A 121,896-nucleotide genomic window follows, 5' to 3' on the forward strand; every position below is an offset into this window, starting at 1 on the left:
AAAGCCCTGGCCTAAACCCTTCCACTTTCCCAGTTATAAGAAGAACACAGGAGCAAACCCCGAAGTGCCTGCCCTGTCTAAGGCTGTTTGGGTTATTTTGTTCATGTCCTATTGGCCAAAGCAAATCACACTGCCAAGTTGAGAAGTGGTGTGTGTGGGATGGGGGCAGGCCGATGCTAATGGGGCATAGGTGGAGGGTGTCACGTGTGTGTGTGTGTGTGTGTGTGTGTGTGTGTGTGTGTTTATGGACATTTTTGCAATATAACAAAGGAAGGGTTCTTGTTTGAGGGCATCTGTAAGGCACCTACTGAAAGATTCCAGAAACTGATGAGAGGCTTGCTGTATGTGAACTGGAGGAAAACATGTTATATGAAGAAACAGCATGTCGTTCAGAGTAGTTGTTTGGAAAGGAAACAGACAAAGCTGCTATCATGGCTAATACTGGCAGTATCTATCCAGGGATTGCCGAGGGGAGAAACACCCACAAAATGCAGACAGAGCTGGTTGCTATGTAAATCTACCTGTGGAGATAGAGGTATCAGGTTATTTGAATCATAACCACCTCTGCTCTACTTCTTGCTCATAAAGCAAACTCCCTGCTCTTTAACTTATGCATTTGGCCTCCATTAGGAACAATACAGTAAAGACAAAATGAAGACTTGGTCGCTTGATATATCTATTCCTCTGTAAAAATTACTACATTAGCATTCTCACTTATATACCTCATTATTGTAGGAAGTTTTAACAGCACCTAAGGCTCTGTTTCCAGAACAAATCACAGATCTTTTCATATCATATTGCAACATGAAATAGTTGCAAGATATTATTTATGTCCATCACTACTTCACTAGAACTTATTTATTGAGTTAATAAAGAGCCATATATTACTATAGCATAAATTTTTTGTAACTTTATAACTGTACTTTAACATAATTTTTTCATTATAAACAATCACTGGCAAGTGTACTTTATTTTATGACATTAAAATATTATTCTGAAAACAGAGCCTTGGGCTTGATACAATTGCAAAAAGGAATAGGGCTTCTAGAAGGTTAATATCCAGTTACCGTGAGCCAGCCTTACCTAGTGTAATAACATCTAAAGCTCTGATAAGAGTTATTGGACTTGCGAAGCCATGAAGCAGATCCTAAACCAAGTAGAATGACTAAGGACAGGCTACTCTGTACGGTGCTATCCCACCGACACCCTGCCACACTTAAGAGTGAACTGGAAATGCAGGGGGTGATCATGAACATGAGGATATTGGTCTGGGCAACCTCTAGGGGCTGTTTCATTCTCGCATTCTACCACTTTATAACTCTGCCCTGCCTCAAGCCTGGACCCAGTCATTCCATAACTAAATGGAGAACTTGCATGTGGTCTTTTAGAAGATCACAAACTCCTACCATAGGTCCACCAACTGTTTTCGTCCTGCCTGTGAGCTAAGAATGTTTTCTACATTTTTAGTGGTTGAAGATGTCAAAAGAAAACGGATATTTTGTGACACTTCAAAAGTATATGAAAATAGCATTTTAGTGCCAATAAATTATGTTTTGTTGTAGCAGGGCCACCGCCGTCCCTGCACGTACTGTCTGAGCTGCCCTCACGCTGCCCTGGGGGAGCTGAAGGGATGCAGCAGAGACCATAAGGCTTGCAGAGCCGAAAATATTAACTGCCCAGTCCTTTACAGAAAAAGATGGCCAAGCCCTGCTCTGGAGGGAGGAAACTGAGCATCTGACCTTCTCTTCTCATCTCCATTAATGTTCCTTCTCAGATTAACCAGACCTGAAATACCGTGCTCTGTCCCTACCTCTGCCAAGGAATTCGTGTGTGTTCCACTTCACAAGTAGCATGTCAGGCAAATCACGGATATGATTCACATTTTAAATGAGTTAATTATTTAAGTGCTCAATCTTTTAGTCCGTCTGTCAGCCAGCATTACAACGAGGAAATGAATAAACATGAGGGCACTTCACACCCCTCCCCCCATCATTCATTAGAAACATTTGGAGACTCATTAGTCAGGAGCTTAAGCAGCCTTTATAGTAAGTAGGCTGATAAGATGCCAGACATTACTCTCCAAACTACATGAGTCTCACCTAAATGGAGGGAGTGCAATTCCTATCAGCTCAGTAGAAATTAACTGTGACTCAGCCTCTCACTGCCTTTCTCCAGCTCCTCAGGAAAATCTAATTCCAGCTCTGAGATTTATTTAAATTGCTGGAAAAAATGGTTAAGTGAATAAAGCACTTGGATGCATAAAATGATGTGTCGCTTGCATACCAGGGAGTGCTTTCTGTTCTATCATCAAGAAATGAAAAAGAGCAAGAAAAAAACGGGCGGCCTTTAAAAGGATTTTAAATCAGCACACTGCGTACCCCAACTCTCTCATGACTCCTAAAAGCCTGCAGTGTACTTTGTCCATTTTATGGCGTTAAGATGGCAAAAGTATTCTCATACTTTAAGTCCACTTTCCAAAACACATTGTCGCTTTTAGACAGCCACACTGCAGCGCCTCTGAGTCACTTGTGCAGATTGTCTGTGTCTTATTCTTCTTTCTCTGCCTGTTGGTCCTCCCTCTGGTCTCACAATGCATGTACTGCAGCAGGACGGTGGACAGTGACCTTAAGAAAAGTCTCTTGGGTCCAGAAGCTTTGGGTGGCATTTTATGATATTTTGGTTTTTTTTGTTTGTTTGTTTCTTACAGTTTTTCTGGTCTCATCTGGTTGTTGTGCTCATTTGGGGGCTTATTAAAAAGAGCATTATAGCCCTGGCCGGTTTGGCTCAGCGGTTAGAGCGTCGGCCTGCGGTCCCGAGAGACCCAGGTTCCGTTCCTGCTAAGGGCATGTACCTCGGTTGCAGTTTGTCCCCGGCCCTGGTTGGGTCGTGCGGGTGGCAGCCACTCGATGTGTCCCTTCACGTCGATGTTTCTCTCTCTCTCTGTTCCTCTCTCCCCCTCCTATTCTACCTGAACAAAAAATGGAAAAATGTCCTCGAGTGAGGATAAAAAAACAAACAAACAAACAAAAAAGAGCATTATATTTCAATAGGGGAGCAGTCACTTGAGAAGGGTAATGAGGAAGGGCTCTGTGCTTCCATTTTTTTGAACAAAATGTCAAGGTCTGGCGAATTCAATAAAATGAGTGCCTTTTGAATGCTTGTAGTTTTCACACTTACTCTTATTGTTGCAAATCGCTTGAGTTCAGCCTGTGCACCCAGCGCTGAGGTGGCATCTGTCAGCAAAGGTGGAACAGATTCTATTGTAGACTCCAGATACCTGGCTTCAAGTTCCTAGAGTTGAGAGTGTGTGCCTGGTAAGGAGAAATGTTTGTTTTGGCAGAAAGGGGAAAGGACATCAGATTGGAGCCTCGAGCTGCCGCTTAAAATGAAAGGCAGCCTACCTCCTACAAAAGGGTAGCACTTGGCAGTGAAGCACTTCCAGTGCAAAATAATGAGCTCTCTCATTAAAAAGTAATAGTGTGTAAAGTAAAATATCAGAGCATAATTAATGAGCCTATGGAACGTGTCAGGAGAACAGTAGCCTAAATGTCAGTGTTGAATGTTACACGAGTTTGTACGTAGCAAGGATATTCGCCGACGATGTTTGAAGGTTTACGCAAAACCTCAAACTGTTTTTTTCTTTCATAAAAGTATTTTACTACTTTCTTTACCACCTGTTGTTGATCATGTTCCCCTTGAATTTAGACGCTAGAATGTTTTAATTAAAGCTTTTAAAAGCTTTAGATTGTCATTAAAGCTTAGATTGTTGTGTAAAAACTATTAAAATGTTTAGTTTGGTTTTTGTTTTTTGGTGAGAACCAATCACTCTATGTCTTAGAGTAGAATGATTAAATTTTCCAATCCAAAACTTTGAACACATGGTCATTCAGTGCGATAAAATATTTGAAATCAGGATTGTTCCAGAAAATCCAGGATATTTGGCTACCATAAGGAAAAGTTAAGTATAATATTGCAAATGCCTTCACACTTAAATAGTGTAGTAAATCATGGTAGCTACTGTGTTTACCTGCATAACAGGCAAGCATCCCGTCCCTCCTTTTCTGTTGACAAATAGTGCCCAGTCCCCACCCCCTGCCAAGAGAATGAACCAGCATTGGCCACAAGAGCCCTCCGCACCATCCTGGCCTCCGCCACTCGCACTGGTGGGTAAGCAACCAAGCAAGGCTCCAACAGGGACCCTTCAGAGACACTGAGCCAGTCCTCCAGGGAGAGGAGTCTGCATCCAGCCAGGAGGCAGAGGAGAAGAAAAGAACGGGGCTCTGGGTTCCTCGTTCCAACATAAAAACGGAGGCAAGTGTTGGCTGTCTTTGCTTTGAAGATGCTATGTTGGTATTCTAAAGATTGGGCGGGGGAGGAGGCAGGGCAGAAGAAAGCTGGAAAGCAGTAGGAGACATTGAGGCTAACAGAAAAAGAGACGCAGAGCTGAGTAGCAGAGAGGAAAAGATGAAGATACCATTTGTAGCCTGGATCTGGTCACACCTGGCACCATTTTCTTTTCTTCTCTACCAGGTGCTTAATCAATAAAGTGTATTTTTTGCTTAGGCTGGTTTGAGTCGAGTATTTGTCTCTGATAACTTAAAAAGATCTGACAGTCTGTCAATAGGCAAGATAATCTCTCATAAAGAGTGCAGGGTCTGGCTATAATGAGGAAGTTATCGAAACTGTATTTAATCAATTCCACAGCATCTGTGTACCAGGGAATGATATAATTTGCCCTTTTCTAGTTAAAATAAAGAGGAGATTGGGCAGGAAGCAACAGATGATTGATGATAGCCGTCTTCAGAATACTGGTACCATAACATAATGTTGGATGGACAGAGCACCTTAGAGAGTCTGCAGAATTCATTTAGGATGAGGAGTTTAAAACTATACAACAGTCAATAAAGGGGGAATAATTTTGTTGACTTTCCACAATTTGGGGGCTTTTGAAACTTTCCAGTGCTTTCTATTTCAGTGCCTCATAGATATGTCTCCATATTGATTAAAAGGAAAATTCTCTAAAAGTCCCCTGTCGATACAAGATATATGAAAACTGAAGATATAGACATGAAAGCCAAGCAATATCTAGGACCGGAGAGCCAAAACTTAGAGAAAGAAAACTTTCAAAATAATGATTTCAAGGTTGTAAAATCTTAAAATTAGTTATATATACATGCTGATGGCACATGCACTTCCTGGGCAGCATAGACCATAACTGAGCCTAGTTAGCAAGACAAATTAGTCAAAAAGCAGCAGCTGCCAGATGGTGCGCCGTTAATAACCCCATCTGTGAATTACAAGGCTGATTTGCGGGTACATTTGATGCTTCTTTTCTCGGACAGCAAAGTTGGTAGTAACAGCTTTCTGGAGGTGCCTGGGTGCTCTAATGGCTTCACAGGTAACTTAGTTTATTCTCAGCCTGGAACTTAGAGGAAAAGTGGCTTCTTCCAGCCCAGTAGTATCGTGTGCTGCACCAAAGGAGCAAGTTGTGTCGTTAGTATTTGGGGTTATAGTGAATTATTCCCCCCTTAAAAAAAAAAAATTAGGAAATTCATAAAATCAAGAAGCCTTTAGAGTGTTCAACCGTAGCCTGAATAAGGATACGGATGTGCGACGTTGCTCCAAGGAACCGGTCCTCCAGGGAGAGGAGTCTGCACCCAGCCGGGAGGCAGAGGACAAGAGAAGAACTGGGCTCTGGGTCTGCAGGGCCTGACTTTGGCAGTACGGGAGCAAGGCGCCCTGTGCCCTGGTCAGGCTGGATGCAGGTGGCACGGAGGGGTTATAGGCAACAGATTTTGACTCTCCAGGTAGGTACATAGATGTTTCAGACTATGTTATTCATTGTGATGTCATTAGACAGTTTCAGTCTTTGGATAATCTATTTTATATTTATTGAATGTATTGGGATAACGTTGGTTAATAAAATTATATAGGTTTCAGGTGTACAGTTCCATAACACATCATCTATATAGTGGGTTATGTGTTCACCATCCCAAGTCAAGTCTCCTGTCACCATTTATTCTTCCTTTGCCCTCTTCTGCTGCCCCCACCCCCTCCCATCTGATGATCACCATGCTGTTGTCTGTGCTGATGAGTTTGGGGTTTTTTGCGCTTAATCCCTTCACCTTTCCACCCAGCCCTGCCACCCCTCCCCTCTGACAGCTGTCAGTCTGCTCTCTCATTCCGATTCCAAAAGCAAATTTCTGAATCCAAAGTTGGCCAGTCTATACTGTAGAATGTTCTGATTTGAACTTCAAGTATTTCTATGAATGTTATAGTAATTTTTAACTTAATAAAGAGGTTATTGATTATTATTATCTTTCCATGTATTAAATTACAACTTATAAATATGCTAATATTTGACTATTTTTATCTACAAAATAATACTTTTATAACTTGGCTACATAAAGAAAATAAATTAATAACACAAACTTCAAGAATTTTTGTCGATATATCATTTAATTTATTTGCATGCTAAGAAACTGGTTTCCTACTATCTACCTCAGAATCATTTGCCCTTTGGTTAGTGTAATACATAGAATCATAAATGGAAGGTACCATGCGCCAAATAGTCCAATTCTCTACTTTTACAGAAGAGTAAAGTGAAGCACAGACGAGGTGAGCGCCCTGTTTGCAGGCGCAGAGCTTCCCAGGGTCAGAGCAGATTCCAAGCCTGGCTTCCAGGGTCATCTTTCTGTCGTATTATGCTGAATACACTATGCACCAGAAACACAGCTAAGGGGAAAAACTGACCTAAAATAAGGAGGACCACCCTAGCTGGTTTGGCTCAGTGGTTAGAGTGTCAGCCCATGGACCAAAGAGTCCTGGGTTCGATTCCAGCCAAGGACATGTACCTCGGTTGCAGTTCGTCCCCAGCCCTAGTTGGGGTCGTGTGGGTGGCAACCAGTCAATGTGTTTCTCTCACATCAATGTTTTTCTCTCTCTGTCTCTCCCCCTCCCACTTTGCCTGAAGATAAATGTAAAAATATCCTCAGGTGAGGATTAAAAAAAAAAGAAAGAAAAAATGAGATATGGTATATTTGGGGGGGGGGGGTCCATGGCATACCCAACCAGCAAGGGACTTTTCAGCATTTTTTGTAGCAAAATTCTAAGCCAATTTTAAAGGATGCTGACTGTAGAAAACTGGTACAGGAAATACTTCAGCAAAAGCATTTAAAATACAAACAACAATAGAAGTATTGAGCACAAAAAAATGGCAATATGAGGTACTTTATATATTTGGCAAATTAGACCATCATCTCTTTTTTTTTTTGGTACATGCCCCTAGCGGGAACCAAACCCAGGACTCTCTGGTCCGCAGGCCAACGCTCCAACCACTGAGCCAAACTGGCCAGGGCTAGACCATCATCTTTAAGCACTCATTAGTTAGACCTTCAGTTTGCACCTGTTTCACAAACATAAGTTTTTGTTTAAATCTCATGTAAATATTTTGCCTGGCTGGTGTGGCTCAGTGGTTGAGCATCGACTCATGCACCAAGAGGTCACCAGTTCATTTCCCAGTCAGGGCACATGCCCAAGTTGTGGGCCAAATCCCCAGTGAGGAGGCAGCCAATCGATGTTCTCTCTCATCAATGTTTCTATCTCTCTCTCCCTCTCCCTTTCTCTCTCTCTAACATCAATAAAGAAAAAAAATTTAATCTCATAAATATTTTAAGCAATCCAGAATATAGATCTGTGTTACTTTGGTGGGGTACCACTGAGAGAATTGCATTAATTTCATGTACTCCTCTTTCAGACTGATAGAGAAGAATTCTAATGCAAGAGGGGGTGTGGATATAGCCAAAGCTCAAGTCAGAGATTTCCTATGTTCTTATGTATCTTTTATGTTCTCCCCCCACCAATGAATATAACCATTTTAAGACAAAACACCAGGGTAGCAAACCAGGAAAACAGGAGAATATGCTCGTCACTTACTTTGAAGAATTGTATCTTTCTTTGAAGGCCATACTTGGTGAAGAATTTGTGAAATGACAGATTACATTTCACATTTAAAATCATGATTCCTTAACTACAAGCACTTGAAGCCACTGCAGTCCAAGCTCTGAAGGTGAGAACATCACCTTCTACTCTCCCTGCACCTGGCACTCGGATCTGCTTGGAATCTCAACTGAATTCAGAGAGCTGGCAAACAAATGCTCAATGGACCCCTTTCCTCTTTATAAACAAAGAAAACAAACAGCTTTAAGAGAGTAAATAAAAAAAAAGTATTTTAAGTGCAATTAACACTGAAAGAGACCTGCTATGTGTTCAGAAAAAGCTTTAAGAAATGCAGTGACCTCCCTTTGTAACGCTGCTGATACCAGGCCATGTCTGTTGACAATTTGTAGAATTTAACTACTAAGTAGTTAATTTTTTCACATCTTAATTGCTAATCACTGGATATATGTGTTTATAAACAAAGCTATTTTTAAAGTGGGCCAGAACCCTTATAAACTTTCCTGCTAAATGCCCTACTGCTCTTGCCATGGGTCTGGTTAAAAGCAGAACCGAAGACGGATTGGGGGGAGTAAACTACTCAGGACATTAGGTGCGAGTCTGTGCTTGACACACTTTCTGCCTGCCTGCCCTTGGTTGCTGACATATTGCTTCTTTTGTTCATAGTAGTAGTTTTCCAACACGAGGATTTCTTCCACACAGGCCTACTGCAAAATCCTTCTCCTCTGTAATTGGGAATGAATCTTCCATTTGAAGGATTCCTAAATTGTCACTGTAGTAGCACCACAACTCCCTTTGTCCCCAGCACCTTGGGAAGAGGTAGGTAGCAAAGATTTCTCTACGTAGGACCTTTGGTAGCTGATGGGACATCGACCAGTTGTGTTTGATCTCCCTCACTCCCTCTCCCTTAACCTCCTGGAAGAGGTGCTGAAGAAAGGAGAAAAAGTCACCCTTCCTTTCTGATAGAAGAAGTGTAGGGAGACCTGTCAGTTATGGTTACTGTAACTTTGGTGCCCACATTAACTGGGTAGTCTGGAGCAATCCAGATTTATATACACCATCATTTTGGCCTAAACCATTAAAAGGCTTGGAGGTTACAGTCTCTGGCATGATAAAAGTAAAAGCATCACTCAAGTTACCTCTTATCCGCAGGAGAGGCACAGAAAGTCCTTTGCAAACCATGTGTTTTGATTTTTGGATCAAAACGTATAATCATTGCCCAGCCAATGTAGCTCAGTGCTTGAGCATCGACCCATGCACTAAGAGGTCTCCAGTTTGATTCCCGGTCTAGGCACATGCCCAGGTTGTGGGCCCAATCCCCGGTGGGGGAGGGGGGCATGCAGGAGGCAGCCAATCAATGTTCTCTCTCATCGACATTTCTAGCTCGTTCCCTCTCCCTTCCTCTCTCTCTAAAATCAATAAAGAAAAAATTTTAATATATATAATCATTGAAACTATGGCTAAAGAATAAATGGAAGTTCTGTAAAGTCCACTTACTATACATCTGGCTTTGTTCCAAGTATGTTTCTAGGAGCTTGATCTGAACTGTGTAATTTTCCTTTCCACTAAAACCTAATTTACCAATCATTCTGTATTTAAAGGGTAAACATGTACTTCTTAATGAGTTTTATTCTTAAAATCAATGTAAAACAACACATCACTTGATACATGTATATTTTTTTCAACCTGCTAACTGTATCTGTGACGTCTGCCTCAGGAAACCAGTGGTTTTAAGGTCAGCCTTGAGGATGTGGTACAACTCAGTGGAAATGTAATTCCTGCCTGGGACCTGACACAAGATGTGTTCCAGAGGAACTGGCAATGTGAGAATTTGGGTCCAGCAGAAATGCTGCCCGTTGACACAAGCCTTACTTTTCCCAGCAGGAGAATTGCTAATTGTGTTAAGATTGAAGTGAAAGCACTGTGTTCATCTCATTTGGGTATATTTTGATGGTAGTTCAGATTCTGAGAAATAACAAAGTAAATTTAAATAGCTGAATATTGACCCATTAAATGCAGAACTGTTTTGAAATTAGTGCTTAAATACCTTACATAAATATCTGTGATCAGGATCTGAGGGTGCTTGAAATGACACGCATCTAATCAAAAACTAAATCTGATATTTAGTAGTATTTTTATTGATACTGGAATGTTTTGTCTTGAACTTTACTCACTGTAATTCAGAATAAAAATGTAGTAAAACCACACAAAAAATAAAATAATATCATGATTCTTGTGTCTCTCTCTCTTCTCTCAATGTCATTTTCCCTCATCCCCTTCTACCATCCAACTTCCCGCTCTTGTGTTTCCATTGGGAACCAGCTAGCTGATTAGCTAATTAATAACTTGACATGATTTTAGGATTGTTATTCTAGAGATCCTATGCATTTATCTTAGGGGACTGTGGGGAGCTTTGGATAATTCCTGAAACTCAAAATACCTAGGTGCTCTCACCTTGTGCAGTAAAGGAAACATAACTGAAAGTCGTTTGTGGGTGCCAATTTTCCAGGTACCATGTTCAGACATTACCGGCAAGAGCCCTATACTCTAAATATTATACTACTCAGAACAGCATAATGTTTAAAAGCAAAGTCTGTAATAAAATTCTAACTCTTCTAATCACTAGATGTGTGAGGAGATTTTTCTAGGTCTCCATTTTCTCATATAATGAGAATATGACTGCTAACTCAGAGGGTTAGTACAAGAATGAAGTCATATACTCGCTTGTACACATAGCAGACATTCAAGAAGTGCAGTGATGACTTTATTTATTAACCAGTGCTATGTAACAAATTACTTCAAAATTCACTAGCTTAAAACCACAAAAACTTTTTTTATGTCATAGTTGCTGTGGGTCAGGAGTTGGAAGCAACTTAGCTGGATGGTTCTAGCTCATGGTCTCCCATGAGAGTGTAGACAAAATGTTGTCCAGGGCTGCAGTTACCTGAAGTCTTGAATAATGTGGACAGATGACTTCCAAGATGGTTTATTCACAGGGCGTTGGCAGGAGGCCTCATTGCTTGCTGTGTGAATCTCTCCAGAGGATTATTTTAATGTCCTCATGACATGATACCTGGCTTCCCCCAAAAGCAAGTGATCCAAGAGAGAAAGGCTGAAGCTGCAATGTCTTTTATGACTTTGCCCCAGTAATTACACATAATCATTTCTACAGTGTCCTACTTGCCATCCCAGTTCAACGTGGACGAGAACTACAAAAGAGTGTGAATTCCAGGAGGCAAGAATCCGAGGCCAGAGCCATCTTGGAGACTAGGTGGTGATGGTGATGATCATGGCCCAGACCCCAGGATCCAAGAGCTCACAAGGAACCCAGAGGGAGGACGCGACACTCCCTTTGCCTCACAGTACAGAAGAAAGAAGCTGAATATTTAATGTGACACTTGGGTCATTTTAAAGTGCCCTGAGAAAGTTCCCGAGTGAACTGTTCTCTGGAAGAGCTATATAACTTACCATTTTCCATGTTTCTAAAGTATAGTATATTCTAAACTCTCTCAACAAAATATAAGTGCCAGGAACTGTTCTGTTTGCTTGAGATATATCAGTGAACAAAACAAAGATCTAGTAAAAGATCTATTATAGTGGAGAGAGAAGCAATAAAATCTAATAAATTATACAGTATGTTAATGATAAGTGAGAGAAGAAGAAGGTGCACAGTACAAGGAGGATCTATAATGGTGGCATGAAGCAGGGGCTGGTTGCAGGGCTACATAAGGCATAGGCCTGCCTCTGAGAGAGAAGACTTCAAGTTATACATACACTGAGGAAAAATGACTGAAAACTCTAATTGAAAGCAGTAGCTTATAGGACCTGAAACAAATATACTCCATGTGGTGCTAGGTCTCAGAACACCAATGAGAGCTGTTAGACTGGACACATTAGGCATAGCACATGGGGGCGGTGGAGCTGGACACTGTGTATAGCAACCAGCAATTATCCGGGGCAGTAAGATCACTGTGAACGAGGCCCAGCCAAGAGACAGGTGATGGACTGATGGACGGGGAAGAGTCTTCCTATCTGCAGGTCTCCAACTCTAGACCATGCAGTAACCTTCAAGGCAGCATTATCATTTGTATTCCACAGAAGAGAAAAACAACCATTTAGAAGCCAAATGGCTTACTAAGCATCTGACTCATTTCAAAGGCAGTGCGTTTCCCATAGGCATATCTCTTCTTCCAGGATCTTCTTGGACACGTAATGGGAGAGTAACAGCACTTGTAATAGACCTGAATGTACAAAGGTATCATTTTGGATTCTAAATGTGGGCTCAAGAAGAGACCACAAATTTAAAATTAATAAATAGTATGGCATATAGTGTCTGTGCTGATCTCTTCTTAAACTCTCAAACAAGATTCTTAAGCCCCATGAGGCATAATGCTAACCATGGCTGAGAACCCGCTGTCTCCCTTGGTCTCTGCTGAAGGGGCTATATATGTAGTGGAAACTACAAGAAATGGAACACAGAGACTGCTCTGCACACATGGAACTTCCCTTCATGTACTAGGGAAATGGGAGCACACTCTCCAGAAGAGCCTGAATTCAGCATGGCAGCAGTACCTAGTGGGAGGGTGGAAAAACTTTTCCTCAACCCTCTGAGGGTCACTGGCGTGGCCTGCAAATTAAACTGACAAAGACAAATTAACAGGCAAAAATCATTCAAATTAATTTAATATGTTTTACATGACAAGAAAGCCTTCATAAGAAAATAAAGACCCTAAAAAATTATTAACCCTGAGTGCTTTTATGCTAAGTTTGAGGAAGAGTGGAAAGGCATGAGAAAATGTGATAGGATAAAAGGGTGTGAGCTGTAGGTAGTAAAGTGAGGAAAAGAACAACGCCCGTTCCTTCAGATTCTCCTCCGAGAGACCCTCAGAGCTAAGGATCCTTAACTTTGGTTATAGGGAGGACACCTCTCACATAGGGTCTTATGACCTGCTGGTGGGAGAAGAGGGAGGTCAGAGAGTTCTTTCTGCTTCTGCTGATGCTCAAATTCCTTCAGCTTAAAATATTCAATATGCCAACAGGTCCATATTTTGGGCAAGCATGTTCTCAATTCCACAACTATAAATTTGGATCAAATGGTTTTCCCTTAATCAGCTCTGTTGACAAGTAAGCAAAATACAACTAATTCCTGGTACCCCTTTGGAAAGTATTATATGTGCTCATATTCATGATTATTCCTTAGTAAAGATGGACTAGGTGACAATGCAATCCTTATATAAGTACCAATATTTTACAGATCTAGAACAAATACTCCAAAAGTTTTTATAGAACCAAAAAAAGACCCCAATAGTCACAGCAATCTTGAAAACAAAGAACAAAGTAAGAGGGATCATATTACCAGATATCAAGTTATACTACAAAGTCACCATAATCAAAACAGCCTGGTACTGGCACAAGAACAGACATATAGATCAATGGAACAGAGCAGAGAACCCAGAAATCAACCCAACACAGTGTGCACAATTAATATTTGACAAAGGAGACAAGAGCATACAACGGAGAAAAGAGAGTCTCTTCAAAAAATGGTGTTGGGAAAATTGAACAGCTACATGCAAAAAAAAATAAAACTAGACCACCAACTTACACCAAACACAAGAATAAACTCAAAATGGATAAAAGACCAAATGTAACTTGTGAACCATTGAAATCCTAGAAGAAAATGTAGGCAGAAAAATTTCAGACATCATACACAGCAGAATTTTTACTGATACATCGCCTAGGGCAAGAGAAACACAGAAAAAAAATTAATAAATAGGATTACATCAAACTAAAAGCTTCTGCATGGCAAATTACATCAGCATCAAAATGAAAAGGGAATCCACTCTCTGGGAGAACAAACTTGCCAACAATAGATATATAAGGTGTTCATTTCCAAAATATATAGAGTTCTCATGCAACTCAACAAAAGAAAGACAAACAAGCCAATTAAAAATGGGCAGAGGACCTGAATAGACACCTTTCCAAACAGGACATACAAATGAACAGGAGACATATGAAAAATGCTCATTATCATTAATCATCAGAGAGATGCAAAATAAAATGACTATGAGATAGCACCTCACACCTGCAAGAAAGGCTGCCATCACAGCTGCCATCACCAGTCCTCAAACAGCAAGTGCTGATGAGGATGTGAAGAAGAGGGGACTCTAGCACACTGCTGGTGGGACTGCAGACTGGTGCAGCCACTATGGAAAACAGTATGGTGTTTCCTTAGAAAATTAAAAATAGAACTGCCATTTGACCCAGTGATCCCCCTTCTTGGAATATAGCTAAGAAGCCTGAAACACCAATCAGGAAGAATATATGCACCCCTATGTTCATAGCAGCACTATTTACAATAGCTAAGATCTGGATAAAGCCCAAGGGCCCATCAGTAGATGAGTGGATAAAAAAGTTGTGGTACATTTACACAATGGAATGGTATGCAGCTGTAAGAAAGAAAGATCTCTTACCCTCTGAGTCAACATGGAGGGAACTGGAGAGTATTATGCTGAGCAACATAAGCCAATCAGAGAAAGACAAGTACCACATGATCTCATTTGTTTATGGAACATCATGAAAAAAATAAGCTGTTGACCAAAACAGATCCAGAGGCATGGAAGTAGAGATTAGACTAACAAACCTCAGAGGGATGGGGGCTGGGAGAGGTGGGAAGAGATATACCAAAGAACTTGTATGCATATATGTACAACCAATGGATAAACACATTAGACTGGGGAAAGCAGAAGGGGTGTGGGAGCAGAGAGGAGAGGGTCAATGGGGAAAAGGCAGGGACATCTGTAATACATTCAACAATAAAAAATAAAATAAAATAAGATGGACTAGGTGATTTATAATTCTTTTTTTGTTTTTGGTAATCCTCACCTGAGAATATTTTTTCTATTGATTTTTTAAAATAATTTATTTTTGTTACAGATGTTTCTCCTTTTGTTCCCCATTGCCACCCTCCTCCCATCCCCTCCCACCCTGTCCCCAGCATTGTTGTCCATGTCCATCGGTTATGCATACATGCATATAAGTTCTGTGGTTTATCTCTTCCTTCTCCCCACCACCCCCTCTTCTGAGGGTTGTCAGTCTGTACCCTACTTCCATGCCTCTGTGTCTACCCTGTTCTTAAGACTATTATGTTCATTATATTCCACAAATAAGTGAGATCATGTGATATTTGTCTTTCTCTGCTTAGCTTGTTTCCCTTAGGATAATACTTTCCAGGTCCCTCCAAGTCATCTCAAAAGATAAGAAATCTTTCTTTCTTACAGCTGCATAGTACTCCATTGTGTATAAGTACCACAGCTTTTTTTATCCACTCATCTATTGATGGACACTTGGGATGTTTCCAGATCTTAGCTATTGTAAATAGTGTTGCTGTGAACATGGGCGTACATATATTCTTTTTGGTTGGTGTTTCAAGCTTCTTAGGGTATAATTCCAGAAGTGGGATCACTGGGTCAAATGGCAATTCAATTTTTAAGTTTTTTGAAGTAACACCATAGTGTTTTCCATAGTGGCTGCACCAGTCTGTATTCCCACCGGCAGTGTACTGAGTCCTCCCTTTTCTCCACACCCTCACCAACACTTGTTGTTTGATGATTTGTTGATGGCGGCCATTCTGACAGGTGTGAGCTGATACCTCATTATTGTTTTATTTGCATCTCTCTGATGATTAGTGATGTTGAGCATTTCTTCATATGTTTCTTAGCCATTTGTATGTCCTGTTTGGAGAGGTGTCTATTTACTTCCTCTGCCCATTTTTTAATTGGGTTCTTTGTCTTCCTTTTTTTGAGTTGTATGAGTACTCTATATATTTTGGAAATTAACCACTTATCTCATGTATCATTGTCAATGATGCTCTCCCATACAGTGGGTTTCCTTTCCATTTTGATGGTTGTTTCTTTTACTGTGCAGAAGCTTTTTAGTTTGAGGTAGTCCCATATGTTCATTTTTATCTCTGTTTCTGTTGCCTTAGGTAATGTATCGGTAAAAATTCTGCTGCATATGATGTCCAAAATTTTGTTGCCTACATTTTCCTCTAGGATTTTTATGGATTCATGAGTCTTTTATCCATTTTGAGTTTATTCTTGTGTATGGTGTAAGTTGATGGTCTAGTTTCATTTTTTTGCATATAGCTGTCCAATTTTCCCAACACCACTTATTAAAGAGGCTCTCTTTACTCCATTATATGCTCTTGCCTCCTTTGACAAATATTAATTGAGCATAACATCTTGGGTCCATTTCTGGGTTCTCTGTTCTGTTCCACTTGTCTATATGCCTGTCCTGTGCCAGTGCACAGCTGTTTTGATTACAGTAGCTTTGTAGTATAACCTGATAGCCATTATTGTGATCCCAACTTGTCCTTCTTTTTCAAGATTGCTGTGGCTATTGGGTTTTTTGTTTTTTTTTTGGGGGGGGGGGGTTTCCATATGAACTTTTGAAGTATTTGTTCTACTTCTGTGAAATATGTCGCTGGTATTTTGATAGGGATTGCATTGAATCTATAAATTGGACATTTGAATGATATTAATTCCTCCAATTCATGAACAAGGTATGTGCTTCCACTTTTTTATATCTTCCTCTATTTCTTTTTTCAATGACCTGTAGTTTTCTGCAAATAGGTCCTTTACTTCTTTGGTTAAGTTTATTCCTAGGTATCTTAATTTTTTGCCGCGATGGTAAATGGGATTTTTTTTTAGTTTCTCTTTCTGTGAGTTCATCATTAGTGCATAAGAATGTCATCGATTTCTTGATTTTAACTTTGTATCCTGCTAAATTTGCCATATTTAATTATTAAATCTAGTAGATTTTTGATGGAGTCCTTAGGGTTTTCTATGTATAATATCATTTCATCTGCAAATAAAGACAGTTTCACTAACTCCTTTACAATTTGGATCCCTTTTATTTTTACTTCATGTCTGATTGCTGTGGCTAAGACTTCCAGTACTATGTTAAATAAGAGTGGTGAAAGTGGGCATCCCTGTCTTGTTCCTGTTAAGGGAAATGCTTTTAGTTTTTGTCCATTCAGTTTGATATTGGCTGTAGGTCTTTCATATATGGCCTTTATTATGTTGAGATATAATCCTTCTATTCCCACATTGCTGAGTGTTTTTATCAGAAATGGGTGCTGGATTTTGTTGAATGCTTTTCAGCATCTATTGATGTAATCATGTGGTTTTTATTCTTCATTTTATTTATGTGGTGTATCACATCTATTGATTTGTGAATATTGTTCCAGCCTCATATGTCTGGGATGAATCCCATGTGGTCATGGTGAATAATTTCTTTGATGTATTGCTGGATCCAATTTGCTAGTATTTTATTAAGAATTTTGGCATCTATGTTCATCAGGGATACTCGCCTATTGTTTTCTTTCCTTGTAGTGTCTTTATCTGGTTTTGGAATTAGAATTATGCTCACCTCATAAAACAAGTTTGGAAGTCTTCCTTCTTCTTGAATTTTTTGAACTACTTTGAAAAGAATGGGTGTTAGTTCTTCTTTGAATGTTCCATAAAACTCCCCCATGAAGCCATCCAGGCCTGGGCTTTTGTTTGCTGGGAGAGTCGTGATTACATCTTCAATTTCCTTAGTTGTTATTGGTCTGTTCAAGTTTTCTATCTCTTCCTAGTCCATTTTGGGAGACTGTGTTTCTAGAAATTTGTCCATTTTGCTTAGATTGTCGAATTTGTTGTCATATAATTGTTCATAGTATTTGTTAATGATCCTTTGTATATCTGTGGTGTCAGTTATTACTTCTCCTCTTTCATTTCTGATTTTGTGTCTTGGAGTTCTCTCTCTCTCTGTTTCTTGGTAAGTCTAGCTAAGGGTCCATCATTCTTGTTTATCTTTTCGAAAAACCAGCACTTTGTTTCATTGATCCTTTGAATTGTTTTTTTTGGTCTCTATGTCCTTTATTTCTTCTCTGATCTTTACTATTTCCTTCCTTCTACTTGCTCTGGGGTTTGATTTTTGTTTCTAGTTCTTTAAGTTGTGAGATTAGATAGTCTATTAGAGATTTTTTTTGTTTCTTGAAGTAGGCCTGTAGTGCTATGAACTCCCCTCTTAGAACTACTTTTGCTGCATCCCATAGATTTTGTGTTGTTGTGTGTTCATTTTCATTGGTTTCCAGGAAGTTTTTAATTTCTTCCTAGATTTCCTCAGTAACCCATTCATTGTTTAATAACATCTATTTAGCCTCCATGTGTTCAAATGTCTTTGCATGCTCTTGTTGCAATTGATTTCTAGTTTCATGCCATTGTGAAGATGCTTGATATGATTTTAATCTTCTTGAACTTGTAGAGGCTTAGTTTGTGTTCTAACATGTGGTCTATCTTTGAGAATGTCTCATATGCACTTGAGAAGAATGTGAATTCTGAAGTTTTGCGGTGTAATTCTCTGTAGATAGCTATTAAATCCATTTGGTCTAGTGCTTCATTTAGAGTCTCTGTTTCCTTGCTAATTTTTTGTCTGGAGGATCTATCCAGTAATGTCAGTGGGGTGTTGAAGTCCCTTGCTATGATTGTATTGCTGTCGATTTCTCCTTTGAAGGCCTCCAGAAGATTTTTAACATATTTTGGTGCTCCTATATTGGGTGCATATACGTTTATCAAGGTTATATCTTCCTGTTGAATAGATCCTTTCAATATTATGTAGTGGCCTTCTTTGTCTCTAGTTATGGCCTTCATTTTGAAATCTATTTTATCCTATATGAGTATTGCTACCCCAGATTCTATTTCCTTTACATTTACTTGGAAGATTTTTTTCTATATCTTCACTTTCAACCTATGTGAGTCTTTTGTTGTGAAGTGGGTCTCTTGTAAGCAACATATATATGAGTTATGCTTTCTTATCCAATAAGCTACTCTGTGTCTTTTTATAGGAGCATTCAAACCATTTACATTTAAGGGGATTATTAATATGTATTATTTATTGCCATTTTTGTTTAATGTTGTTATATTTTTCTTCCTATTTCTTCTACTAATTACAGCAGACCTTTTAATATTTCTTGCAGTGCTGGTTTGGTGCTAATGTATTCCGTTAGCCTTTTTTTTTTTTTGGTCTGGGAAGCTCTTTATTTGACCTTCTATTTTGAATGATAGCCTTGCTGGGTAGAGTAGTCTTGGATTCAGATCCTTGTTTTTCATGACCTTCATTATTTCATGCCATTCCCTTCTGGCCTGTAGTGTTTCTGGTTAGAAGTCAGCTGACAACCTTATGGGGGTTCCTTTGTAGGTAACCTGTTGCTTATCTCTTGCTGCCTTTGGAATTCTCTCTTTGTCTTTAATTTTTGGCGTTTTCATTACTATGTGTCGTGATGTGGGCCTGTTTGAGTGTTTCTTAGTTGGGGCTCTCTGTGCTTCTTGAACTTGAATGCCTTCTTCCTTCACCAGATTATGGAAATGTTCTGTCACTATTTTTTCAAATATATTCTCTAACCCTTGCTCATTTTCTTCTTCTTCAGGGACTTCTATGATGCAAATATTATTATGTTTCCAGTTGTTCAACACTTCTCTTAAGCTGTCTTTCTGTTTTTTAATTGTCTTTTCCTTTTGATTTTCTGATTGGTTCATTTTTCTACCCTGTCTTCTAATTCACTGATCCAGTCCTCAGCTTCCTCTACTTTGCTGTTTGGTCCTTCCAATGTGTTCTTTATTTCTTATATGTCATTCTTCATTTCTTCTTGGTGTTTTTTATTTCCAATTGGTTGATTTTCAATGTTCCTGTGTCTTTACTCATGGTGTTGATGTCCTTACTCATGCTGGTGAGCTTCCTCAAGATCATGGCTCTGAATTCTAGCTCTGTTGACTTGCTTAACTGCATTTTATTTATCTCATCTGCGGTAGAGGTCTCTTGTTCTTTCATTTGGCTTTTGTTTCTTTGTTTCACCATTTTGGCTATCTCAGTGGGTTTTGGAGCCTGCCAAATTTTCCCTGTGGGTGTTGGTGTTCTGCTGTTTGTGGCTCTCTCTACTGGGTATGGATGAGCATGGGAGGACTCACATTAATCCACTGTCAAGTTTTACTTTCCTGAGTAGTGTTGCAAGCCCAGGATTGGTTCAGTTACCTTCTAGCTTTTTGTCTAGAGGCCATTAGTCATGGTTACTTGAAGAGCTTTGGGTTCTCAGTTGAATGAAAATATCCCTCAGGTGTTCAGTGTAAGGGGATTTCCTGAAGGTGGGGCAGATGTAGGTTGTTAATGAACCTCAATTTGCATTTCAATGGCCCACTTCAGTGGGGTTGAATCTCCACAGGAGGCACCTCAGCCTCTTTCCAGAGCCCTGGGAAGGAGTAAGATGGCCACTTTCCTGCGTGGCCGCAACCCAGCAAAAGCTCAGAGTGCCCTCCAAATCCCAAGTGTCCCCACACAGTTCCAGTCCCATTTGCCCTCCCTCTGCTGGAGCCCAAGGTGAGTGTCTGTGGCTACTTTAGTGCTCTTTCCCAGCCCTCTGCTTTGTGTACTAGGCTTGGGAGATTAACCCTGAGGGTGCTGCTCACCGTTAAGACCGCTGCTGTCCATGGGCTCCCAGCCCAACTCTCACACCTCCACAATCCTACCAGGGTTCATTCAGTGTCCCTGGTTATATGGTCCTCATAAGCTGCTTTTCTGTTGCTTTTTCCCTGATGATTTGTCTTTATTTTAGTTGTAATTCAAGTTTGGTCCTGGGCAATGGTTTGTTTAGCTTCCACTCACTCCCCTGCCATTCTAGAATCAACCTTTTCTATTGATTTTTTGAGAGTAGAAGGGAGGGAGGGGAAGAGGGAGAGAGAAACATTGCTGTGTCTACATAGGCTGGTTGCCTCCTGAAGGTGCCCCGACTGGAGCAAAGATCCAACATTCAACCCAGATATGTACCCTTGACTGGGAATCAAACCCGAGACCCTCCAGTGCATGAGTCAATGCTCTAACTACTGAGCCACACTGGCCAGGGCTATAATTCTTACTTTTGATACACAAAGGGCTTGACTGCTAGAACAGCATGCTACACTGGGGACAGAGATAGAGAGGACCTGAATTTGTATTTCCAAAGAATTTTTTAGGGCTACTGGTGCTTATATCAATTTTTCTACTTGCCAGAGGTAAAGACCACTCTTTGTGGCATTAATAGATAAGAGGGAGAGACAGGGATGTCAACTAAAGAGAGCATGCTCCAGGACAAATGAGTTGTCTAGAATATCCATCACAACTGAGAGAAGCAGCTCTCATCCCACAGAATTCTTTGAAGACTTCCTGCAGTGGTCCAGTGGCCAAGCACCTGTCCTAGGTCCATGCCCTGCTGCATGGTATTAACAGTGTGACATAACCAAATGTACACTGATGTCTTACAGGTAAATGAAGCCAACATTAAATTGTCAAATAAATACAGTTACTACCTCATCTTGTTCTTTGTCAAAAAAAAATTATGTATTCATATACATAAATCATAAACCCACTAAGCTCAGCCTCGTAATTTGACACCCATCTTTTCTCTTGAGAGTCATTACTCAAGTTCTCATCTTTGAAAGGGAATGGTGACATTTTTGCTTAAAAAAGAACTCATTTTCATTTTAATTCCTACCCACCGTGCATATTAAATTATTAAATCTGGCCGTGTGCACTGTAGAATGCTTGCCTCTGCCCCTGTCAGGCCTGGAGAAGCCAGTCCAGGGGAGGGAAGGGGAAGAAGAGAAACAGCTGTCAAGCCCTTGGGAGCCTGAGGATGCACAGGGCAGGCAGAGGCCTCAGTGATCAACACAAGCGTTTGACAGTTGTCACGTCTCTGTTGTCATCATCTTCCCTTTGCCAGCTTTTAGCTCTTATCATATTCAAGAATTATATCCTCAACTTTGAGGGGGGGGGAAAGGAGCAGAGATAATGTTTCTTCCCCATACTCTTAGTTCTGGTTTGCCAGGCTGAGTTCTGAATATGTAAATACATTGCACAAGGAGATGCAAAAGACTGTCTTCTTACTCTTATTAAAGATGGGAATTAAGCCAGAATGTTTCTGGGGTAGGCTGACAGAGAAGGCAGGGAGGTACATTTCCACTAGTATAGCTGTTGAAGCTAATTTATCTAGAAATCCTGACAAAATAAGTAGGTGCTTTGTAATTGCTGTTTTAGAAATACAGGTTTACCTAGATGGGGGAGGGAGGCTGGGAGTGAATAACGGGCTTGAAGGAGAAAGAGTGTTCCGGTGTTGACAGGCTTTTGTTCCCAGGTACTCACCAGCGGGGCAGCCTGCCAGCATGACGCATGGCTCCCTGGGCAAAGCATGGGTATTTGCTTAGCAGGAGCAGCTTACGGCCAGGCACTGGGGAGTCATAAGGCCTTCGAAGTATTTTAACCGGGCAGTGCTAGACATTTGTGACATTACATGCTATGAAGAAATAAAATATTCTTATAGTACAGAGTGAAATACATGATTAGTACTTTGCCCATTTCTTGAAATAAGGCATATTTGTGCACTATATTTGGGAACGTGCTTAAGTATTGATAAGCTCTTTTTGACAGAAACCTTCAGAAAGGTTGGACTTTCTGGTACATCTTTTTTGCCATCTTGGCTGCACTTTAGAGGACACAAAACCCCAAAGGGAGACTGAGTGGCAAAGAAACATTACAGGGACAGGATCAGTGCATTCCTCGACCACAGTTACCACTTCCTTTCCAAGTCCCAAATCTTAATGAAAGGTTATTGACACCCACAGAAGTAAAATCTGTTAATAATTCTGAGGGACAATTTCGATTTGTTCCTTTGACTGAGGGCTACTATTGTGTTTACAAATATGCTGAGGGCGCCCTGGCCGGTTTGGCTCAGCAGTTGAGCATCGGCCTGCGGACCAGAGAGTCCTGGGTTTGGTTCCCGCTAGGGGCATGTACCACACACACACACACACACACAAATATATACATATATATGTATATATGTATATAGCTTCATACATATATATATATATGCTGAGGGCTATTTCTATTGGAGTTGAGTCAAAAAAGCAGGCACAAGGTAGGTGACGGCCGTGCCAAGACCTTTTCTCACAACTGTTCCTCCATGAGGTTTACTGAACATGCATTCATTCATTCCTTCACACATTGTTCACCCCCTCACTCACTCACTCACTCATTCATGCAAGCATTTATTGAATACATACTATGTTCCATTGTTCTAGGGTGGATAATTCAGAGAGAAAAGGTAAGTAAGATAAAATCCTGCCTTTAAGGAGCTCACTATCCTTTCGCCCTCCTCTGAAGCTGCTGGGATTCTGCAAGTTATAGAGATTAAGCCTAACAAAAATGAAACTATTGAAAGAGTTCATGAAAAGAGAGGCTGATGCTCTGTCGTGGGTGTATGAATGTGTAAGATTTTCAATTCCCCATAAAATACCAATTGTGTGAGAAGATAAGAAGATATATATGATATTTTGATATTCAAGCTGGTTGATGGAGGTACTTGCTTCTGTATGAAGTGGGCTGCAGGAATGTATAAAGGTGTTGTTTAAGCAGCACCCTTAGATGAGCCTCCTGCTTGGAAACCTAAGACATTGCAGAAACAGCACTAAACTGGGAAACTCAGTTTTCATATTCTAGTCTTAACTCTGCCACAAATTCACCATGATCAGAATCACCAATTTTGGGGTATCAATATCCTTAGCTGCAAAGCACAGAGATAGACTATAGAATCGATTTGACTATGAAGTTCTATGATTCTTTGTATCTTGTATTCCTGGATCAACTAGCAATAGGTATAATCCAAAGATAATAAAGTTCATATAGGCCACTGAGTCTGGACCACTGCTGTTCCCCTCTTAAATCCTCAAGCCTCTGTGCTCACTTCTCTGCTACCAGCTCAGCATATACAGTCACCATCCCTGAACCTCAAAATCACCAAATTCAATCTGTTTGTTACTGTGCTTTCCTATGACCTCTCCATAGCACATTGCTGATCAATAGCTTCTTCTTAAAATTAGTTCTTTCCTTGGCAACTATGGAATATCCTACTTCCCTTCTGTCTCAAACGCGTCCTATGACTAAGCTCTGCCCGACTAAGCATCTGCCTATGATAGCCCAGCTGGGGCTTTTCGTCAGTGCACGGCATGCAGCCCCCACGCAGCCCCACGCTTCAGTAGTCACCTGGCTGCTTTGCTTCCTCTCCCCAAAGCCCTTCCGGGAGATTCCGTTCTTACTCCTGGTTTTAAATTTCACTTATGTATATCTCTCATTCCTTTGCCTGAAATTTCAGTCGGGTGTCTCCAGTTGTCTGGTAGACAGTTTCACCTGGATGTGAGAAAGCACCTCAAACCAAACATACCCAAAATGAATGTCCCCTCAAAGTAGCTCTATTTTTCTTTTTGCCTCAATAGTAATATGGGTTCACTATCCTATATGCAAAACCCTTGAGCTGTGACTTGAAATTCGATATTTTCAAACATTAGGAAAGTAACATGTTACATACACCACATATTTCTTAACTCCTAGAAATATCTGTCAGTACCAAAATTTGTTCCTTTGATGGAGCTAGATAACAAGATAAGGGCTATATATAGGGTGTCCCAATAATATGCATACACACAAAAAAAGTGTAATTATAAAGCCAGTGTTTATTAAAATACATTTTATTTTCAAATGTAATAGAATCTATAGACACCTTGTATACATTTTGCGGGGGGACACCCTGTATTTACAAAGATGCTAAGAAGTTGAGTCAGGGAAACAAATAAATCTAGGTCACAAGGTGGAACCAAATATCTTCTCTAGCCACAAAAATATTAATATTTAGGGAGCAAAACATATTATCATCTACACAGTAAATAAAGACCCAAATGATTTCTCAGTTCATGAAAGGTTATGCTACTAAAAGACTTCAGGTCAGGTTACCGAATGCATTATCAAACATATATTTTCAAAGTTTTATGGATTTGGGGATTGTGAATTAAAGAATATTAATGATGGCTGTGGCCGGTTTGGCTCAGCGGTTAGAGTGTCGACCTGCGGTCCTGAGAGACCCGGGTTCGGTTCCCGCTAAGGGCACGTACCTCGGTTGCATTTTGTCCCCGGCCCTGGTCGGCTGTGCGGGTGGCAGCCACTCGATGTGTTCCTTTCACATCGATGTTTCTCTCTCTCTCTCTCTGTTCCTCTGTTCCTCTCTCTCCCTCCCACTCTACCTGAACAAAAAAGGGAAAAATGTCCTCGGGTGAGGATAAAAAAAAAAAAAAGAATATTAATGATGATGACAATTTTAAAATAACTTTATTAGAAGCCAACAATTACTCAAGCAATGTGTTAGATTTTTTATATACATAACAATAATAATACAAATGTGGGCTTACTATGAGGTAAATACTCTTATTATCCTTATTTTACATGTAAAAAAACTGCAAAGTGGTACCATCATTTTTTAAATTACCCAGGCTGGAAATCCAGTCATCATTAGTTCTCTTCTCTCTTTCTCCCCCATGCCTAATTAGTCTTCAAATCCTATTAATTATTCCTTTCCATCTATCCCTTCTTTTGAAGTCCCATTGCTATGATATGACCTGCAGATCCAATGACTACACTAGCCATGTCTCAGATCCTCCCCAAATTATTAATCTCCTTGAAATAGTATATTTATTATGTTTTCATTCATTTTTCTAAGAACACATTCAGTATTACCCTATGCAGCATTCCTCTTCTGAAAAATGGTCAAAGGATTGCCACTGACTATTGAATTCAGTCCAAACCCCTTGGATTCCTATTTAGGTTTCTACTTTATCTCTTCCTATTCACTTAGTTGAACTCTGGACAGCAGCCAGACTGCCAGGGATATGTTTCATTGTTTGTGTATCTGCTCACTGCTCCAAACTCCTGGAACACCCCCTTCCATTCTCTCCAGCTGGTGACACCCTGTCCATCTCTGTAGTTTTTTTACTTCTCTTAGCCATCCCTGACACCTCCAGCTTATAACTCCATCTTTAACAGACACTATTCGTTTGGCTTATAATTATATACTGCCCTCTACAGGAACTTAACCCTCATATTTGTGTCTTTCCTTTGCACATTGAAAATGTATTGACAATAAAGATAATGTAATTTTTTTGTACTCTCTAAAATGTAAAATATATCTCAACTAGAAGTGATAACCAATTTTCAGTTGAAACTACTTGGTACAGTACAGGTAAAAAAAAAAAAAGAGAGAGAGAGAACCAATATCTTTCTAACTTTCTACCCTTTCAATCATTCTTCTTTCTTTTCTTTTTTTTTTTTTATCCTCACCCGAGGACATTTTTTATTCAGATAGAGCAGGAGGGGGAGAGAGAGAAAGAGAGAAACATCGACGCGAAAGGGACACATGGAGTGGCTGCCACCCGCACAACCCAACCAGGGCCGGGGACAAACTGCAACCGAAGTACATGCCCTTAGCGGGAACCGAACCCGGGTCTCTCTGGACTGCAGGCCGATGCTCTAACCGCTGAGCCAAACTGGCCAGGGCTCAATCATTCTTCTTTCCTTGGTTATCGCAAGGTGTCCCAGATGATAATAGCAGTAATAGGAACAATGTAGTAAGGTGTTTTCTTAATTGAGTTTAAGGTCTAGTCTAGAAACAGAGTATTAAATGAAAATAGTATATAAAATTACCTTTGGAAATCTCAGAAAAGTGCTATATTGGAGATCTACCAGCTGCCAATAAATCTAACAAAGCTAGCTTTTCCTCTAATCTTAAGGGGGAAAAATGCTGTTTCTTCAATTTAGCACTTGATTAGATAGTTAAATGACATATCATCTAATTAATATATGTATATAAGTATAGACTCATACTCAGAGTGGCAAGATGCTCACAGTAACGAAGGAGCACAGTGAAGGGACATCCGCCACAGCTCTCGTCTGATACTCTGCAGTGTGCACACTCACTGAGTGTGGAATGGTGGAATGAAATGTGATTCTCTCTGTTTAGTCACTTGTTTCCCAAAACTTATACGCTTGTTCAGAGAGGATCTGAAATGACTTCTGGTGTTAGGCAGAATTCTAAGATTCCCACCTCCTATGACCCACACCGTTATCTAATTTCCTCTTCTTGAGTGTGAGCCAGACTTGTGACTATGATGGAATATTCCTCCCACGACTGGTTTCCTGATAGTTCACTCTGAGTTCATCAAAAGGGAAATAATGCTAGGTGGGTCTAATCTAGTCAAGTGAGCACTTATAGGGACTGGGAGGCTTTCTTAAAGCAAGAGGTTAAGAAATTCATAGAGTGAGAGGGTTTATGGAGGCAGCCCTGTGACAAGAACCTGCCAGTGACTTCTAGCTGCTGAGAGTGGTTCCAGTGAACAGCTAGTATAACAACTGAGCCAACAATCCAAGGGAGCTTGGAGATACATCTCTTCCTAGTCAAATCTCTAGATGAGGACATACCTGGCTTACACCTTCATTTTAGCCCTATGCAGGAGCCCAGTGAAAATCTGTTGGACTCTTGACTCATGAAAACTGTGAGATAATAAATTTTTGTTCTTTTAAGCTGCTAAGTTTGTAATAATTTATGACACAGGAAAAGAAAACCTAATACATCTGCTTTCTATATATAAGACACTGTGCTCAGCACTTTAAATTTGTGATCTTTTCATTGTTCTTCTCATTGTAGAGCTGAAGGATATGACACTGAAAGAGGTTATAACTTGCCCAAGTTTGCATAACTAGGAAGTGACAGAGAAAAGATTTTATATCCAGGCAGGTTTACTAACAAAGCCCATGTTCTTAAACACGGCTGCTAGGAAAGTTGAGCATTCTCCTTTGGTCTCATGGCCTCAACTAATGCTCTGAATATAAAATTCTCTGTGCTTTCATCAAGCTCTGTAGGGACTTTAACTCCTTTCTACTGAGATTGTTTTTGCTTTATCGACACTGAAAAGAACCTGTTTAATTAATTTGTTTCATTAAAGATTTATGAAACACCTACTATAGAAAAACATTGAATGAAGTGCTGGGGGAATTAAAAAATTAATAAGACGGCCCCTGACCCTCAAGTTTTTTGCATACTAGTGGAAAAATAAACTCATACATTAATATCACAAAGGAGTAAGTAAAAGGTAGGGCAGAATTACTGAGCCTCAAGATTCCAAGACAAAACATCCCTCTGTTAATTCATCTGACAAAGGGACATTTATAAAATAAGATGCAGGGACACACGTATATGCTCACTTCAGATGAGACTATATATATGGGACTTTCCTGGTTATATAACACTGGGAAATAAGGAATCCTTAATAATTGTATATTTGCTTCCAAAACTTTAGATGGTACTAGTAATAGCTTCATTCATTGTCCCCTTATATAGGCTAAACAATATTCTAAGTGCTTAAAAGTATTATCTTAGTTAGCTGCAACACAACCTATATTATGTAGATACTATTATTATTATTATCCTAATTTTACTGATGAAGAAACTAAGATACAAAGAGGTTAAGTAACTTGCCTAACATCACAAACTCAGCTGTTTAACTCTGGTACATATTCCCTAACATGACCATTTTATCAAAAAAGGAGGATATAGGGAGAATAAAAGTCATGTGGGGAATGGGATATGTGAAGAGAGACAGAGATATCTGCTGCAAATGATCACAGTATTAGCTATGTTTCTCACCCAAGGCAAAATGGGGGGGAAAAACTTGATTTATATAGACTTCCTAATCTAAAAGCATTCAGTGAAATCTAACAGAAATTCATAAGGGTCCTTACAGGGGGAGGCCTTTGAATGACACAATATCATATAAAGGTTTTTTTATGTTAAGAAAGTGACTCTTACTTAAATCAAGAACAAAATAGTAAATTGAGGTTCTATAAGGACACATGGCAATCAATTAACATAGTACAGTTATGTACCCTTTTACTTAGCTTCATAATGACTAGTGAGCAGTATTTTCAAACCACAAACCATTATTGGTAGGGCATGAAATCAACTGAGTAAGTCACAACCAGTTGTTTTGTTGTTGTTTTTAATTATGTATGTGGGTACATCTCAGGTTTAAGGATACTGTGGAATAAAAGTTTTTGTGTCCATGGGTTATATGTGTATGTCATTTGACAAATGTGATTCACATTGTTTTACAAAAGTTTGAAAGCTGCTGCTTTAGCTTAGACTATTCATCCTGACTATCAATGATCTCAGCTGGGATCTTGTCAAAGCTCCTTAAAAAATAACATTGAATTGAAGTCATTAAAGAGTGTTTGGAGTGTAGCATTTGAGTTATTGATTTAAAAAAAGATCCTCATACTTTAGATTTCAGGCAGAGAAGTAGAAAAGAAGTCATTTTGTAATTTAAGAGGTTTTATTTGTGCTGAGGTGAGGGAGCACCTTATTTCTGCAGAGAGGGGGACTGTAGGAAAGTGTGCAGGCGGACACCAGCACTTCTCAGAGCGTGAGATCTACTGATCTATTCAAACAAATGAGTGCCACCCTCACCCTGCCCATGCAGATTTAGAGAGACCACATGTGTGACCTCGTGCCCATGACAGTCATACTTACACTGACTGTCCATCATTAACAGCTTGCCCTTCCACTCTCAGAAATATCCTGGCTGGACGATAAATCACATGACCACCCTTTCCATAAGCAAGTAAAAAAGTGTCCCTAGCCTGGAAAGAAAGATTTGTAAGGAAAGGCTGCATGTCAATAGATTTTCTATCCTTCTATTCAAGTTATAATGTCCTGTGCTTTCTTTCTCCTGGCAAACCCTCTGAGACACACTTGTCAGAGGAGACTCCACATTTTCCTATTCAGAAGTGTCAATAAATACCAGAGAAGTGTTTCTGACCAAAGCTCACGGACTTGAGCGTTCTCAGATAATTCTCAGTTAACTGAGCTCCCTATGAGATTTTGGGTAATTTTATATTCCATTTGAAGCAACTCTAAATTTAAAAAAATATAATGTAGACATGCTCTTCACCATCTAGATGATTACATTAACATTCCAGTCCTTAATATGTATCTGTTATCAACTAGTTAAAATCAAGCGGTACTATTTTAATATCTGTGACATAATTTAACATCCCCAAAGGTATTCTAAATATGAAAATTCTGTATTCATGAAAAGTTGGAGACAAAATAGGACACCACAAAAATGAAGGTTTTTTTTTTCCCCTACACTCCAACTAGAGAGAATTGGAGAAAGAAGTAAGAAATTATATTATGCATGCTAGCTGAGGCAGGCTGAACTCCAAAGTCCTGTGTCTTAGTAAGTACCATGCTTGGGTTTCAACTGGTATTATACTTTCAACAGGAGAGCATCTGAGGTGTTAAAATAATACTATTTATTTCAACTTCATTTTTTTTTTTTTTTTTTTTTTTTTTAAGAGAGAGAGAAACATCGATGCGAGAGAGACACATTGAGTGGCTACCACTCACACAACCCCAACCAGGTCTGGGGATGAACTGCAACCGAGGCATGTGCCCTCAGTGGGAACTGAACCCGGGTCTCTCTAGACTGCGGGGCGACGCCCTAAATGCTGAACCAAACCGGCCAGGGCTCAACTTCATTTTTCAACCTTTAAAAACCTCATAAGGTTTTGTGGGCTTTAGAGTCATATAAAACTGTATGCATGCAGAACTTTATATACTGTTCTATTTTAAATACTTGATAAAACACTAAGGCCTCAGAGAATGCTTGCTTTTTATAAGGGGTATATATATTACTAAAGAGTGACATACATAAAAGTGAAAAACATCATGCTTGGAAACAAAGACCGGTTTTCTACAAAAACGAAACAGAGGCAACCAGGCTCGCCAGCATGTTGGCTTAACAGGAATGCCATTTTAGCAAAATGAATGTTAACTGCCAAGAACGTGAACTAACATGAGCAGCTGTCCTCTCCAACGAGGCCCTTCTGCCTGCTTCTCCCCCGTTAGCCCCATTGCCTAATCAGACCTCACTCTTCTGTTTACCAACTCCTCTTCAATCTATTGGGCTCTCTACTACCATCTAGTTTCCTTCTTGACTTTTGTAAACAGAATTAGCCCTTTACCTCAATCTCAGTTACAGTCAGAGAACTTTTAGGAAAAAAAGAGTGTGGATTAAATAAAATAACAAGTAGGCAAATACTTAGACAATGCCTGCAATAGAATAATGGCTTAAAGTATATTCTTTTCTTTAAAATAACCTATTTTAAAAACTTAGGTAACCAACTTCCGGTCAAGATGGCAGTGTAGGTAAATGTGGTATCATGTCCTCCCACAACCACATCAAAGTTACAAGTAAACTACAGAACAACCATCATTCAAAGCCACCTGAAATCAGGCTGAATGGAAATCCTACAACTACAGAATTAAAGAAGGAGCCACTGGTAGAAGGGGTGGAGGTGTGATGGGCTGGTCCCACACCCACGTGTGGTGGATAAAAATCAGGAGGGACACCTCAGCTGGGAAGGTCCTCCCTGAGGAATGAGGGGTCCCCGTCCCACACCAGGGGCCCTGCTCAGGGTTCCAGTGTCAGGAAGAGAAGTCCCCATAACTTCTGGCTGAAAAAATCAGCAGGATCTGAGGTTCAGGGAGGCTGAGGAGGCTGGAGCCCCAGGCAGCTCCTCTTAAAGGGCCCGTGCATGGACTTACTCAAATTTTCTCCCTCTAAGCTCAGAGGGGAAGCAGCTTGAGGGGTGCCAGAGACATACAGGGAAGAACTGAGCTGTTTGGCATTGGAGCGAGGGCTGGAGAGGGGGCTTTCTCCTGGGCAGATGCTTTGTTCCTTTGGTGAGCCCTTCCCTGGGCAGCAGACAGTCACCATACCTGGGACTCCAGCAACCTGGCTCATACTGTTTGTCCCGCCCTGGTGATTCCCTGAGGCCCTGCCCCACCCAACTTTCAGGCTCACGCAAACTGTTCTCAGTCGCTTTACTATAGGATTGGCCTGTCTCAGATCCTGCTTCAGGTTTTCCTAAATTCTTTCAAACAAGCAGCATCTGGTCTCAGCTAGCCCCATACCTCTCATTAAGTATTACATACAAACAAACACAGGGAGGCAGCCAAAATGAGGAGACAAAGAACGAGGTTCCAAATGAAAGAACAGAACAAAACTCCAGGAAAAGAACTAAGTGAAATGGATATAAGCAACCTAACAGATGCTGAGTTCAAAACACTGCTTATAAGGATGCTCAATGAACTTAGTGAGAACCTCAATAAACTTAGTGAGGGCCTCAAGAGCATAAAAAAGGACCAGTCATAAATGAAGGAGGAATTGACTGAAATAAAGAATAATTTACACAGATTCAATAGTAGAGTAGGTAAAGCCAAGAAGCAAACCATTGATTTGAAATATAAGGAAGCACATAACACCCAATCAGAACAGAAAAAATAAAAAAGAATCCCCAAAAATGAGGATAGTGTACGGAGCCTCTGGGACAACTTCAAACATGTCAACATTGGCATCTTGGGGGTGCCAGAAAAGAGAGACAACAAGAAATTGAAAACCTATTTGAAACAATAATTGCAGAAAACTTCCCTAACTTGGTGAAGGAAACAGACATACAAGTCCAGGAAGCACAGACAGTCCCAAACAAGATGAACCCCAAGAGGTCCACACCAAGACACCTCATCACCAAAATGCAAAAGTTCAAAACAAAGAGAATCTTAAAAGCAGCAAGAGAAAAGCAGTTAGTTACCTACAAGGGAGCCCCCATAAGACTGTCAGCTGATTTCTCAAAAGAAACTTTGCAGGCCAAAAGAGAGTGGCAAGAAATACTCAGAGTGATGAAAAGCAAGAACCTACAACCAAGATTACTCTATCCTGCAAAGCTGTCATTTAGAATCGATGGGCAGATAAAGAGTTTCCCAGCCAAGGAAAAGCTGAAGGAGTTCATCACCACCAAACCATTATTATATGAAATGCTGAAGGGTCTCCTTGAAGAAAAAGATAAAAAATATAAACAAACAAAATGGCAATGAATACATATCTACTGACAATTGAATCTACAAACAAAATGAAGAAGCAGAACAGAAACATTCTCATAGATATAGAGAACATTTTGTTGGTTGCCAGATGGGAGGGGGTTTGGGGAAATGGGTGAAAAAGGTGAAGGGATTAAGAAGTACAAATTGGTTGTTAGACTGACAAACCTCAAAGGGAAGAGGGCTTGGGGGGTGGGAAGAAATAAACCAAAGAACTTATATGCATGTATGCATAACCAATGGACACAGACAACAGTGTAGGGAAAGGCAGGAGGGGGGAGGGAGTATGGAGGAGGGGAAGTCAATGGGAGAAAAATGAGGAACATCTGTATTCAACAATAAAGGTAAGTTAAAAAAAAGAAAAAAAGAAAAACTTAGGCAACCAAGGTTTAGAAAGTCCAAGACCCATTTAATGTCACAGATCAAGTTGAAGTAGAAGTAGTTTTGAATCATTAATTTTCACATTTTAAAAAAAGGGGGGAAATCTAGAGTAACATAAGTTTATATAGAATAAGATTTTTCTATAGTTTCTGCAAGTGCTACTTTAATAATCTATTTTTGACTGTCCTTGATGTGCTCAGGTACAGTTTCTGTTTCTGTTTTAAGACATTTTCATCAGCTGTTCTGCCTGTGGATATTTCTTGAAGGTTTGAAGCATCCTCCAGAATACAATTATAAATTTATCCATTGGCATTCCAAACTTATTATTGAGCTGACTTCATTTTGAAATTTTCCCACACTGTATGCATGACTAAGCATGCCCATAATATAGTGGATTGTCTATTTAATTTACAACTCTCAGTCCAATGCACAAGCTTTTGAAAATAGTTTTACTATTCTTTCAATTCATTCTGGAAAAACTAAGCATTGCAGCCAAAAATATACCTATATTGTTTTCACATAGGAGTATAAGAACAAAAAGACTATGCATGTCTACAACATTTATATAAAAAGTAACAGCAGGTCCTCTAATAAAACTCTAGCTAATTATAGAGAGAGAGAGAAAAAAAAAAAAGGTTACTTAAATGGTATCCCAACCAATAAATTGGGACACTTTTTTGTTTGTTTTTTCATTTCTCTTTTTTTGTTATTGAATTTATTGGGGTGACATTGGTTAATGAAATTATATTTGTTTCAGGTGTATAATTCTATAATACACCATCTGTATATTGTATTTTGTGTTTACCACCCCAAGTCAAGTCTCTTTCCATCACTTTACCCTCTTTCACCTCCCCCTACTCCCCTTTCCCTCGGGTGACCACTACACTGTTGTCTGTGTCCATAAGTCTTACTTTTTTTTCTTTACTGAATCCCTTCACCCTTCTTATCCAGTCTCCAACACTCTCCCCTCTGACAGCTGTCAGTCTGTTTTCTGTATCTATGGGTCTGTATTCACTCTGTTTATTTTATTCTTTAGATTCCACATATACATGAAATTATATGGTACTTGCCTTTCCCCAACTGGCTTATTTCACTTACCATAATAATCTCCAGGTCCATCCAGTTTGTCAAACAGCTAAGCTTTCCTTCTTTTTACGGTCAAGTAGTATTCCATTGTGTAAATGTACCACAGCTTTTTTATCCACTCATCTACTGATGGGCACTTGGCTGCTTCAACATCATGGCTATTGTAAATAACACTGCAATGAACATAGGGGTACATATATTTTTTTGAATCAGTATCTTGGGATTCTTCTAATATATTTCCAAAAATAGAATTGCTGGGTCATAAGGAAGTTCCATTTTTAATTTTTTGAGGTAACTCCATACTGTTTTCCACAGAGGCTGCACCAAAATGCATTCCCACCAACAGTAAAATGTACCCTTTTCTCCACAACCTCACAAATACTTGTTGTTTGTTGATTTACTGATGACAGACATTATCACAGGTGTGAGGTGACATCTCACTGTGGCTTTAATTTGCATTTCTCTGACGATTAGTGATGTTGAGCATCTTTTCGTATATCTATTGGCCATTTGTGTGTCCTCTTTGGAGAAGTGTCTATTCAGGTCATTTGCCCATTTTTTGTTGTTGTTTTCCCATGATATTCTTATTTTTATTATCTTTTAATTTTAATGAATTAATTTTTTATTACAGATTTCCCTCCTTTTCCCCCATTGATACCCTCCTCCACACTCCCACCCCCTGCCCCCCTTCACTGCATTGTTGTCTGTGTCCATTTTCGTCCATGTTTAATTGCATTGGTGTTGAGTTGTATAAGTTCTTTATACATTTTAGAAATCAACCCCTTATCAGATGTATCATTGGCAAATATATTCTCCCATTCAGTGGGTTGTCTTTTCATTCTGTAGATGGTTTCCTTTGCTATGCAAAACCTTTCTAGTTTGATGTAGTCCTATCTGTTTATTTTTTTCTTGTTTCCCTTGCTAAAAGAGATATATCAGAAAAAAAACATTACTGTGAGAAATGTCTGAGATTTTACTGCCTATATTTTCTTCTAGGATTTTTATGGTTTTGAGTCTAACATTTAAGTTTTTAATTCATTTTGATTATTCTGTAATAAAGTGGTCTAATTTCATTTTCTTGCATGTACCTGTCTAATTTTCCCAACATCATTTATTTAATAGACTATCTTTACTCCATTGTATGCTGTTGCTCCTTTGTTGAATAATAACTGACCATAAAAGTGTAGTTTTATTTCTGGGCTGTCTATTCCATTCCATTGATCTATATGTCTGTTTTTATGCAAGTACCATGCTGTTTTAATTACAGTAGCCTTGTAGTACAGTTTGATATCAGGTAGCATGATTCCTCAAACTTCGTTCTTCATTCTCAAGATTGCTGTGGTTATTTGGGGTCTTTGTGGTTCCATATAAATTTTTGGTATATTTGTTCTAGTTCTATGAAATACAAAATTGGTGTCTTTTTTAAAAAAATTATTTCTTTTCTTTATTGATTTTTTTAAGTAGAAAGAAAAGGAGAGGGAGATAGATAGAAACATTGATGACGGAGAACATCGATTGGCCCCCTTCTACACGCCCCACACTTGGGATCTGGCCCACAACCTGGGAATGTACCCTGACCAGGAATCAAATTGGTAACCTCTTGGTACATGGGTTGGCACTCAACCACTGAGCCACACCAGCTGGGTTGCCATTGGTGTCTTGATAGCAATTCCATTGAAACTATAGATTGTTTTGGGTAGTATGGACATTTTAATGATGTTAATTCTTCCTATCCATGAACACCAATGGTATAGAAAAAATACACTTATTTATGTCTTCTTCATTTTCTTTCTTCAGTGTCACATAATTTTCCCAGTGCAGGTCTTTTACACATTTGGTTAAATATATTCCTAGGTTTTTAAATTTTTTTGATGCAATTGTAAATGGTATGGTTTACTTAGTTTCCCTTTCTGATAGTTCAGTATTGGTATATAAAAATGCAACTGACTTTTCACCCTGGCTGGTGTTGCTCAGCAGTTAGAGCATCAGCCCATGCACCAAAGGGTCATCAGTCAAGGGCACATACCAGGGCTGCAGGTTCAATCCCCAGCCCCAGTACGGAAACATGTGAGAGGTAACCAATCAATGTGTCTCTCTCACATTGTTTCTCTTTCTCTCTCTGTCTCCCTCTCTCCCTCCCTTCAAATCTATCTAAAAACCAATGGAAAATATATTCTTAGGCAAGGATTAACCAAAAAAAAAAAAAAAAAGCAACTAATTTCTGGATATTTATTTTGCATTTTGCTACTTTATTGAATTCATTTATTAGTTCTAGGTATTTTTTGGTGGAATCTTTAGGGTTCTTTCTATATAGTATCATGTTATCTGCAAATAATGAGTTTTATTTCTTCCTTTCCAATTTAGATGCTTTTTATATCTTCTTGTCTGACTGCTGTGAATAGGACTACTATTAAGAATAAGAGTAGTAAAAGCAGACATCCCTGTCTTATTCCCAATGTTAAGGGAAAAACTTGGACTTTTTGACAAATTGAATATGACATTGGCTGTGGATTTGTTATATATGACCTTTATTATGTTGAGGTATGTTCCCTTTATTTCTATTTTGCTGAGAGTTTTTATCACAAATGGGTGTTGGATTTTATAAAATGTTTTTTTTTTTCTGCATCTATTGGTATGATCATGTGATTTTTATCTTTCATTTTGTTTATGTGGTATATCACATTTATTGTTTTCTGAATATTGTATCAACCTTGCATCCCAGGAACAAATCCCACTTGAGCATGAAGCATGATCTTTTTAAATTTATTGCTGGATCTGGTGTGCTAATATTTGGTTGAGGATTTTAGCATCTATGTTCATCAGGGATATTGGCCTATAATTTTCTTTCTTTGTAGTGTCTTTATCTGGTTTTGGAATGAGGATAATCCTTGCCTCATAAAATGAGCTTGGGAGCCTTCCCTCCTCTTGAATTTTTAAAAATAATTTAAGGATAAGTGTTCGTTCTTTGAATGTTTGATAAAATTTACCTATGAAGCCATCTGATCCAGGGCTTTTATTTTTTGGGAGTTTTTTTTATTACTACTTCACTTCACTAGTTATAATATGTCCATTCAAATTCCCTGGTTCTTCCTGATTCAGTTTTGGAAGATTGTATGTTTCTAAGAATTCATCTATTTCCTCCAGATTATCCACTTTATTGACATATAGTTGTTCATAATATTGTCTTACAATTCTCGTATTTCTTTGGTGTCAGTTGTTACTTCTCCTCTTTCATTTGTGATTTTATTCATTTGGGTCCTCCTTTCTCTCTCTCTGTCTCTCTTTTTCTTTCTTTCTTTTTTTTTTTTTTTTTTTTTTTATGAGTCTGGTTAAAGGGTTGTCGATCTTGTTTATTTTTTCTAAGAACCAGCTCTTGCTTTCATAAATTTTTTGTATTGTGTTTTAAGATTCTATTTCATTTATTTCTGCTCTGGTCATTATTCTATTCATTTTGGGCTTTGTTGTTCTTTTAAGTGTAAAGTTAGATTGTTTATTTGAGATTTTTCTTGTTTCTTGAGATAAGCCTGTAATGCTATGACTTTCCCTTTTAGGACTGCTTTTCCTATGTCCCACAGATTTTGGGTTGTTGTATTCTCATTTTCATTTGTTTCAAGGTATATTTTTATTTCTTCTTTAATCTCACTTTAAACTCATTTATTGTTTAGAATGAATGTTATTCAGCCTCCATGTTTTTGTGTGTTTTTCAGTTTTATTTTTTCTTGTGTTTCTAGTTTCATACCATTATGGTCAGAGAAGATATTTGATATAATTTCAATCTTCTTAAAATTATTGAGACTTGTTAATGTCCTAACATGTGGTCTATCTTTGAGAATGTTCCATGTACTTGAAAATAATGTATATTCTGCTGCTTTGGGGTGAAATGCTCTGAAGACATCAATTAAATCCATCTGATCTAGTGTCATTTGAGGCTGCTGTTTCTTAGTTAATTTTCTGCCTGGAAGATCTATCCATTGATGTCAATTGGGTGTTAAAATCCCCTACTATGACTGTATCACTGCCAGTCTCACCCTTTATATCCATCATTATTTGCTTTACCTATGTAGGTGCTCCTATATTGGGTGGAGGAGTGTTTACAAAGGTTATATCCTCTTGTTGGATTGCTCCCTTTATCAACTTGTAGTGTGCTTTTTTCCTCTTACTATAGCTTTTGTTTTAACATTTATTTTGTCAGATATAGATACTGCTACCCCAGCTTTTTCTTTTTTCCTTTCCATTTGCATAAAATATTTTCATCTCTTTACTTTCAGTCTGTTTCTTTTGCTCTCAGGTGGGTCTTTACAGATAGTATATATGGGTCTTGTTTTCTTATTGATTCAGTTATCCTATGTCTTTTGATTGGAGCACTGAAACCATTTACACTTAAAGTGATTGTTGATAGGTACATATTTATTGCCATTTTATACTTTTAATTGCTCTCTCCTCCCCCTCTTCCCCCCCATCCTCCCTCTCCCCTCCTCCTCCTCTTCCTCCTCCTCCTCCTCCTCCTCCTCCAAGCAGACCCTTTAACATTTGTTGTAATATTGGGTTGGAGGTAACAGATTGCTTTAGCTTTTTCTTGTCTGTGAATCTCTTTATTACTCTTTCAAATTTAAATTATAGCCTTTCTGGATAAAGTGGGTTGTAGGTTCTTGCTTTTCATTACCTTAAATATTGTATGCCAATCCTTTCTGGCCAGGTGTTGAGAAAACAGCTGACAGTCTTATCGGAACTCCCTTGTATGTAATTAACTGTCTTTCTCTTGATGCTTTTAGGAGTCTCTCTGTGTCTTTAACCTTTGCCACTTTAATTATGATGTGTTTTGGTGTGGTCCTCTTTGGATTTATCTTGTTTGGGACTCTGTGCTTCCTGGACTTGTATGTCTTTTTCCTTCACCAGATTAGGGAAATTTTCATTCATTAGTCTTTCAAATAGGCTCTCAATCCCTTGCTCTTTCTCTTCTCTTTCAGGTACCTCTATGATGCAGCTGTTGTTTTGCTTTATGTTTTACCAAAGGTCCTTTAAACTACTTTTTTTTTTTTTTAAGAGATAGAGAGAAGGGAAGGGGGAGAAAATGAAAAATGTTGATCAGTTGCTTCCCATATGTGCCCTGACCAGGGATGGAACCTGCAACCTAGGTATGTGTCCTGACCAGGAATCAAACCCACAACCTTTCAGTGTACAGGCTGACACTACAACCAACTGAGCTACCCAGGCAGGGACTCAATTTTTTTTTTTTTTTTGTAGCTCCGATTGGGTGTTTTCTGCTACCTTGTCTTACAAATCACTGATTCAATCCTTTGCTTCCTCCAACCTACTGCTTATTCCTTCTAGTGTGTTCTTCAATTCAGATATTGTATTCTTATTATTTTTTTTAAGGTTTCTATGTCCTTTTCATGCTGCTATAGTTCTCACTAAGTTCCTTGAGCATCCTTATAACCATTTTTTAAACTCTATATCTAATAAATTGCTTGCCTCCATTTCATTTATCTTTCTCTAGAGATTTCTCCTGTTCTTTCATTGGGGCATTTTTCGTTGTCTCCCCATTTTGGCTGCCTCTTTGTTTCTATGTATTATTTAGATCTTCTCTGACTCCAACTCTTGGTAGGGTGGCCTTATATAGTAGGTGTCTTGTGTGACACAGTGGTGCATTCTCTTTGGTCAACTGAGCTGGGTGGGTCAGGAATTTCCCTCGTGTGGGTTATGTACACCCTCCTGCTGTTGGCCTGTTTGTCTGTGGGGTTGATTTGCAGGCTGGCTGACTGTGAGGATCAACCGTGACCACAGTGTGTGAGTTGCTATGCAGGTGCTGACCACACAGAGTGGAATTTGCCTCAGCAGGATCTTGTGCCTGCAGAGAGTGCCCTTTGGATATGCCACTTGTGAAGCTAATTGGACTCTGCTCTGATATTGTCTGAAGCTGGCCACTGGTTGTTTTAGTTTTTGGACCTATTAGGAAAGACTGTGGTGCAGACCAACGTCAGATGCTGATTGTGACTGGCCCTGGGCAACCTGTTTGGATCTACAAAATGATCCATAGTTTGAAACTGCCTCTCCTGGGCCTGAGTGTGTGTGGGAAGGACCAAGATGCATATCAAGGCTAGCTTTTACCAGCACCATACCCGGGGCCAGGTCAGCAACAGTCCCAAGGTACCCCAAGATCTGCCTCTGCCTGCCTCTGCCTGCCTCAGCCTGCTAGCTGCCTGAAGGAGCCTCTGATGGTTCTCAAATTGCATGAGGTATGTTCTCAGTGAGTCGCCAGGTAGAGGCAAGTGGTGTTTACTAGATTGATACAGGTTCAAACTCGGTGCCAGTGCTGGGTCTGAGACCACTCAGCACATATCCCAGGATATACTGAGTGTAGCTGCCACACTCTGAGTGTTCACACACCTTTTTGGTGGGGTGGGTGTCTCAAGAAGTCTTCAGGGTGAAGCCAGCAGAGTTTATCAGGCCCAAACAGACCAAGATTTGGCCATGAGAAGGGATAGCTCTGTACAAGTTGGGTGTGTAAGGGCAATATTCCCATCCTTAGAGCCACATAACTCAGTCTGTCTGATTCTGCCTGGAGCCCCAACTCAGCAGGACTTGACTACTAGGAAGGAGACTGGAGGATGGGGCTGGTAGATCTCCCACAAGGAAGAGGTGCTGGTCAGGCTTGGGGAAGTTTGGGGGGAGTAGCCAATGCCCAAGAACCAATAACTCAGTGTGTCTCAGATTCTGCCCAGACCTCAGCCATGTGGAACCACCAGGAATTGGGGCCTCTGGGAACCCATAGAATGGGACTAGTGGATCTCCTGTGAGGGGTGGATGCCAATCATGTTTACAGAAACATGAGAAAAATGGCCACCACCCCAAAGCTACAAAACTCAGTCACTGACACACTGAGTCTGGCCAGACCTCTACATCCAGGCCCAGGCAGCTGACTTCTCAGCAAGGCAGAAGTGCTGCAAGGTGAGGCTAAAGGGAGTACAGAGGGCTGAGTTACTGTATCTCCCCAGGCTGATGTGCAAGGAGGGGAGTGCTCCACCCAAGAAAGATGGTGTCTACAGTGTGGAACACAGATCCTGGTAGCTGTTCCTTCAGCTATCTCCCCATAGCCACAAACCCCAGTGTCTCCTCATGCAGCTTTATTCCACTATACACTCCCTGAAAAGGAGCCCAGAGTGAGTGGCTGCAAACAAGATTTTGTGCACTGGCCTTTTAAGAGAGCACATGTGTCTCTAGCAGTCTCTTGACTCTCCCAGTTGGGCAGAATACCTGCTGATTTTCATGGCCAGATATGTTTTGGGTGCATTTTTCCTGGTTCTGGTGCTTTGGGCTAGGGAGACTTGCTTGGATTTGAGACCTCACTCTTCTCAGGGGAACCTTTGCCAATGAGATATCCCTCTGGAACCTCAGTTGCCACCTCTGGGAGCAGAGTCAGCCCTTTTCGTATCTTAGCCCTTCCTACCAGTCTTGATGTGGCTTGGTTATAAGACTTCTCTTCAGGTAGTTTTCAGTTGGTTATTCAGGTTGACTGCTCTCAATTTTAGTGGTAATTCTAGTTTGGTCCTGGGAGGTGGTGAGTGTAGCTTCCACTTAACCTGCTGCCATTTTGGAACCGCCTCAAGCTGGGACACCTTAAATATTGTGATATTGGGTTTCCTCCATAAGTTTATTCAAATTTTGATTAAATTAAAGAGGATGCAGTTGTGTGTGTGTGTGTGTGTGTGTGAGAGAGAGAGAGAGAGAGAGAGAGAATGAGAGTGTGTGAGAGAGATACAGATCTCAAAGCTAGAGGACCTAAAATGAAATACTAAGGGTTCAGATTTCATCCTGTAGGCAACAGGGAACCATTGAAGAACTTAAAGAAGGGTAATGACATATTGGGATTTTGTTGTAAGAAGAGCCCTTCAGCAGCAATAGAGAGTGTGGATTGTGAGGTGTGAAGGAGCAGGTGGGAAGATGAATTGGGAAGAAAATTTAATAAGCCTGATGGCTTCAACTAAGGTAATGCCAGTGGTACTAAGTAATAAGAGAGAACAATATAAAAAGTAAGATTTAGTTATTATTTAGAAGTGAGGGTGAGAAAGAGGAAACATAAAAACTAATCATGACTTCCTGGTTTCTAACTTGTAAAGCCAGATGGATGGTGGTGCTTCCAAATAAAATGAAGAATATTCATCAGGAAAAATTAAAGATACTCACTCTGATGGCCACACTTTTCAGAAGAAACTAGGAGGCAGGGGCATCTTCTGAGAGAAAAGAGAAGAGGATTTATTTAGGAGAGTTGTAGAGAATAGAAGTTTGGAAAACTCACTGAGAATGGAAAAGGAAGCTGGACAAAAAAGAGCCAAAGTGACTGAGCAGTGTAAAGGTCCTAGGAGAGGCAGGTGAGCATGAATTTGTAGTGAAATCAATCTGCACGATTGAGTAAATTTGTAGTGACATCAATATGCACTGCTATATGATTTGCTTTTTTTTCCAAACAATGCTCAACTATCTAGGTATATCAGTAGAGGCATGGACTATTGGATCAATCTAGAGTTGCAAGTTTAAAAATCAGTTGCAGTGAAATTCAAGAGCACGAAGGAGATGAAAGTACTGTGAGAAAGTTTTAGGGCATAGCCTGGTAAGTGTGGCTCAGTTGGTTGGGTATCATTCCATGCACTGAAAGGTTGCCAGTTCAACTTCTGGTCAGGGCATATGCCTCGGTTGTGGGCTCAATCCCTGGTGCGGGGCATGCAGGAGGCGGTCGATCAAGGTTTCTCTCTCATCAATGTTTCTATCTCTCTCTCCCCCTTCCTCTCTCTCTTAAAAAAAATCAATAAAAACATATTTTCTTAGCCGTGGCTGGTTTGGCTCAGTGATTAGAGCATTACCCTAAGGACCAAAGAGTTGCAGGTTCAAGTCAGGTCAAGGTCACGTACCTCAGTTGCGGTTCATTCCCAGCCCTGGTCAGGGTCTTGCGGGAGGCAAATGGTCGATGTGTCCCTCTCACATCGATATTTCTTTCTCTTTCACTCTCTCCCTCCCTCCAACTCTATCTGAAGATAAATAGAAAAATATCCTCGGGTAAGGATTAAAAATAATAATAATAAATATATATATTTTTAAAGTTTTAGGGCATCAACCATAGTGTTAGAATCAATAAGGAAAGGAGACCAGGAGAGGAGAGGATAGTCTTAGGGAAGGAAGGTTTAAAAGCTACAGGTGTCAAGGAAATTAGATTGTAGTTTAATGAGAATATGAGAGTAAGAGATCTAGAAGAACACAGGTACTGAGATTAAATTTTCCTAAGTGGAGAAATTCTAGATCTTTGCTATCTAATATGGAGGCCACTAGATATCTGGCTATTTAAATGAATTGAGTAAATGAGGACTCTATTTCATAATTATAAACCAAAATAAGCCCAGTCCCTCTTCTCCTGTCACCAATGCTAATCCCTCTGAACTTTGTTCGTTCTTGTTAATATCTTCACTTTTACTCCTATTTGTCTTTAAGAACTAGGAAATAGCTGTTTCTTATTTTTCAACAGGCTATCGTTTTTAATCTCTGTTGATTCTGCTAGGCTGTACAGTTATTTGTGTAACAGACTCTTCCAACAGCAATATGCAGCAGAAAATTCCTTTTGACAAGTCATAGCGAGCTTAATCGAGTCATGATGTACTCCAGCACGGAGCTTGCAGTGAGGCAAGCAGTCCTTTTCCTAAGGTAGCATATGCTTTCACACAATTTCAACATGACTACATGATCTCACATGACTGAGGAAATTACTTCATTTATGAAAAGTTACAGAAAGGTATGGAGTTAATATTTGACTGAGCTAATTAACTTTTATTTTATTTATCAATTTTTTATTTATTGATTTTAGAGACAGAGGACAGGAGAGGGAGAGCTAGAAACATAGATGAGAGAGAACATCAACTGGCTGCCTCCTGCATGTCCCCCACTGGAGATCGGGCCCACAACCTGGGCATGTGCCCTGACCAGGAATCGAACTGGCGACCTCTTGGTGCATTGGTTGACGCTCAACCACTGAGCCACACCGGCTGGGCTGATTGAGCTAATTAACTTTTAAATAGGTATACACTCTTCCAGGCTTTCTTCCTCCCTAGATTTGGTGAAATCTATTTCTTAAAAACCTTAGCACTGAATTACAGGTCAATTAAAAAAAAATTTTTTTTTACTCTATTGTTTAAGCATTCCCTAATGAGAATCCCAAATCAATTCTTTTTCATTTAATTTAATTTATTTATTTATATAGTTTATTTCCTCCTTCACAAACACACAAGCCTTCTGACCATCATCCAAGGTGCCACAAATTAAATAAAAACATATATTTGAGTACCTTTGTCTTACATGATTCAAGATCAAGTGGATTTTAAAGCAAAGGGGTGCCAAATGCTGGGGGTCGGAGGGGACTGGGGCAGGTACCAGGAAGGGGCATGCATTTTTCTAGTGTTTATTGCAATGGGCGTGACGAGCCCAGGTGCAGCCGGCAAGCAGTTATTCGAAGTCAGCACGTCCAGAAGAGGCCCTGTGTCTCATGGTCTCTCTTTCTAGACAATAAAATGCCAAGAGGACTTCCCTAAAGTACAAAGCCTTCTCACTAGTCTTGGTACCAGTAACAGAATATGCTTATTAAATATCTTCAATGTGCTTTTCATTACAAAAAGAAAAGAAAAAAGAAACACGTTTCATATAAAAGCTTTATAATATAACCCAGAGGCAGAGTCAGTGCACGTTTAAAATAGGAAGCTGGGCTGGGTTGGCTACTTTGACCATGTTTTCATTGCTTCCCCTGCTTTTTACTTGTCTAAACACACACCCAGTGTCTTACCAGGTTAAATGCACATGAGACAGTTGGCTCTGAGCACCATGATTGCCTTCCAGTAGCCTCTTGGGGACTAAAATCCTAATCCAAGGAGAAAAGCTCTAATTTCTATTGATTTGCTCTTTCTCCCAAATCATGAGTGTTGACCAAATCCCAGCAAGTGTCAGGTACAAATGAAGAAGGTCTGTGAGCTGAGGCCCAGAGTAATTATGAATAATTTTACAATGATCTGGTTAAAAAAACACAAAGGAAAGGAATGATTTTTCTTATAAAAAAGCCTGGACTTGAATTTAAACAAGAGATAGATGTGAAAGGAATGAACTATTGCTTCGATCGGAGATGGGGTGTGCTTTCCTCTTGTGACAACAAAGCTGGAGCAGCCTCCAAGGCTGGCCCCCTAGGGGCCGCCACTGGTAACCTTCCAGGTAGATGCTGATGGCTTCAAGAGAGGTAGATAGAGTCCAAATTTGTTTTCAATCCCTGCAACGGTTGCAACAGCCAGTCTGTAGCCCCCACGTGGTCAAGATTGGGGCAGGCAGTGTGATCCGAGACTTAGGAACAGGCTCTGATCCAGCAGGTTTCACTCCTCCAGAAGCAATGCAGAACCAGCGCTGCAGCAATTCATACGTCAGCAAAGTTACACCAAACTGCAGCGAAGAGCGAAGCACATGGGCGCCAGCTCCTTTCCACAAAGCTTTTGGGCCTTCTTCCTGCAGTATCTTCCGAAGCAGTCCATCACTCCGCTGTAAGTGGTTTGGCCGGCCCTGGCGGCCACCTGCAATCGAGTCTTGATAACATCAGCAGGGGTCACCAAAGATGCTGCCGGCATACCAGCTATGGCGCCAGCTAAGAGCAGGCTCACAGGGCTCACCTGCCTATCTTGGCTTGCAAAGGAAGCCTTCACGTGGGCATAGCACGGGAAGTAGATGGCCGAGAAAAGAATGTCCCACAGAAAGCACGCTTTGGCACCCTTGTAGATCCCAAAGAACCCCAGGTCCCTTACGACAGACAGAGCACTGACTCGAGGACCCGTGGTGATTTCCCCAGCCACTTGCAAACGGAGCTTAACGATTTCCAAAGGATTTGTGAAAATCACCTGGGAAACTCCTGCACAGCCTCCAGCAAGAATCTCTGCGGCAAGTGGGACCGAACCATCTCTGTGCATGAATTTATCCCTCACAAAGTCATTCACTATAAGTTTTATGGCCTTTTCTGGGGCAACTCCCAATAACTGTGGCAACAGACCTCTATATAGTCCAAAGAAGCCTTCATAGCGTAGCACTTTCTTAAAACAGTCAAAGCTGTTTTTATACATAAGTTCTCCCATGAAAGAGCCAGTTGATCGCTGGTTCTGCATTCGAGTTTTGACAAGATCAATAGGATACACGGCAGTGGCTCCCACAGCTCCAACAACTGAACCCAGACCAAATCTGTAGGCCGACTCTACAACCTGTAGAACTGGACGAGACGAATCGATGGAGGCCTTCTTCTGCCTCTGGGCCTCAGCCAACTTGAAGGGCAGAGTCCCCTCTTCCAGAGGGACAATTCGTTCAATGTCTGCTAAGGTCATACGTCCCCATGGCTTGTATAAATCTGCTGAAACAAGATGTCAACTTCCATTGGTGTAACCTGACCAAATTTCTGAGCTGCCAGAACAAACAACTCCTTAGTCACCTCTACATCTTTCCTGTTGCCGGCCAAAGTGCTGTAGATCTTTCTAATGAGTTCCATGTTGTTAAGGAGCGAATTAAACCCATTAAAATAGGAGAAACTGACTTGATGGGATGTGGTACCTCCAGCAGTAGCTACTAGACATTCTTCTACAAAAGGTGTCAGGACATGGGAGGCAGGTGGTGACCATGATGTCTTGGAAGTCAATGGCTGTCACTTTTCCGGTCCTGGCATTGTCTCTTTGCACAAAGGCTTGCTTTGCATGCTCCAGCTGTATTTCCAGCAAAAACTGAGTGAACTCCGCGTATGTCAGGTGCCTCTTTCTTTCTTTGCCAAAATGTAGTTGCACGAATTCTGAATCCCAGTTAAATGGAATACATCGATGAATTGTAGTCTGTCCAAAGACTTGCTTAACGTCCTCAAACGTGACTTCTCCTTTGCCAGCCTTGTCAAACAGCTGGAAGGCCACCATGAACAAAGCATCCGGGGCACACAGGACAGACTCAAACACTGCAAATTCTTGAAAGGATATTAATCCATCTTTGGTTTGATCCACCACACCACTTACAAGTTCCACAGTCTTTGGATTAGGCTGGCTTTCTCCAAAAATGTTCAAGTATCGAGTGACAAAGTCACTGGGATACATGAAAAATTCACCATTTTTTTTTTTATTCTTGCATACTTCAAAAATACTGTTCTAAGCTCAGCTGGATCTGCTCTCTTGGTTAAAGCCACCTTGGTGGCCGCCATGCTTCGCATGCGTGCGAGTGACTCTTCATTTTATTTTAAATGTCACACAATAGCCCTGGCCAGTTTGGCTCAGCGGTTGGAGCGTCGGCCTGCAGACCAGAGAGTTCCGGGTTTGGTTCCTGCTAGGGGCACATACCAAAAATAAATAAAATAAAATAAATGTCACACAATAAGTAATATTAATAGAAACTATTCTATCAAGATAGTATTTTTAAATTAAATTTATTGAGGTAACATTGGTTAATAACATTATATAAATTTCAGGTGTCCAAGAAATGTAAACTGGTGCAGCCACTATGGAAAGCAGTATGGAGGTTCCTTTAAAAATTAAAAATATAACTTCCATATGATCAGCAATTCCGCTTCTGGGTATTTACCCCCAAAATATAAAAACATTATTTGTAAAAACAGTATTTCTGTTTCACTCCCAATGACTTTGCAGCCATTTCAAATTATAACATTACTTTTAATGTGTTCAGGACAGATGCTCTTCGGGCTTTCAGAATGAACAGCAGATTATCAGCAGATACTAGTTAACTTATGAACCTTCATCTGGATATCCCTCTGACACCCAAGGGACCCGGGTAATATTGTAGCTCTACTGTCAGCCTGATGAGCAGCATCAGTAACGGCATCATCCTTTCTTCTCTCCACAACGCGGCAATAAGGCAAGGAAAGGGAGACTATAAACCATTGATTTGAACCACACAAATGGGTTGAAAATAAGTTGTGCTGTTATATTTGTCCCCAAAGCCAAATTTACCTAGCACATAATACAAGTAGCCCATTCAATTGCATCAAAAGACTTCCCGGTATCTAATAAAAGTGTTGCTATTGGTTCCAATTTTCTCTTTGTATTCCAGATAAGTAGCATTAGCCTATGCAGATTATCTGATGCTTATCTCCCAAGATACAGCCTAGTTGGATCCGGGCCTATTAAATTTGTGATTACTTTATTTAGTCATGTAGTAAGTGTTCTGGTCTCTATTATTTTATGCCTACTCACAGTGTATAAAAGGATATTTTCCACAATACTGCTAAGGGGGTAACATGCAATCTTGAGCATAAGGCTATATGGATATATGTAATTGGATAAAGGATGGTAGACTGCCTTGATTCCAAACCACAGATAATATCTGACGCTTTAAAAATTCAGTACACACCATTTAAATGCATTACATTTATTCACAGTCTATTTCTGAAACTAGTGGCTGCACATTGTGCTGATGGCAGAGAGAAGTTAATGTGTTGGTAAGCAACCTAAATTTTTATAAAGCTATTTTGAAAGTATCTCATTGCCACAGAAAGTAATGTCAATTACTCCTTGCTTTTCAATTGACATTGCAAGGCGGCTCCAAATTTCTATTCTTTAGTTCAGCATCTGCAAAGAAAAGGAAGGCACAGAATACCTCCTTGGATATTTTCGGGTATGACGATCACAAGAAGCACTTCTTTAGAACACACCTGAAATATTTCAAAGGTTTTTCACCACAAATATTGACTAACCCTGGATGTCCTGGGCATAGGGAATTAATTGCATTAGAAAACAGCAATGGAGAATATGGGTAAAGCCAGTTGATAATCTGCAGGGTCTCTATAATCTGGATCCTGTGAGAGAGCACAGTGTAGGCAGAAGGGCCTGGCCCCTGGAGCTCGTTTTAACCTTGGATCCCCTTTACAACCATGGCAAGCTACAAACAGCACTGAGCTCGGGTTTTCTCATTCACAAAAAGTGGTTACAATACTCACTCCTGAAATTGTTTAAAAGATTATATATGTATACATATATATGTATATATATCTTAATCAAATATTTGATGCTCAATAAATGTCAGCTGTTTCATTATAATTATTGTTAATAATAAAGTGAAATACACACACAAATAAGTTTTACACTTTTTCAGTAATCACAGGAACGTCTAATCCAATGGCACTCTCAATACTCAGAATAGACTTCATGGTGTTGTGCTGGGAAAATGATGACATTCAACAAAGTGCACTGTGAAAATTTACTTTGTGATTAACCTACTCAGAATGAATGTGCTTTTTAAACCTATAGTATCTGAAGCCAGGATTTCAAATTTAAAAAAACTAATAAGCACACGTACATATACACAGTATCTTTTCATTATCATTATTCTTCTGTATTAACCTAGTATATCTGATTGAGTCTAAGAGATACAGCTTTTCTTTAAACATATTGATTAGATATAAAGAAAAAAAAAGGTCGTGTTCACTTCGGCAGCACATAGACTGAAATTGAACAATATAGAGAAGTTAGCATGGCCCCTGCTCAAGGATGACATGCAAATTCATGAAGTGATTTCATGAAAAAAAATATATATAGAATACTCTTCACAGAACTTCCCAGTTACAGGAACCCAGTTATACATGCTTGCAAAAAAAAAAAAAAAAAAAAAAGTTAATGTCTGCAGTTTACATGCACAGAATATACAATTCGAAAGGATTCAACTTCAGCAGAATTTTGTATTTATATAGTCAGAGTTTATTTATTTATTTTTAAAAACTAATTTCCAAATAGACACAATCTTTTGAAGTATGCTGCATACTTTTTTTAACAGTTGGAAAAAGATATTTGGACTCTAAGTGAAGCAATTTCTAGAGAAAACACGTGATCTAAACTTGAAACTAAAACCCTAAGTACATATACAGAAATGTGCACAATATTCCCAAGATATATGTAAACAGACAGAGCCACTCAGTAAATGTGTTGGGTTTTGGTAACAGGATAATCCACTCTCATCAGGCATCTCCCTCTGGTGCATTAATATGTGACATCATGTTCTCATATAACATTTCATAACAGAATGAACTAAAAAGCCCCTCCAGATTGCAACTGTAAGATAATCAGATTCTGTAGTGCTCATTATAACTGCAATTATGTAACAAAACTCCAAATATAGTTCAGTGATTGCAGTTATTAATCATCTTGGTTTTGTTTCAAGTACTTGCTTTATAGTGTGCTGGATAGACTCCATTATTCTACAAGCTGAATGCCGAAAGTCAAACATGCGCATGTGAATTTGCTGTTCTCATGGCCTTTCAACATAATTTACCCTTTCGGTTTGTATGTGTGAATACAGAAAACTGGGAGAAATAAAGCTGGTGTCAATAGAGTCACTGACCTTTGCAGTAAACAGGAGACAGTTCTTAACAAAAAAACAACTTAGCAAATAAGAAACTTACTTTGCTAGAACTAGAAATAGTATTGCTTAAGAAGTTAGTCTCAGAATACCAATCAGTTCTTACAGAAAAAGGAGGAGGAAAACTGAAAGAATCTGTATATTTGGTAAGAACAAAAATTAAAAGAGGGCCAACAAATGTGCATTTTTAAAAGTTCAAAATACCAACATCATGGATAGGATGTATTTCTAAACATCTTATGCACAAAACCACGTAGATTAATTTAACTGCAAAATGCCAAGTAAAAGACAGGAGATTTATTATACAGAACAAACACCATCTGCACCACCTTAAATCATTGCTGTAGATATCTTTCTAGGGAAAATATACACCTGGAAAATCTCAAGATCAAACCCTGAGATGCTAGAGCAGTAACTAAATAGGATTACAAAACAGACCCAGGGAAACTGAGTCCATAATTATTTAAATGTTCACATGTAGAGAGTCCAGAAAAACAAATACAATAGTACACTGATAAGGGTTCCAAAATTCACACCACTCATTTCATATAGTCCATGATTTTTTCAATTTGGCTACATACATTGGGCCCCAGGCTTTGCCCTTTTCTGGAATCACCAGGAGTCCACATTCCTGGCCGGTGGGAGCAAATGTGAAGTCCTGGGAGCAAGTCATTGCCATTTCCTTCATGTCCACAGGCATGATGTTACTGCAGGAATTTAAAATGTCCCTGACCACATCCTGATTTTCAGCCTTGGAAAGGGTGCACGTAGAGTACACAAGCAACCCTCCAGGACGTAGCGCCTTAATCGCAGACCTGTGTGCAATCAGGAAAATGCATTAGATTGGTTAGGCACATTAAAAACAAGCCATGGGGTCTGAGGGCAAGGGAGCTTACACGCTTGAAACTAACCTTTACTCTGGCTCAGACCGCAATAACTTTTCATGTTTTCTAGCCTTACAGCTATTTCTTTCTAAGGTATCCCCAGATGACTAGGAAAATGGTAATCACTCCAATAAACAGGGAAAGGCAGAGAGTGTAGTTGCCTGGTTTGCTGTTTGGTCTTTTAAGGACAGGAGGATGGGGATAGAACATGAAGTAATGGGTTAGTGTTGGACATACTGGGTGGAGCATATGAACAGGTGGAATGAAGCAGCTGAACTTCGGGAAAGCGGTTACGGCTCAGTAACAGCTGAAGTCATGGGAATAAGAAGGATTTCCCTGGAAAAGAGCAAGGAAAAAAAAGTGGACTAAAGACATACACTCAGAGAATGCTTATATTTAAAGGGAGGCAGAAATTTAAAAAGAAATTAAGAAGGCTTCACCAAATGAGAGTGTAGCTGCGGGGAGATGGTGGGAAGGAAGGTTTATTGTCTGTTTTGTTGTCTGTGTGAAAGGGAAGCCTTCACTTACACTTGTAAGTGCAGGTCCCAAAGGGCAGTCCCAGGCTTCAGACTGCAAATGGAGAAATTCGCTTTTGAAAAGATGGGGTTCAGCCCGGCCGGTGTGGCTCAGTGGTTGAGTGTCGACCCATGCACCAAGAGGTCACCAGTTTGATCCCTGGTCAGGGCACATGCCCAGGTTGTGGGCCCGATCCCCAGTAGGGGGCATGCAGGAGGCGGCCAATCGATTTTATCTCTCAATTTTTCTATCTCTTTCTCCCTCTCCATTCCTCTCTCTCTAAAATGGATAAAGAAAAAAATTTTTTTAAAGAAAAGATGAGGTTCAGCTCTTCATGGGAAACAGGATGGGAGCATGAACAGGGCACCAGGCTGTTTTAAGGTAAATGAACTGCACGATAGATAGCCTTGATAAGGAGAGCAGGAGGTGAGATCATCTACTGAGACATGAAACTAGAAAAGTTTTAGTCCTGCTGCTGTGGTGACAGCCCCAGAGCAACCAATCCAGCAGAGGCTGTGGAGCATGACTTAAGAAGTCAGCCCCATGTCTCACATCTATATTTAAACAGCTAGAACTATCTCAGGAACAGGTTCATAATAAAGATCTCCACGGCAAACGGAGAGGTGCAGATGTGATTAAATCAAGCTTCTTGCAATGGAAATATTATTCTGCATTATGTGAGTGGGCTTAATGTAATCACAAAGGTCCTCAGAAATGGAAAAAGGAAGAGGCAGAGTCCAGATTCAGAGAAAGGAAGGTGACCACTGATGCTAAGGTTGGAATGACAGGATTGCTGGCCAAAGGCCAGGAGCCAAGCAATGCAGGCTGCTGCTAGAAGCTGGAAAACGTAAGGAAATGATTATCAACTGCTTTACCCTGCTTAGTCTGTTCGGGCTGCTATAACAAAAATACCACAGACTGAGTGGTTTAAACAATAAACATTTCTTTCTCTCAGTTCTGGAGGTTGGAACGTCCGGGATCCAAGCACTAGTAGGTTCGGCATCTGGGGAAGCCCCGCCTTCGGGTTCACAGATGGCCAGTGTCCTCACATGGAGAAAGGTCCAGGAAGCTCTGTCTGCTCCCTTTTATAAGGGCACTAATCCCACTCATGAGGGCTCCACCTTCCTAACCTAATCAACTCCAAAGTCCCCATTATCTAATACCTTTGGGATTAGGAGTTCCATGTATACATTTTGGGGGACACAAACATTCAGTCTGTTGCATTCCCCTACAGTTCCCAGAAGGAACTGTAGCTCTGTCAGCGCCTTGATTTTAAAGTTATGACCTCTATAAGTGTAAGATAATAAATTTGTGTTATTTTAAGCCACTAAGATGGCGGTACTTTGTTATAGCAGCAATAAAAAACAAATATACACTCAGTGATGGCATTTTTATTTTTTAGTAATGATACACTAAGGAATCAAGTAGATTGCTACAATTGTATAAGTTATAGCTATACTCCTTTTGGATCATTTTCTACTGACTACAGCAATGGATAAAGATTTTCTTTTGAAAAGTTAGTGTGCAAGGTATATATGCAGATATGAATGCAGATATCTGTAAACTTACATTAAAAGGACTTTTTAAAATCCTAGCTCCACAATTAGCAAAGCCAGTGCCTAATCAAGTAAGTATAATCCTTTCTCATTACAGCTGTACAAAAGTACACAGAAGCCTCATCATTCACAAACAATATGGTTTAGGCTTGATGCAAATTTAAATTAATTTCTAGAATGTTGCCAATGTTGGCTGATTCTTCTGCTTTGTTTTCATTGTAACATTCATAATTTATCTTTCTAAAATTAGGTTTGTATAAGGAAACTGGTCTCATTAATTTCTAAACAAGGAAACTGTTTCAGAAGGCTTTTTTACAAATTGGGTTAATCTCAACACCCTAGGGCAACTGTGAGGGATTCCTGTCAAATGGTTGTTGGTGTTTTGCTGCTGACAACTGTTCTTGAAATACCATTTCTATCCTTTTGCTTGTAGTAGTTATAAATTTAAAAAATACCATAATTTGTATTCCAAGATCAAGGAAAACAGGCAATGAGAAAAAAAATCACTCCCAGGGTTCATACAGCCAAGACTTTTCTATACTAAAAATTATTTTATGACATAGAAGGCATGTTTTTTATGAACTGAACCAATTCATACTGAGGTCCACCACTGGCTTTGTAGAAACTATAAATCTATCTCAATATTTGCATTTATCAATACACATAAGAGTATTTTTGCTTTTGATACATAAATGGCACTAGGTACTCAATTTTAATTAAGGCTAGAGTATTTAACAACTTTATAATCAAATTAGTCCAATGATTTAAAACCAATACTTTTGGTTAAAATCAAAAGATAGCCCTGGCCAGTTTGGCTCAGTGGTTTGAGCATCAGCCTGCGGACCAGAGAGTGCTGGGTTCAATTCCTGCTAGGGGTACGTACCAAAAAAAAAAAAAAAATCAAAAAATAAATTTAGTATGTGTTTTATAATATACTAAATGAAAATTAACACATGTGTAGCCTGGCCAGTGTGGCTCAGTGGTTGAGCGTCGACCCATGCACCAAGAGGCTGCCGGTTCGATTCCCAGTCAGGGCATATATCTAGGATATGGGACCAATCCCCAGTGAGGGCATGCAGAAAGAGGCCAATCGATGCTCTCTCTCACAGAAGTTTCTATCTCTCCCTCTCCTTTCCTCTCTCTCTAAAAAAAATCAATAAATAAAAAAGAAAGAAAAGGACCTCACCTTTCTGTTTAAAAGAGGAGGAGAAAGAAAATTAACACATGTCTAAAATATAAGCACCTAAATATACAGTACCTGACCACCACAGCAGTGCCTGGGATAAATCATCTGCTTCCATAACAATTCACACATTTTGAAACAGTCCTTTAGAATCTAGTAGCTATTATTAAAGGTTCCAACCAAATCATAAAAAGACTATACATGTATTTGCAAGACAGACAGGAGGGTGTGAAAAAGGCTGTGTTGCTTCAGGAGAGAAATGATAAGAATGGAAGAAAGATTCTGCTTAGTAGTTCTTTTTTTTTTATCCTCACCCGAGGACATTTTTTGATATTTTGTTCAGATAGAGTGGGAGGGAGGGAGGAAGGGAGGGAGGGAGGGAAGGAGGAAGGGAGGGAGGGAGGGAGGGAAACATCGAAGTGAAAGGGACACATCGAGTGGTTGCCACCCACACGACCCAACCAGGGCTGGGGACAAACTGCAACCGAGGTACGTGTCCTTAGTGGGAACCGAACCTGGGTCTCTCCAGACCGCAGGCCAATGCTCTAACCAATGACCCAAACTGGCCAGGGCTGCTTAGTAGTTCTTAACCAACCCAGGAAGAAATTTAAAATGGTGGAGTGTAAAAAAATCATTTAGAAGTTAGAGAGACTTGAGTAACACTAATACACCGGCAAAGCTGTGGTAATGACTATATAAAAAGATGTCAGGATTACAGAAGAAAAATAAGACATGTTAGATCTAGGTTCTGAGAGAAGGCAAAGGGTTCTGTGCTCTGCAAAGTTAATCTTTTATTTTTTTAAATAAGAGGAAGGAAAACCAAACAACTCACTAAGCGACATACATTTTGGTGTAATGCTATCCTCAGCTAATCTCCAAATGAGCTGTGCCCCCCTGACTTCTCAATTCCTGTAAGTTTTATGGCTTAAGGAGATCCTGGGTAATGGGTTAGTTTTCACCTGTGCTATACCACTAAGTATGCTGGATGAAATTACTAAAAAACAAGTTGTATTATGATTGGCATTATTTACCATTGAACTATAACTAATGCTAAAAAGAAGGTTAGCAGAGCTTTCTAGTTATACTTACCAGTGGAAGGTAAAAGATGTCATGACTAAGTATGGTAGATGAAGTGAAAGTATTATTCTGATCAGGTTAGGAAGAAGGCAAACCTAATACTTTGGACAGAAATGGGAACTAGCAGACATTCTCTTGGGCTTTATATATTATTCAATACACAATGTCCAACTGTAATACAGTGCTGGGGAAAGTACTCTAAAGGAAGCAGACTCAGAAGACTCCTAAGTGCTGATTAGGCTTAGCCCTACTTGATTTATGAAATAAGCAACACTGTTGAAGAAAATAAAGCTGACCTTGATTAATAATATAGCACAAAATAAAATGGGAAATGCTTTTACGCAAAGTACTGCTAATAGAAAAAGAATGATGGTTTTCTTGCCACAGAATGTATGCTCGATGCCCTGTTACTTTATGGCAGAGACTGGCTGTACACATTTCCCCAAATCTTTGATCGTCTTTCAGTGTATTATGGAATCAGCTGAAATACATTATGTGCTTAAACCACCTAGTTAATAAAGTGGCTAAAACAGAACAAAACATATTCTAAAAAAAATAAAACCATTAAACATAATATAATGTTAAATTAAAATTTCCCTGTTTACAAACAGAAAACCTCATTGGTTGTTGGAGTTCCAGAGTGTACCCGAACAGTACTTCAGGTCTACTATCTCTAGGTACCGATGCAAAACCCAAAAAGCTCTGCAACCTACAGTCTTTTTCTTAAGTGTGTGGCAGACTCATTTGGCCTCAAAATCTGACCTAAATTGATATAAAGCTATTTATGGTCAAGACTTACCCCTTGTGGTATAACTATTCTTATGTTTTACTGAAAAAATATCAATGTTTGATTACAGGGTGTTGCCCCCAACACTACTGGGGGAAGCTGATGATGTCATATACTAAATATGTACATTATTACCTTTTTAAAAGCAAAATAAAAACCTGGAATTCTGAAACACATCTGGCCTCAAAGGTTTTGAATAAGATTCTGCACTTGTATTTTAGATTCAAGTGAGTTATAAACATCTTCGATACTGTATTGACATAACAGGCAAGCCTGCAGTTACACGCAGGAGTCCACCAAGGTTTTCTTCCTCTAATACGAGGAAGAAGGAAAACTGGATTGTTTTGTGTTCTCTCAATACACCAAGGCTTCCTCCGCACCACCCCCCACCCTGCAAAAAAAGTGTTTTAATTTGTATGTTTGTTATTTTATTTATTTATTTTTTAATCCTCACCAGAGGACATTTTTCAACATTTTGTTGAGATAGAGTGGAAGGAAGAGAGAGAGAGAGAAACATCGATGTGAAAGGGACACATCGAGTGGCTGCCACCCACACGACCCAACCAGGGCCGGGGACAAACTGCAACCGAGGTACGTGCCCTTAGAGGGAACCGAACCCGGGTCTCTCCGGACCACAGGCTGATGATCTAACCGCTGAGCCAAACAGGCCAGGGCTTGTATGTTTGTTATTTTTTAAAGAACACTTTATACAATCAATAACAAAGCTATTTTTCAGGAGTTCATTTTGTCATTTTGTTCAGTGCTTTTCATTAAATTTCTCCATCCTTGAAAGGTCTGCTTAGAGAAAAATAGAGAACCAAGTCCTAAGAGTCATTTAAGATACTGGCTTAGAAACGAGATGAGAAAGTGTTGCTTTCCCCACACAAGAAGACAGACCACTTTCATATTTCCAGGTTTACAGTCCATGTAGCTTTCCAGTAAGTCAAGTATAATGACCCAGGAAAATAAAAGAAAAATAATTACTCGATTTTAACACCTTGAAGAAAAAAACAGTATTCTCTTAATGAAAACATAAGTTCAATGACCTTGAAAAACTAAACAAACAAAAAACTAAAACCCCTTGGGTCCCTGACAGCTGTCCAAGTTGAAGTATTTCAAACCTATCTATATTGAAGACATGAGGCAGGGGTCCCGCTGTTCCTATGCCAAATCTCTGAGTCTCTGAGGACATTATTTTTATACATAGCTATTAAAACAAGCTAACAATTTTTAAAACATAAATTCCTCTTTCATGGTCTATTCTTCAGGTCCTTGATTAGAAATCTGGCACTCTGTTGGGAGGGTCAGTGTTAATTAGATCACTAAATTTAACTGTTTTCTGCATTTAAAAAGACCGGGCCCAAGCTGCAGGCAAAAACAGTCAGCATGGCAATAGTGCCATCTTTTGTTCAAAACACAGAAAGCAACTCCCCCACCACTACTAGCCTCCCGTTCACTAATTCCTCATGATTGAACATCAGGGGATATATAATTTCTTTTTATGTTTTCCTCATAACGTTTTAAGTTACAGTCGCTGTCTCTCCTACAGTTCAAGATGCAGAAGTGGAGTGATCACACACATCTATACTCTGGAAAAACTCAGACCACAGCTACACATTACTATGATGAATATACTTGTTCTTCACCTTTCTTCCTGATTTTTCTAGTACAATTAAAGCATCAAAGTAACAGCTACCATTCTTTCATGTGTAAACATGGGGAAGCAAGTGAAAAAGACTCAGAGTCCTCATTGCCACAATATAAGCAAGGCTGCCCCCTCGTCTTAGAAACTCTAGCATTAAACATTTCTTAAAATCAAGTATGACTGTAGTAATTTTAAAAATTTCAAATCACAGGACCATCAATCCTGCAATTGGTACCTTGTAACCATTACATAATCAATTAATATTTCAGAGATTCTATATAAGGCTACTTTATAAGGTCATTTGCAACTTATATAGAAAACAGTGATATAATTAATAATGTAAAAAAAAAATGTATAAAAGCCTCTGGCAGTCTTTGTATCTTACTGCCCAAATGACAAGTTAACTAAATCCAAAACTGAAAATGTGCAATGCTGACAGAGGACACTGCACACACAGCATATATTCTTCCATGAGGGAATTCTTATTTTCTATAGAATAAAATGATGGGGCGGGACGGGACAGGAAGGGCCGGGACAGGCCAGGACGGGATGGGACAGGATGGGGCAGGGCAGGATGGGGGCAGGGAGGGGTGGAATGGGACGGGACAGGATGGGATGAGGCTGAACAGGACGGGACGGGACGAGACAGGACAGGACAGGATGGGACGGGACGGAACAGAATGGGGCAGGATGAGATGGGATAGAATATTCCAGAATCAATGGGAATGTAGATTTGGTCCAGGAATCGAGATGCTAATCCTATGTTACCAAGTGAAGGCCAACTGATCAACTTAATTAATAATGTTACCTTATATTTATTTGGTGCTTAATTTAAAGAGAGCTCACACATGAAGTCTTAAAACCTGATGAGGTATACTGGGTAAGTAGTCTGACCCAGTTTTTCAAGTGGGAGTCACAGAGACTCGGTGACTTGCCTGAAGTTACACAGCCAGCACAAAGACGGCCATCCTAATCTAACACCAGGAAGGGGACCGCAATCTTTTCCCAGTGCTACATACCCTGAAGCAAGTATTACCACTGCTAAAATAAGTATGAAATCTGGGGCAATAAGACAGGAGATGCCACATATCGTCCCAACTGTCCCAAATACTCACTGAAAGTAAAGAATAACTATTTACTTTTAATCATTTTTAACATAAAGAACTAATAATTAACAGGTCTGAAGCTATAGCCTGAGAATGTGGGCTACCTGCTTCTTTTATAGAGCACACAACCGTCATCTATTAAAGTGCTATTGCACAGAATTTGTGGTGAGATAAATGGAAGCAAATACCTCAAGCTGAGACATAATCTGAACTACTTCATCATAGACTGACATCCAAATCATAGGATTTTTTTGTTTTGTTTGTTAATCCTCATCCAAGGATATTTTTTTCCACTGGTTTTTAGAGAGAGTGGAAGGGAGCAGGGGGAGAGAGAGAGAGAACCATCAATGTGAGAGAGAAACATTGATTGGTTGCCTCCTGCACACCCCCCGATGGGGGCCGGGGATTGAACCTGCAAACCAGGTACATGCCCTTGACTGGGAATCGAAACAGTGACCCTTCAGTGCGGGGCCAACACTCCAACCACTGAGCCACACCAACCAGGGCTAATGAACATTTTAAAGAATGTTAAGGAAATAGACTCAACAGTTAGAAACTCAGAGGTAGTTACTTCATCAACATTCCAAATAATATGGAGTACTTTGGTAATAATTCTAAATTCCAAACAATCTGGTAATCCATTTAACTAAATTTTGTTTCCACAAAACAACTCTAAAAGGTAGATATCTGTTTTCCTCAGAAGCCTATTGACAAAATGAGTACAAAACCAGTCTAAGTTAAAAAGCTTATTTTCAGCCCTCATCTTACTATACTACTGGATTCTGTCATTCATCCTCAACTTCCAAAAGCTTTGTACCACTTTGGCTTCCTGGTGACTCCTTGTGTTCGTCTCCCACTTTTCAGAGTTTTCTTCTGGTCTCCTTCCATGCCTTTTCTCTTCTTCCTATCCATGAAATATCGGTTTTCCCTAAAACTTTAACCTCGCTTTATCTTTCTTCCTAAATGTTTTACATGTTATTTCAGTCAATCTTTTAATTAAGTTTGAGACATGAATTATCATTCTCACTTTGTAGGTAAGAAAACCAAGGTAGCCCTGGCCAGTTTGGCTCAGCGGTTAGAGCGTCGGCCTGCGGTCCGGAGAGACCTGGGTTTGGTTCCCGCTAAGGGCACGTACTTCGGTTGCAGTTTGTCTCCGGCCCTGGTTGGTCGTGCGGGTGGCAGCCACTCGATGTGTCCCTTCACGTCGATGTTTCTCTCTCTCCCTCCCACTCTATCTGTACAAAAAAAATGGAAAAATATCCTCGGGTGAGGATTAAAAAAAAAAAAGAAAACCAAGGTAAGAGAGTTAAGCAGCTTGTACAAGTCCCCTCAGTAAGTGTCCAAACCAGAATTCAAATCCGGATACTAGAGCTGTACACCATGTGCTCCTAACCACAGTTATCCTTTGACACGTTCTTTCCCTTCCAACTCGAGCCAATCAGTCACCAGATTTTATTAATTCTCCATTGAAATGTTGCAAATCTGACCACAAGTCTCTATTCCCCTCCCATTCACTTAGTTGAGACCTTTGTCATCTACTCCTTTCAAATTGGTTTTCTTGCTAAAGGACTTTCTTATTCTCTTTGCATCCTCCAGTGTTCTCTAATCAAGGGGTTTCCAAGTTGAGACGGATACTTCTAACTGTTCTTCAGTAGAAATGAGATTTTTAGTTGGGCACAGATAAGGCTAACTTCCTGAACGGCCTTTTAGTAAAGGCAGTCGACGAATCTGGCCCATGCCGCGTAAAGGAAGTAATGTGAGGTGTGCTCTTTCGCTCCTTCCCACGAGTTGGAATGCAGATTAAACAGCAAGAGCTGAAACAGCAACCCTGGGCCATGAGGTGGGAGTAGACGGGCCTGACTCCCTGATGACTGTGGAGTCTGGCAATAAAATGATCGCCAGGACAACCCCGGGAAGCCTGCTCAGGCTGTTACTTAAGTCACTGTTTTGAGTCTCTCTGTGTCTCTCTCTATCTCTTTCTCTCTGTGTTATATTACAAGAAAAAATATCTTAACTGATACCGAATTTGACATCACACATGGAGTTGCTTTAGGAGGATCTAAAACGCAGAACTGGCAGGAAGCGGGCAAAGTCCAACAAACACTACAGGCTAGAAAGCCAGTGCCCAGATATTTGGTTAAACATTATTCTGGATGTTCCTGCGAGGGTATTTTCGGATATAACTGACACTTAAACTGATGAACTTGAGTAAAGCAGATGTCCTCCATAATGTGAGTGGGCCTCATCCAGTCGGCTGAAGGCCTAAAAAGAACATGAGGGAATTCTGCCAGCAGACAGCCTTTGGACTTGACCCACAACATCGACTCTTCTGGATCTGCAGACCGCTGGCCCACCCTGTAGATTTTTAACTTGTCACCCTCCATAATCATGTGAGCCAATTCCTTTAAAAGATCCCTTTACACACACACACACACACACACACACAGCCTTTGGTTCTGTTTCTCTGGAGAACACTAATACAGCCAGCAACCTTTATTATATCATGGAAAAACATTTCATAAAATCACTATTTATGACCGTTAGTATGTGCTCATGAGACAAGGCTTAGGATCTTGGGAATTTGGAAGCAGAGCGAAGGAATACAGCTCTGCTAAGGAAGACTCTCTGCCTGGGGATCATAATATAAATCAACTAAAAATTCAATAATTTGGGCCCATAGGGTTGAAAAAGTCAACAGATTCTGTGCCCCAAGTGAAGCAGTGATTTTTTTTTTTTTCTATCCTCACTCAAGGACATTTTTTGTTGTTGTTCAGATAGAGTGGGAGAAAGAGAGAAGAAAAGAGAGAGAGGGAGAGAGGAGAGAAAGAGAGAGAAACATCGACATGAAAGGGACACATCGAGTGGCTGCCACCTGCACAACCAACCAGGGCCGGGGACAAACTGCAAACGAGGTACGCACCCTAAGCAGGAACTGAACCCAGGTCTCTCTGGACCGCAGGCCAATGCTCTAACCACTGAGCAACCGGCCAGGGCAGCAGTGATTTTTTAAAAAGTAGCTCTGAAGGGGCAGCTCCTACAGAGAGAGGACAGTGGCCTAAAGCCTGGCTCAAACACTTCTTAGTTAATGTTCTTGTGAAGCAATAGGGTTCATTCCAAAGCAAAGATGTTGCTTTCATACCTCACCTAATAAAATGGAACAAACTTTTGATATGCACAATATGAATAAACTTCAAAAACATTACGCGGAGGGGGAAATGCCAGATAAAAGAGTACACATTTGATTACATTTTTACGTAGTCTGAGAACAGGCAAAGTTAATCTACTGCAAAAGAAATCAGAACAACAGTTGCCTCCAGTAAGTGGTGTGAATGAATTCCGAAGAAGCACTAGGACTCTTTCTTGGGTGATGAGAATGTCCTATGCTTGATAGGGTTGTAGGTTACACATGCCTATGTAACTGTCAAAATTCCTTGAAACAAACATGTAGCTTAGTGTACCCACATGTTGTTACAGACCCACTGGCTCAGCCTGTGAGTGGAGTGAGGGGCAGTGCCCCCAGCAATCCCAGGACCTTCCTTCAACTTGCGACTTCTAGACCAGGTTCCTGCGGAGCTCCGTGACAGAATGCACCAGCTCCGCAGATCGTCCACATCATTCAAGTTGGATGCTCGGTGGTGATAAGAAACATGCAGGTCCTGGTGGCAGTGAAGGGACCAAAGCTGTGCCACCCTGAAGCTGCCTTTTGGGATATTGCTTTTAAGCTGTTTATTAAGAAACAAACGCCTTAGAAAGAATCTTTGACCCTCCCCTTTTTCTGCCCAAGGATTGAGAGAAACCTGCTCTGGGAAAGGAGCCCTGGCTTCATCACCAGAAGAAACTTCACCCCAGCAGGAAGACTTCAAGACTGTGAGCTGGATTCCCACTCTGTCCCACCGTGTCTGAACTGCTTAGCGAGAATTTTCCTCTCATGTGTATTCTGCTTTTCCTCAATTACCTGTCAATTGCCCCCTCACTTGTGATATCTAATACCTATGCCCTGCCCCATTCTCCTTTGTCCAAAGATGTCAAATATACCCAATGCTGACTCACTGTCTTGGGAATTCTCATGGAATCCTCATGCCTATGTGAATTCCCCATGTGCATATATTAAAACTTTGATTTTTGTCCTGTTAATTTCTCTATTACATTTGATTATTAGCCCAATGAAGAACTTAGAAGGTGGAAGAAAAATTATTCATATTTTTTTAGTCCCCACAAAAGAAAGGCTTAGTTTCTCTTTCTCCTCCTAGTTCTCGTGGGCCTCTGTTCCCTCTTGCTTCATGTGCTGGCCACCCTGCTAACTTTGAGCCCCACACCAGGAGTTGGGCACAATTACATACAACTTCTATAGAATGCTTAACTAGCTCCCATGATGGAGAGATAATTCCTATAAGAAACTGCTTACATCACTTGCAGGTATTCATCTCTGACCAAACTCAGACAGTTGTCAGTACCTCTGCCCCTTGTAGAGTAAGATAGACACTGTTGTGTAATCAATTATCAAGTCAAGGAATTAAAATTCATTCTTTTCCTCATCTTTCTTGATGTGTTAGCAAGTTGTAATTCTTACATAATTATTTTTCAGTTTCCTTTTGACCAAACTTTTTTTCTTCATCCTTCCAAACCCACTTTAAAGCTCACATAGTCTCTGAAGCCTTCACTGATTCCTCACAGAATTCCTCCCTTTTTATATATATAACAAAACTGGAAAAAATGTTCTCAAAATATATTTATTAAACAAGTAAATGAATGAGTGCTACCTTAATTAAGAGGCAGGTCAGACAGAGAAGTTTTCAGAGTAAAACAAAAGGATATATCTGTTAGTATAGGTAGCCAGATATTAATGAAGGGAGAAAAGAGAAGTAGACACCAAACCTAATAAACTAGGCAGCATAAGCCTGCTTTACTAGGAAGCTGCAGCATTCACAGTCACCCCAGGGGATCACAGCATCTTCCCACCAAGGGAATTAACACCCCTCTCCCTTCCCTGTGTGGGAAGAAAGGTTCAGTTTTCCAACCTCTCCCAAAGATTACTGGGGTAGAGATAAAACAACTGAGGCAAAATTCCTCTGCTGGGCACATGCCCAGTAGAAGCCAAGATAGAGGCAAGCATAGAGGCCTGTCAGTCTAGCCTGGGGAAAGGATTGGATTGGATAAGGGACACAAAACCCAAGATCTAGGAAATGGATTGGTTATGGGGAGGATCCTGTGATAGCCCAGGAAAGCCTGGGAAGTCGATTGGTTAGTTTAAAGAAGCAACCCTCCCCTGGCTGGTTTGGCTCAGCGGTAAGAGCATAGGCCTGCGGTCCAGAGAGACCTGGGTTCGATTCCCGCTAAGGGCGTGTACCTTGGTTGCAGTCTGTCCCCGGCCCTGGTTGGGTCACGCGGGTGGCAGCCAGTCAATGTGTCCCTTTCACATTGATGTTTCTCTCTCTCTCTCTCTCCCTCCCACTCTATCTGAACAAAAATTGAGAAAAATGTCCTCGAGTGAGGATTAAAATAAAAAAAAAAAAAAAGCAGCAGCCCAGCCGGTGTGGCTCAGTGGATTGAGTGTCTTCCCATGGACTGAGAGGTCCCGGTTCTATTTTTGGACAGGGCACATGTCCCAGTTGCGGGTTCAATCTTCAGTAGGGGGTGTGCAGGAGGCAGCTGATCAATGTTTCTTTCTCACATTGGTGTTTCTCTCCAAAAAAATCAATAAAAACATATTTAAAAAAAATCAGTCTGAAGAAGCTCCTGGTCCTTCCCAAGCCCGAGATAATACAACCTAAGCTTAACAAAGAGAGTGTTCTCTCTCTCTCACCTGGTCATATACACTCACCCCATTTGTTCATGGAGTCTCTCTGCATGGTAATCATGTGGCCCTAGCAGCCGCCTGGGGCCTATGACCAAGTGCAGGCCTGGGCACAGCCAGCCGGGGTGCAGCCAGGAATACAGACTAAGCTAGCTGGAGGGTGACAGGGACTGGACAGTACTGAGCCAATGGTGCAGCATTTCTGGATCTTGGTCTTTGTACTGGGCTTGAGGAAGACCAGGCTAGATTTTTTCCATGGTGGGACAAATGGAGATGGGGCATTGGGAACCTGGGAGCAGCCTTCTAGTTCTACCCCAATAAATCTAACCATGAAACCACAGCCTCCCATGTGTGGGTCTCCCAGAGTACTTTTCTCTCAACCCCATGAAAGGACACCATTTCCACCAGCACTACATCTAGCAACTAACGTTCAAAAATTCTGAATAGGAAACAACTCACACAAGCTACAACTCTTACTTTTAGAACACATAAAAATGATACACTTTATTCGAAAAAAAGAAAATAAAGCTTTTGTCAACAATTTATAAAAGTGGGAAAGAAGGTTTTTTTCCTCTTGCCAACAGGAGTCATAGTTAAATTCCTACAGAAAATAAAAATTATGGTCTCATTTCTGATTGAACTGAAAAGTTTGGTAACTTTTAGAAAGTGAACTTAACTCTGGAAAACCAAGGCTACCACTTTTAAACTGAGATATATGGTACTTTGATATTGTGATATTTGGTCTTCGTCCGCTTTTCTGCACAGAGCTCTTAAAACCTTGGGATTTCCTAAGTGATGAGAGCAACAAAAGCATCTTTTGTTTCACTGGGGAGATGACTCTGGGACTGCACCTAAGGTTGGGGGCTGTTTGCCAGGGGAACCAACCACAGGACTACGGGACTTTCAGATCAGCCCTTTGGCCTCCGGGGAGGGGAGAGGGGCTGGAGGTGAATTGAATGCTAATGGCCAATGATTTAATCACCGATGCCTGTGTAATGAAGCCTTCTCAGAAACACAAGGACAGGGTTCAGGGAGCTTCTGGGTTGGTGCAGCTGTGGTGGTGCTAGGAGAGTGGCATACCCAGGGAGGGCATGGAAGGTCTGTGCCCCTTCTCATATACCTTGCCCTCTGCCTCTCCTCTGTTTGGAAGTTACCTGTATCCTTTAACATATTCTTAATAGAGTGATATATGTAGGTAAACTAGTTTTCTGAGCCTTGTGAAAGCTCTAGCAAATTAACCAAACCGAAGGAGGGGGTGCTGGGAACTTATGACTTACAGTTGACAGGTGACAACCTAAATTTGCAATTGGCATCTAAGTGGGGTGGTGGCAATCTTCTGGGACTGAATGACTCCTCAACCTGTGGGATCTGACACTATCTCCAGGTCGATAGATAAACTGCAGGTCACCCAGCTGGTGTTGCAGGAAATTGCCTATCGGGATTGGGGGAAACTCTCCACCACCACACTGGAATTGGTACCAGAACACTTTTTAGGTACCCAAAATTCCATCAAGACATATTTATAAACAAAGGTTATCCCTGCAACACTACCTTTCTGAAAACATATGGGAAATCTAACAGAGGAGGTTAGCATGGGGGGCATATAGACTGATTTAAAAGAAAGAAAACAAATCTAGTCTATTAAAAATTTATTAGCCAAATTTGATGTACTAATAGATATGTTTTAATTACTACAAGATAATTTAACAAATTGTAAAACCACACCTTTAACCAACTGTTATAAGCTGAACAAAGCTTTTATCTTTAAGTTGTTCCTTTTTTTGCCTCACCCCGCCCTAAATGTTTATTCCTCTACATTTCATATCTCTTTTCCTCTCAGCATTTCAGGGATTTCTGTTTCATTTCCTTTTCCTTACCATTTCAAATATATATTTTTATATTATATTGTTGGCTTCTAGTATTCCTTTCCAATTTTTCTTTCTTTCTTTTTTTTTTTATCCTCACCCGAGGACATTTTTCCATTTTTTTGCACAGATAGAGTGGGAGGGAGAGAGAGGAAGAGAGAGAGAGAGAGAAACATCAACGTGAAAGAGGCACGTCGAGTGGCTGCCACCCGCACGACCAACCAGGGCCGGGGACAAACTGCAACCGAGGTACATGCCCTTAGCGGAAACCGAACCCTGGTCTCTCAGGACCGCAGGCCGATGCTCTAACCGCTGAGCCAAACCGGCCAGGGCGCCAATTTTTCTATTTTTGTTCCTTTTCAGCAGTTCTCGTTTCTTTCATTTTCCACTGCCTGTTTCTCATCATTGTAGTCATTTGATACATTTGTATCAGTTACTAGTTCTCCTGGTAAACAGCAGTCTGGGCAAGAAAACAAATAAAAACTTCCTACCATTACTATGGACTAAAACCAAAGAAAACATTAAGGCGAAAAGTAGAAGCTCATATAGAATCTTTCAAATAAATGCAGATTTAAAATTAAGTTTTGGGTACTATAAGCATCTAAAACACAGATATTTATGGGTTGAGAGTTACCCAGTGTCATCATTGGTTTTAAAAGTATTATTTTACAAGCCTTGAGGGTACTCTTTACTGTGCTTACAGTAAGTAATCAAAATTCTAGATATCAAACTGTTTATTATCAAAGTTCTGTATATTTAGAATAAAAAAACATGATCCAGCTTGCAATTTTCAAAGGAACCATACCCAGCAGCCATCCCTTTGTCAAACTAAGAAACAAGAACAATGCTGAGAATTCTCTTTCTCCACTAGCAGGAAGTGTTTACCGTGAAGAGGGGCATGTTTTAGACGGTACTGATAGAGCAGAGTGATGACACTAGGTACTCCTGAGGGGGTTTTAGACAGTACTGATAGAGCAGAGTGATGACACTAGGTACTCCTGAGGGGGTTTTAGACAGTACTGATAGAGCAGAGTGATGACACTAGGTACTCCTGAGGGGGTTTTAGACAGTACTGATAGAGCAGAGTGATGACACTAGGTACTCCTGAGGGGCATGTTTTAGACAGTACTGATAGAGCAGAGTGATGACACTAGGTACTCCTGAGGCAGATGACAATGACAAGTCTTAACAGATTTATTATCGGTTTCCACTTGGAGATCTCTAGTTTAATACATCTTCTCAGCAGTTAATTGCCTCATGAAGATGGGTATAGGAGGGTGTGTTAGGGATTAAAAACTTTGTTGAGATTAAACATAAGGAATCCAGTTTTCTGTTGCTTACATTAGAAAAGAATGACAATAGACACATTAGACCTATTTTTTTTTTTTATTGGAGTAACTTATTTTGCTTATTTTTTTCCTTTTATTTTAATTTATTGGGGTGACACTGGTTAGTAAAATTATGTTTCAGGGGTACAATTCTATAATACATTATCTATATAGTGTATTGTGTGTTCACCACCCTAAGTCAAGTCTCCTTCCATCACCATTTATCCCTCCTTTACCCTCTTCTACCTCCACCACCTCCTTTTCCCTCTGATAATCACCATACTGGAGCTGCATTATGACCCAGTGATTATACATCTGGGAATACATCCACAGAAAACTGAAATACAAATTCAAAAGAATATATGCACCCCTATGTTATTGCAGCGTTATCTACAATAGCCAAAATTTGGAAGGAGCCCAAGTGCCCATCAGTAGATGAGTGGATCAAAAGGCTGTGGTACATTTACACAATGGAATACTATCAGCTGTAAAAAAGAAAGAAATCTTACCCTATGTAACACCAAGATGGACCTGGAGAGCATTATGCTAAGTGAAATAAGCCAGTCAGAGAAAGACAAATACCATATGAGCTCACTTATATGTAGAATCTAATAAATAAAATGAATAAACAAAATAGAAACAGACTCAGACACAGACAGATAGCTGTCAAAGGGGAGGGGATTAGGGGGCTGGGTGAAAAAAGTGAAGAAATTAAACTAAAACAAACAAACAAATAAAAAACCTCATCAGGCCTAAATTTAAGATAGGATCTTTGATCTACTATCAGATGTAGTCTCTTCACTCATTCAAAGGAAAAGAAGTAAAAAAGCTTTCTAGAAAACCACCAGGGCCCTGGACAGTGTAGTTAGTTGAGTGTCATCCCATGCACCAAAAGGCTGCTGGTTCAATTCCTGATCAGTGCACATGCCCTCGGTTGCAGGTCTGATCCCTGGTAGAGAGCAGTGCAAGAGGTAGGCTTTTGCTCTCACATCAATGTTTCTCTCTCTCTCTCAGCCTCTCCAAGACTTCCTATCCCTCTAAAAATCAATTAAAAAATCTTTCAAAGAAAGAAAACCAACAGAATTGACTTGATTTTGGTCTATAGAAAATGTGCTTATAAATGAATCCAGTTTAGTTATCGCTGATTTAAATGATTTTTACAATTTTTTTCAAACATTTTTAGTAATAAGAACAAACTTCTCCAAATCCTGCAAGCTTAATCATATGAAGTTGTAACACCTCTGGTTGGATTTGGTGTGGTGGACTAAGGAGCACTCTTTCTCTTCTCTCAAGAGTCATCCTTTGTCTTCTCTCAAGAGTGATCCTGAAACAATGCCTCAGAATCCCTGTGTCTTTACAAAGCAAAGTTTAAAAACCACTGTTTTAAATAATTCTTTGGAGGAAAACAACAGTTGTTTCCTATTAAAGAATGAAGTCATTTGACTCCTGCAGTGGCCAGGTTATAAAAGAATTAAAAGCCCATAAGCCCATTCCAGGAAAACCTTTCTAATGGAAGAAGCAAGGTTTTCATTTAGAGCTTTTTGATTGTGAAGAAAAAATAATTTAAACTGTTATTAACCTCAATGATACTTGACAAATTAAAAAACTATGGTGAGTTAATGAAATGTTTACAATGCTTATTCTGAATACCTCTGTTTTTTAACTCTAACCTATTGATAATCATTCTTACCTCAAAAATTTTATTAACTTCCTAATAGCTTTCCTTTCTCTGTTTGCTCCTTGACTAATCTATCTAAAATAAATGTAATTACTTTATTCCATTTTAAAAAATACTTAAGCCCAGTCCAGTCTGGCTCAGCAGTTAGAGCATTGGCCCTTGGCTGCTCGAAGGGTCATGGATTCTATTCCTGGTCAAGGGGTCAAGGGCAAATACCTGGGTGGCAGGTTCAATCCCCACATCAGTTGAGGTTGTGCAGGAGGCAGCCAATTAGTGTATCTCTCTCATTGATTATTTCTCTCCCTCTCTTTTCCCCCACCTCTCTCCCTTCCACTCTACCTAAAAAAAAAAAAAAAAAAAATCAATAGAAAAATAGTCTCAGGTGAGGATTAATAAAAAAGAAAAAGAAAAATACTTAAGCAACTCCCCACTCTGTGTGTGTGTGTATAACAGTGTTAAGTTATGCAATAAGCTATCAAATTAATTACTGAAAAGTACAGACAATAAAACAAATAGAAGTAAAACTGTCTAACTCAAGACTAGTAGGGGAAGTAGAGCCTGAGTTTTTAATAGCCAATAGAGGGTGGCCCCTAAAAGTTCTGTATGCTTCTAATAACATGGGTTTAAAATATATAAAACAAAACTTGACAGACCTACAAAGAGAAATGCACATATCCAAATCATACCTGAATATTTTAACACAATTCTTTCAATAACTGACTGCAGATCAGTTGCTTTTTTTTTTTTTAGTAATACTATAGAGGGTTTGAATAATGACATTAACAAATGTCAACTAGGTCGGAGAATTTCTAGACCAGCCACTGTGGCGGTGCCACTGTTCCCAGTGGCATTTTATACAAAGGGTGTTTTGCAAACAACAGTAGCCACAGAATGGGCAGCTAGCCTGTTGAAAGAACCCACACCTGTATTTCACAGCATCCCGGGTGGAAATTGGATGTGAAAATGAAGCCAGACCGAGAGGGAGTTTGAAAAATGGTGGCGGAGTGAATGGAAGCTACACAGACCATCTCCCAGGACCAAACTGGAATTACAACAAAAATAAAGACAAATCATCAGGAAAAAGCAACAGAAAAGCAGCTTGAAGGACCATATAACCGGGGACACTGAATCAATCCTGATAGGACTGCAGAGGCACGAGAGGGGGGCTGGGAGCCCACATACAGCAGCGGCTTTAGTTGTGAGCAGCGCCCTCAGGTTACACTCCCAAGCGGCTTCACAGCACAGAGCCGGGAAAGACGCTAGAATAGCCACAGCCACTCACCTTGGGCTCAAGCAGAGAAAGGGCAGACTGGGATGGAACTGTGTGGGGACACTCAGGATTTGGAAGGCGCTCAGAGTTTTTACTGAGTTGCGGCCACGCAGGATGGTGGCCATCTTACTCCTTCCCAGGGCTCTGGGGAGAGGCGGTGGCCCCTCCCTTGGAGATTCAACCCAACCCAGTGGGTCACTGAAATGCAATTTGAGGCTCATTAAAAACCAGCATCTGGGGGAGAAAAAATGGTGGCGGAGTGAATGGAAGCTACACAGACCATCTCCCAGGACCAAACTGGAATTACAATGAAAATAAAGACAAATCGTCAGAAAGGGACAAACGAAAGGCAGCTTAGAGGACCACATAACCAGGGACACTGAGTCAATCCTGGTAGGCTTGCGAGGATGTGAGAGGGGGCCGGGAGCCCACGGTCTGCAGCAGCCTGGCCTGGGAAAAGCGGACTCGGCTGGAAGCTGCGCCCTTGGCTGGGTCCTGTGACCTCGGCTGGGACCAGGGGCCGCCTCAGCTGGGTCCTGCGACCTAGGCTGAGTGCTACGCCCTCGGCTGGGACCAGCGCCCTTGGCTGGGTCCTGTGGCCTCAGCTGGGACCAGCAGCCACCTTGGCTGGGTCCTGTGACCTCGGCTGAGTGCTATGCCCTTGGCTGGGACCAGCGGCCTCGGCTGGGTCCTGCAACCTCAGCTGGGTGCTACACCCTCGGCTGGGACCAGTGGCCTCGGCTGGCAGCTGCGCCCTCGGCTGGGTCCTGTGGCTTCAGCTGGGACCAGCGGCCGCCTCGGTTGGGTCCTGCGACCTCAGCTTGGTGCTACGCCCTAGGCTGGGACCAGCGGCCTCAGCTGAAAGCTGTGCCCTCGGCTGGGTCCTGCGACCTCCGCTAGGTGCTACGCCCTTGGCTAGGAGCTGCCGCAGCCTCGGCAGCCCTTAGCTGGGAGCAGTGCCATCGGGTTAAAGTTCTAGGCGACTCCACGGCGCAGAGACCAGACAGAGGCTAAATTGGCAGCAGCCACTCACCTTGGGCTCGGGCAGAGGGAGGACAAACTGGACTGGAACTGTGTGGGGACACTTGGGATTTGGAGGGTACTCAGAGCTTTAGCTGAGTGCAGCCATGCAGGACTGTGGTCATCTTATTCCTTCCCAGGGCCCTGGGGACAGGTGGCGGCCCCTCCCTTGGAGATTCAACCCCACCTGGTGGCCACTGGAATGCTAATTGAGGCCCATTAGCAACCAGCATCTGCCCCACCCTCGGGAAATCCTTTTACACTGAGCACCTGAGGGAGTTTTTCAGTCAACTCAGAAACCAAGGTTCTTCAGATGACCTCTACTAATAGCCTCCACGCAAAAAAAGCTAGAGGATAACTACCATTCCCTGGGCTGGCAACTCTAACCAGGAAAGTTAAGACGTGACAGTGGTGTTTAAACTGGGTCCTCCCTGCCTCATACAAACCCAGGAGAGGGAGCCACAAACAGCAGAACACCAACACCCACAGGGAAAATTTGGCAGACTCCAAAGCCCACTGTGATAGCCAAAATGGTGAAAACAGAAACAAAAGCCAAATGAAAGAACAAGAAACCTCTACCGAAGATGAGATAAATGAGGTGCAGTTAAGCAAGTTAACAGAACTAGAATTCAGAGGCATGATCTTGAGGAAGCTCAACAGCATGTGCAAGGATATGAGCACCATAAGTAAAGACATAGAAATGTTGAAAATCAACCAGTTGGAAATTAAAAACCTTCAAGAAGAAGTGAAGAATGACATATCGGAAATAAAAAACACATTGGAAAGTCTAAACAGCAGAGTAGAGGAAGCTGAGGACCGGATCAGTGAATTGGAAGAGAGGGTAGAAAAAAATCAACCAATCAGAAAACCAAAAGGAAAGAATTAATTAAAAAACAGAAAAACAGCTTAAGAGAACTGTGGGACAACTGCAAACGTAATAACATTCGCATCACAGGAGTCCCCGAAGAAGAAGAAAATGAGGAAGGGTTAGAGAATATATTTTCTTCTTAAAGTCCAACTAATTCAGTTAACTTTGCATACTGTCATCACATCATATGCTTAGTCTTAGGTTTGAAATCCAGAAGACAAAAGCAAACCACTGTTAATATTACTACTATTACTACTGCTACTATTAATTCTCTTCCTCCTCCTTCTCCTTCTTCTTCTTGTTTCAGTGGTGGAAATATTCCATTCTAATAGAACTCTATGTCCAGAGATTATTTTTCCACTATGAAAACATCAATGTTTTGGACACTATGTTGATGAATGATGAAGGCCACTACTCCATAGTCACTAGGTAACCCTTCTTTCAGTTCAAGAAGCAATGTTGATTCTTTTTAATGTTTCTTTTAAAACACAAATTTCACTGCCAATGTACCACTTTTTAAGGATTATTATGTAGATGATTTATACAAATTTTCAAAATGTTACAAAATAATCTAAGCTTCCCTTTTCAATGGATTCACAAAATGGATTTTACTTGTCAACTAGTGAGAAAAGAAAACCAGAAGGGGTCAGGATTTTAAATGTGATTGATTTCCTCTGAGAAAATGGATGACATGATACATTACTGCAATAAGATACCTATATTTTTGTTATAAATCATACTCTTCATTTGTACCTTTCCACTGAAAAATCATGTGAACTTCTCTTGTATAAACATCATGGTCACTTTCAAAAAAGACTACATACATATCATTTTTAGTATATTTTCCCACTGTTTTTCTTAATATATTTAAATTCAAAATGAGGCAAGAAAATCTTATTATGCAATATGAACACCCATAGCATGTAACACACATGCTTGGTCTCAGAAATTATTTTGAGAAATAATAATAAAGGTATACTTTCAATTGGCACTCTATAATTAGAATTGGCTTATGTTCAATTATTCCTTATATCCCTTCCCACTTTGTCATCTTCTGAAAATGATTTGGGGGACGATGTTTGAGAGAGTTGTATGTAACTTTTTTCTCCATGTTTTATAAATTTAATAGAAGATTCTAACTTTTCCACTTCTGTGTGAATAAATCAGAGTCCTTAATAAGTGCAAAATGAACTCATCTGCTTTGAGATCTTTCTCCTGTCATCACTGTGCCTTCCAGGAACCTTTTCATGTTAAAACATCACATTAGATTACTGTTTTAATGATTATATATATTATATATTCTATACATACATTAATTTTTACATAATTTTAAAAAGACTATTACATATATATTACTATTCCATACCTATTAACATTATTCCTTTTTTTTAAAAATTAACATCTAGAAACTTCTAATAAGCAAAATGTAGATTTTCAGTGAAGCATCAAATTCATAAATATTTGTACAAGATTAATATTTGGTTGTAGAATATAATGTTTTCAAAAGCGAAAATGCTGAATACTACGCTTATTCACGGTAAATATGAATGATTTCTGATAGGATAAATGAATATACAGCCATGGAGAGCATCAAGTACCTTTCAGCACCATTATCTGTCAACAGATAAAACAGACACAAGTCTAGTCCAATCAAAAAATTTTCCTGCCCTGCCAGTTTGGATCAGTGGTTAGAGTGTTGGCCCACAGACCAAAGAATCACAGGTTTGATTCCAGTGAAGGGCACATACCTCAGTTGCGGTTCATCCCCGGCCCTGGTCGGGGTCATACGGGAGGCAACCAGTCGATATGTCTCTCTCACATCGATGTTTCTCTCTCTCTCCCTCTCTCTCACCTCCTCCCTCTCACTCTGTCTGAAGATAAACAGAAAAATATCCTCACGTGAGGATTTATAAAAACACACACATTTTTAAATAAAGCTAAAGACATGAGGGGAATATCAATCTCAGTCCTAGAGAGTCAGGTAATATACCAGTAGAGTTAATCAAGAGAAAGGAGAGAATGAGTTAGAAGAACTCTTAAGCAAAAGGAACAGAAAATGCACTGACCTCAGAAATGAGACCCTGTAAGGTGGGTGTGAGGAGCTGCTCAGTTGGAACACAATGCAAGAAGAATCCAGAGACATGAGGCTAGTGAAATAAGAAGGAATCAAATCCAGAAAGGACTTGCATACCATAGTAAGGAATATGACATCTTAATGGCAATGGGGAACAACTGCAAGATTTCAAAACGGAAAATAACAAGATCAGATTTACATTGCAGATTGAATTTGGCTTTATTATGGGGAGTGAAGTAGTGCTCACACCTGGAGACATGCAGGGCAGTTAGGAGCAGGTTGCAGTGATTTAGGTGACAGATGCTAGTGGTTTAGATCAGGCTATTAAGAATTACATGAGCTTGAGAAATATGTAACAGGTACAACTGAAATGTCCTAGCGATAGATTGCATATGAGAAAGGGAATTTGGGGATGAACTTCTGACTTAGCCATGTGAACGGTGGTATGGATGGCAATTACTGAGATACAGAAGAAAAGAAAAGAGGCAGGTTGGTGGGATTTCTATTTGATTTTTTGTTTCATTAATTGGGGACGGGGTAGAAGATCATTAGAACTTATGAGTTCCCTCTTGACAGAGTTCTATGTGTTTGAGCAACTTCCAAATGGAGATCTCTGATAGGAAATTGAATATATAGGTCTGAGACAAAGGAGAAATATCTGAGCTTAGACCCATATTTCGGAGACAATGTCTCCAAAATAAAAAACGGAGCTAAAGAAACCCAAAACTTATGGGATGAACTAATTAAGGGCAAATTAAGAAAATAAGTAAAAAGAAAACCTGAAAAGCATATGATTACAAAAATCAAGGCAATATACTATTTTAAGAGGGAACAAGCAGTCAACAAAGTCAAATGCAACAAAAAAGACTGGATTTTAGAGAACAATTCAACATATCTGCCAAAATGTTTGATCCTCAATTCCACTTCTTGATATTTAATCAAGGAAAATGTCAGTAGATGTATCCAATGAGACAAATTAAAGGATAGTTTGCAAAAGTGAAAAAAAAATGTGATTATCCAAAATAGATAATTAAATGGAGTATGACAGACTGGCTTTATTGAACATTTCACAGAAGGTGAATAGAAAAGAGAAAATTTACAAGGAAAAGACTTTAAGAAATAGTAAGTACAAAAAAGAGCAAGTTTCAGAACAATATAGGCATAATGACAGAGGTTATTTTCTAATGTATTTCTCCAGGTACATGTAGTTGTAAGAGAAGCTATACAAAAAATTTAAAAGACTTTACACCAAACTTAAGTGGACTTAGCACTGTGAACAAAGCTGGTATCTGGTTGTCTTTGGCCAAGGGGCCATCTACTTCACTTGTATTAGTTGAATACATTACAATGAATTGAAACAAAATGGCAGGAAAGCAGTAGACAGAATATAAAACACAAAAAGCTTGGTAAGGACCAGGAAGAAAAAGAAGTGAAGGAAGAATTTTTCATGAGAGAGAGAAGAAAAATAATATTCTCGGGAATCCTAATAGCTTACAGCTTAAAAAATAAATTAAAGGTCATAATATTAATTAACCTTCATAAGATTCAGGGTCTGTTATAGGGTATAAGGTCTAATAATAGCAAGGCCCAGAGGAGCAGGAATAATTAACTAAGAAGGCAAATCAAAAAAGTTTAGTTGAGAAAGAGGATGAAGAACAGAAGCTATGTAACATCCCAAAGCTAATAACCCAAGAGATAGAAGGAAAAGTTGATAAGAATTCTCAAATTATCTTAGAATTATAATATATGAAAGGCTGACATTGGAGGCATACAAACAAACAGTCTGTCTGATGAGAAATGTTTACAAGAACCCTCTAGTAGGCACTACCAAGAGTTACCATAATGAGCTGATACATCATCTGATACAAGAACGAGAACAAGTGTTGGCTGTAACACCTAGGTAATGGCAGATATTCATAGTTGTGTGTCAGTAAGAAGTAGGAAGTATAACACATTGTCAGCAGTGCACAGAAACCCTCCCTCATTCTCCTTCCACATGTAAGAAGTAATGAGTGAACCCTGGCTGGTTTGGCTCAGCAGTTAGAGCGTTGGCCTGTGGACCGAAGGGTCGCAAGTTTGATTCCCACTCGAGGGCATATATCTGGGTTGCAGATTCAATTCCTGGCCACAGTCAGGATTGTGCAGGAGGCAACCCATGGGTTTGTCTCTCTCACATCAATGTTTCTCTTTCTCCCTCCCTTCCAAAATCAGCAGAATAATATCCTTGGGTGAGGATTAACAAAAAAAAAAAAAAAAAAAAAAGAAGTAGTAATGAGTGATAAGGCACCATTTAACTATATTTTAAATACTCCAGAGAATCTGTATTCAACATTAAACAACAGGAATTACCTGGGAGTACGGTATAAGAAGAATTCTTTTTTGAAAACAAGGCAGTCCCCAAATGCCTCTGTTATGAAGGAAACCTAGTATCTCTTAGTGGTCATGCTCTTCTGGAAAATTCTTATCAGGGGAATAAGTGCTAACAGTTTCCTACAACTTCCTAGGAGGCTGGCTGACTCATCCAGAACAATGTGTCCAATACCAAAAGAAAAGAAAAAAAGCATTATGGTCCAAAGCCCCATTCTGGTTCAAATTCTGGTGCAAGAATATGGTGATGAACCCTAGGCTTAGGATGGTCCCAATAAGAAAACAATTTTAAACCACAGTAAAATTATTTGTGCCTTTTAAAAGAAAGCACAGTGATACTGTATTTCATTGACGGGACAGGGCAGAAGGAACATTACAGCATGAGAGCTGAAAGGAAGAGATTGAGAATTTTCTAGGTACAGCCTTTGCAGGAATAATTATTGACACCTACAGAGGAAACCCTCCATTAGGGGGCTTCCCTGTGCCATGTTCTGTCACACCTATTTAAAAATTACATTAAATAAACCAAAATAAATGTGTGCATTCATCGTCCTCACCTTAAGAGTTCTTTCTGTAGAACAGGCAACTTCCTCCGTTGGCTTATCCTAGAGGCTGCCTTCTGAGAATCAGAAGAGAACAACCAACTTCGATCATTTGAACAAGGAGCATCAACTAACACCTAGGGAAAAAGAGGACACGTAATGCAAGTATGTGCTGAAAATATATCTTCAGACACAAAGTATATAGGGGTGCTATGTAAAATGACCAAAAAGACATTTCTTTTAAAGCCCAAACTACACAGTGGTAAGTTCTTCATGACATTTCTTCAGTAATACTTTGCAGCAAAATTTCCTGTGCACTTTCAGTGTTTGGATTTGGGGGGGTGGGGCTGGGAAAGTAGTAGGAATGGGAGGATTAAAAGTCTACTAATGTCTACTAATATTTAATATTCTTGACAACTACAGCAAATAATTTTACAAAAGTGACTCATTTTAAACAGATATTATATTTCTAAATTCTCGGCATTTATTTTTAGGAACTAATATTTCAATTTCAGTTTATTGAAATGCTCTCTTTTTTTTCTATCATCATACTCTGAAATGAAATGTTACAGAATTAGAGCAATACAATGCACATGTTTGTGTACTGACCCAGATATCATCTGATCTTCTCCTAAGTATCTTTGAGGTACTTGGAAATAAAACACATTCTATAATCTCCAATCCTTTGAACCATGCTGACCATCAAATGAAAACTGCTTCCATGTTCACTTTATCAAAATTTCCCAGGATACTAGAAATTATATCAGACTCCATCTGGAAGCAAATGGAAAATAACAAAAAAGCAACCTAACAGTGGTATCACTGGGAGTCCATCCGTTTGTCACAATGTAATAAAAGTACCTTGTCAAACGTTTCAGGCTGGGCATCTCCCATTTCTCTGCCATCCAATTCAGACACTTTAATTACATTTACCAAAGGCTGTGGGATGAAGGATTCTAATGTCTGCCTCAGCCACTTCAATCTCAGACAATCATATTCATTACAGTGAAGATAACCTAAAGATAAAAAATTAAAAAGTTTTAAAATGAATGCAATGGAATTATTAAATTTCTAGTTTTGACTGAATAAATTTCAAAAAGAAATACATTATAATTATGCAGAAATAGGGCTCAGAGATAAATATTATGATCTTTATCCTTAAAAAATTAGAAACACACTCACTACTTAAAACATTAATAGTTTTCTCCATACGGTTTCTCAGGAGCTCAATATTTATTTATTCAGATTTAATTTTGGAGTAAACACCTGTAGTATACAACCAGTACACCTCAGTTCTCCCCTAAAGCTCTTAAGAGTAAATGATATATTCTATTACATATATAGAGCTCCTCCCAGTACAGAATACCTTCATGTTAAGGAAGATATGCCCTGGCTAGTTTGCTCAGTGGTTAGAGTGTTGGCCCGTGGACCAAAAAGAGTTGTGGGTTTGATCCCCATCCCCAGTTGGGGTCATGAAGGAGTCAACCAATCAGTGTGTCTCTCAGACACATCAATGTTTCTCTCTCTCTCTCCCTCCCTCTCAATCTAAAAAACAAAAATAGGTGGAAAAGTATCCTCGGGTGAGGATTAAAAAATAAATAAAAGGAAGATAACGTGGTATGTTGGAAAAAGCATGTAAAGTGCAATTAGCACTATGGTTAGAAAGACATGTGCTAAAATCATGAGCTGTGAGACTTTGGTTGGTAGCACATACAGCATGATTATGCCAAATAAAGGGAAGTAATTCACATATGGGGCAGGACAAAGTGGGACAATGCAAGATTTCATCACACTACTAGGAATAGCGCACAATTTAGAACTTCATGTTTATTTCCAGAATTTTCCATTTAATATTCTGGGAACAGGGTTGACCACGGGCAACTGAAACCACAGAAAGAGAAAACCTAGATAAGGAGAAACTACAGAAAGCACTTAGTAACCGGCTCTCCCTAATAAAATCAATGTTTTCATTATCCTTTATTTGAATATACATTTTTTTCATTACACTATAAATTATGTAACATATAATAATATATATTTAAATACAAGCATATTTTTGCCCAGCCGGTATGGCTCAGTGGTTGAGCATTGACCCATGCACCAAGAGGTCACCTGTTTGATTCCTGGTCAGGGCATATGCCCAAATTGTGGGCCAAATCCCCGGTGCAGGGCATGCAGGAGGTGGCCAATCAATGTTTCTCTCTCTCTCTCTCTCCCTTCCTCTCTAAAATCAACAAAAAAAACTTTTTTAAAAAGAAAAATACAAGCATATTTTTTAAAATTCATAAGTATAAAGGAAACACATTAAAAATTACCTAAAACTCTGTCTTCAGATAACTGCCCTTTAACATTTATGAATAACCATACCGTGTCTCTTTATGCATATACCAGCACATAAAACTTACATAAATAGAATTATACATTTGTGGTGTCATTTTTTTCATGTCATTCTTCATCTACCCCTTCTGCCAACTGCCCAACTCCTCCAACAAAAGGAACCTATAGTCCTACCCAGTTTGGCTTAGCGGTTAGAGAGACAGCCCATGGACCAATTCTGGTCAAGGGCACGTACCTGGGTTGCAGGTTTGATCCCTGGCCCTGGTTGGGGTCATGCAGACAATCAATCCATGTGTCTCTCACACATCGATGTCTCTCTCTCTCTCTCTCTCCCTCCCTCACTTTTACTCTCTCTAAAAATCAATGAAAAAATATCCTTGGGTGAGGATTAACAACAGAAGGAATCCATATTTATATACCAAGATTATATTTACACACTTCTCTGTCCACTTACTCTCCACATATGCCTATACTTCAAAAAAAATACCATCTAGTCCATTGGTAGAGATAAAAATTTTAAAGACTGCTCAGTAGTAAATAGACTAGATTTGCCATCCTTTATTCAACCAGAACCAATTTTTGGGCATTCACACTGTTGTTGGTAATAACAACATTCAATAAACATCTTTATTTTCATAATGCACTTTTACTATTTGGAGTACTAGCAGAGGAATGGATAGGTTTGGGTAGGGAAATTATTAGTTTTAGGAAATACTTCCATGGCCCTCTACCAAACTCCCACAAGAAGTGTTATTATTAGTTTGACACAGGATATGCTGTTGCAGTATAATCCTTGATCTTTAATAACTGTGCATCTTCTTATTTGTCTATTCAGCATTTGGTTTTGCTTCTGTCAAGTGCCTATTCTTATCCTTTGCCCTTTTTTCCCCATTGCACTACTTATTTTTTTTTTTTTTTTAACAAGACATATATTATAGATATTAATATCTGCCATCTGCCATCTGATTTTGTAAATGTTTTCTAAACTGTCTTCTGAATTTACTTGGAGTATCTTTTTAGTTTCACAATTTTTTTTTTTTTATAGTCAGTCACATCACTTTAATGATTTCTAGGTTTCTGGTCTTTTCACCATTATATTTTCTTCTGACTTGAATAAATATTTAAGCAGACCACATTTGTCATTAACTATCACAGGACAGGAACCACAGATTGCCAAGAGGGCAGGGTGACCTACAGCTCTTTCACGAAAGGCCTTCTGATGGTCCTCACAGCAAGATGAGACTCACACTGGGCAGGTAAAGGAGCTGTCCTGGCTTTAAAAGCCCCCCATCCCACAGGTACTAATATCTTTTCTAACAACTCCACAGGCACAGCTTCCAGGGTCCCCATAAGGGACAGGCTCAATTACAAGAATCACTGCATTTAGGAAGGCCCAAAGTGTGGCAAACTTCTCTAGAGTTTATTTATTCTTCCTCCCAGTGCACATGCATTTCACCAATCAGGGCCATTTTTATCATAAGCAATGCTGCCTGGAAACATAGAATAATCTCTGTCAGGATACCAGGGAAACAAAGCAAGATAACTAATTGAAAGTGAAATTCTAACGTAGGGTTGGGGGAGGATTTTTATAAACCCTTTGCTCAAATACATATATGTATGTACCAATGCGTATGTATATATACATCTCTATGTATGTATAACATGTTTTCTTCTGTTACTTCACTATTAAAAACTTTCAATTGACTTCCCGTCATTCACTATATAAAATTCAAACACCTAGCCTTTAATTCAAGGTCTGTGTAACATTAAAACCTTAAGACAACCTTCGATTTTAACCTCCTACTCTCACCAACACACTCTGTGCTCCATCAAACCTTACTGACTAGACCTTTCTCAAACTTATGTTGTACCTCTACGGTAGAACTTACATGTTTGATCTCGGATGACAGGCATTCATGTGTGTTGCTTATCTTTTTTACTACCCAGACTCCAAATGTCTACATGGCAAGAGCTCAGGAGATGGCATCAATTTTGTTAGAAAGGAAAGAAGAAGTAGAAAACCAACTTAAAGCTGCATTTGCACAGGTAGGAACTTTTTTATTATTTAGTTTACATGTTTATTTTGGAGGATTCACCAAGCAGCATAGGGACAGGTGTCTGAAAGTTCTTGTCCTAGAATGGAATCACTAAAACACAGTCTAAGACATACATTTATGTTATCAAAAGGGTGCAATACCAGGAAAGCATGAGTGAGAGAAAAAAAGGAAGTAAATCACTCAAGGAGGGGGCACTAATGTGAGAGGGTTTGTAATCCAGCTGGCTACAGCTCTGCTCGGTCTCTCAGGATATGTCCAGTTTCAAATTACTGAGCCTTGGGAGAAACTGTGGGGTAGTGAAGTAATGAGAAAGAACCACCTGCTGGTTTCTTCTGTCTCCTGCCTCTCACTGGTTAATGTCCATGCCAGTGTTGACTCCCACACACTTGGGGTTTGTGTTATGTGGCCCTTCCAGACAAATGCTAAGGAAGCCAGAGAGTGCCAAGGCAAGGCATAGCAAGCACCCAGGCATGCTAACCTCTGCTGGGTAACTGGCTCCCATCCAGAGGCTCCTCAATTAGTGGCAGTGTTGGCATCAACTGCACACACCTGCAGGAAGGGCAGGAGCCTTTGCTAGGGTTTCTCCAGTCTGGAAACAATCCAAAGCAGCTCAAGCGTTGAGGTGAGGGGTGTAAGGAAAGGTGCCACCAAGCAAATCTGTGTGGTTCATAAACTGGGGACGAGAATGCCCCCTGAAGTCACTCCTCGTCTTTACCACTGCTTACTAGATACTAAGAGCCTGAAAGGTAAAACACATGTCTTCATTATCTTCAATTTCATTTCTCCCTTTTTTGGTTTAAAGATTTTATAGACTATTTATAGTCTTTTAGTGGTAACCCTAAAGATTTTAACATGGATATGTAAAAGAAAAATCTAAAGTAAGTCAATATTTAGCATTTTTCCAAAAAGATAGACAAATCTTATAAGAATCCTTCCCCAGGTAGATGCTATTATTTTTATATATGTGAGTTTTATTTGGGTTTACACTTTTTAACTGAACCAAACATTATCATCACTGGCTTCTTTAGGGAATGCCTGTTAGAGTTCCCATAGATTTCCCACCTCCTTTGCTCTTCAATTTTTGTGCCTTCTATCTTCCAACTAGGATAGAGCTTTCCTTATTCCTGAAGCACACCCTTCAGGATTGTTGGTGGTAAACTCTTATACTTTCTCTCTGACAAAAAAAAAAAAAAAAAAAAAAAAAAAAGCTATTTCACTTTTACTCTTCCAAGATATTCAAGTGACTGTACTTCAGGATTTGCATTCATCTTTTCTTAGCCCACTGAAAACATTATTCCCCTGAATGCTGGTTTCCATTGTTACTCTTCAAAGGGCAGCTCTCAGTATAACTGTTGTTCCTTTGAAGGTAAACTGTCATCTATGGCTTCAATTAAGATATTTTTATTGAGATTCCAAAATGGCAGCGGAGTGAATGGAAGCTACACAGACTGTCTCCCAGGACCAAACTGGAATTACAACTATAACACAGACAAATCGATGGGAAAAAGCAACAAAAAGCAGCTTGTGAGAACCATATAACCAGGGACACTGACTCGATCCTGGTAGAACAGAGAAGGCGTGAGAAGGGGGCTGGGAACCCACAGAAAGCAGTGGCCTTAGCTGTGAGCAGCACCCTCAGGTTAAAGTCCCAAGTGGCTCTACAGCACAGAGCTGGGACAGACACTAAAAAAGCCACAGCCACTCATCCTGGGCTACGGCAGAGGGAGGGCAGACTGGACTTGAAACTGTGTGGGGACACTGGGGATTTGGAGGGCGCTCAGAGTTTTTGTTAAGTTGTGGCCACCCAGGACGGTGGCCATCTTACTCCTTCCCAGGGCTCTGGGGAGAGGCAGCAGACCCTCCCTTGGAGATCCAACCCCACCCTGTGGGCCACTTTAATGCTAATTGAGGCTCACTAACAACCAGCATCTGCCCCACCCTCATGAAATTCCCTTGTGCTGAGCACCTAAGGGAGTTTTTCAATCAACGGACAACCCAAAACCCATCAAGTAACCTCGACTGCTAGCCTCCAGGCAAAAAGCTAGAGGGTAACAATACCTTTCCTGGGCTAGCAACTTTAACCAGGAAAGAAAGACTTGACAGTGGTGTTTAACGTGGGTCCTCCCCCGCTCATCTAAACCCAGGAGAGGGCACCACAAACAACAGAACACCAACACCCACAGGGAAAACTAGACAGGCTCCAAAACCCACTGTGTTAGCCAAAATGGTGAAACACAGAAACAAAAACTAAATGAAGGAACAAGAGACCTCCACCGAAGATGACATCAATGTGGAGCAGTTAGGCAAGTTAACAGAGATAGATTTCAGAGCCATGATCTTGAGGAAGCGCAACAGCATGAGTAAGGCCATAGAGATGCTGAAAATAAACCAACTGGAAATAAGGAACTACCAAGAAGAGATAAAAAATAACATAACAGAAATAAAGAACACATTGGAAGGTCTAAATAGCAGAGTAGAGGAAGCTGAAGACAGGATCAGTGAATTAGAAGACAGGGTAGAAAAAAATCAACCTATCCGAAAACCAAAATGAAAAATCAATTAAAAACCAGGAAGACAGCTTAAGAGAACTGAGGGACAACTGGAAATGTACTAATTTTCGCATTATAGGAATCCCCAAAGAAGAAAATGAGCAAGGGTTAGAGAATATATTTAAAGAAATAGTGACACAAAACTTCCCTAACTTGGTGAAGGAAGAAGGCATTCAAGTTCAAGAAGCACAAAGAGCCCCAAGTAAGAAGGACCCAAACAGGCCCATATCAAGACACATAGCAATCAAAATGCCAAAAATTAAAGACAAAGAGAGAATCCTGAAAGCAGCAAGAGATAAGCAACAGGTTACCTAAAAAGGAAACCCCATAAGGCTCTCAGCTGACTTCTCACAAGAAATACTACAGGCCAGAAGGGAATGGCATGAAGTAATCAAGGTCATGAAAAACAAGGATCTGAATCCAAGACTACTCTACCCAGCAAGGCTATCATTCAAAATAGAAGGACAAATAAAGAGCTTCCCGGACAAAAAAAAAGGCTAAGAGAATACATTAGCACCAAACGAGCACTGCAAGAATGTTAAAAGGACTGCTGTAATTAGCAGTAGAAATGGGAAGAAAAACAGAAATACACTAAACAAAAATGTCAATAAATAAGTACATATCAATAATCACCTTAAATGTAAATGGACGGAACGCTCCAATAAAAAGACACAGAGTAGCTGATTGGATGAGAAAGCATGACTCACATATATGTTGTTTACAAGAGACACACCTCACAACAAAAGACTCACATAGCTTGAAAGTGAAAGGATGGAAAAAATCTTCCAAGCAAACAGAAAGGAAAAAAAAGTTGGGGTAGCAACACTCATATCTGATAAAATAGATTTCAAAATGAAGGCCATAACTAGAGACAAAGAAGGCCACTACATAATATTGAAAGGATCTATCCAACAGGAATATATAACCTTGATAAATATATATGCACCCAATATAGGAGCACCAAAATATATTAAAAATCTTCTGGAAAACTTCGAAGGAGAAATTGACAGCAATACAATCATAGTAGGGGCCTTAAACACCCTGTTGATAGCACTGGATAGATCCTCTAGACAAAAAAATTAGTAAGGAAACACAGACTCTAAATGAAGCACTAGACCAAATGAATTTAATAGATAACAGAGAATAACACCCCAAAACTATAGAATTCACATTCTTCTCAAGTGCACATGGGACATTCTCAAAGATAGATCACATGATAGGACACAAGTTTAAGAAGATTGACATCATATCAAGCATCTTCTCAAATCACAATGGCATAAAACTAGAAATCAATTGCAACAAGAACATGCAAAGACATTTCAACACATGGAGGCTAAACAGCATGTTATTGAACAATGAATGGGTTACTGAGGAGATCAAGGAAGAAATTTAAAAATGGCTGGAAACCAATGAAAATGAACACACAACACAAAATCTATGGGATGCAGCAAAAGCAGTTCTGAAAGGGAAGTTCATAGCACTACAGGCCTACCTCAAGAAACAAGAAAAATTTCTAATTGACCGTGAAACCTCACAACTTAAAGAATTAGAAAGCAAACAAAAAGAAAACCCCAGAGCAAGTAGAAGGAAGGAAATAGTAAAGATCAAAGCAGAAATAAATGACACAAAGTCCAAAAAAATAATTCAAAGGATCAATGAAACAAAGAGCTGGTTTGTTGAAAAGATAAACAAGATTGATGGACCCTTAGCTAGAATCACCAAGAAACAAAGAGAGAGAACCCAAATACACAAAATCAGAAATGAAAGAGGAGAAGTAACAACTGATACCACAGAAATACAAAAGATTGTTAACAGCTACTACGAACAAATATATGGCAATAAATTCGACAATCTAAGCAAAATGGACAAATTTCTAGAAACACACAGTCTCCCAAAACTGGACCAGTAAGAGATAGAAAAGTTGAACAAACCAATAACAACAAAAGAAATTGAAGATGTAATCAAGACTCTCCCAGCAAACAAAAGCCCAGGCCCGGATAGCTTCATGGGGAGTTTTACCGAACATTCAAAGAAGAACTAACACCCATTCTCCTCAAACTATTTCAAAAAATTCAAGAAGAAAGAAGACTTCCAAACTCGTTTTATGAAGCCAGCATAATCCTAATTCCAAAACCAGAAGAAGACATTACAAAGAAAGAAAAATACAGGCCAATATCCCTGATGAACACAGACGCCAAAATTCTGAACAAAATCCTAGCAAATCGGATCCAGCAATACATCAAAAAAATTATTCACCATGACCAAGTGGGATTTATCCCAGGGAAGCAAAGCTTGTACAACGTTCGCAAATCAATAAATGTGATACACCATATCAATAAAATGAAGAATAAAAACCACATGATCATATCAATAGATGCTGAAAAAGCATTTGACAAAATCCAACATCCATTTCTGATATAAACACTGAGCAATGTGGGAACAGAGGGATCATATCTAGACATAATAAAGGCCATATATGAAAGACCTACAGCCAACACCATACTCTATGGGCAGAAACTAAAAACATTTCCCTTAAGAACAGGAACAACACAGAGATGTCCACTTTCGCCACTCTTATTTAACATAGTACTGGAAGTCTACAACAATCAGACAGAAAGAAAAAATAAAAGGGATCCAAATTGGAAAGGAGGAAGTGAAACTGTCATTATTTACAGATGACATGATATCATACATAGAAAACCCTAAGGACTCCATCAAAAATCTACTAGACTTAATAAATGCATTTGGCAAAGTAGCAGGATACAAAATTAACATCAAGAAATTGACAACGTTCTTATACACCAATGATGAACTCACAGAAAGAGAAACTGAAAAAACAATCCCATTTACCATCGCGGCAAAAAAATTAAGATACCTAGGAATAAATTTAGCCAAAGAAGTAAAGGACCTATTTGCAGAAAACTACAGGACATTGAAAAAAGAAACAGAGGAAGATATAAAAAAGTGGAAGCACATACCTTGTTCATGGCTTGGAAGAATTAATATCATTAAAATGTCCATACAACCAAAGCAGTCTATAGGTTCAATGCAATCCCCATCAAAATACCAACTACATATTTCACAGAACTAGAACAAATACTTCAAAAGTTCACATAGAACCAAGAAAGTCCCTGAATAGCCACAGTAATTTTGCAAAAGAAGGACAAAGTAGGTGGGATCACAATACCAGATATCAGGTTATACTTCAAAGCGGCTGTAATCAAAACAGCCTGGTACTGGCACAAGAACAGGCATATAGACCAGTGGAATAGAACAGAGTACCCAGAAATGGACCCAAGGCAATATGCTCAATTAATATTTGACAAAGGTGGCAAGAGCATACAGTGGAGTAAAGACATAAACGGTGTTGGGAAAACTGGACAGCTACATGCAAAAAACTGAAACTAGACCATCAACTTACACTATACACAAAAATAAACTCAAAATGGATAAAAGACTTCGTGAATCCATAAAAATTCTAGAAGAAAATGTAGGCATCAAAATTTCGGACATCATACGCAGCAGAATTTTCACTGATATATCACCTAAGGCAAACAAAGGAAAAAATGAACACATGGGACTACATCAAGCTAAAAAGCTTCTGCACAGCAAAAGAAGCAATCATCAAAATGGAAAGGCAACCCACTGTATGGGAGAACATCATTGCCAATGATACATCAGATAAGGGGTTAATATCCAAAGTATATAGAGTACTCATACAACTCAACAAAAGGAAGATAAAGAACCCAATTAAGAAATGGCAGAGGAGCTGCATAGACATCTCTCCAAACAGGACATACAAATGGCCAGGAGATATATGAAGAAATGCTCAACATCACTGATCATCAGACAGATGCAAATTAAAACAACAATGAGGTATCACCTCACACCTGTCAGAATGGCCGCCATCAATAAATCATCAAACAACAAGTGTTGGCGAGGGTGTGGAGAAAAGGGAACTCTAGTACACTGCTGGTGGTAATGCAGACTGGTGCAGCCACTATGGAAAACAATATGGTGTTACCTCAAAAAATTAAAAATTGAACTTCCATTTGACCCAGTGATCCCACTTCTAGGAATATACCCTAAGAAGCCTGAAACACCAATCAGGAAGAATATATGTACCCCCATGTTTGTGGCAGTACTATTTATAATAGCTAAGATCTTGAAACAGCCCAAGTGTCCATCAGTAGAGGAATGGATAGAAAAGCTGTGGTACATATACACAATGGAGTACTATGCAGCTGTAAGAAAGATAGATCTCTTATCTTTTGAGGCGACATGGAGGGACCTAGAAAGTATTATCCTAAGTGAAACAAGCCAAGCAGAAAAAGACAAATACCACATGATCTCACTTATTTGTGGAATGTAATGAACGTAACAGTCTGAGGAATAGGGTAGACCCAGAGACGTGGAAGTAGGGTACTTACTGACAATCCTCAGAAGAGCCGGTGGTGGGGGTGGAAAGAGATAAACCACAGAACTTATATGCATGTACACATAACCAATAGACATGGACAACAAAGCTGGGGACGGGGCGGGGGGGGATAGAGAGGAGGGTCCTAATGGGGTAAAAAAGGAGAAACATCTGTAACAGAAATAAAATTTAAAAATAAATTTAAAAAATATATTTTTATTTTCAGTGTTCTGTAACTTCACTAGAATGGTGTACACTGGCTTACTTGGATTACAAAATTTCAGAAAGCATTTCCAGTTTTCTCCCACCACCAAAGTTGAAGACAGAGACCCTTGGAGAGGACAATTTCTTTCTAGTTTACCTTACATCGAGAGAACAGTACTTTTTTTATTATTATTATATTTTTTTATTATCCCTCAACTAAGGATATTTTTCCATTTATCATTAGACAGAGTGGGAGGGAGGGGGAGAAAGAGAGAAATATCGATGTCTTAGAGTCACATCAACTGGTTGCCTCCTGCATAACCTGACCAGGGCCAGGGAGAAACCACAACCGAGGTACGTGCTCTTGACCGAATCGTACCTGCAGCTCTGGTCCACAGGCTGACGCTCTAACCGCTGAGCCAAACCAGGCAAGAATAGCACTTTCATCTAACTTAATCTAGGAGATGCTCTACTTGGGCAGGTTCCAGTGTTGTCTTCTATTCCTGCATTTTCGGAAGTAATAAAAGCAACAAACAAGGTTTTCAGGTTAAGCGAATGCACTCAAGTCAAAAGCCAGTTTCAATGCTCAATTTACCTTCTAGGTTCCCACTATCTCTTAGATTTTGGCCACTGATTATTTGTAGATGATTAATACATTTAAAAATATTTTATCTTTCTTTAATACGGTACCCTACATTTTTTTTTTTTGGTTGTTTTCAGCAGGAGGGTTGGTTATGGTACCAAGTCTGCCATACCTCAGGACACAGAACCTTAGTCATTTCTATATCCCTCACAACTCTACGCCTTCCATCCAATGCCTTGCACATAGTATGTGCTCACTAAATGAGGCTGAGTTGATTTGAAACATGACATTAGAACAAAAATGCTAAAATATAATACAAATACTCACTACAACTGAAAATCAGTTGGCTTTTCATTAAATTGTAACTTTAGTAAAGATTCTCAATTCAGCATTTTAAAATAGCTCCCAGCTGAAATGTAACTTTATTATATATTGCTGTTTTGCCTAGAGAATTTAATTTTAAATAGCCTTAGGTTGGTTAAACTTTTTAAAATATTCACTAAGGCATCACAACCCAGATTCTATATAGATACTAAGACTTACAACACTGAGAGAGAATAAATTTTGTGCTGAGATTGTCAAAAATAAAGGAAATCTTGATGTTTTTCATCTAAGCAGAAAGGTTGGTGGTGAATTTAACAAATTCCTGAGTGATTAAGGCTTTACATTTGTACATCACAGCCTTTGGAAAATGAAAAGCAACTAAAACTAGAAGTTTCACTAATGCATTTATTTTGGTACACCTTAGAAAAAAAACAATTCTGTTTATTTTTAATTCTGCTCATTATTCCTTGGAGCCATAAGCCATAATATGATTTTTTTAACTGACTTTATTGGGGTGACATTGGTTAATAAGATTATATAGGTTTCAGCTGTACGATTCTATAAACATCATCTGCATAGTCATCTCCTTCCATCACCATGCATCCCCCCTTTACCCTCTTCTAGCTGCCCCCATCCCTTTCCCTCTGGTAATCACCACACTGTTGCCTGTCAATGAGGGTTTTGGGGGTTTGTTTTTTTTTTGCTTAATCCCTTCATCTTTTTCATCCAGCCCCACTACTCCCTCCCCTCTGATAGCTGTCAGTCTGTTCTCTGTATCTATGAATCTGTTTCTATTTTGTTTATTAGTTTATTTTCTTCAATAGAGTCCATATATAAGTGAAATCACATGGTATTTGTCTTTCTCTGACTGGCATATTTCACTTAGCGTAATACTCTCCAGGTCCATCTATGGTGTTGCAAAGGGTAAAATGTCCTTCTTTTTTATAACCAAGTAGTATTCCATTGTGTAAATATACCACCGATTTTTAAAAAATTATTTTTTGAGAGAGAGGAAGGATGGGGAAATAAAGGGGGGTAAGAGAGAGAGAGAACTCGATGTGATGCAGCGGTTCTCAACCTGAGGTTGCAACCCCTTTGGGGGTCGAACGACCTGTTCACAGGGGTCGCCTAAGACATAACAGCAGCAAAATTGAAGTTATGAACTAGCAACGAAAATAATTTTATGGTTGGGAGTCACAACATGAGGAACTGTATTAAAGGGTCGTAGCATTAGGAAGGTTGAGAACCACTGTTAGTGAAATATCAACTGGCTACTTCCCGCACAACCTCTACTAGGGATCAAAATCACACCCCAGGCATGTGCCCTGATCCAGAATCAAACTGGCAACCTTTTGGTGCACAGGACGATGCTAAACAATGGAGCCACACTGGCCGGGGCTGTACCACAGCTTATTTATCTGCTCATCTGCTGATGGGCACCTGGGCTGCTTCCAAGTCTTGGCTATTGTAAATAATGCTGCAATGAAATAGGGCTGTATATATTCTTGCAAATTAATGTTTCGGGTTTCTTCAGATATATTCTCAAAAGTAGATTCATTGGGTCATAAGGCAGTTCCATTTTTTATTTAAAAACAGACATATAGCCCTGGCCAGTTTGGCTCAGTGTTTAGAATGTCGGCCTGTGGACCAAAGTGTCATGGGTTCGATTCCCAGTCAAGGGCACATACGTGGGTTGCAGGTTTGATCCCAGGCCCTGGTGAGAGTCATGTGGGAGGCAACCAATTGACGTGTCTCTCACATCAATGTTTCTCTCTCTCTCCCCCACCCTCCCCTCCACTCTATCAAAAATCAATGGAAAAATATCCTCAGTTGAGGATTAACAACAACAAAAACAGACATATAGATCAATGGAGCCCATAAATAAGTCCATGGATCTATCAACAATTAATATTTGACAAAGGAGGCCAGAACATACAATGAGGTAAAGGTAGTCTATTTAAAAAATGGTGTTGGGGAAAACTGCATAGATATATGCAAAAAAATGAAACTAGACCACCTTCTTACACCACACACAAGAAAAAAACTCAAAATGAATTCAAGACTTAAGTGTTAGACTTGAAAATATAAAGTTCCTAGAAGAAAACACAGGCAGTAAAATCTCAGACATTTCTTGTAGCAATATTTTTTCTGATATATCTCCTCAAGCTAAGGAAACAAAAGACAATATAAACAAATGGTACTACATCAAACTAAGAAGTTTCAGCCTAACAAAGGAAACCATCAACAAAATGAACACTCAACCCACTAAAAGGGAGAACATTTTCACCAATGATACATATGATAAAGGGTTAATATCCAAAACTTATGAAGAACTTCTACAACTCAATACCAAAAGAAAAATAACAAACAATACAATTTAAAACTGGGCAAAGGACCTGAATAGACATTTCCCCTGAGGACATACAGATGGCCAATAGACACATGAAAAGATGCTTAACATCAGTAATCATCAGAGAAATGCAAATTAAAACCACAATGAGATATCACCTGATACCTGTCAGAATGGCTATCATCAATAAATCAACAAACAAGTGTTGACGAGGATGCAGAGAAAAAGGAACCCTCATGCACTGTTTGTGTGAATGTAGATTGATGTAGCCACTGTAGAAAACAGCATGGAATTACCTCATAATATGATTGTTTTATATGTCCTCCTTGATGTAAATATTGGAATAATGATACTGTCCATATAGTAAAAATGCTGCACGGGCCACCTGGAAACAATGTCACAAATTCACACAAAAAACCAAAATGGTAATACTGAATTTGTTAAACCATGGTAGACAAGAGATTAAAATACACTTGAGAGAATAAATACCTTAAGGTTGTGATTTATTACGCACCTACTATGGACTGGCACAGTGCTAGTGGCTACAGGCACAAAGGTAAGCCTCAAGAAGCTGTCTAATGGAGAGTGCTGGACACGGCAGCAGTTAAGGAACACTGGGAGAATGTAGAACAGAGGCAAGAGCTGATATATCAGTGAAAACCTGAGTTCAGATCCCAGCTCTGCCCTCACCTAGAGAAACTTGGTTAACTTCTCTTTGTCTCAGTTTCATTTTTCAGATGTGGATAATAATGCCCAAATAATGGGTTGCAGAATTAAATGAGATCATATATACCGGTGATAGTCACACTGTGTTCCTCAGAGCCCTAAGACTTCAGAAAGATGTTTATGAGGAGACTCAACTTAAGATGCTGGAAGGAGACTACTAAAAATGTCTAAAAAACACAGATTTATGCAGTGTAACTAATACAGTTCTTGGCACATACGGAGTGTTTCAGGATGGCTATTATTTTTATTTTTATTATTACTACAAAGAAGGTGCACCTAATGCAGGGAATTCAAGGAAATTGATTCCTGAGTGAAAACCTGAAGAATGGAAAGGAGGTAGCAGGGGAAGAAGAGGGGAGAAATAGTACCTATAGGGTGTGATGGAAGTTGCAAAGAAGGCAAGTACAATTCAGTAAAGGAGTCTTTCTAATCTTCTCTACCACGAAAGACTAACTTGGTGTCAAAAAGATACAACTAACAACAAAGAGAATTTCATGCCTGGAGAGATATAGCTCTCAGCAAGAAACTGATAAAGCCACTCTGCCAAGCGAGGTCATTCTTGGTGTATTAATGTTTTCCTATTTAGAACCTGAATTGTCTGCTCTTTTTCTGTCAAGACCAGGACATATCAAAGGCTGTGTTGCCAAAAAAACAAAAACAACAATGAACAGTCCATCACTGTGAGAACAGGTGGGAGAAGCTGTACCATCAGTGAAGTAGAATAATTTTTTTAATTGACTTAAAACATGAGCTTTTTAATCATTCAAAGCTGTGAGTCTCTTGGCCCAGAATAAAGGCCAGTACTGATCCAAAGAAATGTGGTGTATAAATGCACATTTAGCAAAGCCATCTTTTTAAGTTTTGCTTAAAGCTTTGATTAGCATTGCTTTTGCATTCTGAAGTCAAGCACTGTAGCTAACCTAATTTGGCTTTGAGCATCAGCATGAAGACATCTGTACTTCTTAGTAAACCATTACCATTAGTCCTACTTAGATGAAAAGCTACTTGACTTGGAACACTGCCTGTAGTTCATTGCCCTTGATGTGAGAACAGGAAGATTCTTCTCCAATTTAAAGTTCTAGAATATATCAGTTTGTCTTTGGGTTCCTAACCACCTTCAAATCACCTTCCAAACACCTTCCCTACCACAAGCATGTAAAACATTTATAGCCTACTAATAAGGATAATTTAAGATTAAAATGCTCTCTCTTCAAAATGGTAGCCAATATTGACATTTCTCTTCAATCTTTTGCAATACTAAAAATTCTATTTTCAAAATTGATGTAACAGCCAAAATAAGAATAGTCAAAGAAAACAGAATGAAAATAAAGACAAGTACTCCTTATGACACGATTCCATAAAACTTCAGCTCAAATTCTAAAAATGACCAAATAACTTTACAAAAATCTCTTTTGTTGTTCTTCCTTACATAAAAAACACAGCACACTTTAAAATAAGAGTTTTAACCACAATTCTGAAATACACAGGATATTTTCTCCTAAGTATGCATTTGTACCAATGCTTAGTACAACTGGATTCACGGTTCTCATAAAAATGTTTGTAATCTGTTTCAATAGGGAATGCTCTCAAATGGAGATATAAAGTAGCAGTCTTCAAACCGGGATATGCATGGCCTGGGGATACATACAACTTTCTAAGGTGTATGTGGACTTGGACAGTTTAATAAGAATCCATTATTTTCAGATCAACGTCCTGAAGGAAGAGAAGCCTTGAGTCAGGGTACCTCCCTCCATGATGGCCCTTTGCCAACTTCATATATGAGGAGCAAACTCCCCATCCATCCAGAAACTTATTACTGAAAACTGGGCTGGGTGGAGAAACCTTCAAAGCATCAAACAAACTTCAACACATTAGTGCCTTGGCTGAGAAAGTGAATGAGTTCAACAACTAGGGGACAGACACAGCCTTCTGTAATTGAGACAGTTCCAATCCCTTGCCTTCAACAAAACAAAAACAAATTGAGAATGCTCACTTATTTGATACATAAAATAAAGCTTGATGAAAGATAACTGTGTGATTTGGGGTTATAACTCAGAAGTTTAAAAATTAGTGAAACTACTACATAACACAACTCCCACTATTTCCATCTTCTAACCCATGTGAATAACAGCATTTGCATTTATAAAAACAAAACCACCAAACAAACAAAAACTAGACAGAACTGATGCTAACCCCTATCTCATCAAGCTATAATTCGAATATCCAAGAAAATCTGAAGTAATTTTTTAAAGGTCTCACTAAGAAAATAATTATGATGAATGTTAATTATTTTTAACAAATATTTATGAAAATGCACATTACATACATTTCATTATTTTTGTACTAATAATGGTAATGACAATTTGCTTCAAAAGAACTTTTAAATCTTTTAGAAATGTATTGTCCAATACTATGTCCACTTGTGGCTAGTTCAAATTGAAATGTGTTATAAGTGTAAAATACACACTAATTTTGAAGATTTTGTAAGAAAATGATAATACAAAATATTAAAATTTTTATTTTGATTTCATATGGAAATGAAATTTCGAATGTACTACATTACAATGTATTATTAAAATTAATATCATCCGTTTCTACCTTTTTAATGAGATGAAAAGGACCAAAGTTTTGCTACCCTCAAACTGACCTTTGGGATACTGACTTTAAGATTCAGAAAGAACATTTGTCTATCCCCCTTTTCTGCCCCTGAGATTTAGATGGAACGACCTGCTCCAGAAAGGAATCCTAGCTTCCTCTCCTCAACCTACTTTGAATGAGGCATGGTAGACAGGAAGGCTCCAAGAAGGGGCCTAGGAACTATTACTTCTATGTCCCACTGATTCTGGGTCGACTAGTAATAATTTGCCGACTAGTCATAATTGTGTGTTCTGCTCTTTCTCAGCTACCTGTAAATTGCCTATTTCCTTTGAAATTTCAGACTCCCTGCCCCCTTTTTCCTCTGTCCACAAAGACATATAAGCTTCAACAGCCCAGTGCATTTTGGGGTCTCATATCTTATGACAACCCCTGTCATATACATCTGTTAATAAACTTTGGACATTTTCTCCTGTTAATCTGTCTCTGTTAATTTGATTAGCTGGGGGAAAATATTATACATATATATGTGTATGTATGTGTGTGTGCGCGTGTATATGTGTGTGTGTGTGTGTGTGTGTGTGTATATGCACCCCCACTGAAACTACTCAAAAGTTTTAAATTACATGTAAATTTCACATTATATTGGACAGAACTGACACAGAACCTCATGGTCCAATGACACACAAAAAAATGATTTTAAATGTATATGTTTCTGTTTCATAGTGAAAGGAACAGGAGAGAGTAATAGAATGGAGAACTAATCATAGAGGAGTACCAGCCATAATTATAAGAAATGTGAATCATCCTTGCTCTGATAATCACGGTTGCTTTGTTCTGATTAAAGAAAGCCCATTCTGACCTGGCTGGGAGCTGTACGCCTCAGGACTTGACCTCTGAAACGCTGTTCACTGTCTTCATCTGAGAACAAGGGGGAAGTGCTTGACATCACGGACAGATTAACAACCTGGTTATAGGAGCACTAGAACCCAGAGGCACACACTGGCAACCTTTTTCGATCCCCAGCCCACATTCCTCCCCCTTGCTCAAACCCTTTGCAATCCCCCAGCCCAATTCCTTCCCTGTGATTGCAATCACCTGTAACCACTTTACCCATATTTTTCTTTTTGCCTACCTGCTGTTTTCTCACACAGTTTTTGTCTTTCTATCCTTTATAAACAGCCAGCTAGCAAGGTGGGGCAGAGCAGATTTTTCAGGGATAACCCACTGCTCTCCCACACTGCCGGCAATATTGGAATAAACATTCATATACGATTCAACTTTGTCTCTGCTTAATTGGCTCGAGTAGCAACAGGCGGCCCGGACCTATTCGTTGTCCAGTTTCAGTAGTATAACGAGAAAATCAATATAAGACTCTTAAGTATAAAAGTAATCGTTTTAAAAATCTTTGTCATTGGTTTATCAGGATTCATATTATCCAATAGATTTTCATTCCCAAATGTAGTTGTGTTCCCAATTACCTGCTAGAATGAAGTAACCCAGGGAAAATGTTATTCACTCTGATTTCCTCGGCTAAAATTTCCATTCTCTCCATATTGTCCTGGTTTTCATGCTTTCAAAGTCTGCAAACTCAATCTTACATTTCTGCCCATATACTTTAAAAGTACTTTATACAAATGGACAATGAAAAAGTAGTTGATAACTGAAAGACAAACACACTACCTGGAGAAGCACACTGCAGCAGAGCTACTGATTTGCCTCCAGGGGCAGCACAGAGATCCAGAACCTTCTCTCCATCCCTTAATTCAAGAGCCAGTACTGGAAGAAGAGAGGCAGCATTCAGGAGATAGTATTTTTTTAGGCTTCCAATTTGGTGTCTTTCTGAAGGCATCCGGTGGGGAATTCTGCTAAGGTAACACTTCACTGATTTAGGATAATAGGGCAAAGATCCTTGAAAGAGTGTGTGATAGCCTTTGAAATGTAAATCCTTTTCCAGTTCAAAAGGGTAATTGAATCGGTTAAGAAGGACAGCATGTTGCCAGCATGACGGAGATGTTAGTATGTCCCTAGAAATACAAAAACAAAGTAATATTATTATAAAGACTAATACAGTTTTATACTAATAATCCAGTGATGTGGTCTTAGTTTTACATTTTACTTACCTGAGATTTTCAGAGCCAAGATCAGTATTTCTGGCTTTTCCTTTTGGCCCCAGGCTCCAATAAGATACTGTCTTGAGATCTTTGTTTGATATTTTGTTCTTTGTGGGTTTTTTTCTTTTACATCAATTCTGGTTATTAAAATATTATTTATCTTGATTATAGATAAGTGAATTTTAATCCTCATCCGAGGATATTTTTCCATTTTTTGTACAGACAGAGTGGGAGGGAGAAAGAGGAAGAGAGAGAGAGGGAAACATCGATGTGAAAGGGCCACATCGAGTGGCTGCCACCCGCACGACCAACCAGGGCCGGGGACAAACTGCAACCGAGGTACGTGCCCTTAGCGGGAACCGAACCCGGGTCTCTCCGGACCGCAGGCGGACGCTCTAACCGCTGAGCCAAACTGGCCAGGGCGATAAGTGAATTTTAGGTGCCCCTAAAATTCTGCACCATTGAGGGATGCATATTTGCCTCAGCCTGCCCCTCCCTGTAGAATAACTTGCCAAAAAAAAGAGCCTGCTTTTACATACCTCTAAATCCAGCAAAATCTATGTTAAGTCAATCACTGTTTGCACAAGGAAATGTTTTTCTTAGAGACAAAATTTAAAACCTGAGACTATTAATATCAGAAGGAAAATTACTATCATTAAAGGGTGTTTAAATTATGAGTGTTAAAAGTTTTCCTTATGAAGATAACAGTATGGAAAGCTGACTACAGTGAACTCTACAGTAAAAGAATTAATGAGGCGATCAGTGGCTCAGATGACACAAAACCAAGAATGGCTTTAAAATCACTTATGGATGGTAAGGCTCTCACTCCCTCCCCCAGCAAATCTAATTTCCTAATTTTTTATTTAGTCCAACAGATCTCTTGACATTCATAGGTTCACATCAACCGACAGATGATACAGCAGGAAATATTTATTTACGAGCTGACCTTTCTAGCTGAATTATTTGGGAGCCTCATTAACCATCGTCAATTAAATAAATTCCAGCTGCTCCTCACCCTGGAGCTGTCCATGTGAGGAATGGCTGGTTGAAATGTAACACCTGTGACTTGAAGTGTGCTGCGTGAATTTCCATCAGGGGCTTATTTGTGAAGCTGCTTTCTGCTTTCACTGCCTCTTATTACGATGGTGCATTGCAGAAGCCCGGCGTATGTTTCAGTATTCTGGAGGATGACAACTTCTTTCTTAAAGAATGTGCTTCACACACTTGAGGATGCATCAAATGTCTGAAAAAGACTGCTGGGGCCTAACGCCGAAGTTTCTGATTCAGTGGGTCTTAGGTGGGGCTTGAGAATTTGTATTTCTAGTAAGTTCTCACGTGATTCTGATACTGCTGATCCCAAGACCATGCTTTGGGAACCACTACATTAAAATTCACTCCAAAGCCTGGTTGGTATGACTCAGTGGATTGAGTGTTGTTGTCCCATGGACTCAGAGATCCCGGTTCAATTTCTGATCAGGGCACATGCCCAGGTTGCAGGCTCAGTCCCCCATGGGGGGCGTGCAGGAGGTGGCTGATTGATGTTCCCCTTTCACATCGATGTTTCTATCTGTCTCTTCCTTCCTTTCTCTCTAAAAAACCAATAAAAACGTTTTTGTTTTTGTTTTTTTTAAATGTCCTCCCAAGGGAAATCTGTGAATGCCACCAATGGAAATCTTATGTCAGTCCATCCTAATCTTACTCTTCAAATTGAGTGAAAAATCTATCCGGGTTTTGAGTCATGTAATATCAGAGAAATGATGGTCAGAAACATAATTAATACAGACTGGAGTGGCTTAGCTTACATCACATGTCCACCCTTAGATAACAAAATGTAGGAAACTTCCAGTTGGTTAATATCTGACAGGGCAAGTCTCCAATCTTTTCCGTTTCTTCTTCGGAACTTCCAAAACTACTTTGTTATTCTTTCAGATGAACTTTAGAATCAGGTAGTCAATTAAAGATAATTGTAAAATATCTGTTTAGATAATTAGTAACTTTGATTAGTTATACTAAATGCCCTACGTTCAAGGAAATTAACAGCTCTATTGTATTCAGTGTTTCCAACCCTACCCACAATATATTCCCCATTCATTCACATTTTCTTTCAGACCCCTTAGTAAAGGTTGTTAACGTTACAAATTTCCTTTAGCCTTATTGTGTAAAAGGATTCTTAGCTTGGGAACACTACCGTTATTTGTAGAGTGTTCCCGCTCCTGGAGGATAAGGAGGAAGCAGCCCCAGGAAGTTCTGGGTGAAGGCCAGCACGTGTCCAGGCACAGAGGTATGAAGGGCAGTGCATTTGGGGAACTGCAGGCAGTCTGGTGTGGCTTTTGGCAGATGATTATATGGGTCAAGTATAATATAATCAAGTTTTAAAATGTTATAAGTGATGGGAAGTCATTGAAAAAGTCAGGAGGGAGAGCCTCGTTAGAGTTAAAAACAAGTACTTAAAGCACAGTAAGCAAGAATCTGAAATAATTCTATCTCATTCTTTTACAAGATCAAAATAAAGCCTTACTTAGAACAAATACATTTTCTCCTTCCTTCCTTCTTTCCTTCCCTTCCCTTCCCTTCCTTCCTTCCTTCCTTCCTTCCTTCCTTCCTTCCTTCCTTCCTTCCTTCCTTCCTTCCTTTCTCTTTCTCTTTCTTTCTCTTTCTTTCTTTCTTTCATTTTCTTTCTTCCTTTCCTTCCTTTCTCTCTCTCTCTCCCTCTCCCTCTCCCTCTCCCTCTCTCTCTCTCTTTCTTTCTTTCTTTCTTTTCCTCACCCAAGGACATTTTTCCATTTTTTGTTCAGATAGAGTGGGAGGGAGAGAGAGGAAGAGAGAGAGAAACATCGACGTGAAAGGGACACATCGAGTGGCTGCCACCCACACGACCAACCAGGTCCGGGGACAAACTGCAACCCAGGTACATGCCCTTAGCAGGAACCCAACCCAAGTCTCTGTACCGCAGGCCGACACTCTAACCGCTGAGCCAAACCGGCCTGGGCTTTTTTTTTTATTAATTTATTTTTGTTATGATAGAAGAAGTAAACCACCATTTTAGAAAAAGCAAGTACCCAGGAGATAAGACCCTCTTGCCTCCTAGAGATAACCAGACCTTTTTGCTTCCTGCTTCTTTTAAGCTGCTTACCACTCTCTCATCTAAAGAATGTCCACCCAGCCCTCTATACAGCTAGGCACGCCCTGCAACTTGGGGCTCAGAATTTGGAGACTGCCTCCTGGGTCCGCACGTGTGAATAAAGGAACCTCTTCGCTTACTCTGGTGTTGAGTCTTTTCCATAACATTTTGGTTCCCTGACCGAGAAACGACACACGAGCAGGCGATTGCCACCAGTGAGGTGGCCCCGCAGGTCCTCCATGGAGCCCTGTGACAGAGGGAAGCGCACGCCCTGGCCATTTCAGGTCCCTGCCCGTTCCGGGCTCTGCGGCCAGCTGTTGGCAAGGTTCACACCCCACCCGGGCTGCCGGGAGAAAAGAACAGGTCCAGATTCAGGGACTGCGCAGCTTCAAGACCAGTGAGTGCCCCAGGGACCAAGAACCGAGTACAGGCTCACCCTTAAGGTGAGAGACTGATCATCTCTCAGGCCTTTCAGCCACCAGGTAGGGCAAGCCCTAATGGGAGGGAATGTTTAAATTTGTTTAAATGTCAGTGCGTAAATGAGTGTGAATGTCTCTGTGACTCCACCAGTGCAAACCTATGGAGTCTGAGTGGGCCCCAACCTGTGATATCGTGGTGACCTCATATGGCTCATGGCAGCATCAGGTTCTGGGGGACACAGACCCTCCCTGCAAACCTGATATGAGTCAGGGGTTTGTACTGACCTGCCAAAGCTAGGAGGCACCTAAATCCCTGCAAAGGGAATGGCCAGGTGGGCAAACTGAAAATCCCCACCCCTTGTCTGTCTGCGCCGTTACAGGAGGAGAAACTAGGGGAGGAGGCCCATCAACAGTACTCGATTGCACGTTGCAGAATTTTGATCGGTTCCAAGGCCAGGATCAGAGCATGACCCTAAGCCAATGGAAACCTTCTGTTCAGCCGAATGGTCTAGTTTTGGGGTAGACTGGCCCCCTGAGGGAACCCTCAACCTAGGAATCATATGAGCAGTACATCTGATAGTAACAGGGAGGCCAGGACACCCAGACCAGTACATCTACATAGATAGAGGGCAGAAACTAGCTCAGGACATGCCCAAGTGGCTCCAATGCTGTGCTGGGCAGAAGCCGAAATTGGCAGGGGTAACTGGAACAAAGAAAAAGACCTCACCTTGCCAAACCAGGCAGTCCCTGCCCATGTCCTAGTGGCTCAATCTAAAAAAGCATGCCAACCTCCCATTCTCAAAGGTGACCCAGAGGAAGAACCATCCATCCACTTACCCCCCCCCCCCCCGCCCATATGCACCTGAGATGGTCCCCTGGGCTCCCAAAATCCAAACTCCACCACCATCTGTCTCGCCAGCACCAGCCCCAGAAGCGCCCCCAGCCTCCCCAGTCTTGAAAAGGTGCTGGAAACAGCAGCCGCTCTGGATGCCTCTAAGGGAGACCCAGGCCCCACCACAAATTGGGCCAAATTGTACCGAGCAGCCAGGATGGACCATCGTTTATTACCAACTGTTCACCACCACTGACCTCTTAAACTGGAAGCACCATACTCCGTCCTACTCGGAGAAACCCCAGGCCATGATTGACCTTATAGAATCCATCATGCAGACGCATCGTCCCACCTGGTACGACTGCCAACAGCTACTCCTCACACTATTCAACACTGAGGAGCGAAGGCGCATTCTCCAGGAATCCCACCGATATTTAGAAACTATGGCGCCCATGGAAACTTTAGACCCAGTCCAATGGGCAAGAGTAGCAGCACCTGAGGCCCAACCTGACTGGGTGCACCACTCAGAAGAAGGAAGGGCCACACTTCAGAGATATAGGGATGCCCTTCTCTGCGGAATCCAGGTGGGGGCCCGACGGCCTACTAACATGTCAGAGGTGGCTAGTGTGACTCAGTAGCCTGATGAATGCCCTGGGGATTTTTACAAATATCTGTGTGAGGCCTATCGGATATACACCCCATTCGATCCTGAATGGCCAGACAACCAGAGAATGGTCAACACGGCTTTCATCTCCCAATAAGCTTCGGACATCAGGAAGACGCTTCAGAAACTCGAAGGCTTTGCTGGAATGAACATAAGCCAACCAACAGAAATTGCCAACAAGGTACACCATAATAGAGAGGAGGCAGCGGAGCAGGAGGCTCGAAAAAGAATGGAGTCAAGGGCAGCCCTCCTAGCAGCCGCGCTAGGAAAGCTCCTGCCACCCAGAAAAGGCCAGCGGCCAGAAGCAAAAAATAAGCCTATTCACTGGAGTGTGGAATCAGACCAATGTGCATACTGCAAAGAAAGGGGACACCGGAAAAAAGAATGTACCAACCAAAAGAAGAAAAGGCAGACTGATAGGCAATCGGGACCTGAGACCCAAGTGCCTACCGTCCTCAGTCTGGCAGGCCTAGACTCGAACTAGGGGAGACCGGGCTCACTACACCTCGGCCCCCATGAGCCCATGGTCCAAATGACAGTAGGGGGCCAAACCCTCCCTTTTTGGTAGACACTGGGGCAGAACATTCAGTAGTAACAATCACAGTTGCACCTCCCTCAGAGCGTGAGATCTCTATCATTGGCACCACTGGACAGTCTAGTGGCCCCAAACAGTTTTGTCAACCCCAAACTGTAGAACTCGGGGGCCACCCGGTAAAGCAAGAATTCCTGTACATGCCAGACTGCCCGGTTCCGCTCCTGGGTCACGACCTGCTTTCTAAGCTAGGAGCCCAGATCTCCTTTCTCCCAACAGGAGAGTCTCACTTACAAGTTGGCACCCCACACCTCATAGCAGTCTTAGTTCCCTGGAAAGAAGAATATAGACTATACAAGGAAGCAGAGGAAGGCAAATGGAAGCCCACAGAGGGAAGGGGGATGGACCTTCGAAAGAGATCCCAAAAGTCTGGGCAGAAGACAACCCACCAGTATTGGCAGGGAACCATCCACCTATAATTATAGAACTGTAGCTGGGAGCTGGACCGATATAGATCCACCAGTACCGCATCCCCAGGAAGGCCAGGCTAGGCATCACAGAGGTCATCCAGAAGCATCTGTGGGAAAGTATACTTGTGCCAGGCCAGTCCCCCTGGAACACTCCCCTGCTGCCAGTGAAGAAGTCAGATGGGAGCACAGGCCAGTACAGGACCTGTGAGCAGTGAATGAGGCAACAATCACACTGCACCCTGTGGTACCGAACCCATACACACTCCTTAGCCAGTTCCTGCTGGAGGCGGCCAGTTCACCTGTTTGGACTTGAAGGACGCCTTTTTTTGCCTCCGACTTGCGAAGGCGAGCCAACCATTCTTTGCCTTCGAATGGGAAGACCCCACACTGCGGCAAAGACCCAACTGACCGACCAGATTGCCACAAGGATTCAAGAATTCACCCACTCTCTTCAGAGAAACCCTGGCCAGAGACTTAAAACCGTTTACTGATACAGAAACAGACCTAGTGCTGTTACAATATGTAGATGATCTCCTACTAGCCGTCCCCACACTGGACTGGTCCTGGGAGGGTTCCTGTCAGCTCCCTGAACTGCTAACAAAGGCAGGGTACTGGGCCTCATGGAAGAAAGCACAGATATGCCAGGCCCAGGTAAAATATCTGGGGATTCCTCATTTCCCAAGGGAAATGGGTCCTGGGCCAGGAAAGAAAGCAGGTCATAATGGCCCTACCAACTCCAGCCACACGGAGGGAACCTAGAGAGTTCCTAGGGGTGGCCCGGTTGTGCTGAATCTGGATACCGGGGTATGCAGCATTAGCCAAACCACCTTACCAAGTGCTAAAAGGCCCAGACACAGCACCCCTCTAGGGGAAACTGAACAACAGAAAGCTTTCCAGGTTATAAAAGATCATCTTGGGCTGCCAGACCCCAGTTGGCCATTTGACCTCTACATGCAAAAAAAGGAGAAAATAGCATTAGGGGTCCTTACGCAATCAATGGGACCATGGCAAAGGCCAGTTGCATACCTGTCTAAGCAACTGGACACTGTAGCAGCAGGCTGGCCACCAAGCCTGAGGGCCATAGCTGCTGCTGCCACTCTCTTATAGGAGGCAGACAAACTAACACTTGGACAAGAGACCAACGTATTAGTTCCTCACGCAGTATCTATCCTTCTGGCTGGACAGGGACACAAGTGGCTCTCGAACCCGAGACTGACACAGTACCAGGAACTTCTCCATGAGAATCCCCAAGTGAAAGTCAGCACTGTTCGGCGAATAAACCCGGCTACGTTCCTCCCTGCTGAGCTGGGAGAACCAGACCACGACTGCCTCGAGACAACTGCAGAGGTCATGCCAGCCGACCAGACCTGCGGGACCAGCCTCTAGACCAGCCAGACTTAGTGCTCTACACCGATGGGAGCAGTTACATGGCTGAGGGGAGACAAATGGCGGAGTACGCTGTCGTGGACAGTGAGAAAATAAGTGAAGCAAAGCCCCTGCCAGCTGGCTGGTCCCCCCAAAGAGCAGAACTCTGGGCATTAATTAGGGCACTCGAAATAGCAGAAGTAAAAAGGGTCAATATTTACACAGACTCTCAGTATGCCTTCGCCACCATACACATCCATGGGGCAATCTACCGAGAGAGGACTCTTCACAGCCGAGGGGAAAGAAAGTAGAAACAAGGCAGAAATACTTCAACTGCTAGAAGCAGTCCGGGCCCCTTGGGGAGTAGCAGTAATGCACTGCAGGGGCACCAGAAGGAAGAGAGAGAGGTAACCCAAGGGAACCCAAGGGCAGATCAGGCAGCAGAAGCAGCAACTACAGAAAGGGGGCCCCGACAAATACTCCAGCCATAGAAGGTACCCTATTAGAACTGAACTTCAATCAGCCAGACTACACCCCGGAGGAACAGAAATGGGCCATACAAGAAAACTACCTCCGAACACCCATCAGCATATGGAAACTTCCAGATGAACAGCTCTACATACCTCAAGGCCAGGCCAGCAGTCTCCTCAGGCAGTGCCAGGCCCTCACACCCTTAGGGGAAACATCTCTAGAGGCCTCACTCAGGAAGTATTACTACTCCCCTAACATGTCTGGACTATGTGCAGCGGCAGCGGCTCAATGCCTGGCCTATGCCAGGAACAATGCAGCAGGTCACCCAAAAGGGCTCCCCGGAATACAACACAGGGGGCAATAGCCTTTTGAGGACCTACAGATTGATTTTACTGAGATCAGGCCAAGACAAGGATACAGATACTTACTCGTATTAGTCTGTACTTTCTCTGGATGGGTAGAAGCATTCCCCACCAGGACAGAAAAAAGCAGAGAGGTAGTCAAGACCCTTCTCAGGGAAATTACCCCCCGCTTTGGGTTGCTATGACCATTGGCAGTGACAATGGGTCAGTGTTTGTTGCAAAAGTGCTCCAGGAACTAGCAGCACAATTAAAAATTACTTGGAAGCTACACACTGCCTATCATCCTCAGAGCTCAGGAAAAATAGAACGCATGACCCGGACTCTAAAAGAAACCCTTGCAAAGTTCCATCAGGAGACCAACCTGCCCTGGCCAGACCTGTTCAGCATTATTCAGGGTACGAAACGCCCCTAATGCCACAGGGTATACACCATTTAAGTTAGTTTATGGGAGGCTGCCAGCCATACTACCCCTACCTAGAGGAGAGCTTCAGATTACAGGGGAAGCAGGGCCAACTAAGTACCTCCAGAAGCTAGGGGAAACACTTAGCCAGGTACATCAGGCCGGATTAGGCCAAGGACCCTTACCATGAGGGGAGCCAGCCCACTCACATAAACCAGGAGACTATGTATGGATTTAAGACTGGAAAAAGGAACCCCTCCAACCCACATGGACCGGGCCCCACCTTGTCATACTAACCACCCCTATCGCACTTAAGGTTGTAGGAATCACCCCCTGGATCCATCACAGCTAAGCCAAGACAGCAACGAACCCAGCAGATTCCAGGAGGACAGACAGGGGCCCAGAGGACCAGCCATCATGGTTGTCGACCCTGAAGCTGAAAAGAAAACCAGGCATTGATGGAGGCTCAGAGGAATGGACAATTGCCCAGGATGGTACCTGACTGCAGTGGGAAGTTTTGCTATAATATTAGGAATTGGACTGATGACTGTAGCCCCAACAGAATGGAACACCTGGGAGCAACTGGCTCTCAGGGGAACATATCTTGAGCTTGTCTGTGCTTTTGGATACTTAGTATGCTTTGCTTAGCAGACCCTGCCCCAATTCAAGCCCCTGTATGTAAATGTAGCAAGCCTGCAGAAAGGATAGGACTTGCAGGAGGAATAGCAAGCTATAAATTCCCTGCATCGCCCTTCACATATGCCACTGCAATGCCCGTGGAATGCCTACAATGCTATCTCCAGGTAGTGACCAGGCTGGGCCCCCAACATGTGTCTGGGACAATAAATTATACATGACGGGGAAATTGGGAGGCACCACTGGATACCAGAGTCAAAAGTGTCAGGCATACGGGCCCCCGGGTAGACAGGTTTGTTGGAGTACCTACCGCCAATTAAATGATTTAACCCAGGAAGAATTTGAGATGGTCCGAGAAAAAGCTGTTAGAGAAATAGCCAGATGGCTGAGGAAACAGGAGGAAAAGATAATATATAAGGGTGCCAACATTCCTACTTTCCGGGAGGCACTACAGAAAATCAGCCCCATACTACAGGTTCAGGAACTAGTACAAACCATGTACTCAGCATACTAGAATATTAGCTACTCCACTTGGGAATGTTGGGTTTGCCTACTGTTCTAGGAGAAAGGACTCCTAAGAATACCTGTTCCACGTACCTGGAGTCATACTGGGGCGCCTCCTGGTCCCAGTCAGACCCTAGCCCAAGGGCTCATAACAACCAATGTATTCCTAGACACTAGAGGATCACATGTAATATGCCTAGAGCCAGAGAAGGTCTCCCCAGAGGAAACCCAGTAGGGTCTCTCAACCCAGAGCTTTGTACCAGTAACCTCCGTATCCCCAATAACAGCAGTTTATGTACTGAGCCAGGATTATTCCTCCTGTGTGGACGGGAGGCCTATAGGTGCCTCCCCACCAACTGGACCAGGAGACGTCTAGAGGTCTTCCTTACCCCTAGCCTCAGCATCCGAACCCCCCAGGAAATATCGAACCTACTCCTACTCTGACTGAGCCGAAAGGGACCTACCCGAACCAAAAGGGGGCTAGGCATAGCAGTTGCAGCCAGAATTGGCATTGCAGCTGGGATAGGGACACGAGTAGGGGGTCTAGGGGTCTCTGCCTTTACCTACTATAAGTTGTTTGCCCAACGTAATGCAGACATGACTACAGTAGCAGACTCCTTGACCACCATCCAACAACTAATTAATTCACTAGCAGAAGTAATCTTACAGAACTGCTGGACTCTAGACTTGCTAACAGCAGAAAAAGGAGGAACTTGCATGTTCTTAGAGGAAGAATGCTGCTACTTTGTAAATGAGTCTGGAATTGTAACACAAAAGGTCAAAGAACTCAGAGAAAATATAAAACACAGAGCCAAAGAATTAGAAAATTGGAATTGGGGAATAGACTCACAGGGCTGGCTCCATGGCTACTTCCACTAATTGGACCGTTAGCCATCATTCTCCTAGGAGTAAGCCTTGGACCATGCATAATATGGACCATAGTCCAAACTTTAGAGTCCACTGTAACCAGGAGGGCCACGGCCAAAATACTGGCCATCCAACAGTGTCAGTACAGATATCAACTCCTACAAAGGTCTGAAGACCCAGATTATAGAGATCTGTATAATGATGCAATAGGCAGCATAGCAGCTAATAGCATCAAAAGGGGTACCCAGGAGATAACCAGACCCTTTTGCTTCCCAGGAGATAACAAGACCCTCTAGCCTCCTAGAGATAGATAACCAGACCTTTTTGCTTCCTGCTTCTGTAAGCTGCTTACCACTCTCCCATCTAAAGAATGTCCACCCAGCCCTCTACAGCTAAGCATGCCCTGCAGCTCGAGCAGGGGGGGTGGGGGGGCAGAATTTGGAGACTGCCTTCTCTGGGTCCACATGCGTGAATAAAGGAACCACTTCGCTTCCTTTGGTGTTCTGAGTCTTTTCTGTAACAGTTACAGACGATTCTCCTTTCCCCCCACTGACACCCTCAAACAAATACATTTTCTGATCCCTCCTAACTTACACCCCACCCTATTGAAATTCTTGAATTTCCTGGACCCAGTTTTCTTGAGCCTTTACCAGGTTCCACATAAACTATTCCCTCTGCCTAGAATGATCTTTCCTCTCTCACCCATCTGGAGCCTGGCCAACCCTCCTACTCTCCATTCAGGGGGCAGCTGAGGCTTTATGACCCCAGGGAAGCCTTTCTACCTACCACCCAATCCACCTGCTCCACCTCACCCAGATAATATTAGTAATTAAAAAAATTACTGATCAGATGTTTACAAGTGCATTCTGCATGCTCACCTCGTTTAACCATCACAACCATGAGGGGCAGCTATTATTCCATTTCAGAGGTTACACAACTGAGGCTTTCAGAATTTGGCAGCTTACTCAAGGTCACATTACCATTAAGAAAAAGTACCGGATTCAAAATCTGGCTGGCTTTAAAGCTCAACAAGGGTGTGAGACCCTGGTACTATAGCACTAGTATATACAGCAGAAAGGAGCAGAGAATTTCTACTCCAACCCTAACCTAGTGCCTGTGGCCCTGGCCTTCCTGCTATTGTCTATAAGAAAGGAATAGCTTGACACTCACTGTAATAGGACCAACTCAGTGAAAATACTGCTCAGGCAGCTCAGGTTGGTGCTTCCTAGGCCAGAGAAAGCGAAGTGGTGAATTAATGTGGATCTTAGCTACACAACCCCCCCACCCCCACTACCTGCAGGTGACCTCCTCTCCCTCCAACACAGACACACACACACCCTCCAGGGCTTGCTTTGGTGGAATGACAACCTGGGGCTGGCAGGCCAGTGGCTACTCAAGTCTAAACCTCAGGTGGACAGGCTAGTAGCCCAGCAGATGGTAGAGCGAGTGTGTATTAGAAGACTCAAGAAGACACTGGCCAGGTGCCATGCTCCAGGCCTCCTCCTAAGATTCACGAGAAGGAGTCTGAAGCTGCCCCACTTACCCCAAAGCCAGTTTGAGTATACTAGTAACCAGAGGACTGGGACCCAAAAAGTCAGTGACTGGCAAATGTTTTGCAAGTATATTCACTGATATCATTGTAAAAAAAAACTACATACCCTCTAGCACATTTTCAGTTGACATTAAGATCTTCACCACATGTTTAAGAATGTGATTTCCAGCATACGGTAACAACTGACATTTAAAATACAAATTATACCATTTTTTAATGTATCCAGTGGAACTGAAATACCAGAGCGATTTTGAAACCCATCATTGTCCATTTAAAAATTCATGGACTGTTCTCGAACAGGTGGAAATTTTACACTGTTCCTTTTTCTCTCTTATTTACATTCTATTTCCCCATATAACTTTATCCTAATATATTACTGTGCTTAAAATATTTTTTTACTACCTTATCATACTTCTCTCTCTCTCACACACACACACACACACACACACACACACACACATATAAACTAGATTTGCTTCCACTATGACCTTAAATCTGTAAATGTTAAAATGGTAACTTCTGGACTGTTATAAATACAATTATTGGCACAAGTTGATCAAAATAATATTATAGATTTGATAATTATTAAACATAAAAAGGAAAGACTGACAGAAAATGGATCTCTTAATGAAATTAGTGTGTGTTTGCTTTTTCACATATCCAGGGTAAAATTACATGGTGCTATGACTTAGATTTCATCAACTTTATTCCTATTTTGTGCTTTTATAAGGGCTGAGAGAAACCCTCATTGAAATAAGTAGGTGAGAATTAAATATATTTGTTATAGCAATGTCATCTTTTTGTTGAAATTCTTCTTAAGTTATATTCCCAAATAACTTCATGATCTATATCATCATAAATATTTTAAATGATCTGTTAGCTGCCAGGGAAAACTTGGAACCTACCTGACCTGTCAAAAAATTTTAGTCAGGAGTCACTTCCAAACCCTTGAAATAACATCCTAGTAGTCTCTCTGGCATGTGGAGGTTGTGATGCCCAGAGGAATGCAGTGTGGAAGAGCAGGAGGAGAAAGGTGCCCTTCTTTGTAAAGTGAGAGAAAGATAATTGTACACGGGCAGGCTGGGAAAGGAGGGTATTACCCCTCAGGCACACCGGGAAATGGAGTCTTTTTCTGAAAGAGTATAGATGGAAGCTGAGGATCTGAAAGTTGATGGGTGTAACATGACTGTGCCTACATACCCTTGAAAAACTGCATAATGTACTATTTGGACAATGTTTGTTATTTAATAATATGATTTTCATCCGATTTTTCTGGGACTTTATGCTTTTACTATTTTATTGTCCATATACCTTCCTACATAAGAACATTTTGTCTAGATATTGCTAAGCAAAATTGGTATAACCCTGTAGATAACAAAACCAATTTAATTTTCATGGTTCAAAAAAGAAATCCCAGCCCTGGACGTTGCGGTTCAGTTGGTTGGAGTGTCATCCTATACAACAACAAAAGTGGCAGGTTCGATTCCCAGTCAGGGCACACCCAGGATGAGGATTTGATCCCCGGTAGGGGCATATACATGAGGCAACCAATCAATGTGTCTCTCTCTCTCTCCCTTTCTCCTCTAAAATCAGTAAAACAGAAAAAAGAAAAAGAAATCCCTTTTGTTTTATTGATATTATTAGCCACCAGAGGGCGCTCATTTATTCACTTTTAAAGTCTGGTTTAGAAACAAAGAATAAATCAATTAGTTCAAGTGCATCTAAGTATGTTTTCTAGCCATTTCATTTTTATTTCTCAAAGATTCTAATGAGAACTGCCTCCTACTCTTTTTGGCACTGTTTCCTCCATGTCTCTCACAGAAGGGCAATCTATATTGCCCTTACCTCAGATAAGAAGTAGTACCTCAGATAAGAAGTCCTGAGTGAAAGTTTGTTTCTAGTGGTGCCAACAAAAGACTGAAAACACTGCACAAAAGGAGTCCCTTGTATAAGGGAATGTGTGCAAATTCTCCCAAGGCCAGGACACAGACTCTCTGCGGCAGCACACTTGGTAGAAGAAAAGGCACAGACTTTCAATCACAGGTTTCGATTGGCCATAAACTGAGACACCTGGCAATTTTTCTAACCTCTGACTTTAAAAGGGGCTGAAAGTTACTACCTCATAGTGATTTTCACAGATTAATGTTGAATATATGCACAGAGCCAACATAAAAGACAAAACAGAAACCAAGCTGCCAGTTCATTTCTGTTCTCCCCAACTACCTAACTCCACCCGCTTCGGATTCTGGTAATGCAATCTGGTTATATAATATTTTCACCTCCAAATGTGAACTATGTGAATTCTGGGATAGTGAAGACAGGCCAGACTTAACAGGGGCTTCAAAAATTCCCAAGTTCATAAAGACTTCCAGTTACTTCCCCCCTCATATATATTTGAGGGAAGAAAAATATAATCCATCTTTGTATCCCCCCCAGTGCTTAGCACAATGCCTGGTATGTAAACACTGCCTAAATTGTAAATAAATAGATGACTTCCCAAATCTTAAGGTATTATTCCTTTTAGAAAGAGAGGAAGGGAGAGGGAGAGAGATAGAAACATTGATGAGAGAGAACATCGACTGGCCGCCTCCTGCACGCCCCTCACTGGGGATTTGGCCCACAATCTGGCCATGTGCCGACTGGGAATCAAACCAGCAACTTCTTAGTGCATGGGTCGACGCTCAATCACCAAGCCACACCAGCCAGGCTTGAGGTACTGGTTCTCAAAGACCCTCCTTAGGCAGGGAAGAAACAAGCAACCTACTAAATTATGACAATACAGTGTTGAATTACAACAGTTGTTATCAACAAAATGCAATGGAAACACAAAGGGTAGAACTAATTTTGCCAAGGGTATATAAAACAGTTTGATGGAGAACTGGTTAATCAGTGACAATAATAAAAATAACACTAACACGTATCAAGAAACCAAATATGTAACTTCATCTTACCTCCTCAAATAACCATATGAAATAGATACTATTTTTTCCATTTTACAGATAAGAATGGTGAGGCACAAAGATGTTAAGTAACTTAGCTAAGTCATGTGCTATAAGATGTAAAAGTGAAATTTGAACCCACACTTTAACCACTATACAGAGCAAGAAGAGAGGTCATTCCTGACAGAGGGACAGCATATCCAGTCCCTAAGGGATAAAGGAGCCTGTCTAGTCATGATAAGATGTTTAGTCCCAACATAACACTGCAAATAGCAGGGGTGCAAAGGAGGCTTGCGCTCCATGAGTGACACAATGGAATATGGCTGCATTAAGAAATAGCACGACAGAGTGGGTCATACATACTCCCAAGCCTCTTCCACGTGTGAGCTGTATGTTCCTGGGCAAGTTGCTTAAGCTCTGTATGACTCAGTTTTCCTATCTATAAAATGGAAATAATAACTACCCCAGAGGGTTGTACAGGGGATTATGTTACTATTTGTAAAGTGATTGAGACATTGCCTGGCCAATAGAACCATAAAAGTTCTTGCTAAAAGAAGCAAACGAATAAATAACAAAGGTGGGAGACTGTGGAGAGGGGTTGTTGCAATATGCCAGGTAAGAAATGATGAGGCCTAACTAGTAGTAAGAGTGGAGATAAGCCCTGGCCAGTTTGGCTCAGCGGTTAGAGCGTCGGCCTGTGGTCCGGAGAGACCCGGGTTCGGTTCCCGCTAAGGGCACGTACTTCGGTTGCAGTTTGTCCCCGGCTCTGGTTGGTCGTGCGGGTGGCAGCCACTCGATGTGTCCCTTCACGTCGATGTTTCTCTCCCTCTCTCCTTCCTCTCTCTCCCTCCCACTCTATCTGTACAAAAAAATGGAAAAATATCCTCGGGTGAGGATAAAAAAAAAAGAAAAAAAAAAAGAGTGGAGATAAAAGGAGGTCCAAATTAAGAAACACAGAAGTATTTGGTGGGCATTTAGATTTTGATGGGGACAGGATAGTGGTATGTGGTAGTACACAGGGGAATCCCCAAGACCACCCTAACTTCTGACTCCAACTACAAGTTCAGGACCCCCAAGACCACTTTCAGGTTTACTTATTAGCTAGGAGGACACAGAACTCACTGTTATAGTCATGGTTATGGTTTATTACAGCAAAAAGATACAGATTAAAATCACTCAAGGTAAGAGATGCCTGAGAGTACAGAAATGTTCAAAGCATGAAGTTTCCTGTTGTTCTCTCCAGTGGAAACATGGACAGAATATGTGTGATAATACACACAGGAGTACTGCCAGCTATGGAGGCTCACCAGAGCTTTGGTGTCTGCATTTAATTGGGGCTCAGCAATACAAAGATGATTGACAGCCCATGTGGCTAATCTTTAGTCTCATGCCCCTCTGGAGGTTGGAGGTCAAAGGTCACAGGCCAAGCTGATGTTGTAGTCCATAGCCCTCACCATAAATCATACTGTTAGACATTCCTATGTGGCCCAAGCCCTCAGGTAAACAAAGACACAGTTAGGCAAGACATGCCAAAGGTTTAGAGACCACCTCCAAGGAGCTAAAGCAAATGCCAGACCTGTATTTGAGTAGTGGCCATTCTTTACAAAGGTAGTGAAGGTGTGGAAAAGAGAAGAAACTAGATTGATGGCGATGCCTTCAATTGAGATAAAGTATGCAAGTAGCATATAACAACATAGGTTTGGAAAGGACAAATAATATGCTTTTGAGTTTGCCTGGTATAAGACTAAGTGAAGTTACCAGAAAACACTCAGAGAAGTATGGGGTTGAAGCTTGGGAAGGATTGCACAGCTTGAAATGACAGCCTACTGAGGGAAGTTTAAGGCCATGCCACGGTGGGGCTCACTGAAGGAGAACACATGAAACCAGGGCAAACTCCACCTTTAAAGGGCTGCTCAGAGGGTGACTTTGTAAGAACAGTTAAAACAAAACAATAAAATTAAAATAAATACTAAATCTTCTCTTCTACCACAGGAAACTGAAAATACTGAGTAAATGATTTTCTAGGTAGAACCAAAATACACTTGTATTTCCCTGGAAGTAGATTCTGCAAACTAGATTGCAAACAGTATTGTCCTGCAAATAAACAGTTAAAAAGCAAAAATATTTCTGTTCTTTATTTCCCCACGCTATTTTCCATGGTCAGACTACTTTCTAAGCTGAGAAAGCCTTTATTTTGCCTATGGCAAATTTAGCACATGTTTATGCAAAACTTAAATTACCATGAAAACCCGACAAAAAGGTAGATGAAGCAGAAGGCACAGCTAATTAAATGGATTTGAGGTTCACTGCTCATTTTGTTTAGGGTCAAGTAATAATTTCAAATTAGTCTGAGCACATTAAATACAAAAATAATTCATTACAGGGTATGGGTAGCTAGATAGTCTGAAGACAATATAACTCTTGAAATCTTTTTTTTTTAACCATCCATGTATGCCTAATTTCATCACAAGTATGAGAGGATATAGAATAGAAGGCAGCGGTCAGAGTTCTTGAACCAGAGAGCCTGGACACAAATTTCAGCTGGGCCACTTACTGGATGAATGAATTTAGGAAAGTTACTTTAACTCTGTGCAGTTTCCTCAGGTTTGAAAAATGGGAAACAAACCTTATAGGTTTATCCCAAAGATCACAAAAAGTTAGTATTGGGTGGCACATAATAGGCGTGCAATAGGAATTTGGTTATCTGGTTATTTTGAGTGCCTTTGCCTACTGAAAAACTCATGAATTTACTGTTCACTATTCCTTCTTTCTCATTTCTCCTCTGTGACAGAAAATACCCATTTTGAAATAAAAACCACAACAATAAACTACATTTTGACATCACAGTATTTGCAAGTTACAAAAACAACTTAATTTGTCCTGAAATGATCTCAGAATCACCTAAGACTTTACTAGTCAAGACTTAATCTCTGTTTTAAAAAAGTGCTTTACCTCACACCTGTCAGAATGGCCGCCATCAACAAATCATCAAACAACAAGTGTTGGCGAGGGTGTGGAGAAAAGGGGACTCTAGTGCACTGCTTGTGGGAATGCAGACTGGTGCAGCCACTATGGAAAACAATATGGTATTACCTCAAAAAATTAAAAACTGAACTGCCATTTGACCAGTGATCCCACTTCTAGGAATATACCCTAAGAAGCCTGAAACACCAATCAAAAAGAATATATGTACCCCATGTTTGTGGCAGCACTATTTACAATAGCTAAGATCTGGAAACAGCCCAAGTGTCCATCAGTAGACAAATGGATAAAAAAGCTGTGGTACATATACACAATGGAGTACTACGCAGCAGTAAGAAAGATCTCTTATCCTTTGAGACGACATGGAGGAACCTGGAAAGTATCATCCTAAGTGAAATAAGCCAAACAGAGAAAGACAAATTTCATATGATCTCACTTATTTGTGAAATATAATGAACATAACAGTCTGAGGAATGGGGTAGTCCCAGAGACGTGGAAGTGGGGTACAGACTGACAATCCCCAGAAGAGGGGGTGGTGGGGGAGAGATAAACCACAGAACTTATATGCATGTATGCATGAACAGTGGACATGGACAACAAACTGGGGAAAGGGCAGGGAAGGAGGGAGAGGGGGGAATCAGTGGGGGGAAAAGGAGAAACATCTGTAACAAAAATTAATAAAAAATGTCTCCTGTTTAAAAAAAAAGAAAAAAAATTAAAATAAAAAAGTAAAAATAAAAACTGAGAAAATCAAAAAAATAAAATAAAATAAATTAAAAAGCGCTTTAAACTGTCCTAAGTAAAGAAATATTTAAGTTGACCCATTAAGAGATGAGTAAGACAACCATCTTATCAGGTTCCAGATATTGTCTATAGCCATGTATGTAATTTTTCTTCCCTGAGCATAATGTACTGGGTTTTTGCCCCTAACTCCACAAGCAGGATACACTCTTCCCTCATCCTAAAATGCCTGGCTCCTTTTGCCAAGGTAACTCTGATAAGTCAGCAAGACCTCACTTCTCTTCAGGCCTTTATGGACCATCAAGCTTTGTTAGGTAAGACCAGGAACTCCTGCCTCTTTCTACCAGGATACTTATGGAATCATGCTTCTCCCCTGCCCTCTAAATACCAGATTAAAAGCAAACTGAACACAGGGCCTATCCTGCTGTATCAGGAACTCAGTGTGAAGAGCCCACAGAGAAACATTTGACAAAAAGGAAAAACTAAACATATAAATCAAACTTCCCTCACTTAATTTTATGGATTAAATGCTTATTTGTTTTCAATAATACATTTAAAGAATGTGTGTGTGTGTGTGTGTGTGTGTGTGTGAGCAAAACATACCTAGCCATAGACAGGGAAGAAATATGATTACCAAAAGTGACTTTAAGATAAAAAGCAGTGCTGGGTTTAAAGATCTGCTGTATTATCTTCTTTATTTCAGAAACTAGTCAAATATCCTCAAAAGCCTAAAGATTTTTCTGTTACAGTATAATTATTCGTGTCAAACTGGTGGGCATTCCTGTTTCAAAGCTCAAGGCAAGGGTATACAATTTTTGTTTAATATCACTAATTTTAATCTCCCCTTTCTATGTTCCTATGACTTAATCTATTTCCTCCTAGTTCTTCCCTTCTGTCGCCATGGTAGAGAACGGCAGCCAGGTTTAGATTCCTTTATCTTTTATCCTCACAGCAACCCCTCCCACAAAAGGTTTATTTCTTATTCTATCATAAAGCATCAAGAGAATTATACTAACCTTACTGTACTCCAGGCATCTCCAAGTTCTTTGGAATATTGCTTTTCAAAATGATCCAATACAACTTTGCAAATCTGTTTTGCAAGCTTCCTCTCTGATTTTGCTTTCAGCTATGATGATAAGGAAAAATTGCTGACACACTCTGATACTACAAATTTATTGAACTTCAACATTAGCAGTCTTTTTTCTTAAGAACACTTTGGATAACACTAGTTCTTGAAATAGGAACACTACTTAACACATAAGTAAACTGTATTATCAGTCCCCACTTATTTTAAAAAGTACTTCTCCAAATGATTACTGCTTAAATGTAAAGCAATGGTAAATGAAGAATCTAGTGGTGTTAACACAGAAAGTCAACTTCAGGGAGTCAAAGGAACAAAGTCAACTGAACTAAGTCACTTTAGACGTCGACATCGGGGAACTGGGTGACAAGCACATGGGAAGTCTATTACCTTTGCAACATTTTTGTAAATGTAGAATTATTCCGAAATAAACTTCATTTAGAAGTCACTCTGGTTTCCTCAGAGACTCCCTTGCAATTCTGTTTTTTACTCCTCCAAGAAAAGCTCATGGAGGGTCAGCCACGTAGCAGGCATTGCGCCAAGCTCCCAGGCCGGAGCACTGGCCACCCGCCCCAGCCCGCGGGCCGGCGTTCCGCTCACAGCTGCAGGGGCAGGACTGAAGCCCGCCGCAAACACACAGGTTATCTGGGGAGGGTCTCGGAAAAACACCTCAGACCACGGTCACGAGCAAGGGTGTTGGACAGCTAAGCCAGAGGAACCGGAGATCCCCAAACGCCCTCATCGCAACCCCCTCCCTCCCTCCGCTCTCAAATCAGCGTCTGGTTCAGTCAGAGGCGCCCGGCTGGTCCCAACCCTCACCGGGGACAACATCATCTCGCCAGGAGAGGCCAAACAAGAGGGCTACACGATCCAACATTTAGAACCAAAAGAACAGCCAGGCTTCCGAGTTTCACCGGAATTCCCTTCCTTGCCGTACTTTCGCCTCAATTTCTCGCGAGATACTGATTTGCCTGCGTCACCCAAATCTCGCCAAGCAGGCCCAGGTCCCCGCGAGAGGCACTCGAGAAGCTACTTCTGTCCGTGGCTAAAGGAGGCGGTGCCTAGCCCGGGGGCGTGGCCTGACCTTGGGCGGATGGCCCTCCGAAACCAGCGCGGCGCGCCGAGCTGTCTCAGATTTTCGTGTTCCTGGGGCTCCGTAAAGGAATGGAAATCTTTGTCACTATTAGGTTCTGTTGCATAAATATTGTTCTGAAATAGTTTCAGAGGTGAAACTAGTTGCTGAATTAATCTACCAACTCTTATGACAGCCCCCCCCCCCTCCTTCAGCCCAGACATTCAGAACTCGGGATAAAAGGATGTGTCTGATGAAAAAGAAATTGTCATATTTCCTAGAGATGGCCCACTGGGATAATCTTTCTCTTTTAGTGGGGAGGGTTAAATGATTAAATTGATTGAAATAAACAAGTAAAGCGCTCAGCACAGAGGCTAGGAAACGGTAAAGGCCCAAATGTTTGCTGCTGCTGTGTATTATTTTCACTATCACAATCTTTGATTATCAAGTTCTGCTACCAAATGCCTTAAGATCAAAATGACCCTACACACTGGCCACCTCACCCACCTTTACTAGGGGCGGTATTACTGGTTCTCAGGAGTTATCACACCCATTCCGATAGCAACAGTTTATTTGCTCTTTTAATGTTACTCTAGTTACTCTCCTGTAACAGCAATCAGCAACTTGTTAGGGAAAATCAGTGCTTAATTCGATCCCTAATATTTAATGAGCATCATCATTCTGAGACCCTTGACACTCAAAATATCAGTGTAGGTGCATACTATACTATAGGTGCAAAACTTGAGACCATGTAAACAAATAAATGTTATTACCACTAATGTGATTTGAAGCTTAATATTATTTATTTAAACAGTTCTCCGGTAATTTAAAAATAAATTTAGATTTGGTGAGAAAGAAAATACAGTATTAAGAAGTGAAATGATTCAATGCCTTCAGTTTGTTGGATGTTTAGGGAAAACCCATTAGTCTACAGCTTTTGTATGTAGAGATTTCATATAATTTTTTGTGGCCTTACACAGTATTATATTTATTGAATTAATATGGTAGTATGTTACAATGTAAATATAAAATACTTTAAAGGAGTTATTAGAAATCATATATACTATATTTCTACTAGGAGAAGGGCATGTGTTATGCTTGGAAACAGATATTAGTTCTATATTGTTTTGTGACTCTTTTAGCATATTTCTATTTTTTAATTTTAAATAAACTAATGTACATTAAAGAAAAATATGTTTAAAGCCCATGAGAATAAGAATTAAGCATAATGCCACTAGAGATCATCATTATGAACATTTTGGCATATTTCTCTAATTTTATGCATTTCAAAGTTGATCAAACAGTATATAAAATATATCTTCTTCTGTTTTCATAAGCATTTTCTTAAGACTTTTCGTATACATAATCTCTAGAAGTTCCAAGTATTTGAAGGTATGGAGGTTATTATACTTACTAGTTCTCTCTATTATTGATAAACATTTTTGCTCATGAATCTTTGCACATCTGATAATCTTATAATTTTTTCTGTCCTTGGTTTGGGTAGGTTTTCAAGTGTTATTAGTAATTATATTTCTTTCATAAATTATCTGCTTATGTCCACTGATCTACAAATGTCTTAGTACTACTTTTATTTATATATATCTTAGAGATGTTAACTATATCACATTTCAAGTACTCTCCCAATTTTTCCTACAAACACATTGTGTGAAAATATTTTAAATTTTTATACAATTGTTTTTAATTAATCCCATTGCTTTCAGGCTTAGAAATTTCTTTGCACAGAGGTAAGCTACTTCTGTTTCTCCCCTCCTCCCTTTTTTTTTAAAGGTTTTTTTTCTTTCTTTTTTTTCAGATAGGGTGGGAGGGAGAGAAAGATAGAGAAACATGGACATGAAAGGGACACATCAAGTGGTTGCCACCCGCACGACCCAGCCAGGGCCAGGGACAAACTGCAACCGAGGTATGTGCCCTTAGCAGGAACTGAACCTGGGTCTCTCTGGACCATGGGCCGACGCTCTAACCGCTGAGCCAAACCAGCCAGGGCTCCCCTCCTCCCTTTTTTTTTACCGTTTAATCTTTAATATTTAACCCATTCATCTATTTAGAATCACTATTAGTATATCATGAGAATGTTAGATTTTCCCTACCCCATACCAAATACGTAGCTACTGAAAAATAAACAAAACTCTACATTAAGTTTTAAAAATAAAACTGTTAAAAGTAAACTTGTTTTAAACCACTGCAGACATGAGATAAGAAACTGAAAGGATAAAGTATCTTTTATTAAAGCATCTTTTAAAAAAATATTATCCATCTTTTTTTATTTCCAAAGCAGATAGTCAAATTAATTAACCTGAATAATACACAAACAGGGAGACAGTAATCTTGGATATCTTGGATAC

The 121,896-nt window shown here is 40.5% G+C and overlaps 2 protein-coding genes and 1 pseudogene across 5 annotated transcripts; 1 reads left to right on the forward strand and 2 right to left on the reverse strand.

Moving 5' to 3' along the window:
- Positions 1-45,519: 45,519 nt before the first annotated feature.
- Positions 45,520-47,543, reverse strand: LOC118617305 (calcium-binding mitochondrial carrier protein Aralar2-like). Its single transcript, XM_036243155.1, is given in 6 exon segments — positions 45,520-45,637; positions 45,639-45,846; positions 45,849-46,718; positions 46,721-46,970; positions 46,972-47,460; positions 47,463-47,543. Coding segments are annotated over 6 exon segments (2,016 nt in total).
- Positions 47,544-49,772: 2,229 nt separating this feature from the next.
- On the forward strand, positions 49,773-49,886 carry LOC118617960 (annotated as a pseudogene).
- A 163-nt stretch (positions 49,887-50,049) lies between these two features.
- On the reverse strand, positions 50,050-119,402 carry NSUN3 (NOP2/Sun RNA methyltransferase 3). 4 transcript variants are annotated; one of them, XM_036243156.1, is made up of 6 exons: positions 119,281-119,402; positions 118,397-118,506; positions 98,093-98,436; positions 79,129-79,283; positions 78,283-78,404; positions 50,050-51,522 (listed from the first exon to the last, which is right to left on the reverse strand). In XM_036243156.1, exons 1-6 carry the CDS (start codon positions 119,293-119,295, stop codon positions 51,252-51,254), a joined length of 1,017 nt encoding a protein of 338 aa, XP_036099049.1. In that variant the 5' UTR covers positions 119,296-119,402; the 3' UTR covers positions 50,050-51,251. The 4 variants fall into 4 exon arrangements, with proteins under 4 accessions (XP_036099049.1, XP_036099050.1, XP_036099051.1 ...); XM_036243159.1 differs by lacking the exon at positions 50,050-51,522 and adding an exon at positions 75,281-75,431; XM_036243157.1 differs by lacking the exons at positions 118,397-118,506; positions 119,281-119,402 and adding an exon at positions 118,852-119,175.
- Between the last annotated feature and the right edge of the window lie 2,494 nt (positions 119,403-121,896).

The sequence above is a fragment of the Molossus molossus genome, unplaced genomic scaffold, assembly GCF_014108415.1.
Source record: "Molossus molossus isolate mMolMol1 unplaced genomic scaffold, mMolMol1.p scaffold_m16_p_5, whole genome shotgun sequence".
In the NCBI taxonomy this organism is placed as follows: domain Eukaryota; kingdom Metazoa; phylum Chordata; class Mammalia; order Chiroptera; family Molossidae; genus Molossus; species Molossus molossus.

Excerpts from the sequence above, each read along its gene's own strand:
- NSUN3 (XM_036243156.1), bottom strand. Across the intron at positions 78,405-79,128 it reads AGCCTGAAACGTTTGACAAG|GTGTTAGTTGATGCTCCTTG; the intron begins GTACTTTTATTA and ends CTTTTTCCCTAG. Across the intron at positions 51,523-78,282 it reads CTACAGAAAGAACTCTTAAG|GTCTGCGATTAAGGCGCTAC; the intron begins GTGAGGACGATG and ends GATTGCACACAG.